This window comes from Podarcis cretensis (genome assembly GCF_951804945.1).
Source record: "Podarcis cretensis genome assembly, chromosome: 14".
NCBI classification, from domain to species: domain Eukaryota; kingdom Metazoa; phylum Chordata; class Lepidosauria; order Squamata; family Lacertidae; genus Podarcis; species Podarcis cretensis.
This window is the reverse complement of record NC_137183.1, coordinates 42,897,564-43,005,227: the sequence shown is the minus strand read 5'-3', so window position 1 is coordinate 43,005,227 and position 107,664 is coordinate 42,897,564. Positions and strand designations below refer to the sequence as shown.

The window sequence follows — 107,664 nt, the reverse complement described above, 5'->3', positions numbered from 1 at the left end:
TGAATGCTGTGAGGTTTCCCACACATCCAACATGCACTCCATCCACATTTTAGCTTTTACAAGATTCTCCTACATGCCTTTTCAGTGTCTAAAATATTTTAAATAATAAAGCCAATGGGTCAGAAACTGGAAGAGCATTGCTGCAGATGGGGAATAGGAAGGAGTTACCTTGCTCTTTTCTACTTAAAATAAGTTCTGGATTAATATTTTGTAGAGTGGTGTGTTAGATAGCTGGAGCACAAGGGAGCTTCAGACAAAATATTATGTGTGAGGATGGGTAGGGTGTTGTGCTGGCTACCTCTGTTGTCCAGAATATATTTTTGTTTAATATGCTTAAACATAGCCCAAGTATCAAAATAAAACTTCATAAGACAAATGCATAAAAATGAAACCAAACCAAGGCTGGCATGGGATGTTACATTCACAAGAAAAAATGATTCAGCTGGTTATCTTTATATTTGCAATAAGATACAAATGAAGACTACCGTCATAGCAAACGAGAGAATGAGGTACAGTATACGGAAACCTAAGCCTAAACCTATAACAAGAAACCATCAGAGACACAAGGAGTACCAAGAAAAAAGGCTACTATGTCAAGAAAAATGTTCAGCCAGTTAAGATGTTACCTATCCTAGGGCTGTGGAAGGGGAAAGTGTTGATTTTCTTTTTTATGTACTCAATGAAATCCCAACAAACAGACAAAAGAGGTGGTTCCTTTCCAAAAAGGAGGATTAGGAAAATTTCTCATGTAATGCAATATTCCAAATATTTCACCATAACGTGGTGCTAAATTAAAAATGTTTCCCATCTTTGGGTAATCGGTCGGCGCGCAGGAAAAAGAGAATTTTTTTAATTTTTGTATCTTGATATTCTTTACTTCCAAAAAAAAACAAAGCAAAACCCATTTGGACAAAAGTAAAATGTTTTCTTTTAGGATCTTTTTTATGTCACCAGAAGCCTTCCGCCAAAATCGCTGCACCCCAGATCAGTGGTAGTGGGTCCACCTTGACTCCTCCAGGAATCCGAAGAGGCGCTCGAGGGACATGCGAGAGAACTGAATCATAGAACTGGAAGCAACCACGAGTCATCTCGTCCGACCCCCTTGCAGGCAACGTCGTCATGGAGACGCCGCTGGAAACGCCCCCTGCGTGCTACACCCACTCCCTTCTCATCTGAGGCGGGCGCCGAGCCACGTCGGACGTCACACTCTCGGAGACGCCGGGGGTGGGGCTCGTTTGCGTGCGCATGTCCCTCGGCGGCCGCCACCCTCCCCATTGTTGACTAGGCGGAGCCGACGGAAGCCGGCAAGGCCGCCGCCGCGCATGCGCCACGCTGCGTGAGGCAACTCCGGCCGTCTTGTGTGGCGTTTCTCCCCGCCCCGCAGTCATGGCGGCGGAGCAAGAGGCCTTGAAGGGCGGCAGCGCCGTCAGCGGCCGGAACCGGGGCGGCGTCCAACGCGTCGAGGGCAAACTCCGCGCCAGCGTGGAGAAAGGGGACTATTACGAGGCACACCAGATGTACCGGACGCTGTTCTTCAGGTACGCCGGGGCGCCGCTCGCGCTTCGTTTCACACATAGACCCCCCCTCCCCCCTCGCGCCGCCGTGAATATACTCCTCGCTTCGCCCCGCCTCTTTCCAGACGCTTCTAATTGCGCACCAGTAGTCCTCCGCGCGCACGCCCCCGCCCTTTCCCCAATACGATTGGCTGCGCCTCTTGCCTTTCTCGATTCGCCGAAGCCCTATTGGTCGAGAAAAGGGGCGGGGTTCGCGAGAGGCAGGAGGGGGCTCTCGGTTTGTCTCCCCATCTATGCGAAACTCCGGATCAGAAGAGAGCTGGAGGGAGAGTAAGGGGGGCAGAGTTAATGAGTGAGGCATTTAGAGTCGTCTGTATGTGTATATGTACCTGTAGGTAGGTAGGTGGGTGGATGGATGCTCCTATATAAAGGTAAAGGTAAAGGTACCCCTGCCCGTACGGGCCAGTCTTGACAGACTCTGGGGTTGTGCGCCCATCTCACTTAAGAGGCCAGGGGCCAGCGCTGTCCGGAGACACTTCCGGGTCACGTGGCCAGCGTGACATCGCTGCTCTGGCCAGAGCCAGAGCCAGAGCCAGAGCCGCACACGGAAACGCCGTTTACCTTCCCGCTGGTAAGCGGTCCCTATTTATCTACTTGCACCCGGAGGTGCTTTCGAACTGCTAGGTTGGCAGGCGCTGGGACCGAGCAGCGGGAGCGCACCCTGCCGCAGGGATTCGAACCGCCGACCTTTCGATCGGCAAGCCCTAGGCGCTGAGGCTTTAACCCACAGCGCCACCTGCGTCCCTAGGTAGGTGGGTGGATGGATGCTCCTATATACACGCACACAAACCCCGCATATACGCATACTTACAAAACAGATGTTGAAGCTTGCTATATACAGACACACACACCATAGACAATTGTAGAGTTGGAAGGGGTCCCCAGGGTCCAACTAGTCCAGCCCCCTGCAGTGCAGGAATCACAGCTAAATGACAGATGGCCATCCAACCTCTGCTTAAAAGCCTCGAAGGAAGGAGAGTCCAGGATCTCTAGTGAACTGCTCTCACCGTCTCCTGCACGCAAGCAGAGACCCACAAAACAAATACACATACTTACGAAACAGAGATGTTAAAGGCTTAAAGCCAACAGCTTTGCTATCCAACCTCTGCTGCCCTGATGCAATGTGGTTCACGTCAGAGCAGCTGAAAAGGGCGGAAGCCAGCTCATCTTGCTTTATGAGTTTTAATATATGTGTTAAATTACTGCAATGGAAATATGGCTGTAGTGCTTTAATTGCAGCCTTCCAGGATCCGGTGCAAACTGGTCAGAAGTGCTGTTCAATGCATTTAAAATTGCCCTGTGTGATATATTCAGTGAGAGAGTGATTAATAGGTTTATTGTGCCAATGCTTTCATGTGTAAGTTGGTGCCCACTTTGTCAGATGCATGGTTATCCTTAGTTGGCAGATATATTTTGGCATGCTTTGGGGGGTGAGGCGGCAAGGGCAGTAAACAATGGGTTGAAAAGACCATGGAATGCAAGAGTTATACATTGCGTGACATTTCTGTTCAAAGCTGAAATGTAGACCTGGTAAGTGCAGTAAGCATTTGCAGTACCAGTAACTGGAAATAGCAGTCTTTCTAGCATTTTCTTCTGTTGTAGCAAAGTGATGTAGCTACTTCTCTTTAATCTTGCTTAGTACAACACTCACTGTCAGCCAGTGATTTTAATTAGCGGTAGGTTATTAAGGAACTATTGCTGCTTTATTCATCACTTAATGAGTAGAATCTATTCCACAGAATTTTGGGACAGCCACCAACTTGGGTAGCTCTGACAAGGCTTAAACAAATTCATAGGAAGTAGTTGCTCTCAGTCACTAATCTTGACTGCTAAATAGAGCTTCCATTTTTCAGAAGCAGTCGACCACTGAGAACTATGTGGGGAGAGCACAAAGTGTGCTGCTCACACATTGCTGAACTAGATAGACTTCTTTAATCTAGCAAGGCATTGGTTATTTTACAACCACCTTTTATATCCAGCAAGTGGATAGGCATCTTAGTGATATTTGAGAAGGGAAAGCTATGTTTATTTTAAGATTCAGAAATGCCTTGTTTCATAAGCTATTGTAGGCTGGATCTTGCTTCATCAGATGTATCTGAACAAGCAGGCTTCAGCTTGTCAAAATCTATGACACAATGTAACTGTTACTCTGGGAGCCTTCAAAGTATACTTACTTTGTATACTTTGTATACCTACTTCATCATCATCATCATCATTTAATTGTATGCCTCCTTTCCATAGTTAAAACCGTAGTCAAGGCAGCTTACCAACATGAAAAGGTTAAAAAAATTACAAACATAACAAAAGGATACATAAACCACAACAGATAAATAAAATACATTGAAAAATACACTACCGTAATTGAAGACTTTCCACATAAATCATTATAAGATCTAAGAAGAAAGATACAAAAAAATATTATCAATAACAGCAACAAAAACCCCTAAACAATACTGCAACTCAGGAATCTGTTCAGCAACCTCAGCTTTGGTAGCTGGAGTCAGTCAGGACCCCAACCTCCCAGACCAGGTGGAAAAGACTAGCAGTGCAGGGTGCAGAGAGGTAAGTCACCTGGTATTGGTTGGAAATAAATGGTATTGGTTTTTCACGACACTTGGTTCTCATTATAAGCATGATTATAGGTTTTTTTCTTTTCAATTGAACTCATAGCTGTCAACGTTTCCCTTTTTTAAAGGGAAATTCCCTTATTCTGAATAGGATTCCTCGCAAGAAAAGGGAAAAGTTGACAGCTATGGTTGAACTACTTAACCTCTTCACCTTTAGAACTTGCAGCAGATGGCAACATATTTAAACAAAGCCAGCAAGTAAAGATGCACAGTTAAAATAAGGCATTCTGTACAGGAGAATTCCTTTTACCTATACAGAAAGTCTTGGAACAAATTCATTGTAGTGTGTATGGCAGGATAGCTAAAGTGTTAATGAGTAAGTATAATCTTTTGATTAGTTATCTTTTAACGTGCAGCCAGTATCCCAGTCAACCTGAAGTACTGGGATAATGGAGAGGATATTTGGGATTATAAGCAGATGCATTTGAGGTCAGGGTGTAAAACAGGTTAAGGTGGAAGCATTTACCGTACATCCAAGTTCCATTACTTCAGACAAGAGGTATAGAGTAGAAGAAACCTTGTTCTTTATCAGGAGTGGGAGAAGGGATTCAATTTGTGGCCATAGTGGAAATTGTTATTGCTGCCTTGAGTCTTGCAGCTAGAAGAGGGAAAATATTTTAATGTGTGAGCTGAGTCAAGCACTATCATAGATCAAATATTTCCCCAGAGGTCTGGTTGTAATTGCAGTAGTTTGAGGCAATGGTAAATGCATTGATGGGTAGAAAAATGGCAAAGGTCTCATTGACTCAAGCTAACTGAGTTGGTATTTTGTACTTTCAGGTTGGAGTTGATAATTGCACCTCAGTTTCCCTCTTTACCTTCCTCTTGTCTCATTTCCTTACCCATTTGATACAAATCCTTTTACAGTATAGATCAAAGAAATTGAAGTATTTGAATACAGTGGTGCCTCGCAAGACGAAATTAATCCGTTCCGTGAGGCTCTTCGTATAGCGGTTTTTTCGTCTTGCGAAGCAAGCCCATTGACAGCTTAGCGGATTAGCGCTATTAGCGGTTTAGCGGCTTTTAGCGATCAGCTGTTAAGCGGCTTATCAGCGGATCAGCTGCTTAGCGGCTTAGGAAAAGGGGGGGGGAAAGGGGGAAAACCCACAGGAACTCGCAAGACATTTTCATCTTGTGAAGCAAGCCCATAGGGAAATTCGTTTTGCGAAGCGCCTCCAAAGCGTAAAACCCTTTCGTCTAGCGGGTTTTCCGTCTTGCGAGGCGTTCGTCTTGCGGGGCACCACTGTATAAGGCATAACTTGCATTGGGAAAATATTTCTATGGCACTTGGAAATATATTCAAGGCATATTGGGAACATGGGCATTTATGCTTCCATTACAATCACAAATCACCAGCTATTGCAGAAATTATCTTACTTGTCTGCAAAAAGCCAGTTGTGAGCATTATCCGTGGGAGTTGTATAGTCCAGAACGTCTGGAGCACCCCACATTGTCTATCCCTGAGTTAAATCCCCACAAACAACCCATGAGAGGTTTGATTGAGAGTAGCTGGCCCAAGGCTGCCTAGTGAACATCATGGTTGAACAGGGGTTTGTACTATCTGCTAGTTCCTTTCTCTGAGGTTACAGCTTCTGGAGAGGTTGGTTGTGCTACTCTGTTGTAGCAAAAACATTGGACTGTTGTAGAACCTTAAATATTAACTACAGTATTTTAATATTTAAGTGGGTGGCGCTGTGGTCTAAACCACTGAGCCTAGGGCTTTCCGATTGGAAGGTAGGTGGTTCAAGTCTCTGTGACAGGGTGAGCTCCTATTGCTCAGTCCCAGCTCCTGCCAACCTAGCAGTTCGAAAACATGTCAAAGTGCAAGTAGATAAATAAGTACTGCTTCGGCGGGAAGGTAAACGTTGTTTCTGTGCGCTGCTCTGGTTTCGCCAGAAGCAGCTTGGTCATGCTGGCCATATGACCTGGAAAAACTGTCTGTGGACAAACGTCGGCTCCCTCGGCCAGTAAAGCGAGATGAGCGCCGCAACCCTAGAGTTATCCGCGGCTGGACTTAACTGTCAGGGGTCCTTTACCTTTTTATTTTATTATGGTGTAAGTTTTTACTTCTCTCAGGTTAAGGTTGATAATTGCATGTCTCAGCTTTTGTCTTTTTCTTCCTCGGGCCCATTTCTCTTACCCTGCAAATACAAAGCTTTTTGCAGATTTGAGAAATTGGGACACTTGATCAAGTCATTTCTGAAACATAGATCCATGCTGCAGTACATTAAGTCAACTGAACTGCTCATTTGAAATGGAAAATAAAATGAGGTTGGATTCCCTAAAAGGTTGATATATCATTTGTCACTGAGAGCAGCTTGTAGAAATATGGGGATATATAACATGATTTTTATAGAAAATGGAAGCTGAAGCCTGGGTATAAAGAGATTTTCAGCAAACAAGTTGCAATAACATTTAAAGTTGTTTTTTAGCTGCTTTATACAAAAAAAGTATAAAGTGATTTAATGAGATAAAATAAAAGAGTTAAATACAGTCAATTAAAAGCCAAGAATATTGAAACCAATGTACAATACAACATTCCTAAAATCTTCATCCCACATTAGAATGAGGACAAGTCCTACTCCTCCCCACATGCACAAGATGACACCACACTAGAGGCTAGCTTAACAACTAAAGGCCTAAGTAAAGGTTTTTGCTGATGAAGACTATAGGGGTCAGGGTTGGTTCATGTGGGGAAAGGTGGTCTTTGTGGTATTGGGGTCCTTGGCCACATATGGCAGTTTGAATTGAGCATGGAAATTAATTGGTAGCTAGTGCATTTGGGCCAGTTTCTGTGTAATATTCTCAGACCTTAGGTTCTCAGACAGCAATCTGATTGCTGAATTCTGCATTACCTGTAGTTTCCAAACTGTATTCAAAGGTAGCCTAACTGTCTTCGTGTACTCTAACCAGAGCATAGACAACTGATGCTAGGCATAGCCTTCCATTTTCTGATCAAGATTGAGATACACATGCCAAAATTTATTTGGCACACAAGTCTTTTTATTTGGATCAAGGCAGTTGAATGAGCTTGTTAAAAGTACTTAGTTCACTTTTAAATTCTATTTATAGACAAGCAAATACAAGAAACCTTTGAAATGTCCTTTGTGAACTGGTCTGAAGTGGTAGGTTTTAGGATGCTTTAGATGGCATTGAGTGCACAGTTTGAATTCTGTTGAAAGCCAGCAGTGTGGGGCAAGGCTCAAGAGTGCTTGAAAGATCACAAAAGAAGCTCATGTCCCAGATGTTGTGTAAGGGTATCTGTTTAAGTAGTTCAAACGCTAGTGAAAACTACTGTAGAGGAAATGGCAATTGTACATATTGTAAGGACGTCATAGAATCATCTGTGAACTGTTAAGAGTTTGAAATTGTTTTTTGTTTTGTTTTCTGTACCTCCTCACCCCTATCACTGCATATTTACCTAAGCTGTTGGATTTGTTAGATTATAAACATCTGAACGTTAGGTCTCAAGGATGTCCTTGAGTTTGTGCCGACGATAAATTGATAAAAAGTAGATCTCATTGTGACAAGTTTGGAAATATGTTGATGTGGTACTTGTGATGATTTGGGCAGTACCTGCCCTCATTGTACCACTGTGGTCTGGGGTGCTTTCAGGTGCTGCATAGCAAACTTGTGGATGGTATCTTCTCCAAACTGCATGGTTGCAAAGTTAATTACAGTTCTGCTACATTATTTATAATTCCAGAAAACCTGAGAGGTGCGGGCTTTTCCTTCTATAGTTCATCCATTTGTTTTATGTTGTGTCATTTCTGTAAACATAACTGATGAAACAAAAAGTCTGGGAGCTATTAATTGGAGCATAACATCAGCTTGATGTTCTTAGTTATGCTGATACTCCAGAGCAGTGGAAAATAATGGTCTGGACTCTTAGTAAAACAGTCAAGGTTATGATTAAACTATGATCAGAGCTGTGATACTGGGCACTGCACAAATTCGGTGCCAAGAAAAATGGGATTTCGTGACCTCTGCAAGGTAAGCATATTAAACAAATCTGTTTCCATTTTTGCATAATACTGTCGGATAATTATGGAAGGAATCAAGGAGCCTTTTTCTGGTTTTGTGATTTCATTAAGTATTGCCCATTTCCTGGCCTATTTTCACATATAGCTGTACCATTTAGAAACCTATGTTTTTGCAAAAGAAAAAAAAGAGAAAATTTGATGCAGTCAGGAGAACTGTATCTGATTCGGACTGAACCAAAACTAGAGTAGAACTGCAAATCAATTTACCCCTTGTGAATTGTATCCCCAATCTTGGCAATAAATCAGGGGCTGCAAAACAGAGTAAATATCACCATCTCTGATTTGTCTTTGTGATCTCAGGATTGGCTATATGGTGCCCTGATGTTATAATTCTGATTGCATGTTCCTTAATTGGCTAGTTCAGAGATCAGCAGGAAGAATGTGGTTTTAAAATGGCTTTAAAAAACAACAGTGTGGCTGAGCAATTGCAGAGAATGGCAGTAAGAAAAAGTGCAAAACACAAACACAACCCCAGGATATTTTGGAGAATGTTTGGGGTTGCCAAAACTCCCTTTTTTACACCAAAAATACCCATATTTTTTTGTCTGCCCTCTAGCAAACTATGTGCTTCATCTGGGAAACTGCCCTTTTCTATGGAAGCTTCATTATGTTCTTGTGCTTGGAAGCAGTTGTTTCATATAGAGCTATGCTTGTTTGGTTTCTCACAGATACTTTGAAATAGTGACCATGAATCCTAAAGTTCCCATGAGCAAAAAACCCTTTTCTGTACCTCTGCCTTATCCTAGTATGTAGAAAGGGGCAAAATCACTTTGAATGGGGGCAGTTGAGAAGCGCTTTGAAATGGGGAATCTCATATAATCAGCAAAGCAGAATTGTGTGCTGGAAGAAGATGGTGGCTTTTGGAAGGAAACTGTCTTTCTGTAGGCATTAGGTAACGATGTTGCAGGCTATAAGGAGTTGGGGTGAATCTCTACACTGAATGAAAAGGTTCTGAAATAAGGTACTTTCTAGAATGTATGGAATAGCTTGAGCTAATATGGTATATGATTTTGATCTTTGAGGGCGGGAGCATTGGTACTGAAGCTTTCATAGGGTGCAGCAATTTCGAAGATAGACAGATGTGTGCACTGTAAACACCTTCAGTCTGCATGCTTCAGCTGCTCTGTGTGGTGCTAATCATTTGCTATTTCCATCCCATCCATGATGTGGGTCTTAGTGAGCATAGGATCTGTTTGGTCATGGAGCCCATATGACAAGGGCTACTACACGGTGAACATGTGCCCCCCCCAAAAAAAGGTGTCTGCATTTTGAGGTTGCCTGCTATGCCATCTTCCTGAGATTCTGGTTTGGCATGCAAGTATCAAACCCACGTTGCCATCTGGTCACACTTTTACTGCCTGTCCAAATTTACCGAGGCTGTCTATTTCAGCTGCTGTTAACTGCTGCTTTGCCATATGCCACACCCTGCTTGGGGATTTTAGATGGGAAAGCAGCAGCCTGAAGGACCCCTTCATTGTAAATGCAGTGCACATAACACTGGTGTCTAGAAATCAGCAGGGGCTTGGCAAATTCAGGAAAGCTGGAACCAGTGGCAGGGTGTGGTGGGTTTTGAAAGTGCAAGGAAAAGGCTACAGGGGATTGTGGAGGCCACTCGGTCAGGATTAGAGATAGCCGCCTCCATCCTCCTGCAGACATTGACCTGCAGAAGAAGAGAGCAGGTTCTATTTCCTCGGAGGCTAATACTGACAAGCCATGGCTGGAGGGGGCTTTCTGCACTGTGGAGAGAAAATAAATGAGATATTTCTTTTTAAGGCTTGGTGCTGCTGCCAAAGACAGCTGGGTGGCAGCTCAGTGGGAAAATAGTTCTTAAATAATGCTGTCTTATTCATGTGGTGAATCTTCATTTACATACTAGGTGTTGTTTGGCTTTTTGTTTCGATTTTCGATTTTCGCAGTCTTCTCTCTGTCGGTTTTCTTGTCTTCTCGGTTGGTGGGCAGGAGGAGCATCTCTCCTCGCCAGGAATATATGGATTCGCAGTGGGATGCCAAGAACACTGTGCAGCAGTCTGGTTTTTTGGAGGGTTGAGTGGGGTGGGAGTTTGCTTTCTTCTTTGAACCAAGGAATGCTCATATGCATACATTCTCTCACTAGGTGGGTACCTGTGTAAATTGGTCCCCTAAGATTGAGGGGCAATTCAAAATACATTTCTCGTGAACACCTTCCATGAGTTTTTGTTTGTTCCTGCAGTCTGCGGCATCTCATGATTTAAAAGATAAAAATCCATTCAGTACAAAGCATTTTCAAACATATGCTAGCTTGCCTCTTTCTGCTGTATTCTGAATACCTCTCACTCTTTTTTTCTCTCTCCATGTGCAGGTACATGTCACAAGGCAAACATGTGGAAGCTAGAGAACTCATGTATTCGGGGGCCCTCTTGTTCTTCAGTCACAATCAAGTAAGACCCATTCAAAATGGTGTAAATGTAATAAATATTGAACACTGAAAGATAGCGGTGGGAATGCCCTGATAAATGCTGGGTTGTGGCCAACTGCAGCAGTTTTAAAGCAGCCTAACAATCTGCTACTTATGCGCTTACCTGGTGCATGAGCAGTTACTCTGGGAAAGCACTGAGGTGGCAAATGCATCTGCTGTGCTTATGTCTCTCTCTTAGTGGCCCTTTGAAGTTACGAAAGAGAGAGGATCATTATTGCCCAAGCAATAAGTATTTTAATATATAGCACAGGACAACTCTGGAACAGCTGCTCAGATTGCCCCTCTTTCCTCCCCCCCCCCCCCCAATCTTTGAAGGCTGGAAGAGAGTATCTGATACAACAGTGTGCACAGCCTCAGCTCTTACACTACTGCCTTAGAGAGAAACCTTTTACGTTTAGAAAAATGGGGAGCTGCCTGGCTTCATGGTTGCATTGTTAAATGAGTGGTAGCAGCAGCCTAAGTAAGACATAAGCACACCCTAAATAATTGATTCTTAGAATATTGCAAAAGCTCTCTACAAATTGAATATAAAGATAGCCTTCACCAGCATATTTGTGCTGGTTTGAATAAAACCATGCAGAAGTCTTGGGGAAATTAGTCCAAGCAACATGTCACAATCCAAGTGGGGTTTTTTTATATACAATTATGTACAATATACACCCCCCACCCTGCCCTCTTAATGTTGATGGTTTATTGAATCTATTCAGTATTGTTTCTTCTGTATCTTCTAGCAAAACAGCGCTGCTGATTTGTCCATGCTAGTTCTAGAGACGCTAGAGAAATCGGATGCAAAAGTTACAGATGAGCTACTAGGTAAGAGCTTCTTTGGTTTTTGTTTCATAGTTGTGCACCTAGAGTTCTGAGGTGTAAGCAGTAGCGTCAAGTGCTTTGATTCCTTTTTTTTTTTTTTTTTTTTTTTTTTGGTCCTCTGTCACCCTGAGTTGGGAGAACTTAAGAATTGTCTTCCTGGACCAGAACAGTTCTGATCTAGTCCATCACTATTTCCATCAGTGGCCAACCAGGTGGCTCTGACAACTTACAAACTGTGTGTGAAGGTGATAGCTATCCTTCGCTTTTTGTTGTTTTGCCTTACTTACCTGAGAGATACTGCTTCTGAACACCAAACATGAGCTACTATGGCTAGAAGCCTCTGCCAGACCTGTCATCGACTGATGCCAAGTTACTGAAAAATAAACTATTATAATGAACTGACCATGGTTCTGAGTAAACTAGAGTTGTTTGTAGGTGGAGCGTGATCTTTGGCACTATCCTCTCCCCAACACAGGCACAACCTGTAATGTCTGCACAATAATTGACCTCTCTGCCGTTTTGATGGACAGCCACTTCTCCAGTCTGCTTGGCGATGCGCTCACTGCTTGCGGGTCGACCTTTTTGCCCTTTACTTATCAGACTGCCTGATTCGGTAAGCATGCAGTTGATATAGCTCTTCACACAAGCTGCCAGTCTGGAAATCTTTTGGAGAGTCTTTTCCACATTGACCACTGATCCAGGGGTTTGTGGACAGAATGAAGGCCGGGAGAAAAAGAGTTTTGTAGCTTGCCAACCTGGCAACTTACCTGGTGTCCTGCAACCCAACTCCATCTTCAGGCTTTGGTCCTTGACAGCATCCTCTGATGGAAGATAGTCTTCTCTTCACCTGCCTGAAATTATGGTAGATTCAGAACATCTGTGTTAAGCCATTCAACAAGGGAACTTGCCCCCTGACATGCCATCACGTATTAGGAAAGGGTGTGGCTCCTTGCACTGCAGCGGAGAGGTCAATTAGGTGTTCCTTGCTGATTTCTATCTAAAGAAACTCACGCTTTAAAGACGTTTTAACTGAGTATATTCTGGTAATTTTACACGACCTTTGTGTTTAAACAAAAAGGATGCAGTTGCCGTTAAAAGAATGTTCAGCTAAGTGTTGCTTGTTGTGGTTGCTTCTAGAGAACCTGGCCAAAGTGTTCAGCCTGATGGATCCAAATTCACCTGAAAGAGTGGCCTTTGTTTCCAGGGCGCTGAAATGGTCTAGTGGCGGATCAGGAAAACTTGGGCATCCAAAATTACACCAGTTGCTAGCCATCACGCTGTGGAAAGGTAGGAACAGTTAATGTAAGTAGCCATTAAGTTGGTTGGCTGCTTGCTCTTCAAAAGATCCAGATACTGGCTTTGTTTGCATGTAATGTTCTACCATGAATATGCTGAACCCACTCAGTTTATTCCTCCCTGCTCATGCCAGGAAGAAACAAACCATGATCCATGGCTTAGCGTTACATACAAGCTCAGGGTAATCATTTGTTTTGCTCCCAACGCACCACAATCTGTAGTGGCCGAAACAGACCACAGTACAGTGGTGCCTCGCAAGACGAAATTAATCCGTTCCGCGAGTCTCTTCGTCTTGCAGTTTTTTCATCTTGCGAAGCACGGCTATTAGCGGATTAGCGCTATTAGCGGCTTAGCAGCTTAGAAAAAGGGGGGGGGGAAGGGGGAAAAACTCGCAAGAACTCGCCCGACGTTTCGTCTTGCGAAGCAAGCCCATAGGGAAATTCGTCTTGCGAAGCACCTCAAAAGACGGAAAACTCTTTCGTCTAGCGAGTTTTTCGTCTTGCGAGGCATTTGTCTTGTGGGGCACCACTGTACCTGGTTTGGACATAATGTGAGACCAGGGATTGTGGTTTGCTTCCGCTGTGCTCTAATGAGACAAACAGGAAAGGCAAGTTCATGAACTGTGATTTACTGTGACTGGTGTACCAGGCCACTGTGGCCTACATCTAAAAAGAGTTATATGCCCTAAAGGGGACTTTGAAGAGCAGCTCCCATACTGCACTTCCAATCACTTCTGAAACTGAGAGGGATCTCCAAAGTGATCTGGGCTATCGAATTGAGGGTGGGTCTATATGTCCCAACTGGCACATGCAGACTGGTGGGAATACTTAAAATAGCTCTCTCAAGAGCATAGCTTGCATCTTTTAAATGTCTTGTTTTAATGCTCAGCCTTGAAACCTATCAGACTGGAGTGAAAGATCTTGGCTTGTAAAATACTAAACCTGGTCTGGCCCGATTGCTTGAGATTATGGCAACTTGGATTAGTGTGTGTTCAGTGTCTGCTTTATTTTTAAATCTGGGATGAACACAACAGAGATAAATTAGGAACTTGGCAGCATGTCTCTAGATTTTTTTAGGCCTCCGATCCCTCATATCCATACAGTATTGACACCTGCTCAATAGACTTCTTTTAACATGAATGTATTTCAGTATCTTACTATATTGTAGTAAAAGGTAAAGGTAAAGGTACCCCTGCCCGTTCGGGCCAGTCTTGCCAGACTCTAGGGTTGTGCGCTCATCTCACTCTAGAGGCCGGGAGCCAGCGCTGTCCGCAGACACTTCCGGGTCACGTGGCCAGCGTGACAAGCGGCATCTGGCGAGCCAGCGCAGCACACGGAATGCCGTTTACCTTCCCGCTGGTAAGCGGTCCCTATTTATCTACTTGCACCCAGGGGTGCTTTCGAACTGCTAGGTTGGCAGGCACTGGGACCGAACGACAGGAGCGCACCCCGCCACGGGGATTCGAACCGCCGACCATGTGATCGGCAAGTCCTAGGCACTGAGGTTTTACCCACAGCGCCACCCGCGTCCCTACATTGTAGTACATATGTTATAAAATACAGCATATATTCTATTTTAAAGAATATTCAGCTTTAGGAACGTAGGAGGCTGCCTTATATACTGAGTCAGGCCATTGGTCCAGCTAGCTCAGTATTGTCTACACTGACTAGCAGCAGTTGTCCTGGATTTCAGGCAGGGGACATTCCCAGCCCTCCCTTAAACTGCCAGGGATGGATCCTGGGACCTTCTGCATACAAAGCAGATGTCCTTTCGTTGAGCTGCAGCCCTTCACCAAAGTTTGTTCATATTCTATGCTCCCTCCACACAAATTCAAGCTGCGTTTCAAGGAAATCCGTAATTCTTTTTTACTCGGTTCATAGTTTGACGCTAACAAAATTTTATCAGCCACTGTTTGACCTGTTAGAAATATGAAGGGAGTGGGGAGAAGGGGGCAGGTGGGTAGAGTGGAGCATGTAGAGGGAGGGCGGATAAGGGATCTTGCATAATTCTGACCTCTGATAACCCTCCGAAATGACTCTCAGGCTTTCTGTGCATTCATATGGACTAGAAACTTTAAAAACAAAGTAGAACATTATGCCAATTAAATGAAAATAGGGTAGCACCTTACTGTGTTTTGTGAAAGATTACAGAGCTGTGTGGCACCACTTAACCTCATGGTTTACTTTAGATAAAGCTACCAGGCTGGCGGCACAAAGATTTTCCACACCTATTAAACACCTTTCTACATGTACTAGAGAAGATCTGGCTCAAATCCAGTCTAATCCGTGCTTTAGCACTCTATTTAAAATTTCCTATACTTATAAAAATAGATCAAGACCTGGCTCATCACCTTACACTGCAGTTTATTGTAATGAGAAACTGACAGATAAACAAGTATTAGGGAATTTTAAAATATTAGAGGACTATGGTCTAATTTGAGATTGCAAATATGTTTAAAAATGTATTAACACAGAGTTGCTGATACTGGCAACTCTCGCCTCCCATTATTTTTAGTCTCTACAAATAAGTTAGGTAGTGACCTCCATAATTGCTAAGCATAACTCATTGAGTGACTGCACTAACTAACTAACAATCAAAGACACTATAGGTCAGCTATGTAAAATCTCAGCAAATTTAGATACTATTAGTCATCCCTTCCTAGGTAGATGGGAAGGTGAGGTTAATGACAATATTCCACATACAGCATGGAAATGGAAATAAAATCCACATTTCACACTCCGTTTGAATCTTTTTTTTTTTCCTTTTAAATTATTCTTCAGGAGATATTTAACTTCATGAAAACTAAGCAGAATATACAAAAACACAACAGATAAATGTTGGAGATGTAACTGGTATCATGCCCATTTTTAAACTATATTTTGGGCTTGCCCTCAAATTAGAAATTTGGTTCTGATAATAAGCGAAATGGAAAATAACACCAGTTAAGAGACGTCTGTTGATCTCTTAATCATTCATCTAGGCTACCTGAAAGACATAATAGTTACTACATTTACTGACAGTGGCCAAATTGTCAGCTCGAGAAAGGTCAACCCAACATCTTTTGAAAAAAGCCTTTTAAGAATCTGGGATGTAGCCTATATGGTTAAATTTATTGATTTCATAAGAAAAAGAAAGGGAAGACATGAGAATGACAAGAGAGTGGCATTTGTTAATTCATTAACAAAGACCATTAGGCATGCTCGATTAAAAACATACTTAGCTAGGAACAATCTAATTAATCACTTTCCTTTTTTTTTAGGTTTTTTAATTTCCTTCTTAATGATACCTGGAAAATTCAGAAGAATTATTTTAAAATGATTTATTCATCTATTAATTTTAGGAAATCTAAAATAGCGATCTAATTATTAACTTATAATTGAGAGATCGGACGCAGGTGGTGCTGTGGGTTAAAGCCTCAGCGCCTAGGGCTTGCCGATCGAAAGGTTGGCGGTTCGAATCCCTGCGGCGGGGTGCGCTCCCGCTGCTCGGTCCCAGCGCCTGCCAACCTAGCAGTTCGAAAGCACCTCCAGGTGCAAGTAGATAAATAGGGACCGCTTACCAGCGGGAAGGTAAACGGCGTTTCCATGTGCGGCTCTGGCTCGCCAGAGCAGCGATGTCACGCTGGCCACGTGACCCGGAAGTGTCTCCGGACAGCGCTGGCCCCTGGCCTCTTAAGTGAGATGGGCGCACAACCCCAGAGTCTGTCAAGACTGGCCCGTACGGGCAGGGGTACCTTTACCTTTACCTTAATTGAGAGATAGGTATTTTATTTTCACCAGTCACTGGCCTTTGCAGTCAGAGTATAAAATGCAAAAAACTAAGCAGGGAAAATTATCAGACCAAATAAAAGCACTAGCCATTGCAATTTGTATACAAAATATGAACACAAGAATGATGCTAAGCAGATAAAACCACCAAAATCAATTAGAATTTTAAAATCATACAATTCTAAAAACTAGGGCATTCTTGTGTTCCTTATTTTGATGGTGGTTGCTAATAATTTTAAAGTGTCTGCTTTCACCAGCCTGTTATGATCTGCAAGGAATAAACTTTCTTAAATAAATAAAATTTTACTAGTTTTCAACAGTGTATAGGCAGAACAAGATGTTTTCCCCATTTTTACCCTCCTCCCCTGGAACAGAAGATTAATGTATAAGATTTTGCCATAAATCCACATGCAGGGTTGGAGTATTTTATGAAGGATTGCCAAACTTCAATAAAATCATCCACATCATACATATTGTTCAAGGCATATACCACCTTCTTAAGTTTTTATCCGAATAAAATGTATGCCCTATCTCCACTGTGTGATACGCAGATATACAAGTCCTTTCTAATTCTGCACTATTAGTAATTGTGCCGCCACCAGAAGAAAAGTAGTAAGTTCGTTATATAATGAAGCAAGTTGCCCTTCCTTAAGCATTGTTAATTGACCCAAACTTTCATTACCCAATACTTTCTGATTGTTACTTATTTCAGCAAATACTGATTCCAAGAATGGTTGTACTAGTTCATATGTCCTCCACATGGAATGTGGAATGTTCTACCAGTTGCCCATCATGTAGGTGAAGATGTTCTATGTATGTCTTAAGAGAGTCATATGCCACTTGTCAATGAACTTAAAGGAGTTTTCTCTTACACATGTTGATACCGATTTTAAAGGGCTTTTTGCCCATTGGTTGTTCTAGTCAGCTTCTTCAATTTCAGTGCCTAAGTCTGTTTCCCAAAGTTGTTTGGTGGCTGAATGTTGCCCAACAGCAAGATCATTGAGTATATAATGTTTTTTTTAGAATGCTCAGCCACATTTAAAACTAATTTTTCTAAAAGTCTCAATGGTGCTTGGGAATTAACTTCTGGATTTGAAATAAATTTGTTGACCTCACCCAAACTTTCCATAATTTATTCTGCTCCAAGAATGTTATTATTTTCATAGAGATTACCTGGTCTGTATAAGCCTTTCCATTTTACATCAAATAGGTTTCCTTCAGGTGAGTAAAAGTGCAATGTGGATGGGATTTGTGGTGATATAGGTGGGGCTAATTTGGAGACCTAAGACTGCCAGACTTTCTGCTTTTGCAAATGGGTTTTGCAATTATTCATTTCTAGAATAATTTTATTATGGATTTTAAAATGTATGCTTGGGATTCTGTGTTGTATAGCTTTATCAAATTCCATTTGCACCCATGCCTTTCCTTTTATGTTGTGCATCATGCCAAAGGCATTTTGTATGTGGGCAGCATCGTGGTATCTTTGCAGATTTGGTAGGCCCCTGCCCCTTCCCTCTGAGATTGTTGATACAACACTGTTAAGCGCAGTCTGGGTCTTTTGCTGTCGTATGCAAAGTTTACAATCATTTTTTGCCATTTCTTAAGAGTATCAGTACATATAGGCAAAGTTTGGAACAGAAATAATATCGTTGGCAATATCATAATCTTGGCTGATGCTACCCTCTCCATCCACAACACGGATGTCTTGGACCACGTTTTAAGGTCTCCCCCCCCCCTTTTTTTTAATACTCTTCACCATTGACAGAAAGTTGGCTCTGTACTATAGGATTTTGTGATATTAATTTCCAGGTAGTTAATATGATGTGGGCAAAGTTTAAAGCCTGTTTTGAATTGTAACCTTATTTGCAATTCTGAGGGGACGTTCAAACATAGCAGCTCTCAATTAGTTTTATTGATGGTCAATCTGGCTATTTTAACAAATGCTTCAATTTCCCTGATGACCTCCAACAGGTTTGTCTCTGGGTCAAAGACCATCAGGGCAATGTCATCAACAGCAAAAACAGCTGAAATCTGCATCTATTTCTTAAGATGCCTTTTTCTGAATGTGCAAGGAAGTAACTTACCACTGCATTATTGTCTTATCAGTTTCTTGCAACATTTTTAATATATGGAATATTTTGTGTCAGAATATTGAATTAAAATAATAATAAACCTCACTCATATCTTGGGATTCCAACCTTCATGTTGCATGCTATAATGTACTTTCTTTATTGGCTTGTTCAAATCTTGCAATATAAACTGAGACTGTTATATACATATTTCACACACACACAGGGAGAGAGAGAGATATACAGCAAACTGATTTTCTTTTTCAACTTCTTTTCCAGAGCAAAACTATTGTGAATCTCGGTATCACTTCTTGCACTCCACAGACGGTGAAGGATGTGCAAACATGTTGGTAGAATATTCCTCATCCAGGGGTTATCGCAGCGAAGTGGACATGTTTGTCGCTCAGGCAGTGTTACAGTATGTGTTTTGATCTTAATTTGTTTACACGCTTGTGTGGTTGCTCAGATAACTTTTTTTAGCCATAAGGGAAGGATGGGTTATTGGTTTGTTGTTGGTTTTCTTTTGTTTTGTATATGGTGTTCTCATTTATTTTTTTTATGTTGTGAACCGCCCTATGATCTTTAGATGAAGGGCAGGATACAAATGTGAGCCATTAAATAAATAAAGGAGCAGAAAGGTATACAAGCTCTGTGCCACAGACTAATCTTGGCCCACCAAGGGTTCCAAATTGGCCCACATAGCCATTTCCCCAGAAACACACCCACTTGTCGCAGAAACACACCTACTTGTCATATGACATCACTGGGTGACACCCACAGATGTGCAAGGTTCAATCCTGCTTGCTGCTGCTTCACAGGACTGTGAACCCTGTGCTCATGGGCAAACCCATGAGGTAGGTCAGTTTTATTACCCTCTGTATCTCTTGAGATGAGAGAATAGTGAGAATGTAGCTGAGGTGGACTTTAAACCACAAGCACCCAGTCTTGTCCTCCAAGCGACAGCATTCTACCACCAACGCAAGACTCCACTCTCAACCTTACTTTCCCTTCTCTAATACATTAATAGCGGTGACGCCAGAGGTTACTGTGAAGGTGACCTGCTTAATATGCAAATTTTCAGGTATGCTCTGAGCACGAAACAATAAAGACTGTTAAGCTCATTGAGCTCTTCTTGTCCTAGCACTGATATTGTACATAGCTCCTCTCTAAACCTTTTGACGTTATTCATAACTTCAAAAGTTCTGTTTCCTTTTTTTCAGATTCCTGTGCTTGAAGAACAAAAGCAGTGCATTAGTGGTTTTTACGACCTATACACAGAAGCATCCTTCCATAGAAAGAGGACCTCCCTTTGTACAGCCATTGCTCAATTTCATTTGGTTTCTGCTGCTGGCAGTTGATGGGTATGGTTTTGTTTTAACCGCAAAGCACAATGCTGTCTTTTTTTGCCCTTGTGCCTGGTTTTACATTCTCTGTTGCTTCTTTTTTAGAGGAAAACTAACAGTATTTACAGTATTGTGTGAACAGTATCAACCTTCATTGAAGAGGGATCCTATGTATAATGAAGTAAGTTAACTTTTAAATTGGTGGAATTTAATTCCTTTATGGTCACCTTTATAAACTTCCATTTTGCTTCTGTGCTTTTCAGTCCCATATGTGCCCCCCCCCCCGACGAGAACCCGCTCGCCATCCGTAAATAATCAGTCTCACACCATGATGGGTTGCAGAAATCTGGCCACAGCTCTCCCTCAGAAGCTGCTGTAGCCCCAACCTTTATTGTGTGTCCACGAAAAGATACAAATTCAAGGAGAGAGCTTTGCCTCAGTCAGCAGATAAAAGACAATACAATACATTAGTCTCATGTTCTCACACCAGACCACGCAGTTGATCATGCCATACCACGTGAACCAATCATCGGATGGCATGAGCTGTCCACGCGCTGCTCATGCTTCCAAGCAATGCTTTCTACTATGAAATCATCCTTGCAATAATAATCTTTTGCCCATGCTCTTATGGACAAATGACCATATTCCCACATCCCCTCTTTTCTTATTTATATTATAAGAGGGACCCTTAATCATATATTTCATTACATTGGGAAATCAAAGAGGGTAGGCATTGAATACAGCACACCATAATAAAACCAACAATACATGCAATTACAGTCAATAATATTTTTCTTAACTATGCTCTATTAGGTAGCCAAGAAACAACCATTCCATGGATCAAAACCTTCAGGTGGATTCAAAGGATTATGGGCTATCATTTGTTCCATATAATCAGTAGTAGCAGAGATATTAGTCAATTGATCAGATATATACATAGAACAATGAAAATGAATCAAGGCACAAATTCCACCTTTGGAAGCAAGGATTACATAACAATTTTTTTAAGCGCTACATCTCTTATTTCTGACATTTATTTCAAAATCATTTTTCTCAGCAACTAAAAGGCACTAGCCAAGCATATCCCGCTTGCTGTAACTAAAAAGATTGCAACAAGGTAGAGAACAGTGTCCATTGTCTTCTCAGGCCCTGCTAAAGAACCACATTGCAACTTGCTTTCTGTCCGGGAACCATGCCAAAGCACAAGAATGAAACAACTGGAACACACTGAAACCTCCTCACCCCCTTTCCTGCCAAGAGTCCACAATAGTTCCAAGACAGCTTTCTGTACATGCTCAGGAACACACCATAGGGCAGGACTCCTGAGGGAGGAGAGAAGAAGAAGAGATCTGGGGGGTAAAATCCAAGCGATGCCAGTATAGCGAGGGCATCCTTCAAAGCCAGGTTCATTTCCCAAACAAGAGGCAGCAAAACTGTCATGATATTTGGTGGTTGAAGTGGCGTCCCAGGGAAAAAGGGGGCCAATGCGGTAGAGACGAAGATGGCCTTTCAATGTGCCGGGAAACACTGGAACAGCTGTAGAAGGTGACTCCATCCAGGGCACATCAATATGGCGATGTCTCCAGCTGCAGGGCGGGTTGAGGTCAGAAGGCAGATTCCCACAGACAGACAGCGTAAAATACGGTTGCAAGGCGCTGGTGTCTCCTTGGGCGAAGACAAAGTGAAGTTCAGCAGGCGTAAAATCCCTTCTGCCAAATACCCAGGGTGGCCAGTGTGAGATCTAAGATGTGCTTCATAAAATTGACAAGTCCTGGCCTGTATCAAAGATGGGGCACTTTGTGCTGGGGTGACATAGCTGTGTGGTAGATCTGCACTGCGCATGAAAATGACCCACTTCGCCACATCCAAAACAGGTTTTATCCTTGGCAGGATTCTGAGACACGGTGGTGGACAAAGCCGTGGTTAGCAGGCAATCAGTCCCCACCGATTGGCAGGCTTTAAGCATATCTGCAGTGGCTATATTGGGAGTTGTCATCAAAGGGCGTAGTGCTTGCTTACAGTCTTCATTGGCATTATCAAACACAAGCTGGCGGACAATCACTTCTTGGGCTGCCATGTCTTGAACTTGCCGCTTGAGGGTGTTATACAAGCGATCGACAAATTGTCCAGAAGGCTCTGTAGGATCCTGTCTGACGCTGCCCCAACGGCCAACTCGCTCATTTTTGTCATCAGGTACGGAAGACAAAGCTTCCTTTATGAATCTCAAATCAAACTGTTCGTGCCGGGCTGGGCCTCCCCCCGGGGCGGCAGGAGCAATCACAGGAAAGAGATTAGGAGTTGTAGAATCAAAGGCCAACAATGGAGCGGCGGCACAGAGAGATCTTTGAAGAGGAGTTGTAGCTGATAATGTAGAAAGCGGAGGAGGTGGAGAAGGGACAGAAGGAGGCGAAGGAGAAAATTCCGGCGGTTTAGGAGTTGTATAAACTGGTAGTTCCGAAGAAGGCAACGTGAGATATAGAGACGAAGGAGGGAGGGTAGGTGAAACAGCCGATGCAGCAGCCAGGAGAATATTTGCAGGAGTTAAATTCGACATAGCTTTGTAGACTTTACACCAGGCATGTAACACTTTGACATCAATTTGAGGATGGTTCTGGAAAAATTGTCCTATTTTTTCCCAATCTTTTAAATTCCAAGTGCCATTTTGAGGATACCAGGCGCAGTGGGTGTCCAGGGCTTCTATGAGTGCCTTGAGATCGGCATCCAGGACAACAAGGTTGTTACTGGCCAGGAGAAACTTAAGTTCATCAAAAAACTTCTTCTGTGGTGTAGAAAGAGACAGCCCCATAATAGCAAAAAGAGCGGGAGCACTCACCGGGGATCCAAAGTGGATGAAAGACGCGTCTGAAACCCGTGCCGGGCGAGGTGAGTGCTGAGAGGGCCGCAGCCCCAAAGTCCGAAATCAGTCGAAGTCCGAAAGAGACTGCCCCACAAAGGCAGAAGGACAGGGAGCGCTCACTGGGATCCGAAGCGGATGAAAAAGGTGTGGTGAGCGCTGGACGATGAGAAACAACGTGGAGTCCGAAGGTAGTCACACGGGGTACCAAATGACGAGAACCCGCTCGCCATCCGTAAATAATCAGTCTCACACCATGATGGGTTGCAGAAATCTGGCCGCAGCTCTCCCTCAGAAGCTGCTGTAGCCCCAACCTTTATTGTGTGTCGAAGAAAGATACAAATTCAAGGAGAGAGCTTTGCCTCAGTCAGCAGATAAAAGACAATATAATACATTAGTCTCATGTTCTCACACCAGACCACGCAGTTGATCATGCCATACCACGTGAACCAATCATCGGATGGCATGAGCTGTCCACGCGCTGCTCATGCTTCCAAGCAATGCTTTCTACTATGAAATCATCCTTGCAATAATAATCTTTTGCCCATGCTCTTATGGACAAATGACCATATTCCCACACCCCCCAGAGCACTTCACAACACAATAAAGCAGCAACAGTGCAATTAAATTGGATTCAGAAACAACTTACCTTAGTTTATTAAAAAAAAACCCAGCCGCATCATAAACTCTAGGAATCAGACAGCATAAAAGCACTTCGAAATAAAACCATGTTATCAATCTCATGAACCACCCTGAGATTTACAGATGATGGGTGGTATACAAATTTTATAAATCATCATCTTTTTGACGGCTTCAAGGCAAAGTGCTAAACAGTTCTCCCAAGGGAAACAGATTCAGAGCCTAGGCCCCACCACTGAAAATGCCCTGTTCTCCATATTTGCTGAGCGCAGTGCTCAACGCATCCTTGCCCAGCCTTGGATTCCCAGATACTGTTGCTTAGCATGTACACTGCCTTAAGATGGATTGTTATAGGCAGTATATAAGTAGTTGTTCTAAATACAGTGGTACCTTGGGTTAAGAACTTAACTTGTTCTGGAGGTCTGTTCTTAATCTGAAACTGTTCTTAACCCGAGGTACCACTTTAGCTAATGGGCCTTCTGCTGCCGCTGTGGCACCACCGTGCGATTTCTGTTCTCATCCTGAAGTAAAGTTCTTAACCCGAGGTACTATTTCTGAGTTAGCGGAGTCTGTAACCTGAAGTGTCTGTAACCTGAGGTACCACTGTAAACCCATTAGTCCCAGCCAGCATGGCCAGTAGGTAACATCTGCAGGGCCACAGGTGGTTTTTATGATGGTGATGCTTGCTATTTAGAGAGGCTACCTTAAAGGATAGCATGCAGATCAACCTTGCTTTCAGTGTCCTCTAAATCAGGGTTACAAAGCACTGTGTGTGTGTAGAGACTAATTCAGGATGGGGTGATACTTACATGGGACTTTCAAGTGTTCAAAGCACCTCACATATCACTAATACTGTAAAGTAGGCTGATATCAGTGGTAGACTTTGGGCTTTCAGTGGCGTCCTGTATGATGCCAAAGCTCAGTGTCCTCCACCTCTTGCTTTCTAAGTCATTGTTGTGGCACCCATTGTGGGCGAATCAGTTGTGCTCCCCTAAATCTGCCTCTGCTGATATTACTATCCCCCAGATTGCAGATAGAGGTGCTGAAGCTGAGAGAATAGCAGTGTGCCTTGAAGTCATCTGGCAAGTTCATGGCTGCAGTGCATGTATTTGACATTGGCAGTTAAGCCTCACCTGCAATGCTGCACCCAAAAAGTAGTAATGCAATCTGTGAGAGTGAGAATGGAGGGAATGGGGTGGGGAGAGGCAAACCAGGTGTAATTCTGTTGCTATAAATTAATTGGTTTTCCCTGTGAAGGAATTATTGTGGTTCAGTCGGACATCAAACCATGGTTAAGGATCTTTAATAATAGTTTGGCAGGGTATCAAAACTGATACACCATAGTTATGGCCGTTAATTCTCCTTTAGGGAATTGCCATAGACTGAGGAATGGACTTAATGGAGCTGAGTGGTGGGAAACTGAAAATAGCTTTCCACAGTGGTTAATATGTAGTACATTTGAGGATTGAGCTGTGGTTTGGATTCTAATCTACAAATGCAAACCATGGCTTTGTGTGGTGTCTGAATTGAGACAGCAATAACGACAATAATAACTACAACTAATCCAGAATGCAGCAGCTAGATTGGTGACTGGAAGTGGCTGCTGAGACCGTATAACACTGGTCCTGAAAGACCTACATTGACTCCCAGTACATTTCCGAGCGCAATTCAAAGTGTTGGTGCTGACCTTTAAAGCCCTAAACGGCCTCAGCCCAATATACCTGAAGGAGCGTCTCCACCCCTGTCGTTCAGACACTGAGGTCCAGCTCCAAGGGTCTTCTAGTGGTTCCCTCTCTGCAAGAAGTGAGGTTACAGGGAACCAGGCAGAGGGCCTTCTCGGTAGTGGCACCTGCCCTGTGGAACGCCCTCCCATCAGATGTCAAGGAAATAAACAACTATCTGACTTTTAGAAGACATCTGAAGGCAGCCCTGTTTAGGGAAGTTTTTAATGATTGATGTTTTATCGCGTTTTTAATATTCTGTTGGGAGCTTCCCAGAGTGGCTGGGGTATAAATAATAAATTATTATTAATATAACATTCCCTCTTTCTTGTGTTTTTTTAGTATCTAGACAGAATAGGACAGCTCTTCTTTGGTGTCCCACCCAAACAAACATCATCCTATGGAGGACTATTAGGTGAGTTTAACACCATAGATAAACAAGATAATCTAAATGAAAAGAGACTGCTGGATGCTTGTCACTCATTGTCATCTGAAGCACAGTAGCTTACAGGGCTTAGGGCTTGTGTGTACTGACACCAGTTTTCCTACTTACAGCAGTCTGCATTTTGTCAGAAAAATAGCACAGTGTCCCTGAATCTAGAAAGCTACCTGTCAGCTAATCCAATGTTTCCTGCTGCATGTTTGACACAACACTAGTGTCTCGTCACCAGGTTACTCAACCCTGGCAGACAACCAAGTGACAGCTGTCATTTCAGCATATCTCTCAAAACAGAATGTGGGAACTTGCCCTTCCACTGGGCATTCGAAAATGGCCGCTTCTTGATACTTTCCCCTTGTCCTGTACTTCCATCCTAGGCAATCTTTTAAACAGCCTGATGGTAGCTGGGGAGGAAGATGACACGGAAGATGGACAGGAAGACAGCAGCCCCATTGAACTGGATTGAGACCTTCCAGAGCAGCTTGGAATCTGACCATGTGCTCACTGGGGGATAAAAGAAAGAAAAGACACTTTGAGAACGAGTCCTGCAGTCGTTTCTCAACAGGTCAAAGGGCTCCTCTGTTCTGTTTAAAAGAAGGTTGCTGAGATGTTCATAATGTTTTGGTCTATATTATTTATGTAAAAATGCAATGGGGTAGCCAAGAGAGCTGATTTGGTGTGATCATTAGTGGACCTCTGATAACGCTGGCTGGTGATGGACTGAGATGTAGCCTTCTCTGTGATTCCATGAGCAGTATTCCCTCTTTTCACAGTCACACTAAATAAAGCTGAAACACACATTTGTTGCTTTACATTTTTTAAAAAACTACACTTTTGTTTCAGTAAACTAATAAATTAAGCGCTTAACTGTCACCAAGGGACCCCGTAAAATGCAGAGTTGTAATTGCTGTAGCGGATGATCGGTAGACCCGGTGCCAAAAGCGTTTCAAGATGAGCCAAAGAAATCAAAACCCCAAGCAGAAATACCAAATTAATTTCCATTGTAGAAAATGATATGATTTGGAAACCCAGGGTGATTTTGAATATAGCATGTGGGCTGTGAACTGACCAAATCTTGCTCCACTCTTAATATATGTGATTTAATGCGAGTGGATCACTTGAATACCGAAGGCTTAATCAAAGTAGACCCTCTCTGAGTCCAGTTAACACTGTATGTATATGTACTGTGGCTGAAATACTTTTCATTCCCCGAGAGACAGCTTTTTTTCCCCCCTGCACCCATTCAGTGATCTTGCTACAACCCAGCCAAAACCCTGCATTTTGGCAAATGAAACAGAGCATGCAAATATTTGAAACAGGGTGATCCTTGGAGAAGGGGAAGCTGCAGACCTCTTGGTTCTTTCTTGTTCAATATTTATTTTTATGGGATGATTTATTGATTCATTTTAACACTTTATGTAAAAAAAGAAAAGAACAAAATTACAAGTAACTGCAAACCACATGTTAGGCTTAATATAATTCTACATCTTGTCTCCATTAATGCACAACACCAGATGTTAGCGGTATGATTAAAAGATGAAATGGGGGAAACACTTTATTTTTTCACATTTAAAATTTTAAAAAGGCTTAGATTAATACAGTGATCATGCATGAGGGGGAATAATACATTTTTATTTACTGTAAAAATAAAAATAAAAGGATGAATTTGTGTTAATTGTTGAGTATTAAATAAATACTTTATACTGGGATCTCTACTGCGCTTGGCTTTTGAACATGGTTGTGGATCAGCTGTTTTATAGGTCTCTGATGAGATCTTTGAGCAATGATTTTGCAGGGTTTGCAGTTTCTGCAGTAGGCAAACTGGTTCTTCTGGCTTGAGAAATGCAGCTGCTCCAATCCTGGGTAGTCAGATACTTTCAAGTCCTTTCATTCAGTCCATCTAGAGGGTGTTTGCTTTTCATGCCTTTCTGCATCTGCATCTTCCATCTTTCTTACAGGTTTAATAACTTTTGTAATCCTTTTTGGTATGCCACACACCCTTTGTTTCCTGGCAATATAAAACAAAATCATTTTCATACTTTACATCCCTTCTTTCCACAAAAATAGGCTCTTGTTCATTGCAAAGTGCTTTTCCAGTTCCTGGAGGCAAATTCCCAGAATACTATATTTGTTGCTGCTGTTGTGAGCCTGCTCTAGGTAAGAACTAGTGAGATGTGGAAAGTTGGCAGCATCTATTACCCATCCGCAAATAGTTTTCATTGGAAACAAGGTGTATTGAGGAAGATTGCCTGCTCAAGCAGCAGGTAATATGAATTCTCAGGCAGGCAGCTTTGATACTGTTCCATGTAGAAAAGCAGAATCATGCCTAAAATTAAGAGTTGTCTAAATATACCCTTGAACCAGACCTCCCCAGCCTGGTGCCTTCCAGCTGATGTGGGACAACAACCCCCATTGGCCATGCTGGCTTCCGCTGATGGGAATTCTGGTCCAACAACCTTTGGAGTGCACCACCTTGAGAGAGGCTGCCTTTTGTAGTTGGCACACAATGTTGTATGTTGCTACTTCTATATAGCAAAACCGTGCTGCAGGTTCTATGTGACAAGCTGCCTCCTCTGGCTTTGAATCTCTGACAGCATTAATTGTAAAAGCGGGGTGGGGTGGGGGGAGTATTCTGCAGCTGGGGAAAGTGGTGTTGTGAAGGTTGCAGTTTCCATGCTTTCTAGAGAACCCTTTTTCATGCCTCTTTTCCTGTGGAGCCCTCACAAAGTCTGCCGTTTGGTGACACATTTTCTGGCACACCCTCTGTTCATATGGAGCACTGGTCAGGCCACTTGAAGTCCATTGTTGGCCCTATTCAAGCCTGAACATAAACCAAGTTCTTTAGCTATGGTTGACCTTCAGAGAGGTAAGGCAGCAGGCCCCACTCCCATTGATTTGGCTAGAGGCAGCTGCCTTCTTAGACTTGTCCCTAGGCTTAGTGGCTGTTTAAACTGTTCATTAAGCTAAGGGGAAAGTTTTTGGTTCTTTCATTGGCTTGTTTTCCTCTTCCCTTCTCATCCCTTTTTTCCTTATGTGTCATGTCTCTTAGATTGTAATCTGAAGGGTGGGGCCTTTATAATTTTTTTTAATCTAGGTGTAGTAGTAGTAGTAGTAATACAGTTGCACATTGTAAGGGAAGATTATTAGGGAGGGCAAAATGTTTCATCTGCCACCACTAATTTCAGTGAGAAGCTTCAAGTTTTCCCAAAGCACAGTTTTGGCAAAAGTGTTTAAGGATTCGAGAATCTGCACAAAGGTAACTTGGAATATGCACCTGTACTGTTCAACCCACTGCTGAGAATGAGCAGGTCCATGCTGTGAAACAAAGCATTTTGATGAATGGTGCTCATGATTTTTGTGCATGCTTTGCCTAAATTGCAATCGGTAGCCTATTTCAAGGTTCTTACGCTGATTAAAATTCATTTTTCTCCTCCCAATGTCTTGCTGACATTTAGCAGCTTGTGTGGGTTGTTGCTGGGTTTTTTCCTTAAAAGAAAAACCCACATGGAGAGAGACGCCAACAGCCAAGCTAAATCCAAATCCCTAATTTGAAAACCTGTCACATGGGGATGCTCTTGTATTTTATTTTGAATCACTAGGTGGCACCAGAGCCTTCATTCTTTGCTTCTTGCTGTTTTCAGAAACAAAAGGGGCTCTTATCTCTGAGTCCAACACCCCTCCCCAATGCTGAATTGCTTTTAACAGCTGCAAATGCATGGTGTGGAGTGTTAGGAAACAATTCTCCCTCTTCATCCCTACACCCACCATATTGTTTGGTCGAACTGCATGCAAGGTTCTCTCCAAATCAGCTGGGACAGGTATGATTGTATGCATCCATGTGCAGACCAAAAGCTTGTACCAAGTGGTTCCTGTGATAATAGTAAGCATGACTGACATGATTTAATCCACAGCAACTGTGCAGTTTCCAGGAATTCAGAATTGCTTGCCCAAGGAAGTGAGGGAGATGAGAGAAGCCCTGTGCAAGACCCCAGCTGGTTTCAGGTGAAGGTCAGTGTTTGAAATTCGCCAGGTGCCAGGCCCATTTTGCACCTGGCTGCCAGTCACTTGCAACCAAGTGAAGATGCCTGGGCCCTGGGATGGCGCCTGACATCACCATCTGAAGGCGCATGTCTGGGGATCCTTGGATCTGGACTGTTTTAACATACTAGCAACACATCTTGTAGAATTTATCTGCACAATCAGAATGAATTCCAGGAACCAAAAAGTCATATTGAAAAATGTGGTTTTTGAACCATCTGGCCCAAAAATGGCAACTAGGCCAGACTATAACCTTGGTTTACAAAGCCATTTGGCACCTAGCTTATATATCTGAATTTCTAACACTGGGTGGGGTAGGGAATCGCAACGCCATAGCAGAACCACTGCCCTGCATGCAGGAAGTGGCAGGCTCAGTCCTTGGCATCTGCAGTTCAAAAAGAATCCAGTAACTGGTGAGAAGAAAGACCCTAGAGAGTTGTTGCCTTGGCAAGATAAGTCACCTTCCTTGGTTCTCCTTGTTGGCATCTGTCTGTCTTGGGAGACAATGGAGTACACCTCTGGAGGTGAAGACAAACTGCATAGTGGCCTCCCCAGGATGCAAGCCTTGGCAATGTGTATGGAGGTTCTGGGCTGCCCAGATGACAAGACCTCCCTCGGCTGTGTTGATGTGGCCCAAAGGAAAGCAGAGTAAGATGCTTGGCACCAGCTTGGCTTCAGGAGTTGCCAGAAGGAGGAGTAAAAGGCGCCATCCAATGATCTTACAGACTCCACTGTGGATTTGTGTAGGTTTACGCCTCGGCTTAGCCTTTTCTTCTCGCGAAGATGTCCTGCAAAACAGGGTTTACTCCCAAAGCCTTTCTCATGAATGAGTGTAGCTGCAAGGCAGCCGAGGTTAGAATCAGTGTCTTTCCCTAGTTGGGTTACCTTCCCAAGTTGACGAACGACACCTGCCCTTCATTTCCTTCTTCTCACTTCTTGTATACTCCATAATTCATAGTAAGCCTAAAATCTCCAATGCATTCCCAAGAGTTTCGCTATCTGCAAGGGTTTCGTGTTTGCTTTGTGTGGTCGTCCTAGCAAAATGGTGTGTTGGAGTGTTCATGGACCTCTGAATAAGAAAGCAAGTATGCCAGATCTCTCCAGCTAATCAGACAGGCTCCTCTGTAACCCATCACATCCTCCCAACTAACCTTTTAAGGCAGACCTTATCCCTATATTACATATATTAAAAGAACAGCTTGCCTACCAATTATAGGTTCATAGTGTAATCTCCAGTTGCTGCCCTTGTCTATAATCACAGTGCTTGTTTTAAGCTTTAATTGTCGTGTTGTAGACTATGTTTTGCATCTCATTGCCATTTGACCCTCACAGTTTGCAATTTACTCTCTCTGCACCACTGTGTGGATGGATGGGTATGTGGTTGGCAAGCAGAACGAGCAGGGGTGGTAGCCCCTGTTATAATACATTATTATTATTATTATTATTATTATTATTATTATTATTATTATTATTATTGTGTGACTATGACAGCTGAGAGCTCTTCATATATCTGATGCAGAAAGCTTATGCCATTATAAGGTCTTCAAGATTCTTTGTTTCAGGTGAGCTCATAATAGAAGTAAGATTGAACCCAGGGCTTTTCTGTTCCACACCTTGGGTTTTTGTGCTTCTGCGCTTCACTAGCTTGCTTTAGTCTCACAGAATAAAACTGGGCTCTGTGGAGTATCTATCCTAGTCCACCTCCCCATCCCTCAGGCAGAGCACCAAGAGCATCCTTGTCAGGTGCTCAATCAAGCATCTTTTGCTTGACAGCTCCAGATTTTCACAGCCTCCTCTGGTTAGGCTCCTTGCAGTCAGCATGTACTTCCTGCTGTTTAGCCAAAATACACATCCCTGTGTCTTAAACCAGGCCTTTTCCCTCCCAGCCTTGGCAAGTAGGATAAACGGTTGTCCCCTCTCTCTTGAGATACTCCTAAATACTTCAAAACTGTCAACATCTCTTGTCTGTAATCCTCTTTTTCGCTTGGCTAAAAATACCTACTTCCTTCAGCCTCTCATAGGGTTTGCATTCAGGACCTTTCAACAGCACAGCTTTTCTCTGAACCCTCCTCCACTTTAACATCCACCTTCATGCGCGGTGCCCAGAACTGACCTCCTATTTGCAGCTTCCAAATAATGGATTGAGCACCCAAACCTGGTGTTTTGAGCAATCCTGGAACAGTCCCACTGCTGTGCCACGTTCTTGCCAATCCTTCCTCTGTTAAGCTCGAAAGGCCATTTTTCTCTGAAATTCAGTTGTGAAATAGGTGTCGGCCTTTAAAGGCATTTGCAGAAATAACACGCCCCGTGCAAGTTGGGAAATGCTTCCTGGGTAGCGAGGCCCCTTGTGAAGCAAGCTGAATGTTATGAAACTGCAAAGAGTATGAGAACAGCTGACCTCGATGCAAAGTACTGCAGGAGTACATTGAGAAGAGGTTGCTCCTGGGCACTAGGGAAAGCTCCTTCTTTAGCTATACAGATTGTGGTGAAACCGATACAAGCCATACACTCATGACTAGCAGTAGACATTGCTCTGCACTGTCCTTTTCTGTCTACTCTGCATACATGTAGTCTCAGGTCTTGGATCAGGAAGGGGAACTGCAAATGTAACACCCATTAGGAACCTAAGAGCCCTGCTGGATCAAGCCAGTGGTCCATCTACTCCAGCATCCTCTTCTCACAGTGGCCAACCAGATGCCTATGGGAAGCCCATAAGCAGGACCTGAGCATGACAGCACTCTCTCCACCTGTGGCTTCCAGGAACTGATATTCAGAAGCCTCCCCCTACACAGGAAGATCATAGCCATTGTGCCTAGTTAGTCCTCTCCATAAACTTGTCTCATCTTCTTTTAAAGCAGGCATAGCCAAACTTGGCCCTCCAGCTGTTTTGGGACTACAGCTCCCATCATCCCTAGCTAACAGGACCAGTGATCAGGGATGATGGGAATTGTAGTCCCAAAGCAGCTGAAGGGCCAAGTTTGGCCATGCCTGTTTTAAAGGCATCCAATTTGGTGGCCACCGCTGCATTTTATGGGAGCTAATTCCATAGTCTTAACTATGTGCTGTGCGAATCAGTACTTCCTTTTGTCTGTCCAGTGTATTCCAGCACACGAAGCTCCAAATTCGGCTGTAGATGCTTATTTATTTATCTCGGTAATTGTATCCTGCCTTCCAAAGCTCAACCCTTCGCATATACCTTTCACAATACAGTACTGGAAGGCAATTCACATGTAATATTAAAAGGAGAAGAAAGAAAGCACAGAACCAGCCTTAAAGGCAACTAAAGGAACCCCCAGAGGCAGAACAAACATGGAATAGTTAAGACCAGTCCTATTCACACTTAGAAGTGAGTCCCTCTGAAAGTGAATAGTTGGCTGAATATACACCAAGAGGGATAGCACTGCTAAACTGCACCAGAATCTCAATGGTTTGTTGGAAAAACTCTTCAGCCACTGATAGCACATAAGTAAAGGGGGAGCTCATTTAAGATCTTGGGGCAGTGAGTTCCATGTATGAGGTGCTGCCCTGGAAGAAAGCTCCTTCTTGTATTACTACCAACTGTACCTTATAAGATGCAGGAGAGCCTGCTTCCACAGGTGTAGAGCCCCTCCTGGCTGGTTTGGAGGCAGCTGTTATTGCAGGAGCACCTCTGAAAGGTATGAAAGCGTCACCTGGCAAAGGTGGAAAACCCGGTGCGACTTGTTTTGTATAGCTAACGGCATGCCTGCATTGTCTCTTCAGAGAGCCCTTCGTCTCAACATACCGATCTTCTGTACTGGGAATTTCCAACCTCTGGAGGCCTAGTGTTCTATGAAGAATAGTTAAGCACCAAACAGCTTAACTATAGAGCCTGCCTGACATACGTACATCTCTGTGGCTATGGCTTCACTGCCTTTTAATCAACCTCCATGAGGGAGGAGATGAGCCAATGTCACTCTGCTGCATCTCTCCCCCTCACATCACTGGATCATCCTATTTCAGGGAGGCTGCCTACTTTTGAGGAGGCTGCCTGGTGTACCTCTGCATGATATACTACTCTGGATTTGCAGTATATCAACCTCTGCTGCAAGGCAGGCGATTCTGCTGCCACATGTCTCTGTATCAGGCATCATCCAGTCTCTCCGGGTGCAGAATAACCTGGTCAGATGAGGTTTGCTGTCACGTCTCTGCATGAGTTGGGCTCCTTTGTGGGCAAGCATTTATTGCTCTTGTGTGCTATAAGTAAAACTTACTGAGATGCAATAATGCCGTCTTCACTTTTAAAACTGCTTTTGATACTGGATATTTTGAAAACTCTTTATCATGTTGCCTGCATCACCAATTTATTTGTTCCACAAATTTAACCAGACATTTGTCTCCATTGATCAGACAGAATAATAATTTATTGGCATGGATGACATTTAGTACCAAATTTTTTTTATAACCAGCGACTTAACACATGTATGCAATGGATAAGAGGGCATTTATCTTACAAACACTGACTTAAGAAAGAAATGCATTCTGTTCTGAGACTTGAAACATACCAGCTTCACCCTTTCTCCCTTTTACTGAAGTTGAGCAATCATTTCAGGGGGAAACCAAGGCTGTATTGTGTGTGGCACTGATACTGCTGTGGGTGTGCTCTCTCTTGCATAATTTGAGAAATTGGTGGAGATTATTGTTGAGCCTGTGAGGGAGCGAGAATTAATATAATTCAGCGGGGGGGGGGGAGATGAAGCGCCTACCAAGTGATAAGAGCAAGCAGATGTTGGCAAAGCATGAAGGCTGGCTAAATCTGTCAGTATTACTATAATAGAAAGGTAAACACGGCTAGAACCATAAGAGGGGGCGTGTGGCTTATAATAGCGTAAGGCAGAAATATTTACCATATTGTAACTTGTTTGCTAACTTCAAGAGTCCCAGCGAAGGTTTGTTAGTTGGGGGTGATTATCTGGCAGCAGCAAAATCTATGAACTTCTGCAACAGCCACTTAAAGGTGAAGGTAAAGGGACCCCTGGCAATTAAGTCCAGTCGCGAACGACTCTGGGGTTGCGGCGCTTATCTTGCTTTACTGGCCGAGGGAGCCAGCATTTGTCCGCAGACAGCTTCCGGGTCATGTGGCTAGCATGGCCAAGCCACTTCTGGCAAACCAGAGCAGGGGTAAAAAAGGAGCAAGAAAGACCTATGATCATCTCATGCCCTCGGCCAAAAATAGCCAGCACAGTGCCTCCAGATATTGTTGGACTCTTCCTCCCATCAGTCCTAGCCACCCTGGCGAATGATAAGGCATGATGGGAGCCGTAGTCCAACAACCTCTGCAGGACAACCGTTGCAGCTAATGGGTCTTTCACCAAATCTATATGAACTTTGCTTCCTGCCATGTTTCCGATGCATTCCACTCATACAGTGCATAGTGGTTTGTTTGGGGGTTTTTTGGAACAATAAATATTACCACTGTTGTGTAAACTGGGGTTGTTTTGTTGAGAGGGGGGGAGGCTTATAGGGCCCGCTTTGGGTTAGAGGGGGGTGGTCTTAGCAGAAAGCCCTCCAGAGTGCCCCCTTTCTGTGTCAGAGGGCCCTTGTGAGTGTGCACCTGAAAGAGGCAGCAGCAGAAGACGCCAAGGTCCCGATGCCGCTGTTGCAATTTCCCACAATGCCCCTGATGTAGCATCACTGCAGAACATTGTGCAAAACGAACACAGCAGTTCCCAACCCCAACTTCTTTTTTTTTGTTCCCCAAAGGCGGTGGGTGGTAGCCAGAACAGGCACCAGCAATGCTTTTGGTTGGGACAGTGGGACCACCAGCAGCTACCCAAAGAAGCTGCATGCTGAGCCTGGGAAATGGCCCTTTCAGTCTTCTATAGGAATCTCTTGGGTACAGAACCATTTCACTTCCACACCTCCCACCCACCCACCCAGCTGCCAGCAAGCTGCTGTTAAGTCAGCCCTGGGTGGAAACCAACAGGGATGTTCTGTCCATTGCTCTTGCCCACGTGCTGCTTGTTTCAATGGACACCCTGTGGGATTTTTCTGGCTTTCCCTGAATGAGGCAGTGGCATTGCAGAGTCTGGGCCCAAAACAAGTCATGCTCTGAGAACCAGCTCCATTCTGCTCATCAGCGTGAAAAGGATACAAACCCAGTACAAGACTGGGACAAGCTTCAGTGCAGGAATGGTGCTGGACCAAGACGTTTTGCAGCCCGAGACAAAGGATGCAGTGGTGTGTTCCCGCCCCGCTATTCACGTACAGAAAGTGAACTGATTGGCAAGTAAACGTTAATTCAACACTGGCAGCAAAGAGAGCTTCCTCCACCATACCTGAAGGCAGCAGGCTAGTTTGTGGGGTGCAAGGAAGGCTGCTTGAGACCCACCCAGCTGTGTCCTCCCAGCTTTCGCTGCCCACTTTGTCAAATAGTAGGGCTGGCCCGGGGTAAGATTGCAGAGATGCACTCTTGAGCAAGTCACACACTTTGACCCTGATCCAGCAAGGAAAGTCTGCCTCTGGAAGCTCATGTGATGTTCATTCTGAATTCATCCATATTGCAATGATCAGCTGGGCCTATTGAACTTGTGTTGGGGAGGGTTGGGTGGGGGGTTCGGGCTGTACAGACAGACATCCCCACCAGAGGACCCTGGCTATGTGACAAGCTGCGCATAATTAGAGCCAGATCAATTTACAGGGGGAGGAGTAGTTGCAGGGGGAGGAGTCAGTTGCAGCGAAATCAGCAAAGATATTTGCTTTGTGCCACATCTTATTGTGGCATGAGTTTCAGGGACTCGAGTCTACGTCCTGATAATGCCAAGGTTGCAGGATTATGGTGTGACATGAAACTTTCTGCAAGGGCTTTTGCTTAGCCTGGAATGGTCTCAGATTGGCCATAGGAAGACCCTTTGTTTCGTCAAAGTGTCCATCTGTTATTAACATCACAGACAGATTCCCCATCCTTCAGGAAGTTTCGGGGCTCGATTCCCCCACCGTTTTCTCAGAGCAGTGTGCTTTTTTTTTTTTTTAAGGTCACTTCTCAAGTTACAATTTAGCAGCACAGAAGGAACTTTGAAAGTCACCCTTGTCCAGAGAGCCCTGTGCGCACACTCGTGCACACAAGGTTTCCCCATTCTCTTCCATGGAGGGGACAAGGGCAATATCCACCTGGCCATACCAATGCACAGGTACGGCCCAGCCAGTTTCAAGACCTATAGAATCCAGTGGGAGAGATTTAAGCATGTGCTTAACCCTCGATGAAACGAACGGGTGACGCAGGCCAATCCCAGAAAATCCTACTGCACTGATAGGAAGCTGGCTTATACCAAGTCAGACCAAAGGTACCTCACTCAGTACTGGCTTCACTGACCAGCAATGGATCTCCAGAGTTTCAGGTAAGAGTTTTTCCCAGCCCTAATTGGAGATGTGGGGATTGAACCTGAGACCTACCTTCTGCATGCACAACAGGTGTTCTGCCCACTGAGATACTCCCCTTCCCAAGCAGCGCACAGGATTGCAGCCTTAAAAGTGCTTAGCTTGCCGATTTGTGCCCAGTTTCCCACATACTAATTTTTATCTCAAAACCACACCAGTCACACAAAGCCATTCAACCATTTTCGGGAATAAAGTGTGTATGTGGGCACACTTCCAAAGGACTGAATATATTTCAGTTCGGTAGCAAGAGTGCAGCTGAGAATCCCATGATGTTAACAATGAACTTATGTGGAAGAAGTTTTCCTGTTAATTTTTACAAGGAATGGCTCCCTTTGTTAATGAAAATCAGAAGAAAGTCACAACACTCTCTGGGCTCAGAAAGGAAAGGTAGGTCTGATTAGCACACTTCAGGCTGGGCCTGCTCAATCTGTGGCTTCCCAAGTAAAAATTAAATATACGTAGCCACATTTTTTGGCCTACATCAATAACCTCAGAGAGGTAGCAAAACAGATTCTAAAGAGCCTCTCTGGTGGACCAGTTTTGTTGGAGCTGAGGAGGAGTGTGTGAAAAGTTTCATATATGAAAGGCTTTCTCTACCTTTTCCACGGCTTTCACCACTTTTCTGGTGATGGTGCCAGCATTCTCAGTTGCACTCCCGGGAGTCCATCAAGAGTGAGGTCAGGAGACATCGCCCTCACTCCAAAATGGCTTCATCACAAGATCATGTCAACAAATGGAATCGTCATCAGAACAGGGACTAGATTTTCGGTCATCACGCTGAAGCCCAGTAGGTCAAAAAGAGCAAAGAAAAAGACACACACTTGGCGCTGCAAGCATAATTGCCACGACAGGTAAACACTGCCCCCTCTTTGCATATTGGGTGGGGGTGAAATTAGGGAACTCGGCCACCAAGTTGCCTACCTCAGCCCAGAACCACACCGGGCTGCATGGCTTGGAATAACCATCTTCCATTCGAATGCTCTCTGAACAGGTCCCAATGCCTAAACACCAGTGGTTGCTCAGAGAGTGAGGAGGGACAGAGGCAGTGGCATCTGAGTGATGGTGTGCTCACTATTAAAAGAGCTTCAGATTGGTGGTGACCTCACTGCCAGCGCTTCACCCTCTCATGACAAGCACACTGGTGGGGGAGCACCACTTCCTCTGCCTTCCCCCTCACAAGCCGCCACTGCCACACGCCATGACCAAAGCCATCTCGTCCAACAGAGGTGGACCTGCTGCTTAGACCTATAGCATCACAAGGCGATAGGCGAACCACAGACCAATGTGCATAAACGTTTCGTCAAACAGTTGTATGAAGTGATGCTTCGCAGGATGCAGTGACCAGCCAACGGTTGTCTTTTGCTGAAATGTCAGCATTGTGCACAATGCTTTGGGCTTCGTGATGATTCTTCCTAGTGGGTTTAAGCATAACGAAGGACACCCTTTCCTGGGTGTTTTCTCGGTATATGTCAAGCAAACGGCTGCCATCCTCTGAAAAAGACATCCTTGGTCGCTGGAGATGTTTAGACCCTTTAAGAAAGTGTTTGGGCAACACTGCTGCTTAAGGAGGGAGTGGACTGTGCAGGTATTTTCCCAAATCTCCTGCAGTGAGCCTCTTGCCAAATGTCACATGTTCAAGGACAATGTTCCCAAGGGAAGTGCTTCAGACAGCCTGAGATGTCAAGAAACGCATCATCACCTCCAGCTTAGGAAATGCAACTTTTCATATGTATTAAAAAAAAGTGTCTACTTTGGCCCCACAACACTGTTGTCGCCGGCCCAGAGGCCCCTGTTATAGCACCTCCCACCTTGCTAGTCCGACGTGATTCGCTGAATATGTTGTCGTTGCTCACATTGCAAGGAACAAACAATGTTATTGGGTTGTAAACAGATTCTCTTTCCTTGGTTCTGTCCAGCATGATACTACTATGGTTTATGCTTGAAATGGGCTTCCACTGTGAGGAGGGGGGAAACAACAGCATTAAAACACTGACATGTAAAGGATAGCTGCAATCTTAAGTGGTTAGTGGCTAAACCACGCCTGACCATTAAGTCCAGATGCAACCATTAGGTAAGTTCTCCTCACAGCAGACCTATTGGACTTAATGAACCCAAGTTAGCTGTGTCTTTTAATTCCAGTAGGTCTGCTCTCTGTACAAAACAGGATGCAACCCAGTGTCTTAAAGTTCAGCCACTTAGTTGATTGATTTAAATGTTTTTGAATGATTACAAAACTACTAATAAAAAACCACAGATGGCAGGTACATAATAGTTTTGGAGGGAACATCAAATAGATAGATAGATAGATAGATAGATAGATAGATAGATAGATAGATTCCATAGAAACTTAACATAGAGGGTTAACTTAAAAAATAAAAAAATCAGACCAGCAGGCAGAGTAAAAACTACACAGGAATCACTCTCCAAAAAGTACAGTAAAAAGTGCATCTTTTAATATATGATGTATATGCTAAAACAAAGGAAGTACTGTATACTTCTTTGTTTTATTCCCTATGCAGAGTGAATCAATTAATTAATAGCTTGATTGATGAAAAGTCAGTCAACTGATTTAATTCCTGGGCATACATTCGAAAATCCCATCTCTGCTGTACATTTAAGGCAGGACTATGCCACTTGAAACAGTCATGAGTTCCCCCCAAGGATCCTGGGGATTGTAGTTTGCTAAGGGTGCTAAGAGTTGTTAAGAGACCAGTCTTCCACTCCCAGAGCTTCAATTCCCAGAGTGGTTTAACAGTCAGTCCCTTTTCCTAGGGAATTCTGGGAATTGTGGCCCCGGGAGTGTCATAGGGGCCTCCTAACAACTCTCAGGACCCTTAACAAACTACAGCTCCCATAAATCTTTAGGGTGAGCCATGCCTGTGGTATGATAGTGCATTAAATGGTGTGAATGTGGCCTAAGAGAGCTTCCTTCGTCTCTCCACCTTTTTGCCTTCTAAATGGCGAATGAGGAAATCCATTTTTTCCTCCCTTACAGGGCTTAGGTCTTCCTTTCAGCAGCAGGTGCTGGGAACCGAATCTTCAAAACACAAGCTGTGCCACCGAGCCATGATGACCCGCCATCATTGCCAGTCACGTCCCACCCCCTCACCTCACCTGCATATTCCTGCGGCAGCATTGGCCTACTGATCACTTTCTGGAAAGCTGCAATCCACTCCAGCTGGTCGCTTTCCGTCTCGCAGGCAAAAAGGAACTTCCTGTCTGGAGTCACGATGGTGATTCCATGTTGCCAGTGGTTTCCCTGTATGGACGGCGGGAGGCCTTCCAAGACCTTGTAGCTGTTTTCTTTGCTTCCAATAAAAACTTCCCCCCTGGCAAAGGCATCCTGTGCGGGCGACATAGCATAGGATCTCAGAAGATTAAGGAGGCACTGGCATTTTTTCTTCCAAAAATTCATCCATGTCCCCTAGATTCCAAAGGCCTGACAGTGTTGTCCCTGTTCAAAATGGCTTCGGGGCTTGTGACAAAGTACTGTTGCTGTATATCTCCTATGATGAAGGCAGTGCATGAGATAACAAACAGAATTATCGCAGATCAGCTGACGTAATGTCCCTGCCTTCTTGGCTTCAAAGATTTCTGCAGCAAGTTGGTTTTTGGGGGGTGGGGGTAAGGGTTAAGGGTTAAGGTTAAGGTTTATTTCAGGCAACTGGAAACTATAATTCTACCATCCTTTCTCAACAGAGGCTTCCAAGCTGTATACAAAAAAAAAACAAAACAAAAAACCCCAACCTTTCAAGGAAGTCATTTCAAAATGAACAGGAAGTCTCTCCCATTTTTTCCAGCATCCCAACTGATCCCCAGCATCCTTGACAGAAACAACTCCACACAAAAACTGCAGGGAGATGTTGCAGCTTCAGACAGTAGTTTATTCCACTGCCCATCTGTTCTCATTCTTTATGTCCCCCATTCATCTCAATCAGTCTGCGCATCTCCAACTTAAGGCTAATAAAATTGTGTCCTAGCTTTTCTGTGAAAGGGCAAGAACATAAGAGGACCCCTACTGGATCAGGCCAGTGGCCCGTCTTGTCCATCATCTTAGAATCATGGAACTGTGGAGTTAGAAGGGATCCCAAGGGTCATCTAGTCCAACTTCACGCAATGCAGGAATCGCAGCTAAAGAAAACCTGACAGGTGGTCATCCAAACTCTGCTTAAAAACCTCCAAGGAAGGAGAGTCCACAACCTGAGACTATCAAAGAGCTCTTCCCATCACCTCACTCAGTAGGTTAGAGTATGGTGCTGAGAACGCCAAGGTCACAGGTTTGATCCCCATATGGGACAGCTGCATTGCAGGGGGTTGGACTAGATGATCCTCAGGGTCCCTTCCAATTCTATGATTCTATCAGGAAGTTCTTTTGAATGTTGAGTTGGAATAATCTTTCTTGTCATTTGAATCCATTGATTCAGGTCCTACCATATGGAGCAGCAGAAAGCAAGCTTTCTCCATCTTCCACGTGACAGCTCTTGAGATATTTGAAGATGGCTATCCTATCGCCTCTCAGTCTCCTCTTTACCGGGCTTATCACACCCAACTCCCTCAACCATTCCTCAAAAGGCTTGGTTTCCAGGCCCTTGATCATCTTGGCCTTTGGCCCAGGTCCTTCAGTCCCCCCTCCTCTGCACACGTTTCAGCTTGTCAATATCCTTCTTAAATTGTGGTGCTCAGAACTGGACACAGGACTCCAGGTGTGGTTTCACCAAGGCAGAATAGATTTGTTCTGTTCTCACAGTGGACAACCAGATGCCCATAGGAAGCCCATAAGCGGGACATGAGCAAACCACAATTTCTCCCCACTTGCAGTTCCCCAAAACTGGATAGATCAATTTAGTTTCATTCCAGTTCCATGACAGTTTTGCACATGTTCATTCATAAGTCTGTCCAATCCTATTTCTGGGACCAGTGGGACAAAAATGAATGAATGAATGAATGAATGAATGAATGAATGAATGAACGAACAAACAAACAAACTGGATCACAAAATTCAGAGAATAGTGAAATTCAAAGGATACTCCTGTTCTGATATGTGTATTAACTAAGAGGTGCAAATCGGGTTGACTGACTTAAAAATGTGAACTGAACAGAATCCAACCTTATCTCTAGTCTTTGCTGGCCCTTATTAATTCCCCCCCCCCCACTCATTTGGAACATTTTAAGCTACTTGATCAAAAAATATACAAATATATATATGAAACGGCCACCACTGAAAACAAATCTGTTTGAAAACAAATCTGCATAGAACCGTTATCATTAAAAGCAAAGATAAAAATCCTTTGGGAAAGTGGAATATTTTGAAATCTTGCCATGAAGTTCTGCAGTTGCTAGTCCCTGGACCATCCTGAAATCATTAGCAAACATGGGCCTTACCAGGGGATCTTTGAAATACATTAGTCTTCTGTCATCCATGGTGAACCACCGCTTCTTGAAGCCTTCAGTTTGCTAAAGAGTGGGAAAGAGGAAATAAACAGTGGGGGAAAACATTTGTATTACATGGAATTCAGTGGGACTTATCAGTTTGCTTAGGAGGGCAGCTACGGGCAATTAATTTATTTCTTCGGGTGTGAATAGAGCATGTTGAAATGCCAAAATGTAGATATGACAATTAAATCAAATTATTTCCAACAATGCTACTTATACTTGAACAACTTTCTTCCCCCCTACAAAGGGACGGTGTCAATTAAAGTATGGTGAAAAGCCTAGATTTATTTAATTTGCAGCTAATGAATTGGTTAGCCACAGAGACAGCTTGATTAAAACGCTATTGGCTCACGGCAACAAGAAAATAATTAATCTCTCTGCACGTCTTCTTAATTAGGATAGAGATGGTGAAGTGTGAATAGTGAGCAAGACTGGTGTGCTTGCCTTCGAGGCTAGATTTAGGAACAGATGACCCAAGAAACTACCTAGGATGTGGCGTCTGGAGATAATCGCCAGGTTCAAGGTATACACACGATAAGGGCAGCTTTCTGAAGCTCAAGACTCTTCATCCTAGCTTGGGATGCAAACTTGGAGGGTTAAGTGCCCACCAGTTTGGAAGAGGAAAATGGCGCCTCTCAAAAATAAGATAGTGATTTCTTACTTACTCAGGGCACTCTCTAGCTATGCAGAATATACAAGTTTGAAAATTAACAAAAATTAACCCAAATACAGCCTGATCAAGACCTTTGAGCTTCTGGGACTTGATATGTCAGTTGATATGTTGATATCATAATGTTGATATGTCAGTTGAGAGGGGCTGTGTGAGGCCTCTTGGCTCCAGTGACAGAATGCCATGGTCCAATGTGAGTTGAGGGAGTTGGACAGCAGGGCATGGAGACTAAGGAGGACTGCTTTGCCCCTCACCTTAGTGACTGAACAAATCCCAAGCTTTCAAATAAACTATAAACACAGATATGCAGGGCTGTCTTGTCTGTTGCACAGAATGTCACACGTATCTGCCAGTCAGGCAGACGTCATGGGTGTGTGGCTGGTGCAATGAGCTCCTACGCCCCACGGAATGAGTTTGTTCCCTTGAGGCCAAGATGGCTGACTTGGAGAAGATGAAAGAGGCTGAGACGTTGGTGGACAAAGCCTTTAGGGACACGATATCTGTGTCCCACTCCATGGTGACAGCTCCCTGCTGTCATGGATAAGGAGGGTCTCCAGGAAAGATGGCGTCACTCTGAGGGAAATTATCCCTTAGAAAGGGCCCTGTTTCCTGGGGAACGAGGAACTGTTCTCTCATGCCAAGGATACTCTCGCAAGGGATGGAGATACTCCCAATAGTGGGCCATTTGATCATTAGGGGCCTAGACAGCTAGGTTTATGATGCGAGTGCAGGCAGCATAGTGACTTGCCTTCCCGGCACAAAGTCTGTTATACAGCACCCATAGTTCTTTGCAGGAAGCAATGGATGCCACTTTGAGTGCCTTGGAGGACAAAATATGGTATATAAGTGGAATAAATAAATAAAGAATGCAAGAATAAAAAGATTGTATGCAAAACAGCTCAATTTGACCAATGGTGGCTGTGTTGAATAATTCAGCTTTTCTTTAAGCAGAATTTGGGGTGCAAAGCTTTTTTGGGTTTGGTGCTTCAGGCCTCCAAACACACCCCAAATCTAGGCCAGTTTAAGGCACTGTTTATGACTGGCCCCATCCAGAGCTACTTGAGTCAGTCAGCCCCAAACAGCTGCTGCTTTGCCCTGCTATTACGGAGTGAACTATTATGAGGTTTCAGCTGTCTAGCTAGTGTAAAAATATCGTAGCCATTTTGGGGTTTCACATCATGGCCTCCGGAATTTGCTTGTACTACAAAGTATACTAGTATATGTCAGCTTTCTAGCTCATGGAGAAATACCCCAAACATTTATTTATCTTTGGATGTGACGGCCGCTTCATTTTAGATCTGATGTGATGCCGTGGCTTCCAGCCATAAAATGCAAACACGATGTGGATTTTTAAGCCGTCTATTTCCAGTTTACAACATAGTGCGTAGTAGACGGTGCAATGTGAAAAACATGGCTATATATAGAGCTTGAGCACAGAGCAATGATGCACAAGATACACAGTGTTGCGAGTGTCCGACTAGGACCTGGGAGACCAAGTCTCAACTCCTCAGCCATAAAGCTGACCCTGGAACAGTCACTGTCCCTCAGCCTAATGTCCCTCACAGGGTTGTTGTGAGGATAAAATGGAGGGAAGGAGAGCTATGCAGGCTCCCTTGAGATTCTCAAGAGGACAAGTGGGATGTGATTACAATAATAAATAAATATAAAATAGTAAGTCAGAAGCATCATGGTTGGCAGGTAATGTGAGGCAGAACATTGACAAAACACTTCAACCCACCCCGAAGTTTCTAAACAGCACAAATAAGAATATTCTTCCTTTTAGCATAGACAGAAAACATAACATGCCCCCTACCTTTGGCCCTGTTTTTTCCATGTATCCTTCCTTCAAGTAGTTCCTAGAAAGCTTTGGCACCAGCTAGAGTTGGTGAGAAATAAGGGACAGTGATACTGCAGGTAGTAGATATTGGGTAAAAAAAATTATGCATGAGGAAAAACTTGGGTGTTAATGGACTCAGTACAGATTTGGTTGACCATTTTAGCCAGAGCTTCTAGGGGAAAACAGAAGTCAGATGAGATTTAGCAGACACGACACAGTCCGACAGCTGGCACACAATTCCCACATGGTCTTCCCATCTGTTGCTCTGTGCTAGTCAAGGGTTTGATCCCCCCAAGATATAGGCTGCAACCCTGCAAGTGAGAATCCTCAGAGCCCAGGGATCCAATGTGGCCCTGCAGTCCTTTCTCTCTGGCCCTCGGCTCCACACTCTCCCAGGCCATGCCCCTTCCAAGCCCAGCTCCACCCCCTCCTCCAGCCCTTTTGGAATGTCTCCTTGAACTGTGGCAATGCCTCTTGATTGCCTGGGCAGATAGAGGGCTAATATTAGGCTGCAAAAAGCCAGAGGTTTTGACACAGCCCTCTATCCACCTAATATGCAAAGCTGAAGGGACGCGGGTGGTGCTGTGGGTTAAACCACAGAGCCTAGGACTTGCCGATCAGAAGGTCAGCTGTTCGAATCCCCGTGACGGGGTGAGCTCCCGTTGCTCGATCCCTGCTCCTGCCAACCTAGCAGTTCAAAAGTACATCAAAGTGCAAGTAGATAAATAGGTACCACTCCGGTGGGAAGGTAAACAGTGTTTCCATGCGCTGCTCTGGTTCTCCAGAAGCGGCTTAGTCATGCTGGCCCCATGACCTGGAAGCTGTACGCCGGCTCCCTCGGCCAATAAAGCAAGATGAGTGCCGCAACCCCAGAGTCGGCCATGACTGGACCTAATGGTCAGGGGTCCCTTTACCTTTACCTTTACCTTTATGCAAAGCTGAGAGGTGCTTCCATTGTTCTGCCTCGTGCCTCAACACTGCTGGAATGTGCCCATAGAGGAATGTCAGCCACAAACTGAAAACGTTCCCCCACTTATGCTGTATGCATGTAGCTGGAAATCATTCCTACTCAACTCAGTAGGACTTACTTCTGAGTAGAAAGAACTGGAAAAATCAGGGGGCTTCAGTCATTACCACAGTTCCCCCCAGCACCTGACAGTGCTTGAACATTTACAGTGCATTCCCAAAAGCACAACAGAGAGAACAAATTGCCCCTAGACATAGCTAAACAGAGTGCATTCTCAGGCAAAACTCTTGCAAGCAAATGAGATGCCAAAACACTGGTGAAGATCTGGGAGCTCTGGGGACCTTGAAATGCAAAAGGGAGCACTTAAATCAAGAAGGAGAGCACAAATCACTGAAACAAAGAGCATTTTCAATACGGGAAATGGATGTTGTCGTTTTTATAAAGTCTTAGTGGGGAACCACTTGTCTGCAGCTCCTCACAGAAGCCTCACCTTTTGGCCCATGGGGGCCTTTTTAGCTAACTTCACCCACCTGCCTGGATGTCAGATTTAAAGGAAGCACAGGTCATGCACTGAAATGCATGGTTCATTTGAATAAGGGACTTGAGCATTGAAAACTGAACTTTGTAAATTTTAAGGCAATGCTCCAATAGTTGGTTAGGTCAAAGCAATCCAGAAAAAAGGAGGTACAGCTTTCAGCAGCAATTGCATCAATCTGCAGCTGGTTTAATCAACAAAACACTTATCACTAACAAACAAATGATCAGAAACACCATTATTCACTGCCCATAAGATTCATCTATGTACCAATCCATTGCAATGCACCCAGAATTAACAAATCCATCATTCGAACTGAAGAATCAGGAGAGACATGATTGATCAATCCTTTCCGCTGCCAGAATCTCTTTCAGCTGATACATGAACTCAAGGTCCCTCTTTAGGTGAATGCACATAAAAAATAGCCGCTTTAAAAGAAACCCTCACATTTAGATTGAGACCCTTCTATGTGAACTTGTCAGTGCTGAAAGTCTGTTGCAAGAAGTTTCAAAAGCTCATTTTTATAAATGTCACAGAATCAGGGGTCTGGCAATTCCAGTTGTCTCTGTCTCTCATTTTTCCAATCTTAAATTCACTTCTCCATATTTCAGCAACAATTTGTGATTTATTTAGCTGTGATTACTGCATTGCGGGACGCGGGTGGCGCTGTGCCTAGGGCTTGCCGATCAGAAGGTCGGCGGTTCGAATCCCCGCGACGGGGTGAGCTCCCGTCGTTCGGTCCCAGCGCCTGCCAACCTAGCAGTTCGAAAGCACCCCCGGGTGCAAGTAGATAAATAGGGACCGCTTACCAGCGGGAAGGTAAACGGCGTTCCGTGTGCTGCGCTGGCTCACCAGATGCAGCTTGTCATGCTGGCCACGTGACCCAGAAGTGTCTGCGGACAGCGCTGGCTCCCGGCCTCTAGAGTGAGATGAGCGCACAACCCTAGAGTCTGGCAAGATTGGCCCGTACGGGCAGGGGTACCTTTACCTTTACCTTACTGCATTGCAAGGGGTTGGACTAGATGTCACTGGGGGTCCCTTCCAACTTTACAGTTCTGGTGTGGGTCTGTCTATCTGTATACAGGAACCCTTTAACATCTGTTTTGTAAGTATGTATATTTGTGCTTATTTCTATGATTCTAATTATTCTAATTAACTATTGACCTCAGTTCAAGGTACTGGTTTTGGTGTATAAAAAAATAAACAGCTTGAGATCAGGCTTCCTGAAAAATCATCTCACCCCTTATTTACCCAACCACTCACTGTGCACCAAGGGCTTCTTGCAAATACCATCTTATAGGGAGGACCTGTCGCTTGGAGTCCCTGCCTCTTGACAGGCATCTTCTCTGCTGTCTTTTCAATGCCTACTGAAATCCTTTCTCTTTCAGCAAGCCTTTTAAGTAGAGCTCTTTTCCCCATCCTGCATTTAGACTGAATTGGTTTCTGGATGTTCTAATTGTTTGCGCGTTTGCCGCCACAAGCAGGATATAGGTTGTAGTTGCAGTCTAGCAAGCATCTGGAAATCTACAAGTTCCCCGTCCCTGTGCACAAAGGCAGCAGCTCTCTCCCTCTCTGCCTCCGATTAAAAAGCAACAACACCCTGTGAAATATACTCAGAGTCGAGAGTGGATTTCATGCTCTTTATTCAGCTCATAGTGGTGAGGAGGAATGGAAGTTCCCCCAGAATGTCTGCTTTATATACATTATTTACACAATGGGCCCCACATGATTGGCTAATTCCGGGATTCACCTGTAGGCCAATCAGGTTGCGGATTCACTTCCACCTGGAGCTGGATTGGGTGGCTCCTGTGGACCAATCAGACTGCTGCATTCTGAATCCTATTGTTCTAGGACCAATCAGACTGTTGCATTTTGGATCCTATTCAACTCAGTACATAACACCCTGGCATCAAGAGACACTATTCTTCTGAACCACAAGCTCCTATTTAGCTATTCTCTAGCCATTCAAGGCTTCTCCATGAATTTCTCTACTCCCTCTTCAAAGGGGTCAACACCGTACCTTGAGGCAGGCAGTTCCATAGGCCATATTTTTGAGATAGCTGTTAGCTGCCCTGGGCTCTGGTTGGACGAAGGGCAGAGTATTGGGAAGCAATGGACATAAATGAATAAAATTAATTCTGCAATGTGCGAAAAGTGTTTTGTTTTTTTTTTCCTTCTGCCTGCCCTGAATCTTCTGAATCATAACCCTGCCAAAGAAACATCCCCACTTGTCCAAATGTCACAAAGAGGGTGTAGCTCAGGGACAGAACACCTGCTCTGAAGGTCAGGCCCACAGCATCTCCCTGTTTGCAAGGCTGAAAAGGCCTGGAGAACATCTGGGTTTGGTGCACCAGTAGTCTGACTCAGGAAGCCTGATAGAATCATAGAATCACAGAATTGTAGAGTTGGAAGGGACCCTGAGGATCATCTAGTCCAACCCCCCGCAATGCAGGAATATGCGGCTGCCCCATACAGGGATCAAACCTGCAACCTGGGCATTCTCAGCACCACGCTCTAACCAGCTGATCACAGACATGTGCAAACAGCAATCCATCCAGGCTGCAGCCATCTGGGCCATTGGGGTGAGTAAGCTAGGACTGTATCGTGTTGAAATAATCATGGGGATCCACGACAGGGCCTGATTTCTGCTACAAACAGAGCCTCAGAGTGGGAGGAAGAACAAGTCACTCCAAAGGACCCCCATCAGCACAAAATGTACTGCAATGATTTTATAATCCAAAGGAGGACATTCAGCCAAGCCGAAATGCTGATCAACCATTTCTTTTGGCCAAGGGCAAGAGAGAAGACAATGCCATTTTTTTCTCCCACTACTTAAGCAGTGCAGTTGCATGATTAGAAACCATCTCTGGCTGCCGTCTCCAAAGACTGGGAGATTCAGTCCTGCTAATAATAATAATAATAATCATTTATTTGTACCCTACCTATCTGGATGGGTTGCCCCAGACATTCTGGGCTGCTTCCAGCATATATAAAAACACAGCAAAACATTGAACCTTAAAAAGCTTCCCTATACAGGGCTGCCTTCAGATGTTTCCTAAATGTTATATAATTACTCATCTCCTTGACATCTGATGGGAGGGCGTTCCACAGGGCGAGTGCCACTACCGAGAAGGCCCTCTTCCTGGTTCCCTGAGACGTGGCTTCTCACAGTGAGGGACCTGCCAGAAGGTTCTCAGAGCTGGACCTCAGTGTCCGGGCTGAACAATGGCAGTGGAGACGCTCCTTCAGGTATACTGAGCCGAGACAGTTTAGGACTTTAAAGGACCAACACTTCATTTGTGCTCGGAAATGTAATGGCCCCTCCCTGACCACTCAACTAGAAACACCTAGGAACAGGGGGAATCAGAGCATCTAGTTCAGTATTGTCTACACTGATTGGCAGGGGCTGTTTGGTTTTTCAGGCAGGATACTAGGCAGCCTATAGGGAAATATAATTCTTTTTTTAAAAAAATATTTTTTATTAATTTTTTCCCCTCAAAACAAGTGTCCAATATCACTGCTAAACATACATTTTCCAATTTGCCCCCTCTCTGTTGACTTCCCTCAACTACCATTTCTGGTTTATTACGTCAGCTGATACATCCCCCCCTCATTTTTTTTTCATTTTTTTTTGATGGAACCCCTTATATGGGATTTTGTATATAAATTTTCCCTCGGCTCTTTTTGCTGGCCCATGTAGGACTGGCATGGATAGTTGGCCCCGGTTAATATTTCACGTTTTCTCCCCTTATGGCTTTGATCTATAGGCTACCACTAAAACGAGGCTGCATTTTAAGTTGCATTTTAAACTGTATTCTAACTTATATTTTAATCAACTGTTTGTTTGGGTTTTTTTGTTTTGTTTTTAATATTTTTACTGTATTTCTATTCGGTGTTAGCTGCCCTGAACCCAGTCTTGGCCGGGGTATAAATAAAAAATTATTATTATTATTACAATATTATGTTATCACATTGTTGTACTTCTTGTTCTCTGTAAATAAAATTGTAAATGTTTATTTAAATCCTGCCAGCGAGGCCATTTCCTTCTGTTGTTTCTGCAATACAGGGAAATATTTAACTAAATAGATCTCTCAGCCACAAGGACTTCCGGTTATGCAAATCGGCTTCCCAAATCGGCTCTACAGGGATTGGGAGAAAAACCCCAGAAGAGATTTCGGGGACACGGGGCATGCATGGGGAAAGGAGAAGGAGGGGAAAAGAAATCGTTGTACAAGTTGAATGCTGCTCCTAATACGCATCTGCTGGTGCATTGTGGGTCACCCCTTGTGCAGAACGGCACTGATGGGACTTTCCCCAGGCACTGACAACAACACATCAAGCAATGAAGAAAGAAAGAGAAAAGGCAAGAGAGAAAGAGGAACTCACATCAAGGTCGCTCGCTCCAGGGAATGCCACTTGTAAGTAATGGAATCGAGCGGCGCGAATGGCGTTGAACCAGTCCACCATTTCCTGGGAGAAGGAAGAAAACAGCATTTGAGGGGAAAGAGGCAGAAGTGATAGCAATGGGCACATCCATAGATGCTGCACCAGCCTCAGGTCAACTCTGATTTGATCTGAATTCAAATGCAATTTAAATTTGCCAGTGGTTACTTCTGCAGGCTTTTGTAGCATTCTGGTCTTCGCCACGACTCTTAAACGTGCTTCCTTCAAAGTCCCACTGTGTTTGCGGGGGCTCAGTCCTTAATAAGCTTAGGAATGGCCTATTCCGTGGCAACTCAATGCTTGCATTGAGAAGGACCCCCTTGTTGTTATATGCGGATGACGCGGCCATCATCTCACGTTCCAGACCAGGTTTGAAATATCTGCTGAGGAAGTTTTCTGATTACTGTTCTGGAAATGGTTTATCCATTAATTATGAAAAATCTAAAATTTTAGTATTCGAAAGAAGCTTCTAAATGGGTGCTGGATGGCAATAACCTTGAACAGATTAAATACTTCAGTTATCACATTCCATCATACAGGATCTTGGAAGCACCACTGGCAAACCTCCCTTCAAAAGGTGGAGATTACAAAGCTAGCCATACTCAGATTCTTTTTCACAAAGGGCGGCAAATATGTTCCAAGCAGCCTTAAGGGTTTTCAACACAAAATCCATTCCCCAACTCCTGTATGCTGCAAATGTCTGGCATAATGGGGACCTGTCTAAGCTAGATGGCTTCCAGGCAAAATTTTTTGCATTATACTTCTTGCGGTGCGGGCGGGGGGGAGGTTAATCATTTTGCATTTCACTGATATTTTTGTAAGCTGCCTCATGTATTTTATCTATTACCAATACATATGTTTTAAAATAATTTCTAAACCTTTAAGATCTCTAAGCAACACATAAAAATATGAATGGGGTGTGTATGTGATAAAAACAGAGATTAAAAACAGAACTCTAGTAATAACAGAGTCCAATCCCATCATAGAATTGTGGAGTTTGAAGGGGACTCAAGGATCACCTAGCCTAATCCCCAACAATGCAAGAATCACAGCTAAGGAACCCCCAACAGATGGCTGTCTAACCTCTGTTTAAAAACCTCCAAAAAAGGAGAACACACCACTTTCTGAGGTCATTTGTTCCTCTGTCAAGCAGCTCTTATCATCTGAAAATTCTTCCTAATGTTTAGCCGAAATCTCCTTTCTTGTAACTTGAACCCACTGCTTTGAATCTTACCCTCCAGAGCAAGAGAAATCAAGCTTGCTCCATCTTCCATGTGACAGATATTTGAAGATGGCTATCATATCCTCTCTTAGTCCCCAACTCCCTCAAGCGTTCCTCAAAAGACTCAGTTTCCAGACCCTTGATCATCTCAGTCACCCTCCTTTGCCCACATTTGAACTTGTCACCGTACTCCCGGTCAAGGAAAGTCTGGGTGCTTTCCATTTAAAGCAGAGTCATTTCACTTTAAACAGCCATGGCTTCACCTAAATAATCCTGGGAACTGTAGCTAGTTAAGGGTGCTGAGAGGAGGCTCTCTATTTTCCTTACAGAGCTACAATTTCTAGAGTCCACTGCAAAGAACTATAGTCCAGATAGGGCTCTGGAGAATCATTCTTGCACTACAGTGCAAAGAAAACAACACCCCTGGATTATTTGCGATGTAAAAAGTTACAGGATTTCAGCAGGGAGCTACAGGACAGGCACCAAATGGAAACAAAACATTACGTCTGCCACAAAATCTTTACAGTCATAAACAGTACAGTGGTACCTCGGGTTAAGTACTTAATTTGTTCTGGAGGTCCGTTCTTAACCTGAAACTGTTCTTAATCTTAATCTGACGCACCACTTTAGCTAAGGGGGCCTCCCGCTGCTGCCACGCCGCTGCTGCGTGATTTCTGTTCTCATCCTGAAGCAAAGTTCTTAACCCGAGATACTATTTCTGGGTTAGCGGAGTCTATAACCTGAAGCGTATGTAACCCGAGGTACCACTGTACTGAAAACGGGAACACGTATCATTGCCCCCATTCCCTCAGGAGCACAAATCCTCATGAATGGGCAATGAAAAGGATGTCTGCAGGGGCCCTGAGAATGCATATAACATAAAATGATAATTATTATAAATCTGTTATATATTACAGTGGTACCATTCCGGGAGTGCATTTGACTCCCAAAAACATTCTAAAACCAAGGCGTGGCTTCCAATTGGCTGCAGGAGCTTCCTGCACTCAAGCGGAAAGCCGCATTGGACGTTCAGCTTCCAAAAAACGTTCACAGACCAGAACACTTACTTCCGGGTTTGCGGAGTTTGGGAGCGGATTTGCTCGGCAACTAAGCCATTCGGGAATCAAGGCTTGACTGCATTAGCAAACCTACAGCCTTTTGATCACCACCTTTGAGGATTTGATTTCCAAGGCAAGCCCACAAGCGTAATGGTAGCAACAACCTTTCACAGTATATTATCAATGCAGCACCATTTAAAGAAATCTCCTGCTGGACAGAGCTTGCTGCTGAGATTTGCTGCAAGGCTGGGAGACAGCCTGCAGAGGGTGCTTCAGCTACGAAGAGGTGCCCTGATGACAGAGAAAGGGCAGGCAGAGGCAGAGGCAGGTCTGCAGTGCTGTGTCCCCAAGGTCTAGTAAATTAAGTTCACCCTTGTATGCTTTCGCGGGGATCAGAGCCCATCAAGGGGATCAGAGCCCAGCCCTGTCAAAAAATGGGGTGCAAAAATGGGAAAACCTAACGCTGCCTTGCTTGCTTCTTCTACCTTACTGGAGCACAGGTTTATCTCCAATAATAATAATAATAATAAGAAGAAGCTCATCAGATCATAGAAGGCACACTTTGCAAGTCACTAAAGGTAAAAAGGTAAAGGTACCCCTGCCCGTACGGGCCAGTCTTGACAGACTCTAGGGTTGTGTGCTCATCTCACTCTAGAGGCCGGGAGCCAGCGCTGTCCGCAGACACTTCCGGGTCACGTGGCCAGCGTGACAAGCTGCATCTGGCAAGCCAGCGCAGCACACGGAACGCCGTTTACCTTCCCGCTGGTTGTTGTTGTTTAGTCGTTTAGTCGTGCCCGACTCTTCGTGACCCCATGGACCAGAGAACGCCAGGCACTTCTGTCCTCCACTGCCCCCCGCAGCTTGGTCAGACTCATGCTGGTAACCTCGAAAACACTATCCAACCATCTCGTCCTCTGTCGCCCCCTTCTCCTTGTGCCCTCCATCTTTCCCAACATCAGGGTCTTCTCCAGGGAGTCTTCTCTTCTCATGAGGTGGCCAAAGTACTGGAGCCTCAGCTTCACAATCTGTCCTTCCAGTGAGCACTCAGGGCTGATTTCCTTCAGAATGGAGAGGTTTGATCTTCTTGCAGTCCATGGGACTCTCAAGAGTCTCCTCCAGCACCATAATTCAAAAGCATCAATTCTTCGGCGATCAGCCTTCTTTATGGTCCAGCTCTCACTTCCATACATCACTACTGGGAAAACCATAGCTTTAACTATACGGACCTTTGTTGGCAAGGTGATGTCTCTACTTCTCAAGATGCTGTCTAGGCCTGTCATTGCCCTTCTCCCAAGAAGCAGGCGTCTTTTAATTTCGTGGCTGCTGTCACCATCTGCAGTGATCATGGAGCCCAAGAAAGTAAAATCTCTCACTGCCTCCATTTCTTCCCCTTCTATTTGCCAGGAGGTGATGGGACCAGTAGCCATGATCTTCGTTTTTTTGATGTTGAGCTTCAGACCATATTTTGCACTCTCCTCTTTCACCCTCAATAAAAGGTTCTTTAATTCCTCCTCACTTTCTGCCATCAAGGTTGTGTCATCTGCATATCTGAGGTTGTTGATATTTCTTCCGGCAATCTTAATTCCGGCTAGGGATTCATCCAGCCCAGCCTTTCGCATGATGAATTCTGCATATAAGTTAAATAAGCAGGGAGACAAAATGCAGCCTTGTCGTACTCCTTTCCCAATTTTGAACCAGTCAGTTGTTCCATATCCAGTTCTAACTGTAGCTTCTTGTCCCACATAGAGATTTCTCAGGAGAGAGATGAGGTGATCAGGCACTCCCATTTCTTTAAGAACTTGCCATAGTTTGCTGTGGTCGACACAGTCAAAGGCTTTTGCATAGTCAATGAAGCAGAAGTAAATGTCTTTCTGGAACTCTCTAGCTTTCTCCATAATCCAGCGCATGTTTGCAATTTGGTCTCTGGTTCCTCTGCCTCTTCTAAATCCAGCTTGCACTTCTGGGAGTTCTCGGTCCACATACTGCTTGAGCCTTCCTTGTAGAATTTTAAGCATAACCTTGCTAGCATGAGAAATTAGTGCAATTGTGCGATAGTTGGAGCATTCTTTGGCACTGCCCTTCTTTGGGACTGGGATGTAGACTGATCTTCTCCAATCTTCTGGCCACTGCTGAGTTTTCCAAACTTGCTGGCATATTGAGTGTAGCACCTTAACAGCATCATCTTTTAAAATTTTAAATAGTTCAGCTGGAATACCATCACTTCCACTGGCCTTGTTATTTGCAGTGCTTTCTAAGGCCCATTTGACTTCACTCTCCAGGATGTCTGGCTCAAGGTCAGCAACCACACTACCTGGGGTATATGAGACATCCGTTTCTTTCTGGTATAATTCCTCTGTGTATTCTTGCCACCTCTTCTTGATGTCTTCTGCTTCTGTTAGGTCCTTTCCACTTTTGTCCTTTATTATGGAAATCTTTGTACGAAATGTTCCTTTCATATCTCCAATTTTCTTGAACAGATCTCTGGTTCTTCCCATTCTATTGCTTTCCTCTATTTCTTTGCATTGCTTGTTTAAGAAGGTCTTCTTGTCTCTCCTTGCTATTCTTTGGAAATCTGCATTCAATTTCCTGTATGTTTCACGATCTCCCTTGCATTTTGCTTGCCTTCTCTCCCCCGCTATTTGTAAGGCCTCATTGGACAGCCACTTTGCTTTCTTGCATTTCCTTTTCATTGGGATGGTTTTAATTGCTGCCTTCTGTATAATGTTACGAGCCTCCATCCATAGTTCTTCAGGCACTCTGTCCACCAAATCTAAATCCTTAAACCTGTTCCTCACTTCCACTGTGTATTCATAAGGGATTTGACTTAGATTGTATCTTACCGGCCCAGTGGTTTTTCCTACTTTCTTCAGTTTAAGCTTGAATTTTGCTATAAGAAGCTGATGATCTGAGCCACAGTCAGCTCCAGGTCTTGTTTTTGCTGACTGTATAGAGCTTCTCCATCTTTGGCTGCAGAGAATATAATCAATCTGATTTCGATGCTGCCCATCTGGTGATGTCCATGTGTAGAGTCGTCTCTTGTGTTGTTGGAAAAGCGTGTTTGTGATGACCAGCTTGTTCTCTTGACAGAACTCTATTAGCCTTTGCCCTGCTTCGTTTTGATCTCCAAGGCCAAACTTGCCAGTTGTTCCTTTTATCTCTTGACTCCCTACTTTAGCATTCCAATCCCCTATAATGAGAAGAACATCCTTCTTTGGTGTCACTTCTATAAGGTGTTGTAAGTCTTCATAGAATTGGTCAATTTCAGTTTCTTCAGCACCAGTAGTTGGTGCATAAACTTGGATTACTGTGATGTTAAAAGGTCTGCCTTGGATTCGTATCGAGATCATTCTATCATTTTTGAGATTGCATCCCAGTACAGCTTTTGCCACTCTTTTGTTGACTATGAGGGCCACTCCATTTCTTTTACGGGTTTCTTGCCCACAGTAGTAGATATGATGGTCATCCGAACTGAATTCACCCATTCCCGTCCATTTTAGTTCACTGATGCCCAGGATGTCAATATTTATTCTTGCCATCTCATTTTTGACCACCTCCAACTTACCCATGTTCATGGTTCTTACATTCCAGGTTCCTATGCAATATTTTTCTTTACAGCATTGGACTTTCCTTTCGCTTCCAGGCATATCCGCAACTGAGCGTCCTTTCGGCTTTGGCCCAGCCGCTTCATCAGCTCTGGATCTACTTGTATTTGTCCTCTGCTCTTCCCCAGTAGCATGTTGGACGCCTTCCGACCTGAGGGGCTCATCTTCCAGCGTCATAACTTTTATATGCCTGTTGTCTTTGTCCATGGAGTTTTCTTGGTCCCTATTTATCTACTTGCACCCGGGGGTGCTTTTAAACTGCTAGGTTGGCAGGCGCTGGGACCGAACAACGGGAGCGCACCCCGCCACGGGGATTCGAACCGCCAACCATGCGATCAGCAAGTCCTAGGCGCTGAGGTTTTACCCACAGCGCCACCCACGTCCCTTGCAAGTCACTGGGAGGTGTCAAATCCAGAAAACCAAACATCTTTACACAGGGTAGCCCTCTGTTTGAAGGCATCCTTGAAGCGCTGTCTGGTTCAAGTTCAGCGTAAATAAAAACAGGGCTGTCTTAAGCATATGTGGCGCTGGGCTGCAAAGATCTGCCCGGCGCAGCCCCCCGCCCCCTGGTTGCCCAGTCCTAGGCACGCAGGAGGGCAAAGCCAGCCAGCCACCTCAGCATCTTGCTGGCTCAGTTGCCCCCGAACTCGCGGCGCACAGCAGAAGAGCCCGCTACAGCACTCTGACCAACGGGCGGGCTCTTCCTCGGACTCAACTCTCGGGTCCTGGACTCTTGGCCTGGCACCCCTGAGAGCCCAGTGCCTGGGTGTCCTGCACCCCTAGTGCCTATGGGTAAGACAGCCCTGAATAAAAGGATAGCTCAGTTGGTTAGAGCACAGTGCTGACAATGCTAAGGTTGCAGGTTCGATCCCTGTATGGGACAGCTGCATATTCCTGCATTGTGGGGGTTGGGTTGGATAATCTTCAAGGTCCTTTTCCAACTCCACAGGTCTAGGGGCCTAGGATTCAAAACAAATTCTATGCTTCACTGATTCTATGACCTTAAGAAGGGAGAGCAGGAGGGGCCCTTGACATTGCCCATCAATAGTTAGCAGCTGTGCAGCAGATGGACCAGTCACAGCTTTCCTCACTATGATACCTCTCTTTAAATTATAGTGAAAAAAAATTGCATCCACCCTGATAAAAGCAGCATATGCACATTTTCTGCAAGTCAGTGAAAGGACAACTGCCTCAAAACAAACAGCATCTGTCCACACACGGGGATGGTAATGCTGGAACATTGCTTTGGGCACTGCTGTGGAGCTCTTTGTAAAGAGATCTGTGTAAGGAGTTAATCACCTTTATTAATATTACCTCACCCAGGGAACTCAGCTGATGATGACGATGCGACTTTTCTCCTTGCAGATCAAGATAAGCTGGTGACAGCATGGACTAACTATTCCTAGCAAACATATTCCTAGCGACAGGCACTAAAGTAGGGGCCGCAGTGATGCTCTCTGAGCTTTAAGCCGTATCACTAATTTAGTATGGGAATCTGATCTGCTTAGTTGCATATATGCACATTGCAATGGCTGGTGCAAATATCTATCGACCTATCTGCATCTGAAAACTGCAAGAAGAAAATAAAAGGAACTGAGGACTGGCAAGGTGGATCTCAAACCATTTGTGATCAGGCAGCATCTCCTGACTCCAGGTAATCCAGAGCAGAATCCTTCTCCTCCTCCTAGACAGCCAATCCAGAGCCATTATACTGCAGTACAGTGATACCTCGGGTTAAGTACTTAATTCGTTCTGGAGGTCCGTACTTAACCTGAAACTGTTCTTAACCCTAATCACCACTTTAGCTAATGGGGCCTCCTGCTGTTGCCGCGCTGCCGGAGCACGATTTCTGTTCTTATCCTGAAGCACTATTTCTGGCTTAGTGGAGTGTGTAACCTGAAGTGTATGTAACCTGAAGCGTATGTGACCCGAGGTACCACTGTACTAAATGATACTGTACAGCAGTGGTGGGGGACTTGTGGCTCTTTCCAGATGTTGTTGAACTCCAACTCCCATCAGCCCCACAAAGGGACATAGGAGGTTGCCTTATACCAACTCAGACCATTGGTCCATCTAGTTCAGTACTGTCTACACTGGTTGGCAGGAGCTCTCCAGGGTTATTAGTGGGGTAGGAGAGCTAAAAATAATGCCAATATATTTAACAGCTGGCAACCAATGCACCCCTTGGGTTTCAGATAGTACATGGGTAGCAGAAAGCCCTGGAAACAAATTTTCATGACGCTTTACCGGCTATGGTGGCTCATTTACCAGAAGTAATGTATTTAGCATTAACTCTGGAAGTGTTTACTCGATTCTGACCAAACTAAGCCTTCTATGTATATTTTGGTCTCACAATGCATCTGGTATTTTGCACTTGCAACAGGAATAGGTGCGACACAAAAACACATTGAGCGATATTTAATGCTCCTGGTAGTCAACATGATGGCAAGGAAGGTCTATGACTCAAGAGAAGAGCATCTGCTTTGTCTGTAGATGGGCAAACAGTCTGATCTGGTATTAAAGCAGCTTCTTTGTTCCTCCACACATCATGCCATACAACTCCTGTCAAGGCAACATCTAACTTGCCTAGGAGCTCTCCAAGGTCCTGAAGATTTCAAACCTTTTTCTGCCCTCTACATCCACTTTCTTGAAACCTACAGTCTGTTGCCTAATCTCCACTATCAGGTGCTGGACAGCTCCAGCAGATCTCCAAAGATCTACAAAATGGATGGCCCTCTTGGTAGGTCCCGCACCCTCAGAAATTTAGGGAATGGCAGCCAGAGGGAGGGCCTCCTCTGTGGCAGCCCCAGAATGCAGGACTCTTGTCTGATAGAGGTACATCTGGGACCTTCACTAGATTGCCATCATATGCTGAAGATGCACCTCTTTATCCTGGTCATTGAAAAGCAGGTAAGAAATCACCACCATCACAATATAATTATTTATTCTCTGCCCAGATGGTACAAAGCTGGGAGAGATGTTGTAGTTTCTTGGGGAATGCGCAAGTCCCACCCATGGGTGCTCTCCACTGCCCTTTCCTTATGACACGTGCAAGGCGGCTCTTACAGCAGCCTCCTTTCTTACTTCAGAGCTCCCACCTTGCCATCTTCATGGTAAACAAAGATGTTCCTTGTGCTGTTGTCTTTCAAGTACGTGATTTGCAGCCCGTGCGGGTTCCCGATTTTGGCAGGCTGGAAAGTGGCATTCAGGTGCTCAATCTTCATGATTGCTTTGGGTTCTTTTGCCTGGGAGGGTGGGGGGGGGGAGAAAGGAAACCAAAAGCAATAAGAAGCCAAGGCGAAGGCAGCAAGCATGCTCTGCAAAACACAGGCGTTCAAAACAAAAGAGCACTTTTACTGAGAGTGCAGCCTTGATCCAGTAGCTCCAGGAAGGGCAAAGGGGGGCCTGACCACACACATACACCCCAGACAAATGTGCAAAAAAGTGTTCTGCCCCCCCCCTCAAAAAAATTAGCTTGATAATGTACAGTGGTTAAGATGTAAAATCACAGAATTGTAGAGTTTGAAGGGACTCTGAGGGTCATCTAGTCCAACCCCCTGCAATACATTCTATTATTCTATTGAAAAACACTCAATATAACCTGAAACTCTGCTCTGCTTCACAGGAGAAGCCACGAGTTGAATCTTCTACATGCAAAAGGCATACAATACTTATCAGTGATCTATGGTCCTTTCCCCTGGGAGTTTCCCAGATATTTGGTCTGTGGTTGCATACATGGCATACATTTAGAATATATGACTTCCACCTAAAGAATCCTGGGAACTGTAGTTTACCCCTCAGAATTACAGTTCCCAGCACCTTAAACTAACTACAGTTTCCAGGATTCTTTGGGGAAAGTGATGTATGTGTTAGATGTATGACACGAGTGCAGCCTGGGGCACCAGCTCAAATGCCTAAGTCAATTAAAAAATGCAAATAAGTAGGCTAGGCCAACAATCAGTTAAATGAAATAGGATTCACCAATATGGAACTTTTAATTGTGCTTTTATATCAAATTTCCTTTTCTGCGTATACTGTAATGTTTTACTGTTGCTATGGCCATTGGCTAATGCGAATCAAGTTTTATTTATCTATCTACACGGAACAGTTCCCTTTATTATGATGGATGAGATCAACACCATGACCAGTCTTTTGAAATAGCCGGGGGTAGGGGGATTCCACCCATCTTCCACACCTAGTTAGATAGCAGTGGTTCATGATCGAGTGCTGTGGACTCTCACTTCCCCAGCGGTCAAGACGGCTTCAGACCCATATGAAAGAAAGAGCAGCAACATCTTAGCCCACTCACTGGGAAATCCCCTTTGACAAAGTAATCCAAATCATGTCTCCTTGAAAGCAAACAGCACTGATTTCAATGGGGCTTACTCCTAAGTAGGTGGGTGCAATAGTGCAGCCTGGAAATGCCCTGGAGAAAGGTCAGAAAAGGTGATTGTATCTAAAACTGGCTTCCTGGGAAAAGGGGACGGCTTGCAACATAACTTCTATGGAACCCTGGTGCAACCACACCTCCATTTTCCAGGGCATGGCCAACACGTGGCTTTCTTAAGGAGGGGCTTTTTGGAGAAGTTGCGTTCTGATTCTTGGTAGTGATGATGACTCCAGATTCCGGGAGTCCCTTGGGCAGAACAAACTTGTGGGCGAACCCATGTGGAAGTCAGAAGAGCCAGAAACAAGACTTGACTCACCCAGCCTGTGCAACTACACCCATGACCAAGCCCAGGTAGGAGACCCTGCTGGATTAGACCAAAGGCATACCTAGTCCAGCATCATGGGAACTGTAGTTTCACCCTCACAGAGATCCAATTCTCAGCAAGCTACAGTTTCCAGGATTCCTGGAGGGGATCTGTGTGCTTCAAATGCGTGCTGGATGTGTTTCAATGCATGCTGTGGATCTGTCCCTGCTTTTCCAGGAAGTCCACAAGCGTCACAGACTGGTTGGGCACAGAGGAGTGGTGGGAGGAACCAGCTGGGGAACCCCCAAGGGAAGAAGACTCAGAGTCTGGGCAGTGGTGGTGGGACAATGATGATTGGTCAGAGGGAGAAGAGGGGGCAGGCTGGGAGAAGGAGGTGTCAGAAAGGGTGACAGGGCTTAGTGAGCTGGGAGAGTCTGTGGCAGAGAGCAGTCCAGAAACAGAGGCAGGAGCAGGAGAGGAGCGGGGCCAAGAGGCAGAGTTGAGTCAGGCTGGTGAAGAGGCATGGGTGTCTCCTCTTCCTGCAGTGACAAGTTCCCCTCCCCTGCACACTTTTGCCTCTCGCCCCTCCCATCACCAGCACATGTACCCCAGAAGGTGGACCAGGTGGGGGTCTGGCCCTCGGTCCAAGGAAGGTTCCTCCCACCTGCCTTTCACTGCTGCTTCCCCGTGTTGGGTTTTAGATTGGAAGTTCCTTGGGGCTGAGACCTTCTTTGGCGTGTTCCGTACAATGGCACAGCCCCTGATGGTGCTACATAAGGGTTAAAAATGAAGTAGCAGGGTGTTGGCGAATAAGCATCAGGAGCCTCGTCCCTACCAGAGAGGAGTGGCAAACCAAGCTGTTGGACTATGCTGAGATGGCAAAGCTGACTGGAAAACTCAGAAACCAAGAGGATAAAAACTTTATTTAAAAAATGGGGGGAGGAATTATAATTTAATTAGGAGACCACTGTAAGCAATTAATATAGAGATACCATATGAAGATATTTGAAAGCAAGCAGGGGGAGTTATTATGGGGGAGGACCAGAAGAGGAAGTTGAGGGAAGTTGGGGAGAGGGGACTGGGGAAATGTATCTTGTTGAGTTTGATGATCTGATGTGTTGTAATATGATAAAAATATATAATCCAATAATTTTTTCATAAAAAATAATAACAGGAGACCACTGTAAGCAGATGGAAACAAGAGCAGAATTTTGACTCACTTGTAGTGTAAAACTTATTATGGACAATATGGTTTGATATAAAAACTGGAGTATGGATGAAGATGCAGTTGTAGATGTTTAAATTGAGACCCCATGAAGGGGATGAGGGGAAGTCTTGAGATTCGGAGAATCTCCTTATACAGATACGTTTTTACTAGTTTGTGTTTATTTATACTTTGTATTTGTAAAACCAATAAAAATTATTTTAAAAAAAGAAGCAGCAACGGGAGCCTCGTGGCCCCATTACGTGACCTGCTAGCTATTCAAAACTGAAAAAAGGACCAGCCCCTTGGAACCAACCCCCGTTCTCTTACGTCATTTTTGTTGTAATACTTCAGGGCACCTTCCCGTTCTGAAAGCACGAATTTCCTGCTCAAGAACTGCCCGTTGTCACGGCCCCTCTTCCAGAGAAATCCTTCCCGGTACCCTATGGAGGAACAGAACAACAACAACAGAGAAATATATTCTTCCCATGGCAACTTTTTGAAAGGAAAAACAGAGGGAAGGGGAATAGTTTGATGTTTACATTTGTTAGAAGCCACCCAGAGTGGCTGGGGCAACCCAGTCAGATGGGCGACATATAAATGAATTATTATTATTATTATTATTATTATTATTATTATTAGCCTTTTTTGGCATGGCGGTGGTTGCCACAGTGTCTCCCTCCAGCTAGATGTCAGATCATCATTTGCTGCTCTGATCTTTTGGCTGCTGGGCAAATTTGGAGACCCGAACTTAGGAACAGGAAAAGGAGAGCCTGAGAGGAACATCCCTAGGAGGAAGCAGGAGTCTACTTAAGATAGTATGCATAGGTTAAATCCAGTCAAAGGCAACTAAGGGGTTGTGGTGCTCATCTTGCTTTCAGGCTGAGGGAGCCAGCGTTTGTCCACAGACAGCTTTCCAGGTCACGTGGCCAGCATGACTATGCCGCTTCTGGCACAACGGAACACCGTGACAGAAACCAGAGCTCACGGAAATGCTGTTTACCTTACCGCCACAGTGGTACCTATTTATCTACTTGCACTGGCATGCTTTTGAACTGCTAGGTTGGCAGGAGCTGGGACAGAGCAATGGGAGCTCACCCCATCGTGGGGATTCAAACCGCTGACCTTCTGATCGGCAAGCCCAAGAGGCTCAGTGATTTAGACCACAGGACTAGAGTCTTAGGAATCTGTGCAGTTTCAGTTAGAGGTAGCCAAGGCAACAGCAGACATATCCAGGATGAAGCTTTCGCTCCTTCCACTGGCTTTAACTGGAATGGCCGCAACAAAGCCATTAAGCAAATTGTATTCTGGTCATTTCCATAAGTATGTTAACAGTTTAGCTTGTCACATTTCATTTGTAAATATCAGGGTAGTGGTGGGAAACTATCCATAGCTTGCTTTGGGAAAGAGCTGCAGCTCAACAGAAGAGCAACTGTTTTGCTTGCACAAGTTCCCAGATTCAATCCCTGGCTTCTCCAGACCCTGCCAGTAATCCTGGAGAGCTGCTGCCAGCCAATGTTGACAATACTGATCTAGGTGGACCAATGCACTGACTCTGTGTAAGGCAGCTTATGATACGATACAATACCATACAGAACAACAAAATTGAAAAATTTATATAAGACATTCAAAAACCAACAAGCCTGCCACCCCAGCTATCCCAACCTGGTTAGCCCCCTAAAAACTCTGATACCCCATTTTTAAATACAATATACTCCCATAGAGACTCCTTACACTGCATTTAAAACAAAAATCGCATTTGGGTAGAAACTGTTTCTCAGGCAGCTAGTCCTAGTCTTTATAACCCTGTACCTTCTTCCAGAAGGCAGAAGCTGAAAGAGATCATTTCCAGGGTGTGCACTATCCTGCACTATCTCTGCAGCTTTCTTATGGCTCCTGGAAGCATTTGATCCAAGGTGGGAAGAGTGCACCCAATTATTCTCTCCGCAGTCTTTACAACCCTGGACAGCATTGTTCTTTCCCTGACCGTGCAGCTCCCAAACCACACAAACAGACCATAAGTAAATACACTCTCCACAGTACAATGGTAAAATCAACAGGTCCTTTGAGAAATTGTTTTTCCAGAGGATTCTCAGAAAATATAACCTCTGCTGTGCTCTCTTCATCAGGTCTTTGCTGTTTTCTCCCCAGGTTAGGTCATCTCTCAACTCCATTCCATGTTTTTCTCACAGAAAATGGCAAAGCTCAGCTCAGAAAATTAGCACTTCCCCAGCTTTGGGAATGTGGTGGGAGGGCTCTAGGACTTTGCCAGAGCCTCACACCTCCTTCCCAAAGCCTGGCACCTCACTTATCTGGTTTTGGGAAAGCAGCATGAGCGCTGTGTGGGTGTGGCCTCCCTCCCACACCCATTCAACAAGGCAGTGTGCGGCCCGCGGGTTCTGTGTTGATGTGCTCTTGTGGCCCACTTAGTAGGAAAAGTTGGGCCGCCCTGGGTTTGGGTGCTGGACTGGGAAGACCTAGGTTCAAATCCAGCTCCACCTGTGAAGCACCCTGGGAAATCTTAGGCCAGTGACACACCTTCTCCTCTCACACACCCACATGCACACACAACTACAGTTCCCAGGATTCTTTGGGGGGGGGGAACCATGGCTGCTTAAAGTGGAGCAGTCCTGCTTTAAATGCATAGTGCAGATGAGGCCCTTAGCAACATTTCGATGATCCCACTCTTCATTTGATTCTCCCAGCCACTCCAATTTTACCCTCGCAACAACCTTGTGGGGTAAGTAAGGCTGAGAGGGCGTGAGCACCTGGGTTAACAGAGTTGTGGGTTCAAGTCCCACATTGGGCAAAAAGATTGTGGTCCTTTCCAACACCACAATTCTGTTTTTCTGTGGTTCTGTGACTGGCCCAAGGTCACACAGTGAGCTTCATGGGTGGGGATTTGAACCCGAGTCCAACCCTCTACCCACCACACCACACTGACATTTATCAGAATAGGCTCTTTAAAATATGGCATACGTCAGTAAAAGACTCGTTGAGCAACCCGGCTGAATACTTCCAGGAGAAAAAACTGCTTGCTGTTTTGTTATTCGAGGAAGTGAACTGTTAAAAGACTCCAAAACTGTCAAAGCTCAGGAAGCGTGACTGTCAGCTCTTGAGCAAGCCTGATGGTTTAATCAACCATATCCTCCAGGCATCGCTTGTGTACCTGTCTGTTTTCTGTCAGCCTTCCCGAGGGAGAACTTCATCAACCTCCTTGTGATCCATCATGTACGATGCAACATGGAATTAAGCAGTATTCAACACTCGAATCACAGAGGCTTGGCAGGTAAAGTGAGAAGGAGGCCACCGATAATAGTTTGGGCCCCTCAAAAGACAAGAAAATATGACCTGTTTTGTATATGACGTGTGTGGAAGGAGGAGTCACTTCCTCTTTTAGCTTCACATATTAGCTGTGTTTCCTGCATTGCCAGGGGTAGACTGGATGAGCCCTGGGGTTCCCTTCCAACACTGTCATTCTGTAGAGTGCTGGAGTGATAGATCTCAAATGCTGGGAAATGTTCATTCAGAAGAAGACATTTCATTAAAAGAAGAAGAAAGAATCATTTTCTTCTCGGATTCTCAAAGAAAGCCATCGTAAATATGGATTAGTGGGCGGAGGAGACATTCAATTCAGTTCACATTTTTTTAAAACAAACATTCACCCTCCTCCCAGTTTTGTGGCGCAGTTCTCCAAGTAATAGGTGCAAAAATGCATTTGCTAGATCCTGCTGTGTACTTTGTCGTGGTGTTGTCCCAAATCAAAACCACTCCTTTTGATGGGAAGGGTGATCCTTAAAATAATAATAATAATAATAATAATAATAATAATAATAATAATACAGTGGTACCTCTGGTTGCGAACCGGAGGCCCATTCACAACATGAAAGGAACACAACCTGCAGCGGCGCATCTGCACACACACAGGTTGCAATTCGCCACTTCTGTGCATGCGTGCGGTGTCATTTTGCGCATCTGCGCATGCGCGAGTGGCAAAACCCAGAAGTAACCCTTTCTGGTACTTCTGGGTCGTCGCGGGACGCAACCTGAAAAAACGTAACATGAAGCAAACATAACATGAGGTATGACTATAATAATAATAATAATAATAATAATAATAATAATAATAATTTCATTAAAGATTTTCTTTTATGTAACAAAAAAAGGAGTGAGTATGGGACCAAAATGTATGGGAAACCACCCTATTAGAAAAGCTGACCAACAAACTCAAACTAGCACGGGGGCAAGCAAAGGAGGACACCTTCACCCTTTATCACATATACAACACAACTAGACAAGGGGCCAAAGAAGGTGGGGAAGGTGTGCGAATCATTTTAAAACCCATGCACCATATTTGGCTTTCAACAACTTCGGTGCTCCACTTCTCAGAAGGAAGCATCCCGCTACTTCAGCTCCCAAATCTCATCCAATTGGAGCTGAGGGAAGCATACTGACAGGTTTAGAAAGCAGAATAGGAAGGCTTTCAAGATGAAGTCATAGGCATGGAGCCAGGTGCGAGTCAGGTGCGTTTTTTGTTTTTGTTCCGAAAAAGCAAATTCCCCACCACACACCGAACACTAGAGGAAGCAAGAAGCTGAATGGACACAAAGCATTTTGGGCTCCTAGCTCACACTCTTTTCCAAGGGTGGTTTCTCCATAGGAGTTGGTAGTTCTTATCTACTGCACAGCAAATGTTCATTTATGAATGCCCACCACCCCTGCTGCAAAAATTAAAAAAACACCCAGGGAACACTTTTAAGAAGATTTTCAATCTGTGACAAAACATTACGTGCCTGGAGGTGAAGGTGTAGAAGAGGAGGTTCTGGCCACAAAGAAAACAGTGTTTTAACATGGTTTGAAGTAATTTAACTGTAGAAATTGGGCACATTCTACCTTCATCTAATTTGTGTACCTGCTGTCTCTGGCACTGCCTGCCATTTAAGGGCTTAATAAACGCTAACGCCTAGCACGTCTAATTCCCCTTGCCATCATTCTTCAAGCTGCACATTATCAACTTCCCAACTGCACATTTTGTGTCCAATTGCACAATTAAAAAAAAGACCCTTGGTCCAAGTAATAGCTTGTGGAAGACATCTCCCTTTAAGGCTTAAAGGAGAAAATGATTGGGGGGAGGGGGAGAGAGATCTGTAACAAATTTCCAGCCCTTATAGAATTGTTTCCCTTTGCATCACAGCCAAAGGAACATTTTGAAAGGAAGGATTGATAGCTTTTGCTTCCCATGCGCTAGAAATCAATACAGTGAAATACAGCCAGCAACCAAAGTGTCTTTCTCGCTAAACTATCAGCCGAAAGCTTGGTAAAATGCTCACAGCCTCTCTTGTCAAAAAGAAGCAAGCATCTCCCGCATTCAAGTGCTGGATTTTATTTATTTTTATTTCTGGAAATATTGGTGTGCCACTGCTCATTAAAAACAAAACCAAAGCGGTCTGTGACAACCATATGCATATGCAATAAAAACAGCGTAAACATTTAAAATTGGAGATCCAATGACCGTTACATACACATACTCTCCAACATTTATCCAATGAAAATAGGTACGTCCTATTCCATTATTAGGGACGCGGGTGGCGCTGTGGGTTAAACCACAGAGCCTAGGACTTGCCGATCAGAAGGTCGGCGGTTTGAATCCCCGTGACGGGATGAGCTCCTGTTCCTTGGTCCCTGCTCCTGCCAACCTAGCAGTTCGAAAGCATGGCAAAGTGCAAGTAGATAAACAGGTACCACTCCGGCGGGAAGGTAAACGGTGTTTCCGTGCACTGCTCTGGTTTCACCAGAAGCAGCTTAGTCATGCTGGCCACATGACCTGTACTCCCTTTATTGGCTCTCTTGGCCAATAAAGTGAGATGAGTGCCGCAACCCCAGAGTCGGCCACGACTGGACCTAATGGTCAGGGGTTCCTTTACCTTTTATTCCATCATTATTATTATTATTATTATTTTACTATTTATGCCCCAGCCATCTGACTGGGTTGTCCCAGCCACTCTTGGTGGCTTCCAACATACATAACAAAATAACGAAACATTAAACATTGAAAAACTTCCCTATGCAGGGCTGTCTTCAGATGGCTCGGGGATCAGGTGTCTCCATACCCTCCAACATTTTTCCAATGAAAATAGGGATGCCTTAAGGAAAAGCACGACATTCTGGTATCAGATCAGAAACCGTGATAGCTTCTGCAAATTTGGGACTGTCCCTGGAAAATAGGGACATGGGTGGTGGGTCGGCAGATAGATGTTATCTTAACAGCCTGCATAAGCTTGGCAAAATAGGGAAGTTTCCAGCCGGCATTTATAGGTTGCAGCAGAAGGTGTCTGCTGATAAGCCTTGCCAGCTCAGGGGATGATCTCAGTGTCTGGGTGGTCCCTAAGGTACCTTGGACCAAAGTTGTTCAGATGTCTGTAAACCAAAACAGGCAACCCCTGATTTGCACGGGATGCTTTCTGGGTCATTGTGCATGACAGTGGAGCATGCATAAGTCCACTCTGCCCCGTGGCTTGTTCATTGATCAACTAGTCATCCATACTTACGATACTCCAGTTTCCCAATTTCCCAGTTTCCCTTCACAGGTCTCAAGGCCATGTACCTTATTTTTCGCTCTATAAGACACACTTTTCCCCTCCTAAAAAGTAAGGGGAAATGTGTGTGCGTCTTATGGAGCGAATGCAGGCTGTGCAGCTATCCCAGAAGCCAGAACAGCAAGAGGGATCGCTGCGCAGCGCTTCCTCTTGCTGTTCTGGCTTCTGGGATAGCCCCTCAGTCCCTTCCCCCACCTCCCGGAAAAGCCCCCAAGAGCTGCGCTCCCTTTAAAGAGCTGCACGGAATGTGTGTGCGGCTCTTGGGGGCTTTTCCTCGAGGAGTGAGAAGGGCGGCCCGTCAGTGATGGGCTGTCCTTCTCCCTCCTCAGGGAAAAGCCCCCAAGAGCCACACACACGCTCAACATGGCTCGTGAAAGGAAGCGCTGAGCAAAGCCTGGGATGCATACAGGCTCTACTCAGTGCTCCCTTTAAAGAATTTTTTTTTCTTGCATTCCCCCTCTAAAAACTAGGTGCGTCTTATGGCCAGGTGCGTCTTATGGAGCGAAAAACACGGTGTATGTTGTTCTCTCCCTTCCCGTTTTGCACTCAGAACAGCCTTGCAAGGTAGGTTAGACTCAGCTATGTTTCGGCAGTAGCCTCTGACTACCGGTTACTGAGGACCACATGCAGGGAGAGCGATGTTGCGCTCATGCTCTGCTTGTGGGCTCCCGATGGGCATCAGGCTGGCCACTGTGAGAACAGAATGCTGGACCAAATGGGCCTCAGCATGACCCAGAAGGACTCTTCTGATGTTAAGTGCTGACTTGCTCTCTCATCCAGCGTCTTGTTAAATAATGCAAATAGTTTTCCTCTGCAGGCGAAATTGCTGGGATAGATGCTGTCTGGTGCACCAAGGATTTCAAGGTGAAAACTGTCTGTGAGCAGTGGGGTAGAGGAGTGGGGAAAGGCGAATACCGTACAGATCTCTGCCCTATATATTTTTTTTTAGGCTCTCATTAGCATCCCTGGCAGAAGCCTTTCTGCAGCGTCCTGTCTGAAACTCTGTTTTGTCATCTGCAGCGCTGAAACATATACAGCCTTGCCTGCCCTTAGAGGCCGACCTAATTCCCTTGACTTTATCTCTTCAGCAGCCTCCAGCTCAAACACCTGGGTTGCTTTCCGCCTCTTCCTTAAGTTCCTCTCCACACCTGCAAAAGGAGACCACCAGATAATTTGTGCGCCGGAGGCTACGGATGGTCCAGCTGGCTCATGGAAAGGCAGGACATTCCTGCCTACCGTGTTGAACAGAAGATGATCTGTTCCAAAAGCTTTGCTGATGTCATCTTTATAATCAAGATAACCTCCCAATTAACTGGCAGTTGTTGTAGCAGCAATGAGCTCAAGTGTGCTTATATTCACTTTCTTTGATATAAAGCAATTGGCTTGTTGTGATGTTATCCTTGGACTGTGAGTCCAGAAAGGGGAGCTACCTGTAAGATTTGGCTATTTGCCACCTATGCCCTCAACTGGCCAAGTGAATTGATGGGCAGTTCTGCACAAAATATGCTGCTTTGTGTATATATAATGTCTGCATGTTTGCTTGGGTGTGGACAAGCCATCACCTTGCTACAGTGTTCGTCTGGCATCTGCAAAGGCAGGCTGCTTTGCTGTAAGTCTACACCTTTCTTTAATGATGTTAGGGTGTGAAACCTAAGACGCTGGCAAGTTAGCAATGTCATGTGACTTTAAGTAGTCAAGCTCGTTAAGTTGTTAAGTTGCTCAGTATATAAAGAGTGTTTGTTTTCTGTGCCTGGGGGGCGTGAAGCAAAATGTCTGAAAGCTCCGGAGGTGTTTCTGTTATCTTTCTGCAATAAACCTGTCTTTGGAAAGACAGGCTTCCCTGTGTCGTTATTTCCTTGCTGCTGAGACTCTGAAGCATGTACTGCAACAAGAATCTCTGCACTGGACTTAATTAATGCTCTGCAAAGAGAACTGTTGCTGGTTGCGCAGCGGAAGCGTTTACTGGACCAGTACACAGACTCTCTTAAATGAAGCATCCTTTTTTGGTATCCCTGCATCCTCGTAATGCTGGTGATCGACAAAAGAGGTTTAAAGACTTTCTCAAGGCAAATCTTAAAAAATGTAGCATAAAATCCGACAACTGGGAAACACTGGCCTGCGAGTGCTCCACTTGGGGAACAGCCTTTACCAAAAGTGTCATGAGCTTTGAAGAAGCTTGAACTCAGGATGCAAGGGAGAAACGTGCTAAGAGGAAGGCATGCTTGGCAAATCCACACCGTGATCAACTCCTGCCCGGAAACCTATGTCCCCACTGTGGAAGGACACGTGGATCCAGAATTGGCCTCCACAGTCACTTACGGACTCATTGTTAAAACCGTGTTTATGGAAGACAGTTTTATTCAGCTACGAGGGATCGCCAAAGAAGAAGGAGATACCTGCACCAAACCACTCCCATAAGCCGGTGGATCAGGACACCTGGACATACTTAGGTCTCAATGCAGCACACAGTTGTTCCGCCTGGCCTTTGGCTTAGAATCAATTTGATTCCTTCCCCCCCCCCTTTCTTTTTTCCTTTCTCCTCCTGTGAAGAGACTGCATTTTAATGTTTTAATGTTGTATTTTAATCAACTTGTTTTTATTATTGGTTGTTAGCCACCTGGCTGGGGAGGGCAGGATATTATTATTATTATTATTATTATTATTATTATTATTATTATTATTATTTAGTTTGAGCTTATGGCACTCTCTTTAAAAGGGAAGTAAGCGTCCAGTCCTCATGATTCTGAATATATAGGAACCTAGGAAACTGGCTATGGTGCTGGAGGAGACTCTTGAGAGTCCCATGGACTGCAAGAAGATCAAACCTCTCCATTCTGAAGGAAATCAGCCCTGAGTGCTCACTGGAAGGACAGATCGTGAAGCTGAGGCTCCAGTACTTTGGCCACCTCATGAGGAGAGAAGACTCCCTGGAAAAGACCCTGATGTTGGGAAAGATGGAGGGCACAAGGAGAAGGGGATGACAGAGGACGAGATGGTTGGACAGTGTTCTCGTAGCTACCAGCATGAGTTTGACCAAACGGCGGGAGGCAGTGGAGGACAGGAGTGCCTGGCGTGCTCTGGTCCATGGGGTCACGAAGAGTCGGACACAACTAAACGACTAAACAACAACAACAAGGAAACTGGCTTATACCGAATCAGACTGAATCAGACCAGTGATTCATCTAGCTTAGTACAGTCTACTCTACACTGACTGGCAGCAGGGTTTGGGGCAGGGGTCTCTCCCAGCTGTACCTGGAGATGCTGACGATCACACCCAAGACCTTCTGCATGCTGGAAGATGCACCCCCACTGAGCTACGATCTTTCCCATGTTGGTGAAAGTGCTACATAAGGTTTGGTTCAGCCTTTCCCAATCTGATCCCTTCTTGATGTTTTGTACTACAGTAGGGATTGGGGAAGAACCTAGATCCAGCTTGAATTTAAAGGTGAATCCACCTAATGGGCATTCCCTTCAAAATTAATTCTCCAGCCAGGTAATGTGTATAAAGATGTAAAGTGTGCATAGGAGTGCATATAATAAGTGACATTAACATGCGAAATGCATTCTATTTGAGGAAAGCTCTATGCAAAAATGCACACAAAAATGTGTATATTTGGGAAAATTCACATTAAAATGCTGGTGAATTTTCATGAGTGTATGTTTGTGTGTGTGTGTGTGTGTGTGTGTGTGTGTGTGTTTTAAATTGCAAACTAATGTGTAGAACTGAACTTATGTTTAGAAAAACATGAGAAACCCAAACTGGCAGATTTGCCTGCCTCTAACTCAGACTCCCATCAGCCCCAGCCACAATGCCCAATGGTCAGGGAGGATGGGAGCTGTAATAAAAAAAGGGGGAGGAAACATCTGGAGGGCACCAGGTTGAAGATGGCAGTGGCTCCTCTGATCCCTTCCACTGCACCATATTTACGTGAGTTGCTAACCGGAGCCGCAGACAGAGGCTGCAGCTATTATCTGAGGAAGTGTGTTCTGCATTGACACACGCACTGCTCTTTGACGGCAAAATAACAAACGCCTCCAGGCACCAGGCCTCCCCCCGGGAAGCGTGCGCTGGGCATTAGAGCCAGCTCCCTGGTGCCCAGGGAGGAGAAACTCAGCAGCCTCTCTGGATGACTCATTCCCCCTGCAAGACAGGATGATGTAATTGATCGAGGAGCCATGAGTCCGCTTTGTGGCAAGCTCCCCTGCTGCCTGGGAAAGAGGCACCCTCCCCTCCCCAGCGATGTGATTTTACTTCTGCATTGCCCAGAAGGGTAATTTCGGCCCTGAGTGCCAATCCTGACTGCGCTGATTTTTTCAGCTCCACGTCCGCCCATAAAACTTAACATTAAACAAGAAAAATGATATAGAGGAAGGAACTAAAGATATTTAAACCAAACGCTGAAGGATATAGTCCATGCACGACTGCTGCCTGTGTATACATTTTATTTCCGTCAGCGATTTCATCCCCTGGTGCGTAGATAAGTTTTATTTATTGCCTCCATTTCTACCCAGCTTTTCCCATCCAAATGGGACACATTGCAGAGGCTAAGATTATGTCATAAAGATATACACCTCCAAATCTTTATTGCGGTCATAGACCAGCATACATATACATCTATAAATTTAAAACACCCACACACCCACCACTGTACAGTACTGGAACAAGAATGCACTGCAGGCAGCCTGACAAAAATGTCAGCCTGAACAGCAATGTTTCTCCTCGTCCACAAAAGATACACAGTGAGCAGGAATGATGGAGGAATTTGTGATTTCCAATGCAAACTGACACAGTGCAAAATTTCTGGCCTGTTGTGCAGATCGGAATATAGTTATCCTTTGGATTTTGCTCTTTTCTGAATGGTGCAATATAGAAATGTGCCCTTTGAAAGAAAATACAGGTGCAGATGCACACACACCTTAAATTGTACCCTTTTGTACAATGCGAGAAACAACAGCGACCGCTCTAATGTGAGAATGCTGACATTCAGAAACACACGCCAAGCAACTGCTGGGTTTACACCAGGGGTCAGCAAACTTTTTCAGCAGGGGGCTGGTCCACTGACCCTCAGACCTTGTGGGGGGCCGGCCTATATTTTGGAAGAAAAAAAAATAGAACGAATTCCTATGCCCCACAAATAACCCAGAGATGCATTTTAAATAAAAGGACACATTGTACTCATGTAAAAACATGCTGATTCCCGGTCAGTCCATGGGCCAAATTGAGAAGGCGATTGGGTTGGATCCGGCCCCCGGGCCTTAGTTTACCTACCCATGGTTTACACCGTTCAATGTGCATTTCAAACACATGACTCGCCCCCACACAAAGAATCCCCAGAACTGCAGTGTGTTAAGGGGCTGGGAATTGTAGCTCTGTGAGGGTGAAACTACAGTTCCTAGTTTTCTTTGAAGGAGGTCCTGTGCTCTAAATGCACATTACGGATCTGCCTAATGTGTGACATTCACCAAAATGATGCACTACATCCTTGCACCCTAGGGTGAGCCAATGCCTGCCAGACGTTTTGGACTACAACTCCCATCAGCCCCCACTCAGAATGACCAATGACAGGGGGCAATGGGAGTACATTGAGAGGGCACCACATTGGCAGGAATTTTTCAATTTATTTTCACTTTTAATTTGTATACCGCCATTCTATATTACTATATTTTGCACCAACAAAATATACAACAAACAACACACACCTTATAATAACCTGATCCAATACAAAAAATCATAATAAAACATAACTTTAAAATGAACGACTTATATTAAATAAAGTAATATTCAATAGATTATTGAATATTGTTGTTATTGTTTAGTCATTTAGTCATGTCCGACTCTTTCATGGGGTCACGAAGAGTCGGACATGACTAAATGACTAAACAACAACAAAAATATTCAATAATCTATTAGAATATAATAGTACACAATAAAATTATCTCATAAAACACCAGCAAGTAATAATGAAACAGAAATTCCCTATTAACAATTACAATAAATAATTGCTAAGCTATGATCAATAAAAATAAGGGCAAATCACAATGCATAAAGTACCGCAACATGAAAAACCATGTAAAAGGATCAAAGACAGACAACTTATATACTTATTTTTAAAATATTGGGGTTTTTTAAAAAAAAAAAATCCCTGAACTCCTCTTCTCCCTTCTCGACTGCTTCTGCTATTCTTAATGTCATGGCCTGAGAGAGGCTAATTGTTCAGCTGGACTTGATTGAAAGTGGGGGAGATGAGACCCCCCCTTCTTTACTCCTGTACATGGCTTCAGCCAGCCAGGATTTTATGAACTGCTACAGGATCAAGCACAGAGATCCCCTCTCCCCTTCTCCATTTTGCTTTCCCAACTGAAACTCAACATTCAGAGGCTCCTGAAGACACCTGTGCATGCTCTGCCCTTATTAGGCTGGCTGGGTGATGCCCAATTGGACGTTTCTGTTTCCTAAACTTCTGCCTGTCTCAAGATCCGTCCGAGAAAGTTGACCCCTTCCTCTTGCTTCCCACTGGCCCTGGTACGGTTCCAATCCTGTCGGCACGTTAGCAGCTGAGTTCAGCATTAGTGGGAACAGAGGGGTTTTGGCGCAACACGTCGGGGGTTTGCTTTTCTGAAAGCAGACACGACTCGGGGCAAGGGCTCCAGTGTCAATAAAAATGCTCCCTCATCCTACGCTAGCTGCTTAATATTCCCACAAGCTCCCTTCTTGTTTGTTGTTGTTGTCCTTTAGAACAAAGGGTGGACAGAACCGCCAAGGCCTGGCCCAGCTTTGCACAGCCAAGGAATGAAACAAGGGTCTGTGCGCTAGATCATACAGACACAGTGGGAAACCGTAAATGCCAAAGTTCTTGTTGGGCCGCACGCCGTGAAAGATGTTGTGTGTTTCCCAACACAACCCTCGAGACCCTGAATGCCACCAGCCACCATGTACCCAGCTGCGCCATTTCCAGTCCTGCGCCCACCACTTTGTTAACAATAGTATTACTGTTCCATCTGTCAGCGGGATGGAAGACTGAAACTGCATGTAGTGGAATGGCATGTGAAAGATGAAGAGGTTAAGTCAGCAATGATACATTGGGCTAAAGACTTTGGTTACAATATACAATTAGAAGATTGGGAAAAGCTATGGAAAGAAGGTATAAACTTTACAGCATGTAATGCTTTGAAAGAAAACATAATGAAAATGATGTACAGATGGTACATAACACCAGTAAAGTTAGCCAAAATGTATAAAGTAAGCAATAAATGTTGGAAATGTAAAGAAAAAGAAGGTACCTTTTACCATATGTGGTGGGCTCGTAAGAAAGTAAAATGCTTCTGGGAAATTATATATAATGAGATGAAGAAAATGTTGAAATATACATTTGTGGAAAAATCCAGAAACATTTTTACTTGGCATTGTAGGTACAGAAATTAATAGACAGGATAAAAACTTGTTTTTATACGCAACTACAGCAGCGAGAGTACTATTAGCCCAACGATGGAAACAGGAAGAATTACCAACTAAGGAGGAGTGGCAAGTAAAACTGATGGCGTATGCAGAACTGGCAAAGTTGACTGGGAGAATTCAGAACCAGAAAGACCAGGACTTCCTTAAGGTTTGGAATAAATATATGATTTATTTGAAAGGCAATTGCATTAATGTAACATCGCTTGCAGGTTTGCAAGAAGTTTTGTAAGGAGGACTATAGAAATTATTGTAAAATGATTTAGGAAGGAAATAATTAGGAAACGAAGTTTAAAAGCATTAATTATAACAATAAAATGCAAGATCAGATAACAAATTTGAAAATCACTAGACAGGATTGATGGAAGTCTCAGGCTATAATAGCCAAAATGAGGATGATGTGATGTGAAATTTTGTTTGGAAAATATATGCAAAAACTAATAAAAATGATTAAAAAGGAAGACTGAAACTGCAGCAAAGACAGCGGGTTCTTTTGCATGTTTTGTGCCCATAGCAAGGCAATAAGTGTGTTGGGTGCCTGGAATCTTCAGCCCCATCTTGACCTCCTTCTAGCATTTTGGATCAGGGTTTGTTCAGATTGGGCCCCACCAGCACAGTCAGGGCCGGATTTAGGTTTCATGAGGCCCTAAGCTACTGAAGGTAATGGGGCCCTTTGTATGTCCAGCTGTACTTTGTCCTTTGTTGCTGTTTTTTGTGCTGAGTATATGCTATATGGTAATTTATGGACCTAATAGGTATCTCAAGCCATTTGCACATGTTGCCCTGCAACCGGTCCATGCAGAATGTAGGCACCCTATATATAGAAATGAGCAAACCAGTGATATTTTAGGGAGCAGCCAACAGGTGGGGCCCATTATTTACATCATAGGAGCCTACACAACACAAAACACTGTTGCTGTATGTAGGTTTTATTTTATTTGTTTTTTTATCTTATATTTTGGAAATATTTTGGAATATTTTTTATCTTATATTTTTTCCCTTTAATTTTTTTGGGGGCCCCCATGAGAATGGGGCCCTAAGCTATAGCTTGTTTAGCTTATACGTAAATCCAGCACTGCACGGTACATTTAGAGCTGCATCATATCACTTTAAATAGCCACAGGCTTCTCCCCCCTGCCCCGAATCATGGGAATTGTGGTTTGTTACAGTACACACACAAAGCAAATGTTCTACCCCTGAGCTACAGAACTGGAACAGTGTCAAAGAGCCTCGTGGCACCTTAAAGACTAACAAGCTTACGGCACCAGCTTTTTATGGGCTTGTGGCATAATAAATAAAGTTTATGTTCTAATATATCAAAGACACTTTGATGGCTTTTGCTGCTGGAGACTAAAAACGGCTGCCCCTCTGGATTTTTTAAAAAGAAGTTGAAAGTAGGACAACAAAAGCATCACTGACTGTGGCACAGATTTATTTTGTCCTCTGGTGAAACAAGCAGCCTTCTTTTGAAGCACTTCAGCTCTCTGAAGAACAAACTGTGGTTTTTCCCAAGTCGCAGTTCCCTGCCATCAGAGGGCCACCTGGGAACATCCACACTATGCGTCTGAAGCACTCTTGCAGCACTTCAACAGTCATGGCTTCCCCAAAAGCATCCTGGGAACTGTAGTTTGTGAAGGGACTGGTCTCACGGGCCAGCAATTCCCAGCACCTTCACAAACTACAGTTCCCATGATGTTTGGGGGGGAAAGCCATTATGACCGATGAAGTCATATATGAGAGCTTCAAATGTAGGGCATGGGTGTGACCCTAGGCAAATGGGTGAAGCTTTTTCACTTCTGGTCTCAAAACACCTAAACAAACAAACAAAAACCCTTTATGCATAGGGAGCATCTATGCCCCTCCATGGCCTCCAGTTTTATGGTTAAGAATTTTAGTAGAACATTGTTGGATCAGATCAAAGGTCTTCTCAAAGTTGCCATTCATATACCTTCAGGAAGCCTGGAACATGAGCACAACAGCCTTCCTCCATGGTTGCCATCTTTCCACACACACACACACACACACACACACACACACACCCATCCAGGCCTTGCCTCACCCCATACGTTAAACGGCCCCAAATAGGGAAGGTACTCCAAATAAATTTAAGGTTTCGATTGTCTTCTTCTGCCCAGTGTTCAAGGTTCTATAGCTCAGACTGGGAGAAGCCTCCCCTACACAAATAGTGCTCTTGCGGTTTTCTTTGCTCGCCGCTTCGTCTGCTTGAGACAAAAATAAAGCGGTCTAGAGCGATGACACTGTGGTATGTCAACAGAAATATATGGCCTCAGAGTAAAGGCAAGACTATTTATGGTGCACACACTTTCTGGTTTTTATATACTTATTGGAACCTCAGCATGAGGAAGAAAGACTGCAGTCCATGACCTTCCTAAGAAAAAAAGAGTCTTTGCAGCAGTGACATCAGCAAGATTTGCAGGGCGTCTGAAGGGGATTTATATTTTATGATATGCAGCAGGCACCTTCACTGCACTGTTTTCAACACCTGACCTCAAACCTTTTTGTCCAGAAAAGCTTACACAGACCTGTATTTTTTATTATTTTTATTATGCACTTGCAACTAGTGTAGTCAGGGGATGGCTCCTGCCTGATACTTTCTCTGTCCCCACCTCCTATTGGCCTCATAGTAACCTTAGGTCAGGTGACAAAGGTATTGAGTTGCAAATCACCATCTTGAAAGGGTGGTGACTTTAGTCTTTCTCTGAATGCCACAGAGAGAAAAAGGATGTTAATGGCTCTCCAATAGGGGAGAGAGATACTGTTTGATTTCTGGAGTGATCTTTTATTTCTAAAATGCTGAGACTGTGCTGGACAGCGCAAAACATTGTATGGATGTTTTGGATGTATCATGTTATGTCTGTTGTTGTTGTTGTTGTTGTTGTTGTTATTTTGAAGAGTTCTTCAAGAAAACTTTGAATAATGTAATAATGTTTTTATGGTTCTGGACAACGTTTTCTTCCAAAAGGAGTCAGTTCCTATGCTTCCAGTCACTTCAAACTGTGCGATATTAATATCTTCAGTAAGGTTTGCCTTTAAATGTGAATGCAATCTCCCATTCAGAGCCAATTTGGGAGTGAGTTTGCCATTAGTATCATAGATAGACCAATCTCCTACACCAGGGATTAGTCCAATTCCCTTTTCTAAAGCCATCTAAGCTAATGCGCAAACCCACCTCTCATAACAGCAGTTATCAGTGGGCATGAAGAAAAGTTGTTTCCGAGAATCAGAGTGCTTTGAGGATTAAAAGTTAAGGTGATGAAAGAAAAGTGTTATTTTATCCTGCTGGGAGAACTTTAATGGTAACGTATCTGATTCTTCACCTAATGCAGATTGCACCTCCATCATCCGATAGAAGACTTAATGGGATTTGGAGATTCAGATCTGTACTTTGCACAAGCAAACGTCGGGTCTTGCTGTATTAAATGCTACATGAAAAATGCAAAAGGCCACAGTGTTGTTAGGCAACAGATAGTGTGGTACAGTGGTACCTCAGGTTAAGTACTTAATTTGTTCCGGAGGTCTGTACTTAACCTGAAACTGTTCTTAAGCTGAAGCACCACTTTAGCTAATGGGGCCTCCAGCTGCCGCCGCACCGCTGAAGCCTGATTTCTGTTCTTATCCTGAAGCAAAGTTCTTAACCTGAAGCACTATTTCTAAGTTAGCAGAGTGTGTAACCTGAAGCGTATGTAACCTGAAGCGTATGTAACCCGAGGTACCACTGTACAGGGTTTTGAATGTCAGATTAGGGAAAGGAAGCCTCAGTCCAACTCAACCCCGAAACTCAGGCCCCATCTACACTCTATGAAACACTATAATACCATTTTCAACAGTTATGGATTCCCCCAAAGACTCCAGGGACGTGTAGTTTGTCAATGATGCTAAGGGTTGCAAGGAGAACTTCTGTTCCCCTCATACAGCTACAATTCCCAGAGTTCCCTGGGAAGAGGGCTTGGCTGTTAAACCACTCTGAGAATTGTAGCAGGGGTCCATGAGGGGAACAACTCTCAACACCCTTAACACACTACAGTTCCCAGGATTAATTGGGGGGGGGCAGCTATGACTGTCTAAAGTGGTATTATATCGCTTAAGATTTATAGTGCAAATGTGGTATCGCTGGGTGACTTTGGCCCAGTCAATAACTCTAAGCCTAACCTACCTCACATGGTTGTTTGTGAGGATAAAAATGAGTGGAGTATGAATGCTATATTGAGTTCCTTGGAGAATAGGAAGGAAAACACAGCAATAAACCCAATAAAATATTCATTGCTTAATGGCTGCAAGTCTATAGTTATTTCATCCAGCACTTACAATTGCTCTATTTACCCCCTTCAAGTTCTGTTGGGCTCCAACTTCCATCAACCTGAGCTAGGATAGGCAATGGCTAGGAGTGATGAGATTTTTAGTTCAGCAGCATCTGCAAGGAACCAGATTCCCTATCCCAAATGTAAAAGCATTCTAGAGCAAGCATAGATTTAAAGTTGAGCTCACCAAAATATTGTTTTGGAGAGAAGTTCAGCAACACATAGGTTTAACACCACTGCAGAAATGGACACTCTCTAGAAAACCAGCAACTGACGGAACAGAAAAATAATACATGTAAAAAACAACAACCCTTTATGGACAGTGTTCACTCAATCATTTAAAAAGGTTATTGTGCTCAGAATATACAGTGGTACCTCAGGTTACATACGCTTCAGGTTACATATGCTTCAGGTTACATCCGCTAACCCAGAAATAGTGCTTCAGGTTAAGAACTTTGCTTCAGGATGAGAACAGAAATCGTGCTCTGGTGGCACGACAGCAGCGGGAGGCCCCATTAGCTAAAGTGGTGCTTCAGGTTAAGAACAGTTTCAGGTTAAGAACGGACCTCCGGAACAAATTAAGTACTTAACCCAAGGTACCACTGAATCTGCAGTTCTAAACCCATAGAATGGTGTGTTGTATAGGACTTTCCCAACCCACTGGGGATTTGAACCCAGATCTCTGTGATCCAACACTTCATAACCACAAAGATTCTCAGGATGGGATCCTATAAACACTTCCTTGGGTAAAATTGCTATTGCCATTGAACTCAATGAGGCTTACTTCTGAGTAGACAAATGCAGAGTTGCACTGTTGGTGAAAGAATGGCGCAGAATAATGTCTGGAGGGCTCAATAACTAGCTTTAAGAGGAGGAAAATTACTTGTTGCCATTGCATCCAACACATCCAATGGCAGTGAACACTCCTAATGCTTTAAAAATGGCTTATACGGTGTAAATAACACTCAGTTTCATAAGGTTTGGACAGCATGAACACATTATTTGGCTTTAATACACCACGTTCAAAATGAAAACAGCTCACTTGGATGAAAAAAGTCATAACTTTGGGATCAATAGCTGGGCATTGAAGCATTTAATCACTCTGTTACTTAGCTAGCGGGAACTGGCTCCTCACACCAGAATCAATGAGCCTAATACATCCATTAATTTGGGGGCTTTGGGAAGAATGGAAGCAGCAGGGCTTATTCTATTAAAAGGAAAAACCAAACAAAGGCTCCAGTCACTGAAGCCAACCGTTGTCAGAGGAGTATGAGCCAAATGAGTTGTGTGAGGGGGGATTTTGCAGCCCCTACAAAATTCATAAGAAGCCAATGCTCAGCGAACTCAGAATAATCCAAGGTGGATTATTTGCGGCCTGGCGTCAGCACTCCCGATCTTCTTGGAGACACACCGGGTTGCCCTAGCCAGCCCGCCTTCCTGGTGCCGCATTGGGGGTTCCCGCCCAAACCCATTTAAATGAGCCAATCCGTGGCAGGGCCAGGGGCGGGGCCACAGGAGTGGACTGAGAGTAAGCAGGCTTCACTCAGGTCCGCTCTGGTATCTTAAAAGGGGGGCGGAGCCAGCGCTCAGAATAGACCCAGTAGAAATAATGGGCAGGACTAACTTAGGCCCATATACTTCAAGGAGTCTACTCTAAGTATGGGATGGGGAGGAATTTGATTCAGTTCACGGTTAAAGGCAAACCTACCCCATTTGTGTTTTCCGAAACAATAAGTCAACCGAAACACAGAAATCCATTTTTTTAAAAAAATGCACTTCTCTGAATTTTGCAAAGCAGTTGCTTGGTCCAAGTTATATGTACAAAAATGCTAAGCTAAATGGTGCATATGAATGCGTTTGTTATGGAAAACAACATACCAAGGTGCATTATACTGGGGGGAATTGCTTTGCAAAAATATGTGTATTAGACAAAATTGCACATGATGATGTGACTATTCAGAGAAATGCACATTAAAATGCTGATGAATTTTCATGAGAGCTTTAAAAAATTACACACAGAGAGAGAGAGAGAATTGCAGACTGATGTGGAAATGGGATGGACCAAGCTTCAGATTGGAAAGATGAGAAAATGAGAGGAACCAAAATTTCTAACTTGGCTGGATACAAACCCATAGAATCATAAATGGTCTGGAGGTCATCTAGCCCAAAAAAAGGCAGGATATGGAGCACCCAGGACAGCTGCCTACCCCTGCAACAAACCCTCAGTTGCATATATTTTCATTGCAACTGTTTTATTATCCCCCCGCCCCCGTGAAGACAGGGGAAACAGAAAAAAAAGGACTGAAGGCCAATTCTTAGCAAAAGCAATGTGAAAGGAGCAACCAGCCCAGTGCTTGTTTTCCACTTTAGTTTGTAACTTCTCCAGCTGGATTTTTAGAATATTATAAAATGTCTGGGTCAAACTACCCTGTGTCATCTGGCCCCAAGTCAACTCTCACCCATTGGGAATGCTGTGACTGTTGCTCTGCGTATCTTCCAGAAACACAAGTCTGGGGTTGCCGTGAGGATCAGCGAAGCGGAAGAGAGGGTTTTTTGACAGCTGTCCAGGGAACTCTGCAAGGCTTCCAAACTTCTCTTTCTGGCGTGGTCCCCAGATCAAGGTTGTTTCTCGCTCACCCCTGGGGTAGCCTTGGTGCTTATTCATATCCTCCCTCTAGGATCCTCCTTTAAGCATCCCAGCACATTTGGGCTTTGGAGCCTCAGAGATGAGCGAAGACCTTTCTCTCCCAAGACTCTACTAAGGTACAACTGTCAGTTGAGCTGCAACTGCATTGCTTTGGTATTTGACAGTCTATCCCCAAAAGACTTTTTAGACACACACACATGCATGCACATACAGTCATACCTTGGGTTGAAGTAGCTTCGGGTTGAGCATTTTTGGGTTGCGCTCTGCAGTGACCCGGAAGTAACGGAATGCGTTACTTCCGGGTTTCGCCGCTCACGCATGTGCAGACGCTCAAAATGATGTCACGCGCATGCGCGGAAGCGGTGAATCGTGACCCGCGGACTCGCAGACGCGGGTTGCGTTCACTTCAGGATGCAAACTGGGTTCCAGAACGGATCCCGTTCGCATCCAGAGGTACCACTGTACACACATATTTCAAGTTTCCCCTGCAAGCAAAGATAGGCTCTGGCGGTTTGAGCGAATAAGACCAATAGTGGGTCCAATGGTCAAGAAGGAAGGTGGTTCCTGCATGTGCTGTAGAATGAAGTGAAAGGCAGATGGGGCCAATCAACCTGGGATGGTAACCCATCTAGGAGAAGGAAAACTCTGATCCCAAACCTCTGCAATCTTGTATGCCTCCTTCCGGCAACTCCTGCAGCCAATCTGATGCCAAAGGTATTGCTCTGCTTTCCTTTGGACTACATCAGCCCGGCCAACAGAGGTGTCATGGAGCCCAGGACCTCCATGCACACTGCCCAGGCTTGTGTCACAGGGAGGTCGCTTTGGTGCTACTGACACCGGTTTGGCTTCACCCCTGGAGGCACACTCCATTGTCTCTTGAGACAGAAGGGTACCAAAAATGTCAAGCTCCATTGTAAATAAAACTTCTTAAGATGTTTGCAGGCTGTCACTATTTTCAGATGGGATTCAATCACATTTGCCAGCACAAATTCAGGCTGAACGATTACAGTGGACAGGAAGGTCTTGTGCAACAAACCCATTTCTTCTGACCCCATCCTCTTCCTTGCCGAGTTCTGCAAGGGCAAGGCTGAGGTGGAGGAAGCTGACAGCCAGGCCCAGCCCCAGCCCCAGCCCCTGCACAGGCGGGCAAGTGGGGGCAGGCTGAAGGCAGACTAGGGTTGCTTCAAGGCAAGACAGGAGCTTCTTCAGATCAAGGGCCATATTCCCACCTGAGCAACCTTCAAGAGCGATGGGCGAGGCCAGAGGCAGAGATGGTCGGGGCAATGGATGCAAATGTTGCCTTTATACAGTAGGCCCTCTCTACCCAGCATCTAGGCAAGCGAGATCAGGATTCAAGGGCACATTCCAGCCAGGCAAGGACACTCTCAGAGGGGTCAAATTGGGGTCAGTGGGGGGCATGGCCTGGAGGGAGTCCCAAGAGACAGAGGTCTGGACAGCCACATCTGGCCTCAAGGCCTTTAAGCTTCCCCACCCCTGGTTTGAGGGGAACATTGTCCCAGGATCCCCTGAAAAGGACTATGTAGTAATAATAATAATAATAATAATAATAATAATAATTTATTTATACCCCACCCATCTGGCTGAGTTTCCCCAGCCACACTGGGCGGCTTCCAATCAAGTGTTAAAAACAGTACAGTGTTACATATTAAAAACTTCCCTGAACAGGGCTGCCTTAAGATGTCTTCTGAATATCAGGTAGTTGTTTATCTCTTTGACATCTGATGGGAGGGTGTTCCACAGGGCGGGCACCACTACCGAGAAGGCCCTCTGCCTGGTTCCCTGTAACCTCACTTCTTGCAGTGCAGGAACCACCAAGCTACTTTTTGAGATTAAGTTATTTTCTCAAACTTTTTTTCTCTGGGCCACACTTTCTGAATAAAAATTTGGTCACACCACACAAAAATTTTAATTGATATGAAATATACTGGGGTGGGGGAAAGCAACTCCTAGCAGTGCCTGCTTTATAATATAAAACACAACTGCTTTATAATATGATCATGGGACGTCTGAAAGTATAAACCAATGCAGCTACATAAGAACACAAACCATTCCCCAAATATAATATTGTCTTCAAGTCTTCCTGCCATGCTTGCCCTCCTCTCCTGCCACACCAATGTGGTGCGCTACACCCTTTGAGAACTACTGTTCCAAGGTAAAACACATTTGCAAGCAGATCTCTTCTTCTTCTACCAAAGCCCACAAGCCTCAAATGCTCCTTCCGACAAGGGAAGCTGACTCGACAAAGGCAACCCCGGACTTCCCAGCACTCACAGAAGGGGAAGCCAAACGTCAGACCCAATACGTTCCCACGCTGGCGGCCACAACCAAAAAGAGATTGTCCCCAGTGCACGTAAGACACTGTCTGGATTTGCAGCCAAATGTTTGCATTCAGAAGCCTCCTCCATGGCAGGCCTCCTTCCAGACTGACGAAGTTGAATGTTGGGGCAGATAAAAAGGAAGTGCTCTTTCAGACGGTACATCATTACGCTATGGGATTTTCTCCCACAAGAGACAGAGATGGCCACCAAGTTGAATGGCTTGGGATGGGATTAGTTCACAGAGGATAAGGCTGACAAGGGATATTAGCAGCTGGTGCTGTGGTCTAAAACCACTGAGCCTTTTGGGCTTGCCGATCAGAAGGTTGGTGGTTTGAATCCCCGCTCCCATTGCCGTGTCCCAGCTTCTGCCAACCTAGCAGTTTGAAAGCACACCAATGCGAGTAGATAAATAGGTACCGCTCTGGCGGGAAGGTAAACAGTGTTTCCATGCACTCTGGTTTCCGTCACGGTGTTCCGTTGCACCAGAAGCAATTTACTCTTGCTGGCCACGTGACCCAGAAAGCTGTCTGTGGATGAACGCTGGCTCCCTCGGCCTGAAAGCGAGATGAGTGCCGCAACCCTATAGTCACCTTTGACTGGACTTAACCACCCAGGGGTCCTTTACCTTTTTTCTTTTTTACATATGCAGTATGCCTCTGCTGCACACCTGTTGCTGGGAATTGCAAGCGAGGAGAGTGCTGCTGAGCTCACCTCCTGCTTGAAGGCTCCCCCAAGACATCTGGTTGACCAATGAGAGAAGAGGATGCTGGACTAGATGGGCCAATGGCCTGGGATTGTATTCTAGCTTAAAGCCTGCAACATCAAGCCCAACCCTCAACTGTCATCTACAACAGCCATTCCGCCAGGCCATGAGAGCGAGGGGCAGCCTCTCTCCTGGGCTTCAGGCAGAGGGACCCTTCCAGCCCTAATGGGAGATGCCAGGAATTGAACCTGCGACCTTCTGCATGCAAAGCAGATGCTCTACCCCTGAGCTAGGCCCTTGCCTTAAAACACAAGCTGCTGTAAGCTCTGTGTTCCGGTGCTCCTCCTTTCCCTTCCCTCCTCTTTGGTACGCTTGAGGAGATGAGAAGCTTCTTCCTTGTGATATCCAAGCTGTGCAAACTGTGGTTAGTTAAAACCAAAGACAGTCCATGTGGGCCCCTCCAGATGCTGCTGGACTCCAACCCCCATCAACCCTAGACAGCATGGACAATAGTCAGGGATTGTGGAAGTTGTAGTTCTGCAACATTTAGAAGGCACCATATTGGCTATCCCTAACTTAAATAATGGTTGGTGAAAACAAGTCCAGATCAAAATGTGGTTTAAACCAGGGATGGGGGAAGCTTTTTGGCTCCATGGACCAGATATTTATTCAGATCTAGCATTATGGGTCAAATTTGCCAGGGGTGGAGCTACCCACCTGTCAATCACTTGGTATCACAATGACAACATTATGTCCGATCCAGCAGTTTACAGTCAAAGCCTGCTTTCTCTTGCCAATGCACGATTGGGAGAGCAATTTAAGGCTCACAGTTGTACATTGGTAGGTGGGCATGATTTGAGGAAAACAGCCTTGTAGTTTAAGCCAGGGTTTCCCAAACCTGGGTCTCCAACTGTTTTTGGACTACAATTCCCACCATCCCTAACCGCTGGCTCTGCTAGGTATGGATGATGGGAGTTGTAGCCCAAAAACAGCTGAAGACCCAAGTTTGGGAAACCCTGGTTTAAACAAACCACATTTTCCTTTTGAGGAAGTGTGACACCATGGGAAACTATGGCTTCCAGCCTCATTCTTTGGGGACTGAAAAAGGAGGGTGAGATGAGGGGGGCTGCATAAGCTAGATGCTTGCCGGTACTAATTTTTGTAGTCAGCACCATGGCTTCCCATTGCATCTGAACCGAGCCTTTAAACAAATTCAGCTAAATGAGACCTTTGAACAATAAATAGAAACATTTGAACTCAGAAAACTTCACCCAACTACCTGCAGAGTAAGGCTCCTGCTTCTCAATGTAAATGAACTCTTTCCTTTCATATTTGGCTCTGATCCATTGTTCCCGTAGCAGCCTGTGAAAAATGAAATAAAGGAAGAAGTGGGGGGAATCAGATATATGGTCGGGAATCAGCCAGGAATGTATTAATTCTGCATTGAAAGCAGCACTGTTTAAGTTAAAACACAGACTGGAATCCTGGTTCCATTTCTGTTTCTTCTCTTAACATCTTGAAGAGAGAAAAAAGGGGGGGAATATAACAGATCCCCTCTCTGAATACAAAATTGATTTTAAAAAAGAGAAAGAAATAGAAGTCTGCTTCCCAGCTACAACAATAAAACTTTGCAAGCATCGCACACTGTTTAGATTTTGAAATGCTGGCCCAGGAGGTAATGCCTTTCTCAGGCTGCCGATGCTTCCAGGCTGGCGCTCATTTTGGGTAGGATTGAATCGCATGCTGGCAAATTCAGATTGGGCCATTATTGTTGCTTGACAGGCATTGCCCAACAAACCCATTTCCCAAAAGGCCGGACTTTGTGTGATATGGAAGGTGACGGGGAAATGCTTTGGAAAGTGCAGGTTAAAGACAAGGATGGGCAAACCTGGCAGTTTCGGTTTCTCTGAGTTTCTCATTTTTCCAGTCGTTAGTTCAGTTTTCTACATTTCCACATCAGTTTGCTTTTTAAAAAAACCAACCAACCCAATTCTTCATGTAAAGACATCAGCATTTTAGTGAGAATTTCTCCTAGAACTATAGATCTGGAAGGGATCCCAGGGGCCATCTAGTCAACCCCCTGCAATGCAGCTAAAGAAGGATGAGAGTCCACCATTTCCCAAGGGAGTCCCTTTTACTAAGGCAACATATTTATTGTTCGCAATATTACCCAACATACACATCTTTGCAAGGCACTTTCTTTTAAAATGATGGATTTTTGTGTGATATTTTCCCTTCTTTTATGTACACATTACCCTACTACGTTGGTTCTGAGGCAAATTACTTGGCTGGAGAACCGCACTCAAAATTCGGAGGTGCACAAATTTCAAGGAACTGCTGAACGACAGCTCATGTGTTGTTTTGGAAACTGGGGTTGAGTAACTTCGCCTCGCAGAGCTACAATTCCCAGGGTTCCCTAGGAAAAGGGGTTGTTTATTAAACCACTCTGAGAACTGGTAGCTCTGTGAGGGAGCAGAGAAGTCTCTTAACAACTTTCAACACCCCAAAATAAAATAAAACCCTACAGCTCCCAGGATTCTTTGGAGGAAGCCATGACTGTTTAGAGAGGCACAGCACTGCTTTCCTCAGATAGTACAGATGGGGCCTAAGACAACTTCCTATGTTCAACATCTTCTTCTGCTCTGAATACGGTATACCTGAAGGCCTCGGTCAGTATACCTGAAGGAGCGTCTCCACCCCCATCGGTCCAACTGGACATTGAGGTCCAGCGCCGAGGCCCTTCTGGCGGATCCCTCACTGCAAGAAGCCAAGTTACAGGGAACCAGGCAAAGGGCCTTCTCAGTGGTGGCACCTGCCCTGTGGAATGCCCTCCCATTAGGTGTCAAACTACCTGACATTTAGAAGACATCTGAAGGCAGCCTTATTTATGGAAGCTTTTAATGTTTAATAGGTTATTGTATTTTAATATTCTGTTGGAAGCCGCCCAGAGTGGCTGGGGAAACCCAGCCAGATGGGCGAGGTATAAATAATAAATTATTATGATGATGATGATGATGATGATGATGATGATGCAAAGGAAGGGCTCTGCCACTGAGCTATGCTAGTCAGTCTTGATCACAAAACATGGCTCCTTCCAGCTCCCCGGCTGCTAACACCCCAAGTTTTATGCAGTATATCCTCCACCCTGCTCTGCTTCCCTCTTTGGCTCACCACAGGCTTCCTGAAAAAGCCCTTTACGAAGGCTGCTGCAGCACAGCAAAATATTTCAACAAATATAATTTTAACTCGACCGCTTCCTTTCACGCACACCCTGAGAATGCAGCAGTCTGCATTTTTTTTACTTCATTTAACCAAGAGCAATCCACTGGAAACTGTGTGTGTGTTCAAATCATCGCCTTGGAGCACAGTGGTGTCTGTCCACCACACCCCCCTGTGTTTCACAGGTCCCCCCCCCCCGTCTGCCACTGCTCACATCAACATGGCTTCATTAGTGTGAGATTCGTTTCTGTCTATGTGTACACCAGCGGGCATTGATGGGGCAGGGATGTCTCTGGCCTATGCAAAGGCATTCACGCCTTGAGTAGAGACGAATTAGGAGCAGCTTAAAGGCTCTAGTCCGTCTTAAACTGGCTTGAGAACACGTCAGACAGAAGTATTCAATAATGGAGTACAGGATGTGTATGTTTTTGGATAGTGCTGTATGAACTCAGATTTAAAAAAACCTAGGGGCCATCTAGTTCAACCCCCTGCAGTGCAGGAATCTCAACTAAAGCATCCATCCAACCTCTGCTTTTCAAACCTCCAATGAAGGAGAGTCCAACACCTCCTGAGGAAGTCCATTCCACTATCAAACAGCTCTTATTGCCAGAAAGTTCATCCTGATGTACAGTTGGATTCTCCTTCCTTGTAGCTTGAAGCCATTGGTTCGAGTCCTACTCTCCAGAGCAACAGCCTTGCTCCATCTTCCATGTGACAGCCTTTAGGCCATGGGTAGGCAAACTAAGGCCCGGGGGCTGGGTCAGGCCCAATCGCCTTCTCAATCCGGCCCGCGGATAGTCCAGGAATCAGCATGTTTTTACACGAGTAGAATGTGTGCTTTTATTTAAAATGCATCTCTGGGTTATTTGTGGGCAGTGGCGTAGCGTGGGTTGTCAGTACCCGGGGCAAGGCAAGTAATTTGCGCCCCCTAACCCATGGATTTTAGTAGGGGCAGAGAGCTGCGAGTGCGAGCGCGCGCCCCCCAGATGTTGCGCCCGGCCCCCCCTGCACCCCCACGCTACGCCACTGCTTGTGGGGCATAGGAATTTCTTCACTTCCCCCCAAAAATATAGTACGCCCCCCCCCAAGGTCTGAGGGACAGTGGACCGGCCCCCTGCTGAAAAGGTTTGCTGACCCCTGCCTTAGGCTATTTGAAGATGGCTATCATATCTCCTCTCCATCTATTTTCCAGGCCAAACATACCCAGCTCCTTCAACTATTCATCATAAGGTTGCCTTCCTCCACACATGTTCCAGCTTGTCAATATCCTTCTTAAATTGTGGTGCCCAGAATTGGACACAGCATTCCAGATGTGGTCTGACCAAGGCAGAATAGCTCCTCTCTCCCCTTCTCCATCCTTCGGCACCATTATCAGCTTTTTAAAATTTTCTTAAAGCATTTTTTAAAAATAGGGGCAAGTGCTGAGGAGGCAAGGCTGGGGGCTGGAAGGGAGACCCCAGGGGCCAGAGCCTTTCTACCTGTGTCAGTCACTACATCACCAGAATCGACAGCAAGCCCCACATTTATGCTGCTAACCAAATTGGCCCTACAAGCCACTAGACCTCAACAGAGGTGCCTGTTGACTCAAAGCTCAAGACTCAAGCAGCTCAGCTGGGTATCAGTCCATTCCTCTCCCTCTCCTTTCTATCCCAGGAGAAGCTAAGTAGGGATGGGGGGGGGCGGTTAAGAAAGGAACATAAATAATGTTATGTCCGGAGGCTTCCAAGAAGCTACAAATAGCTCATTGGGTTCAATCCAAAAGCGGGAAAGGAATTTTTGCTGCGTTTTCTACTCAGAGACTGACAGGGTTGTGCAGAGAGAGGGAAAGCAGAGAGCTAGAGAGGCTTGAGAAAGGCCCGCTGGAAGCAAGAGGTGGCAAACTATGGCCCTGCAGGAATGAATGACCTGGGCAAGCTCAGAAGCAAAGCCTTGTTTACTCTCCTGCGTGAATTCTTACTCGGGCCAGGCAACTAGACAGGTGTATTGCTAAGGAGGTGGTTGGAGGATGGATGGCGGCTAACAGATTGAGGGTGAATCCTGACAAGACAGAAGTACTGTTTAGGAGGGACAGGGGGCAGGTGGGGGCAGAGGACTCCCTGGTCCTGAATGGTGTAACTGTGCCCCTGAAGGACCAGGTGCACAGCCTGGGAGTCATTCTGGACTCACAGCTGTCCATGGAGGCACAGGTCAGTTCTGTGTCCAGGGCAGCTGTCTACCAGCTCCATCTGGGACGCAGGCTGAGACCCTATCTGCCTACGGACTGCCTCGCCAGAGTGGTGCAGGCTCTGGTTATCCCCCGCTTGGACTACTGCAATGCGCTCTACATGGGGCTACCTTCGAAGGTGACCTGGAAACTGCAACTAATCCAGAATGCAGCAGCTAGACTGGTGACCGGGAGTGGCTGCCGAGACCATATAACACCGGTCCTGAAAGACCTACATTGGTTCCCAGTACATTTCTGAGCACAATTCAAAGTGTTGGTGCTGACCTTTAAAGTCCTAAATGGCCTCGGCCGAGTATACCTGAAGGAGCATCTCCACCCACATCGTTCAGCCTGGACACTGAGGCCTTCTGGCGGTTCCCTCACTGCAAGAAGCAAAGCTACTGGGAACCAGGCAGAGGGCCTTCTCGGTAGTGGCACCTGCCCTGTGAAACACCCTCCCATCAGATGTCAAAGAAATAAGCAACTATCTGACTTTTAGAAGACATCTGAAGGCAGCCCTGTTTAGGGAAGTTTTTAATGTTTGATGTTTTATTGTGTTTTTAATATTTTACTGGGAGCCACCTAGAGTGGCTGGGGAAACCCAGCCAGATGGGCAGGGTATAGATAAATTATTATTATTATTATTATTATTATTATTATTATTATTATGAGTAGCCAAAGGCAAAAGAGTCCTCCCCATGATCTAAATTAGCTCCTTTCTGTCCACTGGATCCCTTCCCAGGATTCATGCCATTTTGACCAGCTCTGCCAAGACATCTCCATGGGGCTCATTGCAAAGTGTGGCTTGGTGTTATGTACGAACTGGGTCTTTGAGATTATTTTATGAAGTGGGATATATCTTTCTAAATAAATACAGTGGTACCTCAGGTTAAGTACTTAATTCATTCTGGAGGTCTGTTCTTAACTTGACACTGTTCTTAACCTGAAGCACCACTTTAGCTAATGGGGCCTCCTGCTGCTGCCGCGCCACCAGAGCACGATTTCTGTTCTCATCCTGAAGCAAAGTTCTTAACCTGAGGTACTATTTCTGGGTTAGCAGAGTCTGTAACCTGAAGCGTATGTAACCTCAAGCGTATGTAACCCGAGGTACCACTGTAACTCAAAGAGGTGATTTAAAAAACAAAACAAAACACAACAACCAGTGCTTTGTTTTGTTTTTAAACTTGCTCACAGCTGGCATTTTCATAACCCAAGACAGTCCAAAATAAGGAAAGGAAAAGAAAGCCATTGATTTCTCCTGAAACATCCAGGCATAAGAGAAGTTATTTGCTGAAGAGGCACTGCAATATGCTGAGCTCTCCAAAGCATCTAGAGAGGCCAGAGATTCTCAGGGCCTTTTTATTAAGTCAAGCCCCACCGAGGGATTAAAAATTCATCAGAAACAAGCAAAATACAAATTGCAGATGGTGCAGCTGCACGCACGGCTTTTCCCACCGCTGCAAAATTACATGGGGGGGGGGCTACTTACGGGCAGTCTGAAAATGTTGGCTTGTAATAAAATGGTGGGATTTTCGATTCGTATTTTGCTTTCGACACACTGTTTCCACTAGAAGCCATCAGCTGCAAGAGAAAACGGGAAAGTTTGGTTTAAAAGAGAGAGATGAAAATTTGCCATCCGATTTCTTTAATTCTATAGCAGGGATGGGAAGCCTAGGACCATACAGGTGATGATGGAATCTACCTCCCCAGCCCAACATGGAGGGCTGCAGGTTCCCTGCCCTTGTTCGTTATCAGGGCTGGAGCAGCTTTGGCCCTCCAGATGTTACCGGACTACAACTCCCACCATCCCTAACCAGTGGGGCTGAGGATGATGGGAGTTGTAGTCCAACAAAAATTGCCCCAGTCCTGTTCAACAGAGTGTATTTTAATCATTCCTCCCGCAGTTTTAAGGGCTGCTACATCAGGGATGGGCAGAAGGTCAACTGAGATCTATTTCCAGAGAATCAACAAAGGGTTTTTTTTACTGCCAAGTGTGTTCTTTTGAACAAAAAGCCCTCCTCACAACAAGATAGGTTGCTATAATTCTTGATCTGAATGAACACAGATGCAAAGTTTATTTTATAAAGTAGTTTACATATACTTAAGTATGTAAGTAAAAGGGAGGGGGACATTAGGGATATAAAACACCATACAAGCGTCCCTGTACAATGACTTTTGCAGCTTTTTACACACAATTACAGTGGTACCTCGGGTTAAGAACTTAATTCATTCTGGAGGTCGGTTCTTAATCTGAAACTGTTCTTAACCTGAGGCACCACTTTAGCTAATGGGGCCTCCTGCTGCTGCCACGCGATTTCTGTTCTCATCCTGAAGCAAAGTTCTTAACCCGAGGTAGTATTTCTGGGTTAGGTGAGTCTGTAACCTGAAGCGTCTGTAACCTGAAGCGTCTGTAACCCGAGGTACCACTATAGCTGTCAACGTTTTCCTTTTTTTTAAGGGAAATTCCCTTATTCCGAATAGGATTCCTTGCAAGAAAAGGGGAAAGTTGACAGCCTGAAGCAAAGTTTTTAACCCGAGGTACTATTTCTGAGTTAGCGGACTCTGTAACCTGAAGCATCTGTAACCCGAGGATTCAGGATTGTATATGAGAATTCAGGATTACCCACAGCCAAACCATGGAGAAATTTGATTCAGTTTGCATATAAAGTTGAATCTATATGCTAGAGGTTGCCAGTACCTTATATGCAAACAATTAGAGAAGGGCTTTAATTTCAGCAATTAAAGAATGGTACTACAAAATAAGAGATTATATAGTAACAGCTAAATTAAGTTATTAAATCAGATTTAGAGAATATAATGACAGTTACAGAGATGTTGTTGTTAAAGTGGAATCTATTCACTGATTCTTGGAGTTTATAGGAATTACCTCCATGTGCGATATATGGATTTTCAGTGTTTTGATGAGAAGACTATTGGAATATTGTGTTTGCAATGGCATAACTCTCACTGCTTTTTCAGCTGCTGTTGTCATGTAGTTCTGTGAAAGCCAAATTTATGGAATCTGCACATTCGGAAACAGTACAGCTCAAAATTCGCACTCATCTGAATTTTGCGATGGAGATCTCCACCCAAAGCTTCTAAAAATGTACATATTAAATTAAAATTACTATGTTGATGAAATAACAAACCAAAATGTATGGTATTGGGGAAAATTGTTTGCAGAAATGTGCACATCAGTCAAAACTGCATACAAAAAGTCTGTTTATTAGGAGAAATTCACATTAAAATGCTGATGAATTCTCATGATAAATTAAGAAGAAGAAAATCAGCAAAGTGCTGCAAAGTGTAGAGAACTGAATTTAAGAATGGGAAAATGAGAAACTAGAGCTGCCATATTTCAAGAAGTGATAATTCGGACACCAATAAATTGTGATTTTTTTTTTAGTTCCCAAAGCTGTTTTTTTTTTAAAAAAAAACAAAACAAAACAAAAAACACACACACACACACACACACACATAAAAGTAATGTCTGGGAAAATCTGGGTATATGGCAACCCAAGAGAAAATGAAACTGAGAGTAACTAAGGGACAGATCCTTCCTTGCCTACTGTTGTGGGAGATCTATAGTCAGATCTCGTGACATTTTATATTTACTTAAAAGGAGCATGGGATAGGGCCTCGAAAACTTAAACAAAAAAGTGAGTTTATAAGATAGTAATCACTCCCCTGCCCCTCAATAAAGCAGCTTTGATGTGATCGTAAGCATGATTAAGCCAAGATTCTTGCGTGTGCTGTTTTAGCAAACAGTGGTACCTCGGGTGAAGTACTTAATTCGTTCCGGAGGTCTGTACTTAACCTGAAACTGTTCTTAACCTGAAGCACCACTTTAGCTAATGGGGCCTCCTGCTGCCGCTGTGCTGCCGGAGCACGATTTCTGTTCTTATCCTGAAGCAAAGTTCTTAACCCAAGGTACTATTTCTGGGTTAGCGGAGTCTGTAACCCAAAGCATATGTAACCCGAAGTACCACTGTAATGTGCAAACTAATGGAGAATCAGGTAGGAGGGGAAATGAAACCAAGTGGCTGGATTTCTGAAAAGAAAGCATTTCAGTCCATTTTGTTACAAGTCCTGGTCTGTGTCCCCCCCCCCAAAAAAAAGACACAACATCCTTTCCTTTGTACATACCTCAACTTGCACATTGTCCCATTCATCTAAACGGACAGATTTCACTTTGCTGACATGTGGGATGTTGCGGTGGATTCCCGAACAATTTAAGCAGATGAACACTCCTAAAGTATGAGATGCCCAGTCTGGATCTAGAAGATATAAAGGAATTAATAAGAATTTAAAAAACAAACAAACCCACACCTCAGCCCATAGGAGTTGATGCCTATGAACTATGAACTAGTACAAGATACAGTGACTTGGCTTTTAAATGGAGCTATTAGTCGGAGCCATATTGCACCTGTTCTTAAATATCTGCATGGGCTGCCAACTCAATAGGACTTACTTCCAAGTAAAGAAAGATATGGTTGCACTGTTAGCCGCTGTCTTGCTCTGGAAAAAGGCCCCAGCTGACAGAAACTGCTAAGGAATTTGTTTGTGTGCCAGCACATAGAGAGTTTTAAGTAAAATCTTTCTATAAAAAATAAGGTAGAGGTAAAGGGACCCCTGACCATTAGGTCCAGTCGTGGCCGACTCTGGGGTTGCAGCGCTCATCTCGCTTTACTGGCTGAGGGAGCCGGCGTACAGCTTCCGGGTCATGTGGCCAGCATGACTAAGCCACTTCTGGCGAACCAGAGCAGCGCACAGAAATGCCGTTTACCTTCCCACCGGAGTGGTACCTATTTATCTACTTGCACTTTGACATGCTATCGAACAGCTAGGTTGGCAGGAGCAGGGACCGAGCAACAGGAGTTCACCCCGTCGCGGGGATTCAAACTGCCCACCTTCTGATCGGCAAGTCCTAGGCTCTGTGGTTTAACCCACAGCGCCACCCGCATCCCCTATACAAAATAGACCTATCAAAAAGGCCATCCTATTGCATTTCCAAGTTGTCAAGAGTGTGCATGGAAATTGCTGGTCCTTGTCACTTCTACACGCGGTTAATCAGCTTAATGGCACTTCTTCCACCTCAAGATCACCATGCCAACATGATCATGTATCTATGTGCCTAAAACATTTTCAAGTTCAAGACCCCAATTTTCCAGTGACTGTTTATGAAAAGGAGGCACTCAGCTCTTGAGGTTCCTGGTTAATGGGAGCCACCACCTCCCCCGGCAGAATTCAAGCAGTTTCAGTACACAGAAGATAATTAATATGCCGTAAAACATTATTATCCCTAGAAAAACGCTAATAAGCCAATGCAAGAGGAATCACCAATGGAGGTAATTAACTCAGAAGAACAGGCATCTGAGCCAGGTTAGTTCCCACCACTGAACAGAATTCCAACTTCAGAGCTTACAAATACCTGTCTGGACAAGTGCCATTTTTGCTGTATACACAGCATACATTTAAAGCACATAGTTTCTCCCCCAAAGAATCTTGGGAACTGTAGTTTACCCCTCAGAGCTACAATTCCCAGCACCCTTAACAAACTACAGTTCTCAGGATTCTTGGGGCGGGGCATGATGTTCTTTAAATGCATCGTGCATACACAAATGTTGATTTCGTGGATCTTGAATCCCTGTTTTGGACTGGAATTTCAGCGTGTTGCAAAAGAGAGACAGTGGTACCTTGGTTCTTGAACTTAATCTGTTCCAGGAGTCTGTTCCACTCCTGAAACCACAAAACACAACAGGAGAGATCTGCTCTAATATCCCATTCTACCCGAATGTCAACAACTACTACTACTACTACTATTGTAGTGTGGAGTGTGCTCTTGTCCAGGATTCCAGCCAGCCATCCTGATGCCCTTTGGCAGAGTACTCCATTTCACCCCTCCCCAGTTTTCCCATTTCTTTCCTAGCAGATCTGCCAGCTAGCATTCAATCCCCACTAAGCACGTGCACTTTTCACTGGACTGTTTTTGGAATCCCCTTTTTGGTACTTCTTGGGCTTCCTCCAAGGCTGCTGGTATTCCCCCCCCCCCCGTGTGTGTGTGTGTGTGTGTGTGTGTGTGCGCGCACACATGTGGTGTCCTTTTGGCTACATAAGCAACTACATTAGAGAAGGCATTTACTATTTAGGGCCCCTCTGAATGGGTGGTTTTCGTTCGTTTGCTTTTTGTGGATATATGGCCACACCCACAACACCGACATAAAGCACTGTGATATTGCTTTTACAGTCATGGAGAATCCTGGGAATTGTACTTTGTTTAGGGAGCTTGGAATTGCAGCTCTGTGAGGTCAACACCCTCAGCAACCTACAGTTCCCAGGATCAGTGGTGTAGCATAGGTTGCCAGTGCCCAGGCAGCCGGGCAGATGTGGGATGGGGGGGAGGGAAACAGAAGGAGTACACATGTGCATTCAACTCCCTAGTGGCATCTGCACCACCCAGGAGATCACAGCTGCAGAGATAAGAAAAGGAGAGTCATTCCATTGTCTGGAGAGGTCACTTCCTGGTTCACTTGGAGAAGCTGTTTTCATCGGAGCCCAGTGACAGAAGCGTGCAGCTGTATTGAGGCAGCATCGGGTGCTGAAATTTTGCACCCCTAACAATTTTGCACCCAGGGAAAATATGGTTAAATATGGGGTGCAGACATGTGAGTATTCTGCACAATGTTACTGATATAATAATAGTGCATTTGAGGCCATCCACACAATGTTGTGCTTTCTTAGTTGTTCTGTGATGCTTCCCCAAGGTTACTACAGGATGGAAAACAAGCAGGAGCACCCATTCTGCTGCACCTCCACATTCAGAGCAAGCCAATCGGCCACAACAGAGATGCAACAGAAGGAGCCTGTCCCCCAGGAACAGCTACGTAGCTGGAAGGAGGCAGGGCTAGAGCAGGTAGTCACAGAGACACAGCCGACAGGCCCTTTGTTGGCAGGCCTTTGGGGCTCAGCGGAGCCTTCTAAGCCTGGAGCCACATCACGTTTTCATGGCACGCTCCCAGTTCTCTCACAGCACGTGGCTTGGGAATTGCACAAGTTCTTGATCAAGAAAGGCAAGGCAAAGCTCAACAAGGTCATCACTGCAGTCGGATTCAAGCCGGGCCCAGCAAGATGTCATTCGTGTCAGGTTAATAAGGTTACATGGAAGCATCAGCTGGCAGAAGCAGAGGGAGGCAGCAGGTTCATAGAGCCGCAATGCAAGAATTCAGGAAAAGTGGCTGGACGTATTTGCCAGGGCTCATCGGAGCTGGCCAGCAGTTCCATCAAAAGCAGAAGCCCAGGATCTCACTCAGCAGAATGGGCAGCAAATGCCACAGAATGAGCCTGACCACATTTGGGAGTATGCCAAGTATTACTGCTACATTCATATCCTGCTTTTCCTCCCAGGAATTCAAAGTGGCACACACAGTTCTCTCAAACACCATTTTACGCTCACAACAACCCTGTGAGGTAGGCTAGGCAGAGAAACAATGAGACTGGCCTAAGGTCACCCATTGAGTTTCAAAACTGAGTCAGGATTTGAACCCTGGTCTCCTGGGACCTTTGCCATTACATCACACAGGTCCTATCAATCTAGGGAAATCTAGAGAAGTCTACAATTGCCCAACTGAGAATGCAACATGTTAATGTCAGGGATCCACAGTTGAGAGTGGTCCCAGAGATCTGGTTCACACACATATGTATTCTCAATTGCTTTTTCATTTTCATTACACCTTTCCTCTAAGGGGTCCAGGATGAACACAACACTCTCCATCTCCCCAGGTAAATCATTCAGATCAGCTCCCAGCCTTGCAAAGTGGTGCTGGCAGGGCAGTGTGGGAAGGGTGCAAACCCAGCATTGGCCTCACTTTGCAAGGCTGGGGTCAAAGGGCACATGGCTGCTGCATCCTCCTCAGGGGTATTTGCCCACAAGGACCATGTCATTCAGCCAAGCTTCCCCGGGCGCCGGCAAACCACTTTACACCACTGCTGGGTTGCCCCAATTTATTCAAACAAACAAAACATCAAGCTAAAAGTAATTAAAAAAAAAACAACAGCCATAAAAGCAGGAAGAATAAAATCATCACCATCTTTAAAAAGAATGAGTGGCGTAAAATATATCCCACAACGTCCATATTTGCAGCAAACATGCCAAATGATCACGAGCATTGCCAAATAAAGTCATATTTAGTGGGATTGTGCCAAACACGAGATTGTTCAGTCATCGAAATCACAAAACGCCCCCAATCAGAAGCAAAGGCAGAGGAGTCCACATTCCCCCGGTGGCACGTGTTTTATGAGTTAGGTGTTTGTAGCTCCTTGCTCTTCCTCAGGCATGTGGTGCCTGAGGACATTACCTCACTCTGCCTAATGATAGGGCTGGCCATGTTTTTATCCCGCCTTTTCTCTAAGGATGGACAGACTGCCTTATAAAAAGTCAGCGCATTGGCCCATCTAGGTCCATGCTATCTACACAGACTGACAGCGACTCACCAGGTTTTTGAGAAAGACGACTTTTGCAGCTCTCCCTGGAGATGTCAGGGAGCAAAGAACCTTCTGAACACAGAACATTTGCTCAGCCATTGAGATCAGTCCTTTCCCTTAGCTGGAGTGAGGTTGCCTCAGGCTCTAGGGTCAAATGTGGCCCTCCAGGCATCCTTACCAGGCCCTTGGGACTCTCCCAAGGCCATGCCTCTCACCAGCCTTGCTTCACACCTTCCTCCAGGACTTTTGCCTGCCTGGAATGTGTCCTTGAACTCTTAGAATGACTCTTGTTCGCCCGGATGGAGGAAAAAGCCAGGTGCATTGGGTATGGGTAGGAACTAGCCTATACAGTTAATCTGGTTGCTCCGCCTACTTTTGCCCTGGCCCCACCCACCACTGAGAGGTGGCCCTCAGGAGGTTGCCCAGAACAAAAAGTGGCCCTTCGACTCAAAGCACCCCCTACTCCTTGCCCTAAAGAAACAAGTTTGTGTTATTCTACTGTTCATCAGACTGTATACAGTGGTACCTCAGGTTAAGTACTTAATTCGTTCCGGAGGTCCATTCTTAACCTGAAACTGTTCTTAACCTGCAGCACCACTTTAGCTAATGGGGCCTCCCGCTGCCACCGCGCCACCGGAGCACAATTTCTGTTCTTATCCTGAAGCAAAGTTCTTAACCTGAAACACTATTTCTGGGTTAGCGGAGTCTGTAACCTGAAGCGTATGTAACCCAAGGTACCACTGTAATCCACAATTTTTTTGTAAACAAATTGTGTTGTTGTTTTTAAAATTAGTGAGTTGCAGATTTTTTCTTATTTAAAAAAGGCAACCCGGCAATGCAGTCAGGAGCAGATGGGTTCTTGTTTGCCTTTATTTTTTAAAAAACACAGGTACACATTCAAGTTGTGGAGCAAAGGGCAGCGTGCCATGTGGCTCTCGGAGGTCGCTGCCAACAGTCGCAGAGCAGTGTTGTGTGTTTATTATCTTTTCTTTGCTGGAGAAGGAGTGCCTGGCAGCAAAGTTGGAAGGGCAGGAGGCCTTCTCCTAGGCAAGGCATGGCAATGAAAAGAAGGGAGCAGCCACACAGTGAAGGACCAGTAAAAAGGGCTCCTAGGTTCAGTTCCCCAGACCTCCAGCTAAAAGGGCGAGGCAGCTGAGCTTGAAAGGGCCCATCTCTGCCTGAAACCCTGCAGATGCCTCTGCCAGTCAGAGCGGGCACTGAAAACTGCCTTCTACTGAGTCAGACGCATCTATTGCCTATGCAGGCTTGCAAGGGCTCTCCTGGGTTTTAGTCAAAAGTATATTGAGCCGTATATGGAGATGCCAGGGATTTAACCCAGTGGAGGCTGGTGCCAAGAGGGCAGAAGGCAGGGAGGACAACAACAGAAACCAACGACAGGCAGAGCAATCTAACTGCAGTTCGGTCCCCATCCACCTCCTCTCTGCTGAGTTCTGTGCTGGCAACACTGAGACGAAGGAGGAGGAAGCTGAAAACCAGTGTCACCCCCTGGACTGGGTTTAAGTAGGAAGGCAGACAGCTGAGGACTGGCTAAGGCTGTGTTCTCTGCTGCCTCCCATGCTATTTTTGCAGTGTTGGCAGCACTGATGTGACCTCCTTGGAGCACAGTCCTGGGCAGAGCGTCTGAAGGTCCTGGGCTGCCCAGATGTCAAGACCACCCCTCTCAGCCTCGCAGTTATGGTCCAAAGGAAAGCAGGGAAATATGCTGGGCACCAGCTTAGCTGCAGGAGCTGCTGGAAGGAGATGTACAAGATGTCTTAGGGACTCCACTCCAAATTTGTGTAGGGCTCGCACCTACACTGGCTCCCAGTACATTTCTGAGCACAATTCAAAGTGTTGGTGCTGACCTTTAAAGCCCTAAACAGCCTCGGTCCAGTATACCTGAAGGAGCGTCTCCTCCCCCATCGTTCTACCCGGACACTGAGGTCCAGCACCGAGGGCCTTCTGGCGGTTCCCTCACTGCGAGAAGCCAAGTTACAGGGAACCAGGCAGAGGGCCTTCTTGGCAGTGGCGCCCTCCCACCAGATGTCAAAGAGATAAACAACTACCTGACATTTAAAAGATATCTGAAGGGAAGTTTTTAATGTGTGACATTTTAATGCATTTTTAATCTTGTTGGAAGCTGCCCAGAGTGGATGGGAAACCCAGCCAGATGGGTGGGGTACAAATAATAAGTTGTTGTTATTATTATTATTATTATTATTATTATTATTATTATTATTATTAAGCCTTTTCTTCTCCCAAAGGTGTCCTGAAAAATAGCGGGTACAGATTGCTCTTTGGGGTTTACTCCCCAAGCCTTTCTCATAAATGAATGCAAAGCAGCGGAGGCTTAGGACCGGTTTTCCTTCTCCTGGATGGGCTCCCCTTCCAAGTTGACAGGCCCCATCTGCCCCTGTGTGCACCCTCCTGTTGATTGTGCACTCACTGAGTTTCAAGCACCGGGTTCCAATCCATGCTGACACACAACAGTTCTCCAAAAGGGCCTACGGATGCTTGCAATAAAAGATTAGCAAAGGAGGTGGACTCTCCTTCGTTGGAGGTATGTGAACAGAGACTGGATGGCCACGATTCCTGCACTGCAGAGGGCTGGACTAGATGGCTCCGTGCTCCCTTCAAGCTCCATGATTCTGTGACTACTGTTGGATGTGTCATTTCTCAAACCAGCTTTACAATGATTGAGAAGCCTTGATTTGTTTCCTGCCAAGGCATGAGCACTTCTGCGTAGGGTGAAGTCATCCCCGCCCATCTACGTCCCCCTAGTTTGTATGCAAACATACAGCGGTACCTCTGGAGGTCCGTTCTTAACCTGAAACTGTTCTTAACCTGAGGTACCACTTTAGCTAATGGGGTCTCCCACTGCCACCACGTGATTTCTGTTCTCATCATGAAGCAAAGTTCCTAACCTGAGGTACTCCTAGGTTAGCTGAGTCTGCAACCTGAAGCGTCTGTAACCTGAGGTACCACTGTATTTATTTATTGGCCACTGTATAAGCCAAGCTATATTTGTGGCCATCTTGCAGGGATTAAATGGAACAAAATTTACAGTAAATCAGTATAATGCAGTTTATACACAGTATAATATGCCTTGTGAAATAAGGTACCTCTGGTTAAGAACTTAATTCATTCTGGAGGTCCGTTCTTAACCTGAAACTGTTCTTAACCTGAGGTACCACTTTAGCTAATGGGGCCTCCCACTGCCACCGCCCCACCAGAGCTCGATTTCTGTTTCCATCCTGAAGCAAAGTTCTTAACCCAAGGTACTATTTCTGGGTTAGCAGAGTCTGTAACCTGAAGCGTCTGTAACCCGAGGTACCACTGTATATGAATCTGATACTATCAAAGCCATGCTGATGTGAACAACCTGGGGGCAGGGGGAACCAGCAACTTCACTGCACTCTAAGGTGTTAATTCGAACACACCCTAAGGACAGTCTGAGGTTGCTGGGGCAGCGTCCCTTGCATTCCCGTCAACCAGACTCCACAGATTGGAAGATATAAAATAAGCTTATTAGGTTTACTCGGGTCCATTTCTGTAACCCCCCTCCTGTCTTTTGTGCAACTTTCCACCCCTCCAGCCTATCAGCTCCTGCCTTGTCACTGCCAGTTTAAACAGGCATGCTTGCCTCCTGCTTCTTTTAGAAATTGCAGTCTGCACTGCAGTTCGCAGCAGACATACAGCTTGAGTCCCAAAGTAGCATTTGGTATGACATCAACACTTCCAACTCAAGCCAGGGAGAAAGCGAGAGAGGATGGGGAGGGGTCGCCTGAGTCAAGAGAGACATCTCCCTGCCTCTTCTCATAGTATGTTGGGCGGGGGGGAGTGCCTGATCTCTTCCACGGGCTGTAAGGTTGCCACCAAAACACACACACACACACACACTCCTGCAGCTTCCATGCAGACTTTGCTGTCAGTCCTCCACAGCCAATAAGGGCAACCTTTCTGTGCTTTGAAATGCCTATCCTACCGATTTCTGCACATTCAGATCAATGACAGGCACAGGATACCCTAGATAAGTTGTCATCCTTAGCTGACACCAAACACCCTCTTTAGGTGGGAAAACAGACTGCACCTCCCACCCCAAGGAAGGTGGCTATTGACTCCCAACAAAACCGGAGAGAAAGAGATGGTTATGTAGGACTCCCAGCGTATTTCAGAGATCATCTCTCCACCCAATGCTTCGATTCCCTTTGTCATTTAAGTTGGCATTGGATCACACTCACACCAAAGCTATATCTATCATCTATATCTCCAGTGCAAATCCTACTCACCGAAATGAAAAGGGCATGGCTAACCTTATTTCTGCAATAGTAAGTCAAACTGCTTTTCATATTGTGTTTCAATTGCTGTAACTGGCTCAGGGTGATGAATTGAAACAGCATATTGGAGCCATTCATCTCAGTAGGTCTACTCGGAGTAGGACTAGTCTTGGACAGAGCACACACTTTCTCTAAGAATGAATAATGGGATGACTTAAGGTTCCTCTCTGGAAGTTTTTTTTGTTTTTTTTTTTTGGGGGGGGGGTTCCCATATACTCAGCTTACAGATATCCATTCCCCCCCCCTTTCTCAGCGCAACGAGGACGCTCTTCCCTTCCACCGGCTACCGGTTCCTCTTTCCTGAGTCTTGCAACAGCCTAGCAGAGACCGAGAAGAGGAGGAGAAAGAGGATGGGGAAACCGGGGTGGGGGGGGTGGGGGGCCGGGTTAAGAAAGATAGGAAGGCGCTTCACCCAGTCATCTACCACCCTCCAAGATAAGGCTGAGGAACAGGGTCCGGGAGGGAGACCCATTTAGCGCCCCACCCTTAGCCCCGGGAGCAATTTGATTGGGAGGCTGGAGGGGGGCGGTTAAAGGAAAGTTGGGGTGCGGGAGGGGTAGGGGCTGGACTGCTGCGAGGAGCAGGTGCGTGCCCCCCCAAAAAACCCACCTCCCTCCGGGGTGTCCCTCCCTCGTCCCCCACCTCAAAGCTCAGCCCAAGAAAGGACCCCCCCCATCACCACCACGCGCCCCCACCCCACCTTTCCGCCTTACCGGGCGCATCGCAGTCCGCACACACGTCGTTGCCCTCCCTCCGGAGCAGTTCCAGCAGAGCCTTCTTATATTTTTCCTTCGCCATGGGGGCGCTTGTTTCGGGGGGGGGGCAGGTGTTGTGGGGGGGGGGGAGAGAGAAGCAGCGCCCACTCTGCCCTAAGCGATCTTCATAGAGCTCAGCTGCCAGCGAGGGAGAGGCTTACAAGCCGGGGTGGGGGGGGTGGCGGGAGGGAGGGGGAGGAGAGGGCAGGGTTGTCGATTTCGGGGAGGGGGCTGCTTCATGTAGGACCCCCCCCCCTGCGCGGCTGGCAGCAGCCCTTAGGGGTGGGGGCGAGGGGAGCGCGGCGTCCCTCCCCGTCCCTCCTGCCCTTTCAGCATCTCTTCTGCAAGCAGTAGCAGCCCGTCTGCTTTGCACGGGGGAAGGTTCCGCATTCCTCCAGCCGGAGAGAGCATTCTGCCTTTAATAAGGGAGGGAAAAGAGAAAATTAATCCAACTCTTCCCCCCCCCCCACCCCACCCCGCGCTCCACCCCACCTCCCGCAAGGACAGAGCGTTGCCCGACGGCGACCCCTCGCGGCCGCGGCGCCTTCCTACACCCTGACCCTGAGAGAGAGAGATGGGGGTCCCCGATATAGCAAGGAGTTTTAGGCTTAAGGTTGCTCAGACTAGTTTTCTTCGTTTCTTTCTCTTCCGGCAAGGCTGCTGCGTGGTGACTTGAGCTGGGATGCGGGCATCGCAGGGGGTGGAACCAGATGACCCTTGGGTCCCTTCCCAGTCTATTATTCTAGTACAGTGGTACCTCGGGTTAAGAACTTAATTCATTTCGGAGGTCCGTTCTTAACCTGAAACTGTTCTTAACCTGAGGTACCACTTTAGCTAATGGGGCCTCCCACTGCCGCCGCGAGATTTCTGTTCTCATCCTGAAGCAAAGTTCTTAACCCGGGGTACTATTTCTGGGTTAGCAGAGTCTGTAACCTGAAGCGTCTGTAACCTGAAGCATCTATAACCCGAGGTACCACTGTATGACTTTTTTAATTTAAAAAAATGGATATAATTAAACCCTGGTTGAATTGTGGTTTTTTTTTAACACACACACACACACACACAGACAAAGAATTATGCAATACAGTGGTACCTCTGGTTAAGAACTTAATTCGTTCTGGAGGTCTGTTCTTAATCTGAAACTGTTCTTAACCTGAGGTACAACTTTAACTAATTGGGCCTCCCACTGCTGCTGTGCCGCAATTTCTGTTCTCATCCTGAAACAAAGTTCTTAACCCAAGGTACTATTTCTGGGTTAGTGGAGTCTGTAACGTGAAGCATCTGTAACCCAAGGTACCACTTGTAATTCACACTTCCATGGGAAAATAAAAGGGGATCACAACCCGGTGTCGGCTGGGTTCCTTTGGTGGGATGGAAGGCAGGGAGGTCAACACTAGGTGGCGCCAGAAGCAATGATGGGCAGAGCCAACTCCTAGAATCCTAGAGTTGCAGAGTTGGAAGGCACCCTGAGGGTCATCTAGTCCAACCCTCTGCAATGCAAGAATCTCACTTAAAGCATAAACAGATGCCCATCTCCTCCAGGTCTTAGGAGGTGGAAGCTGGCAGCCAGTGCCAGCCTGCTTGACTGGTTGTAAGTAGGGAAGTAGGTGGGGACTGGCTAAGGGCAGAGCTGATGTTGCTGGGGCCACACTCACCCGAATGGTCCAGGTTCAACTGATGGGCAGAGAAAACCACTGCTGTTAGAACGGCTCCTAAGCCTGCTGATGTTTGCTGGAATGGCTATACCTGTTTCATCATAATGCAGCCCTGGGGTTTTAAAATGCAAGTCAGTTTAAATCAGCATAGCTTCGCACGTGTGAATATATGGTAACCCTGATTAAAAACACACTACATCGAAATGTTCTCGGTCCTGTGAA

At 45.1% G+C, this 107,664-nt stretch overlaps 2 protein-coding genes and 1 long non-coding RNA gene across 4 annotated transcripts; 2 read left to right on the top strand and 1 right to left on the bottom strand.

Moving 5' to 3' along the window:
• The first annotated feature begins 1,307 nt into the window (after positions 1–1,307).
• GET4 (guided entry of tail-anchored proteins factor 4) lies at positions 1,308–26,437 on the top strand. Of its 2 annotated transcripts, none has more exons than XM_079953978.1 (9): positions 1,308–1,538; positions 10,583–10,661; positions 11,431–11,512; positions 12,647–12,796; positions 18,921–19,059; positions 19,862–20,002; positions 20,090–20,165; positions 25,541–25,613; positions 26,015–26,437. In XM_079953978.1, the coding sequence occupies exons 1-9, from the start codon at positions 1,387–1,389 to the stop codon at positions 26,101–26,103; spliced, it is 981 nt and encodes a 326-aa protein (XP_079810104.1). In that variant the 5' UTR covers positions 1,308–1,386; the 3' UTR covers positions 26,104–26,437. The 2 variants fall into 2 exon arrangements, with proteins under 2 accessions (XP_079810104.1, XP_079810105.1); XM_079953979.1 differs by lacking the exon at positions 1,308–1,538 and adding an exon at positions 1,875–1,909.
• Positions 26,438–33,137: 6,700 nt separating this feature from the next.
• On the top strand, positions 33,138–35,120 carry LOC307203338. Its single transcript, XR_013833158.1, has 2 exons — positions 33,138–34,650; positions 34,810–35,120. It is a non-coding gene; the product is annotated as an uncharacterized lncRNA (long non-coding RNA).
• A 2,848-nt stretch (positions 35,121–37,968) lies between these two features.
• ADAP1 (ArfGAP with dual PH domains 1) lies at positions 37,969–106,247 on the bottom strand. The gene is made up of 11 exons (XM_079953950.1): positions 105,746–106,247; positions 96,361–96,491; positions 93,704–93,795; positions 88,072–88,154; positions 63,066–63,178; positions 59,936–60,082; positions 50,899–50,982; positions 44,987–45,049; positions 42,453–42,524; positions 40,185–40,413; positions 37,969–39,025 (listed from the first exon to the last, which is right to left on the bottom strand). Exons 1-11 carry the CDS (start codon positions 105,828–105,830, stop codon positions 38,997–38,999), a joined length of 1,128 nt encoding a protein of 375 aa, XP_079810076.1. The 5' UTR covers positions 105,831–106,247; the 3' UTR covers positions 37,969–38,996.
• Positions 106,248–107,664: the final 1,417 nt, after the last annotated feature.

Excerpts from the sequence above, each read along its gene's own strand:
- GET4 (XM_079953978.1), top strand. The coding sequence starts at position 1,387 with ATGGCGGCGGAGCAAGAGGCCTTGAAGGGCGGCAGCGCCGTCAGCGGC. Across the intron at positions 19,060-19,861 it reads GTCGCTCAGGCAGTGTTACA|ATTCCTGTGCTTGAAGAACA; the intron begins GTATGTGTTTTG and ends CCTTTTTTTCAG. Across the intron at positions 20,166-25,540 it reads GGGATCCTATGTATAATGAA|TATCTAGACAGAATAGGACA; the intron begins GTAAGTTAACTT and ends GTGTTTTTTTAG.
- ADAP1 (XM_079953950.1), bottom strand. The coding sequence starts at position 105,830 with ATGGCGAAGGAAAAATATAAGAAGGCTCTGCTGGAACTGCTCCGGAGG. Across the intron at positions 42,525-44,986 it reads TGGAAAAAACAGGGCCAAAG|CAAACTGAAGGCTTCAAGAA; the intron begins GTAGGGGGCATG and ends CCCACTCTTTAG. Across the intron at positions 40,414-42,452 it reads TGTATTTCAAAGATCCCCTG|GATGCCTTTGCCAGGGGGGA; the intron begins GTAAGGCCCATG and ends TCGCCCGCACAG.